Raw genomic sequence first — 124,698 nt, forward strand, 5'->3', positions numbered from 1 at the left:
TGCCCTCCCCCTCTGCACCGGGTGCATCCAGAAGCAGAGAAGGTTTTTAAGAAAATCAAAAAGGGAGTGCAAGAACCCACATCCAATATATATATGGCTAACAGACTCCACAGCACCACAGAACAAGCAGTTGGGCTGGGAGTCTGTGAACCACCGCAATCTGCATCCTGAACCCGATGCCTGCAGAGTCCCGAGCAGATATTCGTGACCGACTGTGTCGAACGCCTTCTCCTGGTTGAGAGGCAGGGAGGCGCTTGGCAGACCAGCCCGTCAACAGAAATGGATCAGGTCCCGGACCAGGTGGACGTTATCATGTATCCTCTGGCCCGCGACCGTGTAGGATGGGTCTGGGTGAATCATGTGGGCCAGCACAGAAGCCAGGCGAGAAGACAACACCCTGGCAAAGATTTTGCAGTCCGTGCTGAGGAGGGAGTCCAGGCGGAGACTCCAATTCTTTTTCCCTTTTTTCCCATTACCCCCACACTACTGCCTAACTGCGGTAGTGCCTTTTTAACCCCGCACCATGTTGTGTGTGTGCAGGTGTGGGACACAGTGAAAGACGCAAGGTGCATAAATCTTTATTCAGTTTCCACCACCAGGAAGAAAGGAAACACCCGAGTGGCCAGTGACAAGCAGTGCCCTTCTCATCAAAGGGCAATGCTGCGAGATCAAACAGTGAACAGGGGTTAAATCAAAATAGAATTGGACGGGAAAATAATGCACTCCATTCCCTGCGGCGCCCATCTCTCCCTGAACTACTCCAGGGTGTTGGTGGACACTGCGTGCTCCTTTTCCAGAGGCACCCGGGCTCTAACGTAACCGCGGAAGAAGGGCAGGCAGTCGGCCCTATTGACCCCTCCATGGCCCGCTGCCTGGACCTGTTTATGGCCAGTTTGGCCAGGCCCAGGAGCAGAGAGACTCCTATTCTTTTTTTTTCTTGGGCAATGCTGTGTGATCACACTCCCCTTTTTTTTTAAACCCCCACACTACCACCTAACTGCGGTAGTGCTTATTTTTTCCCCAAGGCTCCTGTTTATTTTTTTCTCTCCTTTCTTTATTTAACCCCCACACTACCGCCTAACCGCAGTAGTGCTTATTTTTTTTCCCAGCACCCATGGTGTGTGTGTGCAGGTGTGAGACACAGCGAAAGACACAAAGTGCACGAATCTTTATTGAATTTCCACCACCAGGAAGATAGGAAAACACCCGGGTGGCCAGTGACAAACACTGCCCTTCACATCAAAGGGCAGTGCTGTGTGATCAAAACAGTGAGGGGGGAGGGTAGGGACTAAATCAAAATAGAGTAGGAGGGAGAAATGATGCACTCCACTCCCTGCGGCACCCACCTCTCCCTGAACAACTCCAGGGTGTTGGTCGACACCGCGTGCTCCTTCTCCAAGGACACCCGGGCTCTAACGTAACCGCGGAAGAGGGGCAGGCAGTCGGCCCTAATGACCCCCTCCACGGCCCGCTGCCTGGACCTGTTTATGGCCAGTTTAGCCAGACTCCTATTCTTTTTTTTCTTCTTGCTTTTTATTTATTTATTTATTTTTTTTTAAATTTTAACCCCACACTACCACCTAAGTGCGGTAGTGCTTATTTTTTTCCCCCAGCACCCATGGTGTGTGTGTGCAGGGGTGAGACACAGTGAAAGACACAAAGTGCATGAATCTTTATTCAAATTCCACCACCAGGAAGATAGGAAAACACCCGTGTGGCCAGTGACAAACACTGCCCTTCACATGAAAGGGCAGTGCTGTGTGATCAAAACAGTGAAGGGGAGGGGAGGGACTAAATCAGAATAGAGTTGGAGGGAGCAGACTCCTATTCTTTTTTTTCTCATTTTTTTCTTTTTTACATGGTCCACGGACTCCACAGCGCCACAAAACAAGCAGTTGGGCTGGGAGTCCATGAACCACCGCAACACTCCTGTTTATTTTTTCTTTTTTTTTCAGCACCCATGGTGTGTGTGTGCAGGTGTGAGACACAGTGAAAGACACAAAGTGCACCAATCTTTATTCAAATTCCACCACCAGGAAGATAGGAAAACACCCGGGTGGAAGACTCCTATTCTTTTTTTTTTGCGTGTTAAAGTAGAATTGAACCCCAGTCCCTGGTGCTGTGAGGTAGCATTGCTAACTACTGACCCACTGTGCCATCCCGACATGGTGGTTTTTTTTTTCTTTTAAAACCCCCACACTACCACCTAAGTGCGGTAGTGCTTATTTTTTTTCCCCAGCACCCATGGTGTGTATGTGAATCTCCTGTTTATTTATTTATTTATTTATTTTTTTCCTTTTTTTCTTCTTTTTTATCCCCAGCACCCATGGTGTGTGTGAAGACTCCTATTCTTATCTGTCAGCTGGGGCTCCCTGATTGGGCCAGATTAACAGCCCCATTCAGGGACCTCCTATTCTATCAGGTCCACCTGACTAGACTCAGAGTGGGAGAGATGTAAGTAGTGACTGAAACGAGATAAAAGACGTAGGCCGTTTTTGGTTGTTGCAGCTCCTTCTGTTGCATTTTTGTACCAGGTCAGGTCCCTTCAACTCTACCTCTGATACGGGCAGCATTTAGTGCACAGTAACTCCCCTCTTGTGCCCGGAGCTTCTCGGAACACATTCAGTTTCCTCTTCAGGCAGAGATAGCAACATCTACCATGTCCATCTTAGGTTCCATGGTAATTTCAAGGCTTGATGAAGAGAGAAAATCCAAGGGTTCCGGAACAGTGTGAGTTTGCAGCGTTCATATGATCCACGTTTTGTTCAGGACTGTCTCAGCTAATTGAACTGTATACATCACTGGACCTGACCTCAAGTTGACCATGCCCCTTACTTACCCATGCAGGGTCATTTCCATAGTTTCTACACCAAACCTCAGCCCCTGAAGTAAAGTGTCTCTCTTGCTTAGCGGAGTCATGTGTATGGCATCAGTGTTCCTGATGCTGTTTCACCTCCCCCCCACCCCCACCCCCCACCACACGTTAGGGAAGATCAGATTTAACCTTGTGCGAAGTCTTCTTCCCCTTATCAACTCTGCTGGAACTATCCATGTCGGTGTATGAGTGGTGGTTCTACAATCAAATAGGCATCAGGACAAAAACAGAAATTATTGGAAAAGCTCAGAACATTTGGCAGCATTTATGGAGAGAAATCAGTTAATTTTTAGGTCGAGTGACCCTTCCTCATAAGCCAGTTGTTTTGGTTTTTATATAGGAACTGGGCCAGTATGGTATCTAATGAAATTGTAGGCTTTTTTATAAGCCTTCAAAGTTTGCACTAATCTTTCTGCCATGTCATTGGATGATGGATGGTATGGTGCTGTTCTGAAATATCATTCAACTTTAGGATATACAGAAATTCCCTGCTGGTAAACAGTCACCCATTATCTGTGGCCAACACTTCTGGGAGTGTTGAAAAAGATGTATGCAGTTTTTCTATCATCGTCCCCATGTTTGACAAATGAACGCCAGCATGACTATGCACGTCCAGCCACCTTGAGTGGGCATCCACAATGACTGAGAACATTGAGTGCATGGAAGGACCAGCATAGTCAAATGTGTAATGGAGTCTAGGGTTTACCCAGCCATGAATGTGGGGGAGCTGTTGGCAGTAATTTTTGTCCTTGTTGACACTCTGTGCACTGCTCCACAAGCATAGCCATGTCTACATACAATCCTGACTACCAGACATAACATATTGCCAAGTTATTCATTTTGGAAACATCTGAATGACCCTGATAGAGTTCAGTCCGTATCTGGCAGTGACCTTTGCTTGGTACAATCATTCTTGCTTCCCAAAATATCAGAGAGAATCCCTATAGTGTGGAAGTAGGCCAATCCACCCACCGAGTCCCTCTGACCCTCTGAAGAGCATCCAAACCAGACTCACCCCCTCTAAACCTGTAACTGTTCATTTCCCATGGTTAATCCACCTAACCTACATATCCTTGTACAAAATGGGCAATTTAGCATGGACAATCCACCTAAACACATCTTTAGACTGTGGGAGAAAACCAGACCAACTGGAGGAAACCTATGCAGACACATGCAGAATGTGCAAACTCCACAGAGACAGTCAACCAAAGGTGGAATCAAGCCTAGGTCCCTGGAACTATGAGCCATCACGTCATTCCTGCTGTCCTTACTGTGATCTGGTCTCTCCAAGTCTGAAAAGGGTTCATTTCTGGTTGGGGCGTTCCTTTGGTTTCCCCATCACCACCAGCTGTTTTAGTTTTGTCAGGAACAGATCTTTCTGCATCCAAAGTCTGATATTGTCAGCTGTGACTGTAAGTGGTCCAGAAAATTTATAACTATTTCGGACTCTTCCAGTGGTTATAATACTGCTGGTGTTTCTGCAGGCAGGAGGCAGCTCAATGCATCGTATTTGCTACTTGGCCTCCCAGACAGTGTGGAGAAAGTGAGGACTGCAGATGCTGGAGATCAGAGCTGAAAGTGTGTTGCTAGAAAAGCACAGCAGGTCAGGCAGCATCCAGGGAGCAGAAGAATCGATGTTTCGGGCATGAGCCCTTCTTCAGCAGAGAAGCTTTTGAAGAAGCTCTCTTCCTCCCTGAAGAAGGGCTCATGCCCGAAACGTCGATTCTCCTGCTCCTTGGATGTTGCCGGACCTGCTGTGTTTTTTCAGCAACACATTTTCAGCTCCCAGACAGTGTTCCAACTTGTAATTATATGTATTAGTATTACAGCCCACCAGTGAATTTGGACCGAAGCTATGGAAGGCACTGTCTTGTCCTCTTTAAATAGACCGAGTAGGAGGTTGTGGTCCGTTATTATTAAAAAATTTATATCTGTAAAAGTTATTGGTGGAATTTCCTGCCTCCAAATATGAGTGACAAATCATCCTTCTCTTTCTGGGTGTGTTTACACTCTGCATTAGCTGAAGTCCTGGGTGTATGTGCTATTCCGCATTCATCTCCACAAAGATGAACTGACCCATCGGGTTTCACAATCAGTACAACTGGTGCTGCCCATTCCACAAACTGGGCTGGTTTGATGATTCCTTAGCTTTCCAGCCTTCTGATTTCTACCTCAACTTTTGCCCTTGAGGCAAACAGCACTTGGCAGGCCTTGCAAAGTCAAAGAATTGCTTCCTGGTCAATATGCAAGGTGGCCTTGGCTCATTCAATAGTCCCTAGACCTTCTTGAAAATCTTCCAGGTATTTAATTAGAACTTCACTCAAGCAGCCATATTCTAATTTAAAATATTGAGCTAGTCTAAGTGAATCTTTCTCAGCCATTTTTGCCCCATCAAGCTTCTTACTACACTCAGTGGTAACTGAACCAACTGCTTCTCATAAGAGACTGATACTGAAGATGTACCCTTAATCTATAAAGGTTCCCAGGTGTAGGTTGTCAGTCTAGCCAAGGTCTTGCACAAAATTAAGAGTTGGAGTCCAGAGCAAATTTTGTTACAGACTGATTCTGCAAACACTGAAACTATTGCGCTGGCATCGACCTCTATTTGAACCAGGTGACCATTTAGCCAGATCTTGGTTCTGAATTGGATGTTGCTAAGCAATTTAACTGTTCCAAACCAGATGCAGGTGGACTTTCCAGAATGTGCCCTCTCCTTGATACTGACCTATGAGTTCTCTTACTCAGTTTAGGTCGAGTGGGACTCTTCTGCTGTCTTGAGTCGACCCAACAGCAGCAATTAGGTAAAAACAATGACTGCAGATGCTGGAAACCAGAGTCTAGATTAGAGTGGTGCTGGAAAAGCACAGCAGTTCAGGCAGCATCCAAGGAGCAGCAATTACAATGGCTTGCCAGCCTGGATCCTGAAGACACCATTAATCATTTGGCTGAGGCTTGGCTTTGTTTTGGGGTTTTGCTGTGGGCTGACCGAGTCCCTTTGTTCAAGATATGTTCTGAGTGAGGCTGTGCAATTTCCTTCACGCAGCTGGTGTTCCCCAAGCTCCATTGGACCTGCGAGGGTGTCCACTTCCATCGAAATACACTGCAACTCATATGGCCCACTTGCCGCATTTTCCCAATGATAAAACCAGTTGTAGTGCTTGCTTGAAGTCCAGTTGGTCTTCGGCTAGTGGGCACTTTTGCATGCTTACCTCATTAATCCCACATACCAAACAGTTTCTCAGCATCTCACTAAGGGTTAAACCAAAGTCACATGCCTCTGCCAGTCATCATAACCTAGTCAAAAGTCTGATATAGATTCCCCTGGTTCTCAAATTGCCGAGTAAAACTGATAGCATTTCAGAATTAGAAGAGGCTTCGGATCCTAATACTCCTGAACTAAATCCATCAACATTTGAAAAGTTTTAATATCTTGTGCCTCAGAGAAAGTTAGGCTCCTAATAACCAAAAAAGCTGTGAGGAGAATTACTTGTTGCTTTTCATCTACCCCAATGTTATTTGCCTCGAATAATATAACACATCCTTTCCACATACTGGGCCCAGTCTTCAACAGCTGGATTGAAAACATCAAGCTTCCCAAACAATGACATGATGCCAGAAGTGCTTACCCCAACTCAAAGGCAACTGTTACAAGCAAATTTCCAGCTCTGAGAGAGAGAACAGGATGTCTGTCACTGTTGTTCCTGTCTATCAGCCAGGGCTCCCTAAGTGGACCAGATTAACAGCCCCAGTCAGGGAACTCATAGAGTCATAGAGATGTACTGCACAGAAACAGACCCTTCGGTCCAACTTGTCCATTCTGACCAGATATTCCAACCCAATCTATTCCCTCCTGCCAGCACCTGGCCCATATCCCTCCAAATCCTTCCTATTCAGATAAACATCCAGATGCCTTTTAAATGTTGTAATTGTACCAGCCTCCACCACTTCCTATGGCAGCTCAATCCATACACGTACCACACTCTGAATGAAAGAGTTGCCTCTTTTATATCTTTCCCCTCTCACCTTAAACCTATGCCCTCTAGTTCTGGACTCCCTCACCCCAGGGAAAAGACTTTGTCTATTTATCATATCTATGCCCCTCATAATTTTATAAACCTCTATAAGGTCATATTCTAGTTAACCTAGGTAGCCTTGTTACAATCACGACAAGCTCCCTGACAGCATTGTGAGTCTATCTATAGCAAATAAATGGCAGCAGCTCAAGAAGATAGCTCAGTACCAATTTCTCAGAGCTATCTAGGGATAGGCAATAAATGTTGGTCCAGCCAATGGTGCCCACATCCTATGAATGAATATTTTAAAAACTGTTCTTTCAATGGAATAAGTGAATGAATTATTGAATCACTTGTTACAATGTTTGTGAGAAAAGGACTGGATGGGGATGAAGATGCAGACAATCTTCTTGCTACTGTTGTATTCATGTTATTGTTCAACTCTTGTTCCATGATACAATTGAAAAAGAACAGAATCAGAAAGTGACTAAAGTAACTGTAGAAAGGGGAAACAGATTTAACTAACAAGTACAAAGAAAATTGACAGATTCAATTCATTAGCCACTATGTGGAGAGCAGTCTAAAGATATACGGACAGAAACATTATCAAAAAATACTCACTTATTGTGATTTCTGTATTGCCTCAGTTCAGCGAAAATAAGTCTGTTCTTTTTCATACACCCAGTCCTAATGAAAGTTTAATTAATATGAAATATTAACTTTGTTACTTTTTCAACAGATTTTGTCAGATCAGTTAACTATTCTGAGAATTTTCTGTGTTCATTTCAGTATCAACAGTGTTTCCTTTCTTTTTCCTGCTTAATGTTGGTGCGACTGTCTGATAGTTTGCTAGGTTTCTTTTGTGAATTTGTCATATTTCAGTATTGTTTCTAATGCTGCTAAGAAATCTTTCTTGTCCACATCCTGGAAGTTGTAATTTAATCCTCTTACTAAGATGGCCTTTTCAGTGTCTGTTAAGGGTCAGTCAGATAAGTTTTTTTTATTCCATGCTTCGAGGTTGTCTGTGCTATTATTTTCTGTGAGTTTGTCAAGTTTTTTCTACAGGTCAAGTTTTTTCATTTTCTGTATTTGTCGCTGCCTAATGTCTATGGCTCGTTCTACTGTGTCCATCCATCCATGGTCTGTCACATTAGTGAGTAACGGTTTTTGGCACAAATTTCCCGGTTTTCTTTATGGATTCTGCTGTGGGCATCGTTAATCATTACTCTAAGCATTCTGTGGCTGCATTGCTCTGCTATTCTTTTGGCTAGTGGGGTGTTAGGGGAAGGTTTGTATTTAAGTCACTAAATCACCCACTTCACTTTCAATACAAAACCTACAGACAAATCAACGGAACAATCACGGGATCTCCGATATCAGGGTTCTTAGCAGAGGCAGTAATGCAGAGACTTGAACAAACAGCTCTGCCAACCATCCAACCGTAACTTTGGATCCGCTACGTGGATGACACGTTTGCCATCACTAAATGAAACAAATTAGAGGAAACCTTCAAGACCATCAATAATATCCTTCTGGCATAAAATTCATAAAAGAGGAGGAAAACAACAACAAACTGCCATTCCTAGATGTCACAGTAGAGCGAAGAGCCAATGGGGAACTTCAAACCAGCATCTACAGGAAAACAACACATACGGACCAAATACCCAGCTACGGAAGGAATGGTCCCAACACCCACAAACGAAGCTGAATTAGAACATTATTTCAATGAGCCACCACACACTGCAGCACAGAGGAATTATGCAGAGCAGAGGAAAATCACCTATACAGCGTATTCAAAAGAAATGGGTACCCCAATGAACACAGTCCACTGATTTCTCAGCAACAAACCTAAACAAGCAGACAAAACACGTTCAGAAACCCTAGCCACTCTCCCCTATATCAGAAACATCTCAGAAATGACTGTCAGACGACTCAGACCTCTTGGCATCATGGTAGACCACAAACCCACCAACACACTAAAAGAGCAGCGAATGAACTTAAGGGATCTTATAAAGACAACAAACAAAATAAATATCATTGACAAAATACTTTGCAAGAACTGTAACAAACACTACATTGGACAAACAGGCAGAAAACTTGGCAGCTGGGACAAGACATCCATCCACCCAAGGACAAGCCAAACAGATACACACATGAGAATTCCTAGAAGCATGGCATTCCAACCAGAACTCTATCAATAAACACATTGACTTGGATTCCATTTCCCACCTTCTGAGAAAAAGAACAGGAAATGACATCACCACATGAAATGACATTCCAAGGAAATCTAAACATATAAATAGAAAGCAGGTCGTAACACCAGTATTTCACCAGAGGCTCACTGATGACATTACCTTGTATGATGACGAAATGTCTGAAAATGAACCTTCTAGCTCAGCGAGCAAACTTACATCCTGAATTTTTAACATATCAAATGATCAGTGGAGCTAATGGTGATGGCTTCACAAAGGGGAAATCATGCCTGACAAATTTATTCAAATTCTTTGAGGAGATAACAAGATGACAAAGAAGAACCAGTCAATGTATATATTTTGATTCCAAACGGTGTTCAATAATGTACAGCACATAACACTACTTAATAATATAGGGCCCAGGGTGTTGAGGGTAATATATTGGCACAGATAAGGGAACAAATAACTAATAGAAGGTGAAGAGTTAGGATTATAGGGACATTTTCATATGGACAGCCACGGGCATCAGTGCTAGGATGACTTGGGTAATGAATATAAATTTACTATCACCAGGTGTGCAGGTGACACAAAAATAAATAGGGATTCAAGTAGTGATGATGATTCAAAGAGTCTGCAGAGGGATGTAGGCAGGTTAAATGAGTGGGCAAAATCTTGGCAGTTGGAAAATAGTCTGGGTATATGTACGGTTATGCACTTTGACAGGAAGCATAGAAGAGCTGAGTGGGAAAGACTGCAGACAGGTACAGCATAGAACAATACAGCGCAGTACAGGCCCTTCAGTCCTCAATGTTGCGCCGACCTGTGAAAGCGATCTGAAGCCCATCTAAACTGTACTATTCCATTATCATCCATATATTTATCCAATGACCATTTAAATGCCTTTAAAGTTGGTGAGTCTTCTACTGTTGCAGGCAGGGAGTTCCATGCCCTTCCTACACTTTGAGTAAAGAACCTACCTCTGACATCTGTCCTATATCCACCACAACTCAGTTTAAAGCTATGTACCCTCATGCTAACTATCACCATCTAAGGAAAAAGGCTCTCTCTGTCCACCCCATCTAATTCTCTGATCATCTTGTATTCCTCTGTTAAGTCACTTCTTAACCTTCTCTCTAATGAAAACAGCCTTAAGTTCCTCAGCCTTTCCTTATAAGACCTTCCCTCCATACCAGGCACCAGGCAACATCCTGGTAAATCTCCTCTGCACCCTCTCCAATGCTTCCATGTTTTTCCTATAATGCAGTGACTAGAACTGTACGCAATACTCCAATTGCGGTGGCACCAGAGTTTTGTACAGCTGCAAAATGACCTCAGAGGTCTGAAACTCAATGCTTGTACCAATAAAAACTGTGCGCCTTCTTAACAACCCTATCAACCTGGATGGCACCTTTCAGGGATCAATGCACATTGACACAGATCACTCTGCTCATCCGCACTACTAAGAATCTTACCATTAGCCCAGTGTTCTGTATTCCTGTTACTCCTTCGAAAGTGAATCACCTCACATTTTTCTGCATTAAATGCATTTGCCACCTCTCAGCCCAGCTCTGCAGCTTATCTATGCAGAGATAAGTAGAATGATTTGGGAGTCTACATACATAGTCAGAAAAAGCTAGCATTCAAGTTCAACGGGTTATAGGAAAGGCAAACGAGCTTTTATATGAAAGAGAATGGAGTCTAAAAAGAGAGAGATCCAGCTAGAACTATACAAGGTGTTAAGTCAGATTGCACCTGGAATATTGTGGATGGTTTTGGTCCCCTTATCAAAGGAGAGATATTTAGGTATAGGTGGCAGTCCAGGTATATGTGGAATGTCTGACAAGGAGGGGTTGAGTAGGTTGTACTTATATTCATTGGAGTTTAGAAAAATGAGAGGATATCTTACAGACATGGTGAAGATATTTAGGATACTTCAGAGAGTTGTTTCCCCTTGGGAGAGAATCTAGGATAAGAGGGTAATATCTCAGATTGCCCATTTAAGACCGATGCAGAAGAATCTCTTTCCTCAGAGGGTCATGAATCTGTGAAATTCTTCACCATAGATGGCTGCCAAGGTCTCCATCATTGAGTCTATTTAAGGAAGAATTATGAATTTTTAATCAGTAAGGGTATCAAGGATTATGAGGTAAAGGCAGAAAGGTGGAGTTTAGGATTATTTTATCAGCCATGCTTTTATTGAAGACAGAGCAGACTAATGGGTGGCATGACCTATTTCTGGTCCTACTTGTATGGCCCTAGGTGCAGAAATTGAATACAGTTGTCAGGGTGAACAAGTGCTCAGACTTGAAGGATGTGAAGCTCCTCGAGTGTTATGGCTACATCCATCCGGGCGAATATTACTTTCAGTTAAATAAGAACTATATGACACACATACATAAAGATTCATGTAATCCTGAAATCATTAAGCAGTGAAGACACTAACTTGTCCCGGCACACTTCGGCTGCTGAGTAGGGAACCAGCATGGTTCCAGCAGCTAACAAAATCCAGTGAGCCTGCTACCACGTGTATTTGTGTGGACTGAATCTAATAGTCACTAACACCTTTCAGTGATAAAACCTTATAATGTTTGACAAGGTGGGTGAGGCGGTGCCCGTGGAACCGTGTCCCAGAAATAAGGCAGCAATTTTAGGAAAGGAATGTTAAAACTTGGAGGGAAAATTTGGAAAATAGTCCTTCGGTTCAGTTTAGTCAGATCTGCATCTTATTTCTTGCTTTAGTCATTTACACCATTTGGCAATTACGCGGACCTTGATGCAAAGTGGAAAATGTGAATTTTGGGGGTAATCACATCAAAAGCGGGATTTCCACCAAAACAAATACTCTGGGTAACCAAGGCAGTAACTCCACCCGAGGCTGTGGCTCGAGAGTTCGTTATCTTCACATATTTTAAACATGGAATTAAACCACGCAGAGAACGGTTGGATTGACTCATCTCCTGATGAATGAAGCTGTGTTGAGCCCCCGTAGATGTAACGCTTTTTTGAAATATCCTGGGACTGTAATGTGAGAGAGCCTCTGTGTGAGAGGTTGGTCTCTGGAACAGCGGGTTAGTCACTCCCACTATATACATAGACTGCTGTTGGAAAAAATACTTTTCGAACTGAGTTGGAAAGTGCATAAGAGAGACAGATGGCTCCGAAGAGGGATTTCGTTTTGCTGGTTACATCTCCAATACTCCATCTCTTAACTGTTCTACTTTCAGACATTGCATTAACCACTGGAGGTGGGTGTTGAAATTCACAATTTTTTTGCAGTTTTGCAGCTGTTTGAGACGCTGGGATTTTTTAGAACGATTTTTTGAGATGGAATCGGTCATGTAGCAGTAGTGAAGTCTGAAGTTCGGTTGCTGACACTTAGGTACAATGTATTTTTCTCCTTTCGGGCCCTGTGTCTGATTTTACTTGTTAAAATGGCTCGCGTTCCCCATAAGACCAAGTCTGTCTCTGATATCTGCTACTAATTCAGAATAACGGCTGTCATCTGTCACTCGCCAGCAGCGTTCGTTGACTATTTTAGAGGGATAGTGCTATTTGGAAACGTCACTTCTTCTATAAGTAGTAGTTCCTTCTGGTGCAAACCCGCGCTATAAGAGAATCGTGCAACAGCAGCACAATTTAAACTAATCGGACTAGCACCGCGTTATAACCAACACAACGTTTTAACAGTTTGCGTTATAGCAATACACATCACATTATTATATCGTGTTATAATGGATTTGCATTCTGAAACGTACGTTATAGCAGAACCACCTGTAATTTATTAAAGTTAAGTAGATTTGCGGGTCCTTTTAATATACTGTTAATAAAGTTAATTTAGTTCAACTACATAAAAATCTTGAGAAAGACGGTCATCTGGAGTTAATTCATACTATGCTTCCAGAATCTGATGTACTTTGGAGTTGCAATTATATATATGATACTACTTGTGTTTAGTACAGTTCAGTTTATAGCTATATAACAAATAAAGCCCAGACATTTGAAGTATAGAAAGAGACCATTACATCCACAGAATTCGGTATCGTTGTTACAGAGATTGCTGGTACAAATCTATTGGATATATTACAACACGGGATTTACAATCAGTTAAAAAACTTTAACTTCAATAAGCCAGATACCCAGTAAGAAAGGCTAGATTCTCTGACATAATGTGATTTGAGTGGACAAGGAGGATTGTGCATTTTGAATTCACTTGCTCTGGATAATTGGGATTTGAACATTGTCACTGAGTGTAGACTTAGATTACTGTAGGCTACACAATGGCATAGTAATTATGTTACTGAATTAGTAATCCATGGGTAAAATCAGAAAATGCTGATCAGGTCAGGTAGCATCTGTGGAGGGAGAAACAGTAAACATTTCAGATTGATTAGAGCTGAAAAATGTGTTGCTGGAAAAGCGCAGCAGGTCAGGCAGCATCCAAGGAGCAGGAGAATTGACGTTTTGGGCATGATCCCTTCTTCAGGAAGGACTTCTGTTTCCTGAAGAAGGGATCATGCCCGAAACGTTGATTCTCCTGCTCCTTGGATGCTGCCTGACCTGCTGCGCTTTTCCAGCAACACATTTTTCAGCTCTGACCTCCAGCATCTGCAGTCCTTACTTTCTCCCATTTCAGATTGATTACCCTTTCTAGTCCAAATGCCTGGATTAGAGATCCCAAGACATTCAAATTTCACCACAGCTGCTGAGGAATTTGTATAAATCGGTTTGAAAAGTTAGTACCCCTAATGATGACTATGTAACTACCGGATTGTCTTAATAACCTTTCTGATTGACACATGACCTTTAATTAAGGAAGTTTACTGTCTTTACCTAATCTGGCCTATAGCCTTAACTCTTAGCTGCTCTCTGAAATGGTGCATCAAGCCATAGGGCTGTGAAGAGCGAACTCTCCAATTGTACTAGGAACAATTGGGAAAAGTAACTACTAACCCCCTGCCTCCCTGCTCTATGGATGGATAAAAACAAACATATTTGGATGGCACAGTAGCTGAGTAGTTAGCACTGCTGCCTCACAGTGTCAGGGACCCAGGTTCGAGTCCAGTCTCAGGCTACTATCTGTGTGGAGTTTGCACATTCTCCCCATGTCTGCGTGGGTTTTCTTTGGGTGTTCCGGTTTCCTCCCACGTGATAAATTGCCTCATGTTGTTCAGGAATGTGAAGGTCAGGGGTATTAATCAGGGGTAAATGTAGAGTAATAGGGCAGGAGAATGGGTTTTGGTGAGATACTCTTCAGAGGGTCAGTGTGGACCTATTGGGCTGAATGGCCTGTTTCCACACTGTAGGGATTCTCTGGATTATTGAGGAAATTTATTCCACTACAGTGGTATAATTGATCACTGTTACAAACAATAACAAGTGGGAACTTTATGCCACTCAAAGAATCAACTAACCACAAACTAACATGAAGAAATCAGTTCATTAAGAATTACAGATAGTAAGGATTAGTCTAGGCGTGGTAGCTTAGCTATCCATTGAAATTGCTCTTGTGCTGGGTGTGCATGATCTGCAGGTGGTGACTCATGAGTGCTGCTGGTGTGAAGGCGATTCATTGATCCAACATGTGTTTCAGAATCAGAGATCCATTAAGAATATGACGTGAATATATTAAATTACTAAAAAAAAGCACTGTTTTAATTTTACAAGTTGCAGTTTTCTAATATTTTCTTAATTTATTCTCTGGATGCCAGTTCACTTCAGATCCTATCCCGAGGTTGGATTTGAAATTTACATCCTAGATGTATTATCTAAAGCCGCATATTGTTGAGACTCGGCAAAGTTGCTCATTATTTTTGAATTTGAATACTCCTGCTAACTGCCTTGCCATAAATGGAGCTGATTCTGTGAGCGATGCAAAAATCCAAATCACTCAGAATTGTTGCTATTAACTGACATCAGAAATAATGTTTAATATAACTGAAGTAATTACATGTAAATAGATGTACAATAACACGCCTAGATGTTAAGCAGTGGAGCCACTAGGCAGTCTTCAAACTCTTCACTTCATTCTTTATGGCTTTGAAACCATATAAAGTAGAAAGTCAACCCAGATGTTGGCTCCAGCTTTAGCAATAATAACTTTAATGGAGGCAAACATTTAGAGAAATTGGCTGTTAACCAAGAGAAACACTAGTCTATTTACCATTCTAACTGAAAGTTACAAAATCTCTAAAAATACCCTGTAAACTGTTATTATGGACACAGTCTTTTTTGTGCTTTCTTAAAAAAAAGAGACCAGGGATGTGTAGACTGGGTACACACCCAAAGGGTAATCTGTAACGGTAGAGAACGGTACGTTCAAGTGGAATATATCTGCAGTATAAGAATAAACAACAGAGACACCTGGGGAATCATAGCTAAACATTAGATAATATAGCACCTGATTATGAGGCAATCAAAGCAAGGACTAAAGGGTCCAGTGTGACATCCTCATACACATTGTAAGAGCTACATGTATTTGTTTGGAAATACCAACTAGAAAGTAAAGTTTTAATTACTAGTTTTTGCAACGCAAAGGTAAAATGGAACTGTGTGGTTAGTTATTGGTTAGGCAAGAGCATGTAACTGTTTGGAGAAGCTAGATTTGACACTTTAGTGAGTCAGATTGGCACTGGGTGTCTTCGTGCTGGAAGAAAAAAAAATGCTCAGCAACAGTTTTTGGATTTTTTTTAAAAAGATTAGATTCCCTACAGTGTGGAAATAGGCTCTTCAGCCCAAACTGATCCACCAAAGAGTAACCCACCCAGACCCATTTCCCTCTGACTAATGCACCTAACACTATTGGCAATTTAGCATGGCCAATTCACCTGGCCTTTGCATCTTTGGACTGTGGGAGGAAACCCATGCAGACACAGGAAGAATGTACAAACTCCACACAGATAGTTCCCCAAGGCTGGAATCGAACCTGGGACCCTGGTGCAGTGAGGCAGTAGTATTAACCACTGAGTCACCATGCTGTTTTAATTCATAGCTTGTCACAAATCAGAGAAGATAGATAGTAATTTGGCAATCAGACCTCCAAAAGTTTGCAACAAGCCAGCTCGTTCTCTCTTTCCTCCTCTATGAGTGGAAAAGAAATAATACTCAAAGAATCTGCACAGAAAGATAACTTCAAACTCCATCAAAGACCTAGGTTCAACTGACCAGCTGCAGAATTGAGGATCACTGTGCTCAGCAACAACAATAAGATCTGAGAGAAATTCACTAAATTCTCTATTGTGGTTTTGGCTCTTGGTCCGCAAACTTTATTCCTCTTTGCCTATTTTTCTACCCAGAATATTCCAGAAAATTTGTCACATCAGTCATGTCTTACCTGTCCTATTTATGAATGAATCTGAGAGTGTTTGGATTTAGATGAAGTATAGTTTAATTTTCATATTAGTCATTAATAATCCATTTTGTCACATATTAGAGGTTAAAACCTGATGTGAGACTTTATGTTCAATGGTAGTCACAACAAGCAATACATATCTTACTGATTAAATTAGTCATTTAATACTGACTCATGGACTAGAGAGGCTTGATTTCCAGTGCAATCTTGTGACATACTCTGTGCCAACAGATGCAACATGCTAAGTTGTTTAGGCTGCCTATAGTTGCCAACGGGTGTCCACCTGAAACAGCTATTAAGCTCAGTAACTATTTGGGGTCCTTTTGAAAAATGTATTATTTGCTGGCATGTGGGAGTCACTGTCAAGATCACCATTCCAAATTTCTTTTCAACTTACTATACCATTTCTTTTAGTAACTTAATACCTTCACATCGCACTATTAATGGATCTCTGATTTTAGACCATTTCAGTGGGCAGTTAAGAGTCAACCACATTGTTGTTACGTGGAGGCCAGACTTTGTAAGGACAGTATATTTTGTCGCCTAAAGACCATCAGTGAACCAGATGGGTTTTTATGACTATCAGTGGTAACATTATGGTCATCATTACTGACTCCACTGTTATAATTTTAGGTTTACTAATTCAATTAAAATTTTATCTGCCACGAAAGGATTTAATCCTGTGTCCTTAGAACATTAATTGAATTAGCATTTCATCACCATCTTCCACTATGCCCCTTCCTGGCCGCTTTCTGAAATTGTTTCACATGTGATCGCAGAGTGGACTTTTATGCTTTGCTCTATTTTGTTAGATCCACAGCAATCAAGCCAATGATTTTTAAAATTGTTTACTGAGCACTGTGTGGAACAAGGAGTCCCTGCAATGTTTCCTCTGGCTACAGGTTAAGACATCAAATGGTTGCTGGGCTTTGCTCACTCTATATTGCCACCACTTCCAACTCCCGTCTCCTACGTCCACACTTACAGTAGTGCTAGTATCCCTATCCGCTGTCTTTCATTTTCTTCATTATCATACTGGGGAATTCAATTGAGTCATCAGAGAGCTCAGAAAATTTTTAGCAAGACCACAAGATATAGGAGCAGAAATTAGGTTATTATCCCATCGAATCTGCTCTGCCATTCAATCATGGATGATAGGTTTCCCAATCTCATTCTCCCGCTTTCACCCTGTAACTCTTGATCCCCTTGACAATCAAGAACCTATCTATTTCTGTCTTAAATATACTCACTATTTCCAATGGGATGAAGCTTATGCCAATTCTGATATTCAAAAGGAAAACCATTACAAATAAGCAATCCCCAAACAAAGTAGTCATTTATGTTCACAATAAAGGATGGATTAATAAAGTGGTCTTGTAAGAATGGCTCAGCAAAGTCTGGAGCTTCTGACCAGCAGAACTATGGAAAGAAGAAAATTCTTCTCATCTGGTACATGTTCAGATCACAACATATTGGTGATGCTGTTGCTGAAGTTAGATTGTGAAACAATAACATTGCAATACTTCTAACCACAGTTAGCAGTCCTGTGCTAGGATATTCTGGAGGCCTGCGATGAAATCAAAATGGAGAGTGTTGTCAAATCATTGGATATCTTGAATTTCATCAATGCACTTGATTACACAAAACTTATTGTGAAATTATATAGTCAATGGCTATTGCTAATGAAGATGATGTTAAACCATTCAAGAGGCTGATTGGGATAAGTTAATTGGTTCTAAAGACAAAGAGGAGGAGGAGGATTTTTTAAAAGGTTGTACCTCAATAATTTGGTAGTTTGGGACCAGGCCTTTGTTGGACAAGAGAATTTACTGGACCACAGGAAGGCATATGCCTAAAACCAGACACCTGGCCTGCACTGACCCCTCACACTCAGAACAAAACCCAGCATGTGGCCTGCTGTCTTTGCTGCCTTCGCTGCTAACTTTGCAAAGGCACGTGAGGTGTTGGTATTGAAGACAGACAACTTTGAGGAGGTGCTTCAGAATACCAACATCACCTAGTAGAGCTCTGTAAGTGACAGGGAGAGGGGATCTAACCAGGAGATAAACTAGCAAACCCAATTATAACATGGAGTAAACCAGTCTCCAATTAGGAACGGTTTCCTCTATAACTAGCAATAAGCCATATTTTACCAAATGCTGACTTTTCAGAATGAACTTCAAAGTTGTGTAAGAGATAAGACAGGAAGGGGGGGCACTGGATGATGAAGGGAGGGTGGTTTGTGTCTTAAACCACAAGTACTGTGGGTGCTGCACCACACAGATTGCTGGTCTATAGAGTGCAGGATAGGGAGGCACACGTCTATAAATTTAGTGTCTCCTCTGCTTTTGAGTGATATTCCTCCTTGCGCTGTGTAAACCTGAATGAAATTGTTTAAAGTTTTATGTGTGTCTTTTGGTTTCCATGAATTTGATAATTTTGGTGTACATAAATTAATATCCGCCTCCTTAGAAACTATTTATTTGTGAATAAAAAAAGAAATACTTTTGGCTCCATTTGCAGTATTTTTGAGTGTGAAGCTTGCTACAACCGTCTCTGATATAATAGCTGCGACAGGGAAACAATGGGAGAGAAGGATTTTAATATCTCCAGAAATATTATTGGCGTAAAAGTTGACCTTTACTTTTTGACACAAAGCTTAGTCTTAGAAATTCAACCTTGTTAAGACAGGACAGGAGGAACTTGGAAAATAATAAATATGAAAAACAATATAAATTTAGTATTCTTGAAGGTTAATTTTTAATTAAAATTCCATATGTACATGAATATTTTCCAAGTTCCTTGTGTCCTGTCTTGACAATGTTCAGATAACCCTAGGTTGAGTCTATGAGCAAACAGTGATAATAGTATTGTATTTGCTTTCTTTGTTTCTTTTTTTGTACTTGATTGCAGTGCATTGCCCCTTTTGCATCAGTAAGATCTTGAACTAGGGCTAATACCAATAGACATCATTCAATTAATGATTACTTTTGTTGAAATTAATCTTTTACGAAAGGATTCCCAGAGATGTGTTTATGTTAAAATGTGTTTTTAAGAAATCTGTGTGTGTTTTATGAAGAACAGATTGAGAACATGAGGTTTTTTTTATAAGATCCATTTATTGGATTTGATCTTACTCAATGTGCTATTAGCCACAATTTAGGCACAATATACTTCAAGTTCAACTCACTTCCCATAACTGAATTGATTCAAGTCTCTTGTGAACTGCACAAATTCTTATGATAGCTATAATCTTCCTCCCATCGTAATTTTTGAACATATATGATGTTGGTAAGATCAATATTGCATTAGAGATTGATACTCCACGAGTTTGGCATCATTGTTCTGGCAAAATGCCTAGCACAAAACGTTCTGAGCTCCAATAATTTCTCAAGTGACTTTTTAAAATACTGAAGGGAAACTCTGCTAGTGAGGGGTCTCCACTCGGCAGGATGAGAATTTCTAGTGATGGTTTATTTTGAATCATTGGCTGCTGCTGGTGAAAGAACAGAAAGTATTCTAATTTAAAATCAAGAGGGTCCAATGTTTAACTTCTCAAAATACAAAGTTTTAATTTAATATGGTCAATTTTGATTGATAATCCAAACTGAGTAGGACAGGATGATTTCTGAGCTACTGGATCCATGATGTTGCCAAATTGAGAATGAATAATATAGGATTTGAGATTGCACCCCAGAGAGCAGCAATGAGGAATTTTGCCAAATTTTTCTTTGGTAGATTAATGGTTTATGCTTTGTGTAGAAAATGTAAGAAGTCTGATTATAAATGATCTGTAGAAAGCACAGGTTTAATTGAAAGGCAGATTGACACTCCATGCCATCTTATATCCTTGGAGGACCAAGACCATGAAAACACATCCCATTACAAAAAGTTAATGTTTTCTTAAATGTTGAATGATAGAATTTCTGACTATCGTACCTGTAGGACTGGAAATTGGATTTTTATTTGTTTCTAATTTGTCCAGATGAAAGCAGTTGCCTTCTGTTATATGTAAAATGGCAAGCAGTGGCAATTTCTTTTCAACTTGAGTCAAATATCCACATTTCTGCATTTGGAATTCTGCCTTCAATTTGAATCCTCTTGCCAGATTGGCTGCATATTCCTAATACACATTTTGGCTTCAGCTGGACTCAATTATGTCAAATGTTAACTCTTTGTGATCATTGTTCCAGCGTGCCATCTGCAAAGTGCAGCTTTACTTAGCTTCTTAAACACTTAATTTCTTTGGTCGCACATGTACATTTTTCATTCTATTTTAAAATTGAATGAGTCAAATGTAGGCTCATTTCCATTTTTTGTGGTTTTCCTGACAGCAGAACAGAAATGTTTAAGAATGGGTGAAGAGTTCAGTTCTAACATAGAACCTTTTGCTATGCTTTAGTGTCAGTCATAATTGAACACTGGGTTATACTGATGAATGCTATTGTTTCTGTTCTTCACCACTTGCAGAACATGAATGGATAAGGAAAGGAAAGATAGTCATGGTATTTCTCTCCCTCTTTACATGCATGTTCAGAGATGTAGGCATTACTGACTAATAAATGCCTGTGCCCATGCCCAATAACCCAGATGGCAGTTGAGGGTCAACCATATTCCTGTATATCTGGAGTCACATGTAGACCAAATCAGGTCAGGATGGAGTGTTTCCTTTCGTAAAGACCATTAGTGAACTTGATGGATGTTTACAATAATCAGTTGTGGTTACATGGTTGCCATTAGGCCAGCTTTTAATTTCAGATTTTTATTACATTCAAATTTTACCATTTGTCATAGTGCCGTGGGATTCAAACCCATGCCTTCAGAACATTAGCCTGGTGTTCTGGATTATTAATCTCATGACATTTCCACTATGTCACCATCTCCCTCATGACGTGTTTTATATAATCAAATTTGTAAAGTTCTAGTGGCTTCTGCCAAAATTGGGGAGCTATCTCAGAAACTGGTCAAACAACAGTCTGACATAATGTTACTCATGGAATCATACCTTACAGATAAGGTTCTAGATACCACCCTTGCATCCCAGGGTATGTCCTGTCTATCAACAGAACAGATATACAAGTAGTTGCAGCACAATGGTATACAGCTCAGAAGCAATTGCACTGTATGGTCTTCAATATTGACTCTGAACCCCATGAAGTCTTATGGCATCAGGTCAAATATGGGCAGGAAAACTTCCTGCTGATTATCTGCCCCTCCTTGGCTGCTAAATTAGTACTTCCCAACGTTGAACAGCATGTTGAGGAAGAACCAATGATAACATAGGCACAGAATGTACTCTGGGTGGGGTCTTCAACATACATCATCAAATTGGGCTTGATAGTGCCACCACTGACCCAGCTGGTCAATCTCTAAAAGATATGGCTGCGAGATTGCAAGTCTGGCACATGGTGAGTGAACCAAAAAAGGAGGAAATATCTATTTGATGTCATGTTCATCAGCCTACCCATTGCAGATGTATTTGTCCATGACAGTATCAGTAGGAGTGACCAAAACACATCTTTCTGAAGACAAAGTCCTGTCTTTGCATCGAGGATACCCTCCATCATGTTGTGTGACATTACCTCCATTCTAAATGGAATAGATAGACTTCAAATAGATCAAACAACTCAAAACAATCCATGAGGCATGTGGCCCATCAGCAGCAGTAAAATTGTTTTCAACCACAATATATAACCTCACAGCCTGGCATATCCCCTACTACATTAACATTATCATCAGGTTGGGAGGTCAACCCTGTTCAAAGAAGAGTACAGGAAGGCATGCTGAGAGTAGCACCAGGCAAGCCTAAAAATAAGTGTCAACCTGGTGAAACTACAACACAGAACTACTTGCATCCAAACAACTAAAGCAGAATGCAGTGGGCAGAACTAAGCAATCCTACAGTAGTTCAGGTGTAAGCTCCGCAGTCCTGACACATCCAGTTGTGAAAGACAAAGTCAGAAGTGACACAATACCAGGTAATAGTCCATCAGGTGACTTCACCTGATGAAGGAGCAGCACTCCAAATGCTTGAGATTTCAAATAAACCTGTTGGGACTATAGCCTGGCGTCATGTGACTTCTGACTTTCTTCATCCTAGTCCAACACCAGCACCTCCATAATCAAAGTTGTGAAAGAAGATATGTAATTAAACAACTCCAAGAAGTAAGGTCTACAAATATCCCCAACCTCAATAATGGTAAAGCCCAGCACATGTGCAAAAGACAAGGCTGAAATATTGGCATCCATCTTGAGCCAGAAGTACCAAGTGGCTGAACTATCTCAGCCTCTTCCTGAGGTCTCCAGTACCACTGATTCTAGTCTTTAAGAAGCTGCTGAAGGCACTGTATATAACAAGGCTACATTCTAACAATAGTACTGAAGACCTGTGCTCCAGAACTAGCCACACCAGTAAGTCAACCTGTCTCAGTATTGTTACAATGCTGGCATCAAACTGACAGAGTGGAAAATTGTCCAGGTATATGCTGTAGACAAAAGGCAAGACAAATCAAACCCAGACAATTACTGCTCCACAATCTATTTTTCATAATCAGCATAGTAAGGGAAAAGAAGATCGATAGTGTTATCAAATGGCAATTGCAAATGAATAACCTGCTCATTGATATTCAGTTTGGGTTCTGCCAGGGCCATTCAGCCCATGGCTCCATTACAGCCTTGGCCCAAAAATAGAAAAAAAAGCTAAATTCCACAAGAGAGGTGAGAATGACTGCCTTTAATATCAAGGCACTGTTCAATGGAATGTGTCATCAAGGATCCCTAAAAGAATTAGAGTCAATGGGAATCATAGGGAAAACTATCCTCAGGTTGGAGTCATACCTGTCACAAAGGAAGATGGTTTTGAGTTTTGGATGTCAATCATTTCAGTCCCTGGACACCACAGCAGGAATTCATTAAGGTTGTGTCCTAGGCCAAATCATCTTCAGCTTCTTCAATGATCGTCTCTTCATCATAAAGAGAGAAGTTGGGATGTTTGTTGATGATTGCACAATATTCAGCACCATTTATGACCCATAAGGTACTGAAGCAGCTTGTGTCCATATGCAGCAAGATCTAGACAACATTCAGGCTTGGGCTCAGAAGTAGCAAGTAACATTCTTGCCACACATGTATCAGGCAATGGCTGTCTGCAATAAGAATGAATCTAACCATTATCTCTTGACATTCAATGGCATTACCACAACTGAATCCACTGCTCACAACATCCTGAGGGTTACCATTGACCAGAAACTGAACTGGACCAGCCATATAAATACTGTGACTACAAGATCAGATCAGAGGCTAGACATTTGATGGTGTCCATCTCAACTCCTGTTCACGATTTCCAAGTCAGTAGTGCAATGCAATACTCTCCACTATCCTCAATAAGTGCAGCTTCAACAACAAGAAGCTCAATACCATCCAGAACAAAATTGTCTGTTTGATTGACATGCCATCTACACCTTCAACATTCACTCTCTTCACTATCGATGTACTGTGGCAGCAGCATGTACTATTTACAAGATGCAATGCAATGCAATGCAACAACTCACCATGATTCCTTCAGCAGCACCTTCCAAATCCTTTCCTCTGCCACTGAGAAGGACAAGGGCAGCAAAACCTGCCTACAAGTTCCTTTCTAAGTCACAGATCATCCTGACTTGGAAATATATCACCATTCCTTTAGTGTTGCTGGTTCAAGTGCCTGGAACTCTCTGGTTAACAGCATTGTGGTTATTCCTACATGCCAAAGAAGGCAGCTGACCACCACTTTCTCCAAGGCATTCAGGGATTGGCAGTAAATGCTGGCCCAGTCAGCAATGTCCACATTTCACATTAGATTAGATTACTTACAGTGTGGAAACAGGCCCTTTGGCCCAACAAGTCCACAGTGATCCGCCGAAGCACAACCCACCCAGACCCCATTCTCCTACATTTACCCCTACATCTAACACTACGGGCAATTTAGCATGGCCAATTCACCTGACCTGCACATCTTTGGACTGTGGGAGAAAATCAGAGCACCCGGAGGAAACCCACGCAGACACAGGGAAAATGTGCAAACTCCACACAATCGCCTGAGGCGGGAATTGAACCCAGGTCTCTGGCGCTGTGAGGCAGCAGTGCTAACCACTGTGCCACGGTGCCGCCCACATTCATTTCCTTGAATGAATAAGGAATAAAGTTGGCATCTCTCCTGGTTTTATTGACTTCAAAATGGGCTGTTGACGAATTGCACAGACAACACCCATCTTATTTCTTTCCAGATAAAATACCATAAAATGAACTTTGTGTATCCCCTGCAGAAGAATGACCACAATATAATTAAACTCATAATTGTGGATAACTTCACTCTATTTCCAGGGCAATTATTTTTGCTAATTGATGCTGAAGTATGAGTTATGTTACAATAGTGTAGTTTTTCTGTTTTATCCCATCTCTTCTGAATATGTTATATTTAGGTTGGGCACAGTTTCACAACATTCAGTGCCTGTCCAGTGACCGTTATTCACATCTGAAAATACATTGAGCATTTGTAGGTTGGTTGACAGTCAAGACCAATCTCCCTACACCCTCTGTTTGCGAAACCCAAGTGCTTCACCAGAAGTGATGTGAATTATTTCAAAGGAAGGAACTGAGACCAGTATTTAGGATCACGAATTTAGCCATGAAAAGAAACTTGCAGAATTAATTATCTGCTAAAGTGGATCATGACAAGGCTAGCAATTGGAACTTGTGAACTCTTCAATGACTATTTACCCACTCTTGCCAACAAAAAGACAGATGTGATAAACAATAGCAAGTAATATTAAGCTTGTATACATGAAAGGATAACACAAACTGTGCAGTTTTTTTCTAAGTAAAAGTACATGTACTAATGAATAGTTTAAGTTAGTGTTGGATGGTAAGACAACCCCTTGTTTTCTAGTGAACTTTAATCTATGGTAAATGTGCAGCATCTATAAAACAAAAAGGAGTAACTTATGTCCTTGAAACATCTCGAAGTACTTCACAATCAATTTACAGAAGTACTACAAGCGGTAAGCGGAATGAATGATCAGCTATCCAATGTTTGGTGATGTTGGTTGAATAGGAGCACTCTTTGCTCTTCTTTTAGTATTGTAATTTGATCGAACTTATGTTCACTTGAACCACCAGAACAGCTTGCCTCATCGAAAGCTATAACCATTTAATTTGCAAGACTCTCTCTGTCAAATATATCTTCCTTAATTGACATTTATCTCTAAACCAATAACTTCAAAGAAATAATTTATTTTGTTATTATCAGATTTCTGTCTGTGGGAGCTTATTATGCACAGAGGTGACTGCACTTTCAAAAATACTTCATTGATTGTAAAGCACTCTGGAAATGATATGAGGATGTGAAATATTCTTTTCAAATGAGTCTTTTTCCCTTTCTGCATTGTACTACAGTGTCAGCTTTGATTGCATGCTATGTCCTTCAGTATATTTAATATATATTGGCATCATTGACCCCAGTAGTCCAAAACTATACATAACTTTTATATATGGCTTTTACACATATTTCAATTGTTCTGTCTGAATTATAATACCCGAGCATGGAAGAACACAATGAAAAACAAGCTCAACTTTCAACCAAAAAAAAACCTGTTTTGGTGGTTCTACAGCAAACTACTCTCCCCAAGTGCTGACACAAATTCTACCCTTTCAAGACACTGTAGACTGAGGTACGCTGTTATACTGCTGTAAAACTGCAGCTATTTTCTAACAGCTAAGTATAAGTATAATGTTACACAACAGACAGTTAGGCTGGTGCTGGTAAAATCAGTTCCCTGTGAAAGCTGCAGTGTAATTTTTAAAGGACAAACTTTTAAAAGTAGAACTGGATATTTTCTACTTCTGTTACAATAGCAGCTGTGGTATAGGAAGAGAGGAGGAGTAGGCTATTCAGTCCCTCGATTCTGCTTTGCTAATCCAGATCATGACTGATCGGCTCCCTTAATGCATTTTCCTGTGCTGTGCTATCTCCTATCCATTGATGTCACCAGTATATAGAAAGCTATTGATCTCTGCCTAGAACGGAGCTCCAGAGCTCTCTGGGATAGACATTTCCAAACACTCACCAGGTTCTGATCGAAGAAATTCCACTGATCTCAAACCTATGTGGACTGGCCCTTATTCTGATACAGGGTCTCCTGTATAGACACTCCAGGCTGGAAATACCCTTTCTTTCTCCAACTTCTTAACTATTCAAGATTTTTATAAGCTTTAATTAGATCTTCTCTCATTTCTCCAAACTTTAGAGAGTAAAGGCCCCAATCTCGTTAACCTTACCTCATAGGACAGTCTGCTGTCCCAGGAATTAGTCTAGCGAATCTCCATTGCATTCCCTCAGTTGCAAATATATCCTTCCTTTGGTAAGGGGATGAAAATTACAGATACAATCTAACCAAGATTCTTTACAATTGGAGCATGACACCTTTTCTCCTTTTCTCAAATTCTCTTGTGATAAAAGCAACTGTACCATTTGCCTTCAGAATTGTTTGCTGCACCTCCATGTTTGTACTTGAACAGGATAACTGTCTGCTCTGCTTTTAGTATTGTAATGTTATGAAACACCTGTTTCCTCAGTGACTTATGAACAAGGAAACGTAGGTTAGTTTGACATGTCACCTAGGCAGGGGACAAAACGTCTGCAACACAAATTCGCAGCTCGGCGAACAGAACCACAACAACGAGCACCCGAGCTACGAATCTTCTTACAAACTTTGATACATTTCTCAATCCCATTCACCCGCATTCTCCCTGTAATCTTTGATATTCAAGAATCTATCTATTTCAGTCTTAAATCTTCTCAAGGACTTGGCCTTCACAGCCTTTTGTGGCAATGAATTCCGTAGATTCACTGCTCTCTGGCTGAAGAAGTTTCTCTTTATTTCCATTCTCAAAGGTCTTCCATTTACTCTAAGGCTGTTCCCACCCCAGGTCCTAGTCTCTCCTATTAATGGAATCACCTTCCCAATGGCTACTCTGTTCAGGCCATTCACTATTCTATATGTTTCAATTAAATCTCCCCTCATCCTTCTAAACTCCATCAAGTAGAACACCAGAGTCTTCAAACATTCTTCAAATGTTAAGCTTTTCATTCCAGGACCATTTTCATGAACCTTCTCTGAACAAGCTCCACGGCTAGTACATCCTTACTGAGATATGGGGCCCAAATCTGCGCACAATACTCCAAATGTGGTCTGACCAGAGCCTTATCTAGCCTGAGCGGTACCCCCTTGCTGTTCCAACAAAAGTGAATAACCTCATGCTTATCAGCATTATATTCTGTCTGACATATCCTTGCACACTCACCAAATTGTCTTTGGGCCAAGATTAGAGTAATGCTGGAAAAGCATAGCAGGTCAGCCAGCATCCAAGGAGCAGGAAAATCGACATTTCGGGCAGAAGCCCTTTATCAGGAATTCCTGGTGAAGGACTTCTGCCCAAAATGTCGATTTTCCTGTTCCTTTGATTCTGCCTGACCTGCTGTGCTTTTCCAGCACTAAAATCTTGACTCAAATCTCCAGCATCTGCAGTACCCACTTTCGCCAAATTGCCTTTGGGCCTCTATCCTCGCAGCTCATGTTCCAAATTAGTTTTATATCACCCGCAAACTTGGAAATCATCACAACTGGTCCCCACATCTGAATCATTGATAGAGATTGTGACCGCTTGGGGCCCAGGCACTGAACCTTGAGGTATTAGTTACATCCAACTGCTTTTCATTATGTATATAGGTGATTTGGGTATGCCTATCAGAGATATGGTTAGGAGGTTTGCAGATGATACTAAAATAGGTGGTGTAGTGGGCAGTGAAGAAGATTATCCCAGACTATAACAGGGTCTTGATCAGATGTACCAATGGGTTGAGGGGTGGCAGATAGAGTTGAATTTAGATAAATGTGAGGTGTTTCATTTGGTAAGGCAAACCAGGGTAGAACTTGTACTTTTAATGGTGGAGCCCTGGGGAGTGTTGCGGAACAGAGAGACCTAGGGCTATGCAGATGCATAATTCCTTGAAAGTGGAGTCACAGGTAGACTGGATGGTGAAAAGGCATTTGGCATGCTTGTCTTCGTTGGTCAGAACATTAAGTATAGAAATGAGGACTTCATGCTGCTACTGTACAGGAATTTAATAAGGCCACTTTTAGATACTGTATACAATTCTGGTCACCGTTCTATAAGAATGATGTTGTTAAACTTGAGACAGTGCAGAAAAGAATTATAAGGATGTCGCCAGGACTAGAGAGTTTGAGTTATAGGGAGAGGCTGAATAGGTTGGGTCTTTCTTTCACTGTACTGTCAGAGGCTGAGGGGTGACCTGATCAAGATTTATAAAATGATGACCTGCATGGATAGGGTGAAGAGCCAAGATCTTTCCTTGGGTGGGGAGTTCAAAACTTGAGGACATAGATTTATGTTGAGAGGAGAAAGATTTGTAAAGGACCTGAGGGGTAAGCCTTTTCACACAAGAGGGTGGTTTGTGTTTGGAACGAGCTGCCAGAGGAAGTGGTGGAGGATGGTATAATTACAACATTTAAAAAGCACCTGGATAGGTATATGAATAGGAAGGATTTAGAGGGATAAGAGTCAAATGCTGGCAAATAGGACTAGGTCAGATTGGGATGTCTGGTCAGCATGCATCAGGTGCACCAAAGGGTCTGTTTCTGTGCTGTATGATTCTATGACTCTATTTATTCATATTCTGTTTTCTTTCTGTTAACCAATTCTCAATTTCCCTAAGTAACTTCTTTATTAGCAGCTTCTCGAAATCCAAGTAAGCCACACCCATTAATGTAGAGGAAATACTTCAAGAGCATAAAAATATTTCTAGTCTTGCTTCTATGGTTTCCCAGTTGCTACCTCAGACAGACACTGGATTCTTCCAACATTTCTATTTCTGATGGTATTTATCTTTCTGGATCTTTGGAAGAAATTACCAGTATCTGAGAAATTTTGTGTCCCAAATCCAAAAGGAAGTGGACTGAGACTACACAAACTTGCCTAGGAAATTTGCTGTCAAAAGGCAGGAGAAATTTCCATGCTATCAGTCTGGAATTGAACATAGATTCCAGGCACAAAAAGACAGTCAATCGTCCAGTCCTTCCATTGTGCTGAATGTAAGTTTTAGCATTGGATGATCCATTGGTTAATATTTACATCTTTACTCTGAGACTTGATTTAGTTTTAACTCAGAACACAGAGCTCAAATATCACTACAATAATTACTTGTAAGTTTGAAATGTACTATCTTTACAAAAAGGCAAATTATAAATCTATCCTCAGAGGAACAAGGAGTAAGACTGATTTTGTATCTTAAGGGAAGTAACTCAATGTCTTCCAGTAGCAATTAGAGGTGACCTATCAATAGTATTTATTAGTCTGACCTTTAGGAATCTGCCTCACAATGGCCAAGCCCAGTTAGCTTGAAATTTTCTCTTTGCATCTTTTGACAGAAACATATTTTCAGCATACATTGTAAAACCAAATCCTGTTTGAGGATACTCATGGAAACCAAATGATCTGTTAGTCATCCTTTCCAATTTTCAATGAAAGGCCAAAGTTGTTTCAGGCTATGTCACAAGCACCCAGCCAGATTATTCCTGAGTTCACTATCCAGAGCTAAAAATACATGGGAAAGAATAAACTTTCCACAAAGATCTTGAAAGCTCACATTACACTAAATATACTGGTTTTGCTAGTCTGTATAATTACAGAATACATTAGGATTGTCTAGCGGTAAAAATCCATGAGAAAGACTGGGATTGTTTCACTGTGGTTACAATACAACAATGTTTTTTAGTATAAAATAGATACCATGTGTCGATGTCACTAATTGACAGTCTGATTCAGGGCAGAAACATGGTGCCTGCCTTTAATTGTAATTAAGAATAAATTAATCTGTGAATCTAAGTATGTCAGACTGAGCATGAATGTTTTGCTGTTACAGATGTAATTGTTCACATGTGAGACTATGACCTTGCTTAATTGGAACTGAGACGGAATTCATGCACAAATGATTAGGATAGTGTATGAGTGAGGTGTCAGTGATACGGGTGCATTCATCAGTGTGAGATTAAGTATCTGCATCGTTGATTGCGAGATCTTGGGGGAGTTTTAACTTTCAAGGATGGGTGAGTTAGGAGTAGGAGAGAATGTAAAAATTGTCTAATTCATGAACCAAACCCCAGTCCACCTCCAACTTGCCCACAAACAATTTTAGCAGGAAGGTCAATGATGGGCAAACACCACTTCCAAAAGTAAATTTGCTCCCTCAAGTCTTTTGAAATTTATTTTTTTAAAAATTCCTTTTGACTAGAAACCAGAGCCTTGAGAATCTGGGCAGGTGAAAGGAGGTGCCAAGAGCAAATAAAAACCTTTTCCAATATTGCTACTTACACACAAATTCTGCAAGTTTAAACTTTGAAAAATTCATTCATGAGATGTTGGTGTCATTGATTTTATTTCCCTTCTCTGACTGCTGTTGAGAAGGTGGAGGTGAGCTGCCTTCTTGAACTGCTGCAACTCATTGAATATAGATAAACTTACAATGCTGTCAGAAAGGGAGTTCCAGGATTTTAACCTAGTGACACTGAAGGAATGGCAATATAGTTTCAACTCAAGATGGTGAGGAAACTTGTTGATGTACCCATTCATCTGCTGCTCTTGTCCTTCTATGATAGAGATTACGGTTCAGAAGGTGCTGTCAAAAGACCCTTGGTGAATGGTGACAGTGCTGCATTTAGTAGACAGTACACACTGTTGCCATTGTTTGTAGATGGTGGAGTGAGTGAGTATTGAAGATGTTTGGTGTCAAGCAGGCTGCTCTGTCCTGGATGCTGTCAAGCTTCTTGAGTGTTGTTCAAACTGTATACACCCAGGCAAGTGTAAAATCTTCCATCACAATCCTGACCTGTTCCTTGAGGATGCATGATCATGAACATTGGCTGAAGTTGGCTCACGGTATTAAGCAAGAACTTTTGAAAGCTGATTGGGGGCAGATGATCACAGGTAAAGGGATGGCTGGAAAATGGGAAGCCTTCAGAAATGAGATAACGAGAATCCAGAGAAAGTATATTCCTGTCAGGGTGAAAGGGAAGGCTGGTATGTATAGGGAATGCTGATGACTAAAGAAATTGAGGGTTTGGTTAAGAAAAAGAAGGGAGCATATGTAAGGTATAGACAGGATAGATCGAGTGAATCCTTAGAAGTGTATAAAGGCAGTAGGAGTATACTGAAGAGGGAAATCAGGAGGGCAAAAAGGGGATGTGAGATAATTTTGGCAAATAAAATTAAGGAGAATCCAAAGGGTTTTTATAAATACGTTAAGGACAAAAGGGTAACTAGGGAGAAAATAGGGCCCCTTGAAGATCAGCAAAGTGGCCTTTGTGTGGAGCTGCTGAAAATGGGGGAGATACTAAATGAATATTTTGCATCAGTATTTACTGTGGTAAAGGATATGGAAGACATAGACTGTAGGGAAATAGATGGTGACATCTTGAAAAATGTCTTGCTGAGATATTTGTATAATCGATAGTCACAGGTGAGGTGCCGGAAGACCAGAGGTTGGCAAACGTGGTGCCACTGTTTAAGAAGGTGGTAAAGACAAGCCAGGGAACTGTAGACCAGTGAGCACGACGAGTTGTTGGAGGGAATCCTGAGGGACAGGATGTACTTGTATTTGGAAAGGCAAGGACTGATTAGGGATAGTCAACATGGTTTTGTGCATGGGAAATCATGTCTCACAAACTTAATTGAGTTTTTTGAGGAAATAACAAAGAAGATTGATGAGGACAGAGCAATAGATGTGATCTATATGGACTTCAGTAAGGCATTCGACAAGGTTCCCCATGGGAGACTGATTAGCAAGGTTAGATCTCATGGAACACAGGGAGAACTAGCCATTTGGATACAGAACTGGCTCAAAGGTAGAAGACAGAGGGTGGTGGTGGAGGTTGTTTTTCAGACTGGAGGCCTGTGACCAATGGAGTGCCACAAGGATCGGTGCTGGGCCCTCTACTTTTTGTCATTTACATAAATGATTTGGATGCGAGCATAAGAGGTACAGTTAGTAAGTTTGCAGATGACATCAAAATTGGAGGTGTAGTAGCCAGCGAAGAAGGTTACCTCAGATTACAACAGGATCTTGACCAGATGGACCAATGGGTGAGAAGTGACAGATGGAGTTTAATTCAGATAAATGCGAGGTGCTGCATTTTGGGAAAGCAAATCTTAGCAGGACTTATACACTTAATAGTAAGGTCCTAGGGAGTGTTGCTGAACAAAGAGACCTTGAAGTGCAGGTTCATAGCTCCTTGAAAGGGGAGTCACAGGTAGATAGGATAGTTAAGAAGGCATTTGGTATGCTTTCCTTTATTGGTCAGAGTATTAAGTACAGGAGTTGGGAGGTCATGTTGCGGCTGTACAGGACATTGGTTAGGCCACTGTTGGAATATTGCACGCAATTCTGGTCTCCTTCCTATCGGAAAGATGTTGTGAAACTTGAAAGGGTTCAGAAAAGATTTATGAGGATATTGCCAGGGTTGGAGGATTTGAGCTATAGGGAGAGGCTGAACAGGCTGGGGCTGTTCTCCCTGGAGCATCGGAGGCTGAGGGGTGACCTTATAGAGGTTTACAAAATTATGAGGGGCATGGATAGGGTAAATAGGCAAAGTCGGACTCCCTTGGGGTCGGGGAGTCCAGAACTAGAGGGCATAGGTTCAGGGTGAGAGGGGAAAGATATAAAAGAGACCTACAGGGCAACCTTTTCACACAGAGGGCGGTACGTGTGTGGAATGAGCTGCCAGGGGAAGTGGTGGAGGCTGGTACAATTGCAACATTTAAGAGGCATCTGGATGGGTGTATGAATAGGAGGGGTTTGGAGAGATATGGGCCGCGTGCTGGCAGGTGAGACTAGATTGGGTTGGGATATCTGGTCAGCATGGACAGGTTGGACTGAAGGGTCTGTTTCCATGCTATACATCTCTATGACTCTATGACTCATTGCATGCAATCTTTTAGCCACAGTGCTTCACAATAAACCGAGTAGGGTTATGATGGTCTGTGTTTGGCAAATTAGGTTGAAAATTAGTTGACAAACACTTTATCCATCTTAATGATTGTACTTTCTTCTAAGCACCCTGCTTTTCCTTTATTATATCCATCTGTGGTCAAGATGCTGTATGTTCAGGGACTCCAGTCCCCGTGCTACCGTAAAATAAGTGCGAGGATGGCATGATGCACACTTTCCTTGCATCTGGTACGAATTAGTTTAGCTTTCCAGTAGTGACAGTTAATAACCTTAACTAGTGGGAGGAAAGATTTCCTCATGTCTTATCTGACAAAATTGGAAATCTGTTACAAAGAGGCAGTCTATACTTTGGTTGAATATATCATGGAAAATAAATCTACCCATAAGAAACATCTCAAGCAATGTTTTTCCTGTTATGTTCCTCCAGAGCTAATTTTCAGTTTTATTCTTGAAATAAACATGCTTCATTTAAAAAATACAGTTTCCTATGTAATTTTAGCAGTAATAACATTATGAGAACAGAATAACCCACCAACTCATAAAATTGTTACAAGTAGCAGCTATTTGACACATTGTGTTTGCACTGGTTCTCCAAGTGAGCATTTCATTTAGTGCCACTCTCTTGCTTTTCCTCATAACCCTGTAATTGTTCCTTTTTCCGATTGCAATCTAGTTCCCTTTTTAAAGCCTCAATTGAAGTTGCCTCCACACACTCACAGGTAATAAATTGTAGGCCTTATTTGCTATGTGATAAAAGTTTTTCTAATGTCATTTTTGCTTTTTTTTTAACCAATTATTTTAAATCTCTGCCATTCCTGATCCCTCACGAATTTGAATACTTATATATAGACTTAACAAAATAGGAACAGTTCGCCCCTCAGCCATTTCCGCCATTCAATGTGATGATTAGATTAGATTCAATTCCCTACAGTATGGAAACAGGCCTTTCAGCCCAACAAGTCCACACCGACCCTTTGAGGAGAAAGTGAGGTCTGCAGATGCTGGAGATCAGAGCTGAAAATGTGTTGCTGGAAAAGCGCAGCAGGTCAGGCAGCATCCAGGGAACAGGAGAATCGACGTTTCGGGCATAAGCTCTTCTTCAGGAATGAGGAAAGTGTGTCCAACCTGCAATCTTCTTCCTGACCTCTCCGCCCCCACCCCAGTCTGACCTATCACCCTCACCTTGACCTCTTTCTACCTATCGCATTTCCGACGCCCCTCCCCCAAGTCCCTCCTCCCTACCTTTTATCTTTGCCTGCTGGACACACTTTCCTCGTTCCTGAAGAAGGGCTTATGCCCGAAACGTCGATTCTCCTGTTCCCTGGATGCTGCATGACCTGCTGCGCTTTTCCAGCAACACATTTTCACACCGACACTTTGAAGAGTAAGCCACCCAGACCCATTCCCCCCTGACTAATGCACCTCGCACTACGAGCAATTTAGCATGGCCAATTCACCTGACCTACACATCTTTGGATTGTGGGAGGAAATCCACACAGAGGGTCACCTGAGGCTGGAATCGGACCCGGGTCCCTGTCGCTGTGAGGCAGCTGTGCTAACCACTGAGCTACTGATCTTTTTCTATGTTGGCTGATCTGTTTCTGCTTTGAATTCTACATTATTAATTACCTCCAAAAGCTTTTCATTCCCTTGTCTGATAAGAATCTACTTCACTTTGACTTAAGTATGTTCAACCCCATTTCCATAACCACCTGAGGCAATGACTTCCAAAATCATACAATCCTCCAAGAGAAAATCTTCCTCTTCATCTCTGTCCTAAAACAGTGAGTCCTAATTTTACACAGTACCCTGTAGTCTGAACTAACCCATAGAATAAATATCCTTTCCATGTCCAAGGCTGTCCAGGATATTATACACTTCAGTCAAGTCAGCCCTTACTCTAAATTTCAATGGAAACAAGCCCAATCTGTCCAACCTTTCCTCATTAGACAACCAACTCATTCCAGGTGTCAGTCTAGTAAAACTCCCGTGAACCATCTCCAATGCATTTACATCCCTCTTTAAATAAAAAAGATCTAAATTGCACACACAGTGTTCAAGGTGTGGTCTCAGGAATGGTTGTACAACTGAAGCAAAACATTCTTACCACCCCAATGGTTCAACTCTTTTCCTAGTAAAAGGATGGCATGTCATTAGCCTTCTTAATTATTTGCAGCACCTACTTAACTTTCTGCAACTCACGCGCAGAATATCTAGATCTGTCATCACCTCGGAATTCTACAACAGCTCTCCAGTAAAGGAACAACCTGCTTTTTCATGCTTGTTGCCAAAATTAATTTCACACATTCTTCCACTTTATGCTCCACCTGTGAGTTTTTGCAACTTACTATACCTATCTAAATTTGTCTCTCATCTCCTAAGTCCTCTCATTTATCTAAGTGTTATCTGTAAATCTAGCTACCAAAACATTTCCCCCTTCATCTCAACCATTGATATAATTTGTAAATAGCCTAGGGCTCAAAACGTTCCTACCTTTATGAGATCTCTTCCAAGGTTTCTCTTTTTGAAGTAGAACAATCCAAACTTCTTCAATCTTTCCTCATAATTGAAGTTCCTCATCCCTTGAACAATTCTTGTAAACCACCTCTGCACTTTCTTCAGTGCATTCACATCCTTCCTGAAATGTGGCGCCCATGACTGTACAAAGTACTCCAGCAGAGGTCTAACAAGTTCAGCATTACTTTCTTACCCTTGTACTCTGTGCTGTTATTAATAAAGCCTAGTAATAAATACCATATGCTTTACTTACTGTCCTCTCTACCTGTCCTGCCACTTTCAATGATCTTTGCACATATACACCCAGATCCCTCTGCTCTGCTCCCCCCCACCTTAGAATTGTACCCCTGTTTTGTGTTGTCTTTCACTCTTCATCCTACCAAAATGCATCAACTCACTTCATTGCATTGAAGCTCATCTGCCACCTATCTGCCCATTTTGCCAATTTGAATATGTCCTTCTGGAGTTCTACACTATCCTTTTCACAGATTACAATTCTTCCAAATTTTGTGTCATCTGCAAACTTTGAAATTATCCCCTATATGCCAAGTTCCAAAACATTGATATGCATCAGGAAAGGCAAGAGTCCCAATACTGACCATTAGGAACTCCACTACAAAGCTCCACCAGCCTGAAAAATATCTGTTGACAGGAAGGGACACAGTGTATAAACATAGAAAAACAGCAGTAAATGGGGTTGTGTGGGAGGCGGGGGGGGGGCACAAATACAGGTAATAATAATTTCACTGTAATAGCCATTGCAGAGAAGTGATTGCAATGAGATCAAAACTGGGAACCCAACTTCGGAGTAAATGACTTTTCAAATGGACAGGCAGGAAGGAAAGGGTATGAGTGGAGCGTTGTTAGAGTGTGGGATAGCATGGATAGAGATGGAATAAATACTATAGCAAGAAATTATCTTGGATCAGAAGATGTAGGATCCGTATAGATGGAGATAAGAAATAAGGACAAGAGGACACTGGTATGAATGGTCTGTTGGCCCCCTAATAATAGGTATTCGGTGGGACTAAGAATAAATTGGGAGATAATGTAAAAAAGGCAGTATATTAATCATGTGTGACTTTAATTTTCATGTCGATTGGGATAGCCAGATTGGCTAAGGTAGCCATGACTAAGAATTCATAGAGAATATTCAGGACAGTTTCCTAAAACATTATGTTATGGATCCAAACAGGGATCTCACTATTTTGGATCTGGTGATGTGTAATGAGGCAGGTTAATAAATTATTCCAGAGGAAACAGTATCATAATACAGGAGAATTTAGTATTCAGTTTGATAAGGAGGAACGTAGGTTGGAAATAACTGTGTTATGCTTAAATAAAAGCAATTACAAAGAAATGAGGGCAGAGGTAGCATGAGCGGACTGGGAAAGGAGTTTAGCAATAAAGGTAGTTGAGGAAAAATAAGAAAGTTAAGAAAATATTTCATGGTTCACTGCAATGATGTATCCCAGTGAGAAAAAAGGGTTTTAGGAAGGGGACAAGCCCACCATGGTTAACCAGGGATGTCAAGGCTAGTATCAAACTAAAAAAGGCTATAATGTGGCAAATATGAGCAGTAAGCCAGAAGAATGGGAAAGTTTTAAAAAATAACAAAGATAACACAAAAACAAAGAAGGGAAGATAAACTTGGAGAGCTTTAAACATGTAAAAAAGAAGAGAAAGACCAAAAGTAGATAAGCTCCTTCGAGAATGAAGCTGGGGAAATAATAATGAGGAATTAAGAAATGGTAGAGGAGTTGAAAAACTACTCGGCATCAATCTCCACAGTAGAAGACTGTAATAGCATTCCAAAGTTACTAAATATTCAAGGCAAAAAAAAGGAGATAAAATAAATACAATAACTATCACCACAGAAAAAGGTGCTAGGGAAAGCAATAGTGCAAAAGACTGACAAGTCCCCTGCATCTGATGGGACTTATCTTGGGATATTTTTAAAAAGTGCATTCAGAGATAGTGGATGGGTTGGTAATAATCTTCCAAGAATCTTTAGATTCTGGAAAAGTCCTAGAGTATTGGAAAACTGCCAATATAACATCCTTAATCAAAAAGGGAGGGAGGGAGACAAAAAAACAGGCAATAATGAGGTTGGCTTAATAATTGTCATTGGGAAAATGCTAGAATCTATGTTAAAATAGATAATAGTATATCCATTTAGAAATAGATAATGTAATCAATCATGGCTTTGCAAAGGGAAATCATGCCTGACAAATCTATTAGAGTTCTTTGAGGTGGTAACAAGATAAAGGGAACCAATAGATATAATATATTTGGATTTCCAAATGGCGTTCCATAAAGCACCACATATAAAGCTACTTAATAAGATAAAGGGTAGTATATTAGCATAGATACAGAATTGGCTAATTCATAGAAGGCAGAGTTGGGATAATCCTTTTTTCTGAATGGCAACCCTTTAATAGTGGATTGCCACAGGGACCAGTGCTGAGGCCACTATCATTTACAATATAAACTAATAACTTTAATGACGGTAGCAAATGTAATATACTAAGTTTGTGGATGACACAAAAATAATTGAAAGACAAACGGTAGGGAGGACCCAAAGTGTCTACAGAAGGAAAAAAAAAGTTAAACAAGTGGGCAAAAACTTGGAATATGAAATATAAATGTGGGAAAATGTGAGATTATGGACTTTGACAGGAGGAATAGAGGAGCTGAATATTATTTAAATGGGGAAAGACTGCAGACAAATGCAGCACAGAGGGATTGGGATTCCTCCTAAGAAGCTAGCATCCAAGTTCAGCAGGTAACAGGAAAGGCTAATGGAATATCAGCCTGATTTCAAAGGGAATGGGGTATAAAAGTTGGGTGCCACGGTGGTGGGGGGGATAAGCAGAAACTGTTAGTAGTGTCAGAGGATTGAACTAGGGTGTCACTGTGGGAATAGTCCTTTCAAATGGAAGGTATGGTAAAGGTGTGACATCCTGTACAGTAAAGGTAAAAACAAGGACTGCAGATGCTGGAAACCAGATTCTGGATTAGTGGTGCTAGAAGAGCACAGCAGTTCAGGCAGCATCCAAGGAGCTTTGAAATCGACGTTTCGGGCAAAAGGCCTGTACAGTAGTGTAAATGGCAGGGGATGATCCTTTGAATGATCCCCTTATCCTTTGGAGACTGGCCAGGTAGAAATTGAGCCAAATTGTTGTTTAGAAAGGAGGAGGAAGGATGAAGGCAGAAGTGCAGGAAATGGGTCAACTGTGGCTGAAGGCCTGTCAAGAACAGTGGTGAGGAAAAGAAGGACATGTCGTAAGCACCCTTTAGAAGGTGACACCATTGGGATAGATGTGATGAAAAAGAGAGAAAAGAGAGAAACTGCACTAATGGAATCCTTACAGAATGTAGGCTGTTAGAAAGAATGGTCAAGGCAACTGTAGGAATTAGTGGATTCGGAGTGGACATTGGTAGACATGGAAATAGAGAAGTCAAGAATACAGAAGGGAAAAGTCAGAGCTACATGAGGTGAAGGTGACAGACGAATGGAAATTAGAAGCAGAATTGATTAATTTTTCCAACTTCGGTTGAGAGCAGAAAATAGTGCTGACATCTTTGATCAACCAGAAGGAGGATTGTGGGAAAGGGCCAATTAGGATTGGAACTGGAACAACATGTTTAAAGTTCCATAGGTTTGTAAACTGTGATGGAAACTATCAGGAAAAGGAAGGAATCCAGTACTGACCTCTCAGGGACTCCACTACATACCTGTTAGAATTATGAAAAAAATCCATTTACCCTATTACTCAGTTTCCTCTCACTCAGCCAATTCTGTATTCAGGTTGCTCCTGTCCTTTTATTTCATCTACTATAATTTTGCTTGCAAATCTGTCATGAGACACTATTAAATGTCTTTTGGAAGTCCATGTACAAGATAGCATGTCCTCATTAACCCTCTTGGTTAATCTTCAGAAAACTCCAGCAAGTTAGTTCGACATGTTTTTCGTTTAATGTAACAATGCTGGCCTCCCATAGTTAATCTCCATTTGTCCACATGACTATTAATTTTGTCCTGAATTATTGTTTTTACTTGAATGCACGAATATTAACTTCAAAGAAGGAAAGAGCACACATTAAGCCAGATGAGTAACTAACAAACTGATTAAAGAAAATCCTAATCATTGGTTTTGAATGGGAAAGATCAATTCCTATTCTATAATCATAGACTTTTTCTAAATGTGTGGAAGTCGTAAGACGTACCTCTGCGGCCGTCATATCCTGAGGTTGGAGTTGAACTCAGACCTTCTGACCAAGAATTAGGGACACTATCATTGTAACTCAAGACCCTCACCAGCTATCTCTGAAGATTGTCCAACAACAAAATTTGCTGATTATTTTTTCTTATATTTTCTAAATTCACCTCCATTTTTGATTAAGTAACTTAAGTTCTGCATGATATCTAAAATCTAGTAATCCTAGTTTTATATTTACTGGTGGTCCATTTTATATTGAAAATCAGAAGTGAGGCTTTTATTATCAATATAGAAAATCTCTTCACCACTCACACACCAAGGATGTTTCAAAGTGGATGATTTACAAACAGGATGTAATGTCCACTTGCTTTGTTTTTCTGAAGTCTTGTAATCTAATTTGAGTCAGTAACTCTCTAACCAACAGATGGATTTAAAAGGCAATTTTATTATTCTTGGAACAGAAGAGAGTGGTGCATTTCTTCATTCAGAAATATGAGGTTGGGGGAGCATTCCCATGGGTGAATGACAAACTAACTTCCCACGTTCAGGATTAAGTAGGCAGCCATTAAGGGAATGATGATAATGATTGAGGACTACATTAGAACTCCACAGAGGCTGGTCTCCTGTCAATAAGTCACCTTTTATTTACATATGATAGTACTTGATACTGGTCTGGCTTCCTCAGAGCCAGCTCTCAGAATAAGCAGAACCTCTGACTCTCCTGTTTATATCCGTCAGCTAGGGTTCCCTGACTGGACCAGGTTAACAGCCCCAATCAGGGAACTTATATGCTATGAGGTCCACCAGGCTGACCTTGTTTCAATCACCAGATCCCTCCCCCAACAAGTCTAGGGACGTGGGCCTATTCTTTTTCTTGTAGCATCTCCTGGGTATTTTTGCACTGGATCTGGTCCCTCCAAATAAGCCTTGGATGTGGGCAATGTGTACTGGACTGTAGCCTGCCTGTTGTACCTGGAGCATCTCGGAAGAAATTCATCCTCTTCTTCAGGTGGTAAAGGCATCAAGGCTGCAATATCCACTGTGTTTATCTCAGACTCAAGCTTCTTCGACACTCGGAGGGGGCGAACTCACGGGTTCTGACAGCCTTTCCAGCTGTTCCGAGGGGCCGGGTACATTTTGCTCCTCCCCAATTTGAGAGTTGTGGTGCACGTACTTATTCAGGACCGCCTCACCTACCAGAACTTTGTAAATCATGGGACCTGACCACATGTCGACCATGCAGGGCCATTTCCATGGTTTCAGCATCAATCTCTAACTCACTTAGAGGGGTCTTGTGTCAGCATTGGTGTTCCCATTGCCGTCTCAGCTGTCCCCCCAGCCATTAGGGGTGATGATGCCCTAGTGGAATTATTGCTGGACTGTTAATCCAGAGATCCAATTAAGTTTCAGATCCCACCATGGCAAATGGTGGAATTTGAATTCAATTTAAAAATAATCTGGAATTGAGAGTCTAATGTTGCATCCATTGTCAATTGTCAGAAAAACCCATTTGGGTCACTAACATCCTTTAGGGAAGGAAACTGCCATCCTTACCTGCTCTGGCCTACACGTGACTCCAGACCCTCAGCAATGTGGTTGACTCTTAACTACCCTCTGGGCAATTAGGGATAAGCAATAAATGCTGGCCTAGCCAGCGACATCCTGAACCTGTGAATATGTGGGAGCTCCTGGCAATAGCTTTTGCCCTGTTGGCACTCTGGGCATTGCCCTATCAACACAGCTATATCTGCATTCAATCCTGGCCACCAGGCATAATGTCTCACCAACATCTTTATTTTGGACACCCCAGGATGACCCTAGTGGAGTTCAGACAGTATTTGGCAGCAACCTTTGCTCAGGACAATCACTCTTGCTGCCTAGATTAAAATGCCATCCTCTGTGGTGATCTGGTCTTACCAGGTCCAGGAAAGATTTTAATTTCTGGTTATGATGCACTTTTATTTCCCCAACACCACCAGCTGTTTTAGTTTTGCCAGGACCGGAACTTTTTGTCCCCAGTTTGATATTGTCAGCAGTCACCTGGAAGATTAAAACCAGAATGGATTGTTCCAGTGGCAGCACTACCAGTGATGTATCTGTCAGTGGGAGGCGGCTCAAAGCACTTGCTATTTGGCTTCCCAGGTAGTGTTCCAACTTGTACACCCTTAGGATGAGAGCCCACCGCTGAACTAGACCTGAAGCTAAGGGCAACACAGCCTTGTCTACTGTGAGTAGCCCTAGCAGGGGTTGTGGTCTGTTATTATTACAGTATTGATGGAATTTTGTCACACCAAAGATGAATGCCAAACCTTTCTTCTCTATCTGGGTGTATTTGTGCTCTGCATCAGACAAAGACCAGAAAGCATACACGGCTGGTTGTTCCTCTCCATTGGGCCATTGCTCCAATACCATGCAGAGAGAGACACACCGCATGTCAGCCCAGATCTCGCTTGGGATCATAGTGAGTCACCACTTTATTGATTGACTTGTTGTTGTCACATGTACAGAAACACTGTGAAAAGTATTGTTTTGCATGCTATTTGGCAGATTGTACCATACAAAGTGCATCAAGGTAGCAGAACAAAGTGTAGGGATACAGTGTTACAGCCACTGAGAAGGTGCAGAGCGAGAGATTAGAATTAACATTTGAGAGGTACATTCAAAAGTCTGATAACAGCGAGGAACAAGCTATTCTTAAATTGATGATGGCTGCTTTTTCACTTCCTTAAAGGCTACATCTTGGCTATGAGACCATTTCCAAGGCTGACCCATTTTCAATTGCAGTTGTAAGGGTGTCAAGATGGAGCTCAGGTTACATATTAACTTTCTATTATAATTCACCAATCCACGAAAAGTACCTAGGCTCCGGTACAGATGTGGGAGCCAGGGCACCTTTGATTGCCTCACTTTATCTTCCTAGGGGTGTAACCCAGTCTTGTTGATTCTGTAGTCCAAGTAGGTTACTTGGGGTGTGTGGAACACAATTTGTTCCCTTCTAAGGCATATGCCCATCATGGAGAAATGTCAAGTTCTCCAAGTGCTCTTTATTGGTCTTCCCTGTAATTAGGAGAAGGTGAGGACTGGAGCGCCTCCCCCCACCCCCAGCCCACACTCAGCACCTTCTCTGCCACTGCAGGAAGTCCACAACCTGTGCCCACACCATTCCCCTCACCTCCAGCCAAGGCCCCAAAGGATCTTTCCACATCTGACAGAAATTTACCTGTACCTCCACCAATGTCATCTACTGTATCCATTGCACCCAATGTGGTCTCCTCTTCATCGGGAGACAGGAAGCTCACTTGTGGATTGTTTCAAAGAACATCTGAGACACTCGCACCAACCAACTCCACTGCCCTATAGCTGAACATGCAGGCCCTGGGCCTCCTCCATCGCCAAACCATTACCCACCCGACGCCTGGAGGCATAATGCCTCATATACCGCCTTGGGACCCTACACCCACATGGGATCAATATGGATTTCACCAGTTTCCTCATTTCTCCTCCCACCACATTATCTCAGTCTCAAGCCTCCAACTCGGCTCCATCCTCCTGACCGATCACCCTTCCCATCTATCCGCTCCACCCTCCTCTCTGATCTCTCACCTTCTCCCTCACCTTCATCTATCTATCACATTCTCAGCTATCTTCCCCCCCCTCCCATTTATCTCAGCCCCCCCGCGCCCCAGCCCACAAGCCTCATTCCTGATGAAGGGCTTCTGCACAAAACCTCCTCAGATGCTGCCTGACCGGCTGTGCCTTTTCAGCTTCCCTGTAATTAGCATCTCATCCAGATAAACGGCAAATTGGGATAGATGTTGTAAAATGTTCCGTATTGTCCACTGAAAAATGGCACAGGCTGATGATATCCCAAATGGCAGTCTTGTGTATTGGTACAAACCCCTATGGGTATTAATTATAGTATACTTCTGGAAATCCTCATCTAACTTCAGTTGCAGGTATGCATGGCTCATGCCCAGCTTCAAGAAGGACAGTTCCCCACTTTCCTTCTCTATCTTGGGTATTTATGCCCAGCAATAATCGAAGTCCTGGGTGTATGAGCCTTTGGGCGTTCCTCTCCGTCCCTACAAAGATGAACCAACCCATCAGGCTTCACAATCATATGACTGGTGCTGATGATCCCTTCGCTTTCTAGCTTCCTGATTCCTGCCTCTACTTTTGCCCATGAGGCACCTGGCACTGTGTGGGCCTTGCAGAATTGTGGAATTGCTTCCCGGTCAACATGCAAGGTGTTCTTGGCTACTTTGATACACCCTAGACCTTCCTGAAAATCTTCCAGCTATGTATTTAGGACTACAATGGCTTACCAGCCTGGATCCATCAGGAATGAAGGCTTGGCTTCATTTTGGGGTTTTGCTGTGAGCTGTTCAGGATATGGTCTGAGTGAGGCTATGCAAGTACCCTCAGCTGAAAATGTGTTGCTGGAAAAGCGCAGCAGGTCAGGCAGAATCCAGGGAACAGGAGAATCGACGTTTCGGGCATAAGCCCTTCTTCAGGAATGAGGAAAGTGTGTCCAGCAGGCTAAGATAAAAGGTAGGGAGGAGGGACTTGGGGGAGGGGCATTGGAAATGCGATAGGTGGAGGGAGGTCAAGGTGAGGGTGATAGGCCAGAGTGGGGTAGGGGCGGAGAGGTCAGGAAGAAGATTACAGGTTAGGAAGGCGGTGCTGAGTTCGAGGGATTTGACTGAGACAAGGTGGGGGGAGGGAAAATGAGGAAACTGGAGAAATCTGAGTTCATCCCTTGTGGTTGGAGGGTTCCCAGGCAGAAGATGAGGCGCTCTTCCTCCAACCGTCGTGTTGCCATGGTCTGGTGATGGAGAAGTCCAAGGACCTGCATGTCCTTGGTGGAGTGGGAGGGGGAGTTGAAGTGTTGGGCTACGGGGTGGTTGGATTGGTTGGTCCGGGTGTCCCATAGGTGTTCGCTGAAACGTTCCGCAAGTAGGCGGCCTGTCTCCCCAATATAGAGGAGGCCACATCGGGTGCAGCAGATGCAATAGATGATGCGTGTGGAGGTGCAGGTGAATTTGTGGCGGATATGGAAGTGTCCCTTGGGGCCTTGGAGGGAAGTAAGGGGGGAGGTGTGGGCGCAAGTTTTGCATTTCTTGCGGTTGCAGGGGAAGGTGCCGGGAGTGGAGGTTGGGTTGGTGGGGGGTGTGGACCTGCCGAGGGAGTCACGGAGGGAGTGGTCTTTTTGGAACGCTGATAGGGGAGGGGAGGGGAGGGAAATATATCCCTGGTGGTGGGGTCCGTTTGGAGGTGGCGGAAATGACGGCGGACGATACGCTGTACATGGAAATTGGTGGGGTGGTAGGTGAGGACCAGTGGGTTCTGACCTGGTGGCGGTTGGAGGGGCGGGGCTCAAGGGCGGAGGAGCGGGAAGTGGAAGAGATGCGGTGGAGGTCATCGTCGACTATGTCTGGGGGGAAATTGCGGTCCTTGAAAAAGGAGGCCATCTGGGTTGTACGGTTTTGGAACTGGTCCTCCTGGGAGCAGATGCGGCGGAGACAAAGAAATTGGGAATATGGGATGGCGTTTTTACAGGGGGCAGCGTGGGAGGAGGTGTAGTCTAGGTAGCTGTGGGAGTCGGTTGGTTTATAGTAAATGTCCGTATCGATTCGGTCACCCGAGATAGAAATAGAAAGGTCTAGGAAGGAAGGGATGAACTCAGATTTTTCCAGTTTCCTCATTTCCCCTCCCCCCACCTTGTCTCAGTCAAATCCCTCGAACTCAGCACCGCCTTCCTAACCTGCAATCTTCTTCCTGACCTCTCCGCCCCCACCCCACTCCGGCCTATCACCCTCGCCATTACCTCCTTTCACCTATCGCATTTCCAATGCCCCTCCTCCAAGTCCCTTCTCCCTACCTTTTATCTTAGGCTGCTGGACACACTTTCTTCATTCCTGAAGAAGGGCTTATGCCTGAAACGTCGATTCTCCTGTTCCTTGGATGCTGCCTGACCTGCTGCGCTTTTCCAGCAACACATTTTCAGCTCTGATCTCCAGCATCTGCAGTCCTCACTTTCTCCTAAGAAAGTACCCTCACTCAAGTGGCATCCCCCAAGCCCAGTCAGCCTGGCAAGGATGTCCACTTCCAGCAGCATACCCAGTAATTTATATGGTCTGCTTGCTGCATCTTCGAATGATAAAGCCAATTCTAGTGCCTGTTTGAAGTTCAGTTGGGTTTTAGCTACGAGGCACTTTTGCATAGTTACATCAGTAATCCCACAAAATAAACAGTCTCTCAGCATCTTATTAAGGGTTAAACTAAAGTCCTATACCTCTGTCAGTCATCTTAACTTTGTCAAAAGCTCCAACACAGATTCCCCCAAGTTCTCAAACTGCTGAGTAAAACCGATAGCATCTCAGAATTAAAGGCTGCTTGGGTCATAATCTTCCTTAACTAAATCCATCAACACTTTAAAGGTTTTAGTAGCTGGTACCTTGGGAAATGTTAGGCTCCTAATATTCAAAAGAGCTGTGGGCCTACAAACTGGCATCAGAATTACTCGTCTGCCCCAATGTCATTTGCCTTGAAAAGATAATGCACTCTTTCCATACACTGGGCTCAGTCTTTGACAGCAATGTTGAATGGGTCATGCTTCCCAAATAATGACATGATGGCAGAATTGCTCGACTCAAAGATGACTGTTGCAAGCGAATTTCTTCAGGAGTGTCTTTCTTTTCTGTTGTTGCCACGGAAATAACCCCGCAAATGCCAGTATTCCGTCACCAAGCCAACCTTTATTTACACATGCATAGTACTTGACACAGCCAGCTCTCAGAGTGAGCAGAAACTCCAACACTTCTGTTTTTTTTATTTTATTAGCCATTACAAATTACAAACAAACAAACAAACAATTAACATAAACAGCCGTATACAAGAAACAGCCATTTACAGGGGAAGGGGGCAGCAAAGCCAGACCCCAAACCCCACCATACAACCAGTTCACAGGGAAACAAGGATGAACCTTGGATCCCACCGTACATTATCAAGAAGAAAAACAGTGAATTCAATCACATACAGACAGACAGTCCGATAAACTGACCAATAAAACAGTGCACATAACACAGACACTCCTGGAAACCCAGCAAACCACCCACCCCTCCCACCTTCCGGCCACTCAAAGGCAGCCTGCCCCTCCGCTCCTTCCAGCTCTCGGTCTGCTCCATGCCCCTACCACTCTTGGTGTGCCATGACACACCTTCCAGCCACCTCAAGGACAGCTCATCCCCATCCCTGGGATGATGGCGCACAGGGCAGCCCCCACGCATCTTCTGGCTCTCGGCCACTCCCACACACCTTCTGGCCACCTCCAGGACAGCCCGTCCTGATTACCCCTTCTTGGGACAACAGTGCTCAGAACAGCCTAACCCCCTTCCAGCTTTCGGGACGATTGGCATCAGATTGGCCTATCCACCTTCCGACTCTCGGGACGGCCTACCCACCCTCTGGCCTTCGGGGTGACAGCTTTCGGGATGACCTTTGAGCCTCCCAGCTCACAGTGAGGCCTGCCAGACTAAGGGACACATAAGACAGTGCAGGTGATAAACCCAACAAACAACAAGACAGAGTCAATTAGCAACAAACAGAGTCCCTTCTGATACAGAGTCCATTACCATAAACAGTTCTCTTCAGAATGCAGAATCCATTCCCAGGAATAGAGTCCACTCCAGGAAGCAGAGTGCATTATCAAAAACAGAGCCCACAACCAAAGGCAGCAAATGCACACCCTGCAGCACACACACAAGTGTTCAATCTCCATAGAGGCCTGGTCTATCCCCAGAGAACCAGGCCCACTCACAGGAATATAGTTCATTGTAAAAAGGTGCAGTTAACAAACAGGGGATGGTCCACTCCCGAATGCAGCAAATGCTCACGTCCCAGCACACACATAGGTGTTCAGTATTTACAGAGGCCGAGCCCACCCACACAGGGCCAGGCCTACCCACAGAGGGACAGTGCATCTGGAAAGGTGTATTTTCTCAAAGGGGTTCAGTCTAAACACCAAAAAAGTGAAAACAAATGTGAAAAAGAAAGAAAGCAAATGCTTACCTCCCGCATACAACCAGGTGTCAGTCTTTACAGAAGCCTAGTCTACCCATAGAAGGCCAGGCCTACCCACAGAGGAACAGTGCATCTGGAAAGGTGAAATAACTCACAGGGGTTCAGTCCAAATACCAAAAAGTGAAAACGTACAAAAATTAAAGAAAACCAAAGTGCAAGGGCTAAGCCCTGCCACAAAATCAGCATTGTCCTTTTCTCAAAGTAAAAGAGAAAAGAGTAACACACAGGCTGTAACCAGCCAGTGAAACAACAATCCCTTAATGAGGGCTGAATTCCACCTGTAACACATTGATTGTGTAGATCAGCCAGTTCAGAAATCAGTCCTCAAAGAAGAGAATACCAGTTAGCAAACTGGCTATACAGTTCAGCCAGTTAAGGAATCAGGTTCCCCAAACAAAATCAGAAACCAACAGCAGCAGTACACACTGGATGTGGGCAGCCAGCTCAGAGTCAGTCCCCTCCCTGACACAAATGGAGAGTCCTTAACACTGATCCAGCTCCTCAGGATCAGCACTCAGTGAGCAGAACCTCGGACACTCCTGTTTTTTTTATTTTATTAAACAGTACAAAATACAGTTGACAATAAACAGAAAGATGCAGTTCACAAAAAACCCACTATATACAGGGGAAAGGGCAGAAAAGCCAAACCCCAAACCCCACCGTTCAACCAGTTTTCAGGGAGATGAGGACAAACCTCAAGTCCCACTCCCACTCTTTACAAAGGTAACAGTAACATACAAGACAAGACAGTGCAATCAAATGAGAGACAGTGCATAGAACACAGAGCTTAAAAATATGTGTTGCTGGAAAAGCGCAGCAGGTCAGACAGCATCAAAGGAACAGGAGAATCGATGTTTCGGGCATAAGCCTTATGCCCGAAACGTCGATTCTCCTGCTCCTTTGATGCTGCCTGACCTGCTGCGCTTTTCCAGCTACACATTTTTAAGCTCTGATCTCCAGCATCTGCAGTCCTCACTTTCTCCATAGAACACAGACCCAATATAGCTATATAAAAGAAACCTGACACCAGTCCACAGCACATACTGATCAGGCTGTCCTTGGCTAGCCTTCCTGCTGGACAGTCATCGGCTTTCCCATCTCCGGCTGCCCTGTATACTGACTGACCCTTTCACCTGGCCAACATTCCTACAGACCAGCCACCAGCTGTCTGGCTGTCAGCCCCTCCTGCATACTGACCAATCCTCCCCTGGTCGGCCTTCCTACGGGCTGCCGTCAGCTGCCTGGCTCAGCCTCCCCACATACTGACCAGCCTGCCCTATACCGGCTCTCCTGCGAGGATGCGATCAGTTGTCTCGCTTTGCATACTGACAGGCCCCTCCTGGCACGCTTTCCTCCAGGTCAGTCATCGATCCTCCAGCCCCCAGCCAGCCCGTGTACTTGCTGCCCCTCCCTGACCAGCTTTCCTATGGGCATGCTATAGTCTGCCTAGCCCCCTGCCATCCGGAGTACCAACAGACCCACAATCCCAGCCAGCTTTCTCCCAGGCCGGACATCAACTCTCCAGTTTCCGGCTGCTCCACCTATTTAATAGCCCACTCTGGCCTGCATTTCAAGCACAGTTGATTACAAAACCCACATACTTTAACAGAATTCACAAAATCCTCACAATACAGTTTCCAGTACCAAGGCAGAGTCCACTCCAACCGGCAGCAAATGCACACCCCGCAGCACACACACAGCTGTTCAGTCTCCATAGAGGCCCAGTCCATCCATAGAGAACCAGGCCCATACACAGGAACACAGTACATTGCGAAGGTGCAGTTAAGTCACAAGGGCTTGGTCCACTCCCGAAGGCAGAATCCACTCCAGGATGCAGCAATTGCTCACCTCCCAGCATACGCACAGGTATTCAGTCTTTACAGAGGCCTAGTCACCCCAAAGAGCCAGGCCTACCCATACAAGAACAGCTCATCTGGAAAGATGTATTTTCTCACAAGAGCTCAGTCCAAACACCAAAGTGAAAACACAAACAAAATAGAAAGAAAACCAGAGTGCAAGGGCTAAGCCCTGCCACAAAATCAGCATAGTCCTTTTCTCAAAGAGTGACACAGACTATAACTAGCCAGTGAAGCAACTGTTCCCTAATAAGAACTGAGTTATACTTGAAACACATTGACTGTTTAAATCAGTCAGTTTAAAAATCAGTCCTCAATAAAAAGGAATACCAGTTAACAAACTGGCTGTATGGATCAGTCAGTTTAGAGATCAGGTTCCCCAAAAACAATCAGAAACCAACAGCAGCAGTACACACTGGATGTGGGGCAGCCAGCTCAGAGTCAGTCCCCTCCCTGACACAAATGGAGAGTCCTTGACACTGATCCAACTCCCTCACAGCCAGCTCTCAGAATGAGCAGAACCTCCGACACTTCTGTTACAATCACTACACCTGGTACCTATCCTGTCAGGAAGTGACTTGGCTTAGGCAAGCTGACATGATTATATTTTAAGATGAATTTTCTGATTACTCAGAAACAGGGCATTTATTAGCAACATCTCTAATGTAAATAATTTACTGATTTGCTGATCACCACCTGTCTAAAATTATATAAATATAAATTTATAGAACGCATTTCCTGGAATGATTTTTAGATAGGTATTTTAATCCTGGTGAATGTTACTTTTAGTAAGTAATAGTCAGAAGGAAGCGTGAGAAATCAAGACCAGATGTACACTGACATTCTGCCAATTTTCAAAGTGATTCAGAGTCTTAGAATCATAAAGCACACAAACAGATCCTACCATCCAACTCATCCATGCCAACCAGTTCCCAAACTAAACTAGTTCCACTTGCCTGTGCTTGGCCCATATCCCTCCAAACCCTCCCTATTCATGTAACTATCCAAATATCTTTTAAATGTTTGTAACTTTACCTGCAGCAAACATGAACCACCCTCTGGATGAAAAAGGTGCCTCCCCCCGATCCCTTTTAAGTCTTTTTCCTCTCACCTTAAAAATATGCCTGCTAGTTTTGAATCACCCAATCTAGGGAAAAACCTTTTATTATTCACCTTATCTGTGCCCGTCATGATTTTATAAACTTCTGAGAGGTCATTCCCCCAATCTCCTGTGCTCTAGGAGACTATCAAGTCTATTCTCATAACTGAAACCCTCCAGTCCCAGCAACATCTGATAGATCTTTTCTGAACCTTCCCCAATTTAATAATGTCATTCCTATAGAAGGATGACCAGAACTGTACACAGTACTCCAAAGGTGGCCTCACCAACATCCTGTACAACCTAAACATAACGTCCCAATTCCTACACTCAAAGGTCTGAGCAATGAAGGCAAACGTGCTAAACACCTTCTCAATCACTAAGACTATATGTGGCGCAACTTTGTAAGAACAATGTACCTGAATCCCTAGCTCTGTCTGTTTGACAAGACTACTCAGGGCCCTACCATTAATGCTATAAATTCTGCACTTGTTTGTTTTCCCAAAATGCAAAACCTCACATTTATGCAAATTAAACAGCATCTGGGATGAGCATATGGTTGCTGGGTTTAATGAAAAACAGAATTAGATTAAAAATCTGGGTTTCTATGATATCTTTTGTGTTTCTTCAATACACTTAGCTTTATGCATGTTCCAGCTGCATTTTCCCAACAGGTCCAATAGTCTCTGGGTTCTGACCAAAACTACTGCTTGCCACATAATCAGTGTGCTTACTGGAACCCATTATAAGCTGTTTGTATCTAAGTTTGCATCTAAATATGTTGACATGAAAAGAAATTGATAGTTATGAAATGATTGCACAAAGCAAAGAAAACTTTACTTCCAGACTAGTAAAAATGTTCGATATTATAAGAATCCATAACAAAATTCCTTATTCAACTATGTCTCTCTGTTGCTGGCATTGTTTCCTAATGGATAAATAAATATTTATTTACATCCTTAAGTTTTGCTATTAGCGACTTTGATGAAAGGAGAACACAACTGATTTCTGTTTGATTGTTGAAATTAAAGCGAATTTCAGGATTGTGCAAATCATTGAAATAAAAAGCATTACAGCTTTGCAATTTTAAAGAAGCAACAATTTGTTTAGGTCCATTTTTGACAAATGAGTCCACTCAGATCCCATCTTATCTTTTACTCTTGTGATGTAAATTCTAGTTGTTCAATCCTGTTACTCAAGTTTGTAAACAGAATCTTCCTGTAGTCTGATACTGAGCTTCAGAAGCTTCCAAAGGCAGCTCAGTTGAAAGTGTGAAGCTGGTACACAGTTCCACTCTCCTATGCGTAGAGTATAATGGTCAGATCTGTTACTCAAAAGACTTACAGTTTGAAATACAAACTTACCCCAAGGCTACACTAGCTTTGCCACTTTTGCATGTATCTCATCATCAATAATTTGGAGGTGCCAGTGTTGGACTGGGGTGGACAAAGTTAAAAATCACACAACACCAGGTTATAGTCCAACAGGTTTAATTGGAAGCACTAGCTTTCGGAGCACTGCTCCTTCATCAGGTGGTTACGTCCACAATCACCTGATGAAGGAGCGGTGCTCTGCAAGCTAGAGCTTCCAATTAAACCTGTTGGACTATAACCTGGTGTTGAAAATGTGTTGCTGGAAAAGCGCAGCAGGTCAGGCAGCATCCAAGGAGCAGGAGAATCGACGTTTCGGGCATGATCCCTTCTTCTGGGACCTGCTGCGCTTTTCCAGCAACACATTTTCAGCTCTGATCTCCAGCATCTGCAGTCCTCACTTTCTCCTATAACCTGGTGTTGTGTGATTTTTAACTCCCATCATCAATAGGTCAGGTCAACAAAAGTATTTCAAGGTCCATGTCCATTCTTGGCATTTCTGCTGGAGTTTTCTAATGGCAGACACAGTATCAGTGATTCCTAAACCTTATCTGAAAACAAATTAATTCTCTGGCAGCAGATCTTTGTTGAGATGTTGCACTAAGCTGTTAAGAAGATTGAGCAAAGATTTTGAATGTAATGGAGAAGAGTGAGATTCCTTTTCAGTTGTCGCAAGATCAACAAGTTTTTTCAGCATGTGCAGATGAAAAATGGAGGCATTTTTAGGATCTTGCAGTCATCATAATCAGGCACTGACTTCTAGCCTTGTAGCTTACAGCTGGGAAAGCAGCAGTTCTTGCAGCTTTGCTGCTAGACAGGAGTTTGATTGCATTTGTCTTTTGTAACAGTGTGGGAGTGTCAATAAGAGAGCAGTTGATGGAAACCTATGCCTCTCCCCCATTGATTGCTTCTTCATTGATTGATGAAGGTCACTTGAGATATATATAGCTCAGCAAGCTGTATAAACCAAGACTGCATGGTGTGATCCAATACTGTGGTATGTACACCAAAGCTGGATACAGAGCTGTATGGATCAGTAAGATCTTCTATCTCCAATCTTTATTAAACAAAATAATTTCAGCCTGTTAATTGGTTCTCATAGGTTTGTACCCATTCTCCTTATCTCTAACTGACCTTATTATTTTGAAGTTCCTCTTGCTTTCAAAACTCTTAACATCACTCTGTCTTATCAGCTGTAGATACCAGACATCACCGTTTGTTAATTCAGTTTTGGACTCCTGTTGTTCTGCATTGTTCATGGTATTGAGGGCAGAAGTCAGTTTTAAAATTAGGACTTGTGGCTTCTTGAATTGTCTTCCACTTGCCCATATTCAAAGGCCTCAAAATCATAGAATCCCTACAATGTAGATAGAGGCCATTTGGCCCAACCAGTCTGTACCAGCCCTCCAAGAAGCATTTCACCCAGACGTGCACCCAGCCCCATCCCTGTTTACCCTGTATTTACCATGGCTAATCCACTTAGCCTGCACATTCCTAGACATTACTGGACAGTTATAGCATGGCCAATCCACCTAGCCTACACATCTGTGGACTGTGGATTGAAACCTGGTGGAAACCACGCAGACACAAGGGGAGCATGCAGGCTCAAACATACAGTTATAGATTCATAGAGTCATAAACTTGTACAGCATGGAAACAGACCCTTTAGTCCAACTCATCCATGCTGACCAGATATCCTAAATTAATCTAGTGCCATTTACCAGCATTTGGCCCATGTCCCTCTAAATTTTTCCTACTCATGTACCTATCCACATGCCTTTTAATTGTTGTAATTATACCAGCCTCTACCACTTCCTCTGGCAGCTCATTCCACACACGCACCACCGTCTGCATGAAAACGTTGTCCCTAAGGTCCCTTGAAAATCTTTCCCTTCTCACCTTAAACCTATGCCTTCTAGTTTTGGACTCCACTATCCTGGGGCAAAACACCTTGGCTATTCAATAAACCTCTATAAGGCCAATACTCAGCCTCTGACTCTGCAGGGATAATAGCTCCAGTTTATTCAGTTTCTCCCTATAGCTCAAACTCTTCAACCCCATGAACATCCTTGTAAATTTTTTCTGTGCCGTTTCAAGTTTAGCAACATCTTTCCTATAGCAGGGAGACTGGAAATGAGTGCAGTATTCCAAAAGTGGCCTCACCGATGTCCTGTACAATCACAACATGACCTTCCAATGCCTATACTCAATGCACTGACCAATAAAGGCCAGTGTAGCAAACACTCCTGTCTACTTGTGACTCCACCTTCAAGTTGACCAAGGTTAGCATCGAACCACTAACCACAGTGCCATCCTCACCCAACTCAATTCCCCTAAATTCTTTAATTTCTAGTCTGTACTTGTCAAGCAATATGAGATGTTCTTTAAAGTAAAAATATGTGTAACATAAGCTATTAGGTTCATAGAACCATACAGTACAGAAGAGACCTTTGGCCCTTCAAGACATTGGGACAAAACCTAACTAACCACAAATCATTGCCATAAGCAAAACAATTATAAAGTAATAAGATCTCACAAATTCCAGGGATGATGGTCAGAATAATCAATTAAACATACATTAAAATTACTATTGAAAGATTATACTGAATATAAAAAACAGACTTTGCAGCTTCATAATAAAGACAAATGAATATTGTGAAAATATTGGTGGAGTTGCAGACAATATAAAGATCGATAGAGTTGTGATAGTGTAGAAGGTTGTCAAAGGATACAACAGGATATAGATCAGTTGCAGAAATGGGAAGAGAAATGGCAGATGGAGTTTAATCCGTGTAAGTGTGAGGAGCTGCACTTTGGGAGATCGAATGTTCAGGAAAAGTATACAGTTAATGGCAGGATCATGAACAGCATTGATGGACAGAAGCATTTTTGGGGTTTGTGTCCATAGCTCCCTGAAAGTGGCCATGCAAGTAGATCGGGTGGTAAAGAAGGCATATAGCAGAAAGAGGGTGCAGAAGAGTTTACTAAGATGCTGCTTGGATTTGAGGGTATGAACAATAAGGAGAGGCTAGAAAAACTGGAGTTGTTTTCTCTGGAGTGGCGGAGGCTGAGGAGAGACTTGATAGATATCTATGAAATTATGAGATGCAGAGATAGAGTTGATAGTCAGAATCTTTTTCCCAGAGTTGAAATGTCTCAAACTAGGGGACATGCATTTAAGGTGAGAGGGGTAAGTTCAAAGGAGAGTGGTAAGAGTGTGGAACACGCTACCAGGCGTAGTGGTGGACGCAGATATGATAGGGGCGTTTAGGAGGCTTTTAGATAAGCACATGAATATGCAAGGAATGGACAGATATGAACCAATGGCAGGCAGAAGAGATTAGTTTAATTTGGCATCATGTTTGGGACAACAGTATGGGCCAAAGGGCCCTTACCTCTGCTGTACAGTTCTATTTTCTATGTAAAGTATTGATATTGGCAACAGGTTACATAGATTTTGAGTGATTGGGTTAATTTAAGATTTCTGAGACGTGCAAGAGAATAATTACCATTATGTGTTTGTTGCACATTTTTCTCACTTCTGCATTCTAATCTGATTCAGACCAATCTATAAAAATCCTTCATGAATTGGGTTTGTGCAGTCTCAGTTTATTCGATTTTGGTATGGGCCATTTGTCAACTTCTGTCTTATAGTTTTTACCAACACTGAATTGACAGGCTCCTTTCAAGAGGGCATTCCACAGCAATAACAAACCACTGGTCAGTTCTGAACAACTTGTTGGCTTTACAACTTAATATAAATTAATCTAGTTTATTCTAGAAGTTTTCAAGTATCCTTCTTTACATCAACACCGAGCTTTAATTCTGAAAGGAGGTTGTTGCCAGAATTGGAAAATTTGAGCTATAGGGAGAGGCTGAACAGGTTGGGAAAAGAGCCTGGAGCTTTTCCCTGGAGCATCGGAGGACGAGGGGTGACCTTATAGAGGTTTACAAAATTATGAGGGGCTTGATAGGATAAATAGACAAAGTCTTTTCCCTGGGGTCGGGGAGTCCAGAACTAGAGGGCATAGGTTTAGGGTGAGAGGGGAAATATATAAAAGGGATCTAAGGGGCAACTTTTTCACGCAGAGGGGGTGGTACGTGTATGGAATGAGCTGCCAAAGGAAGTGGTGGATGCTGGTACAATTGCAATATTTAAGAGGCATTTGGATGGGTGTATGAATAGGAGAGGTTTGGAGGGATATGGGCCGGGTGCTGGCAGGTGGGACTAGATTGGGTTGGGATGTCTGGTTTGCATGGACAGGTTGGACCGAAGGGTCTGTTTCCATGCTGTACATCTCTATGACTAACTCAAAAAGAAAATACGTTAGAGTTGGTCCAGATTACATGGTCACTGCCATTTCAAAGCCTCATTGCTTGGGGACAAAGGGGTAATTAACAGGGTTAATGATTTCAGTTCAGTGACCCTTCAGAACTGGAGTAGGGTCTCTGGACTTGAAACATTAACTCTGCTTTCTCTCCACTGATGCTACTAGATCTGCTGAGTTTCTCCAGTAATTTCTGTTTTTATTTCAGACATTCAGCAAACACAGTTCTTTGTTTTACTTTATGAAATTAATCAGGATTCCTTCTCCACTACTGCCCAATGACTGCTAGAAAGTGTGCATGTTTAGACATCTTGTAGAACAGGATTGGAGTAATCTGCAATAGCTGGCCAAATCTGGCAAGGGTGATGTAAGAAAAAGCCTTTTCATACAGCAAGTAATTAAGGTATGGAATGCACTGCCTGGAATGTGATAGAGACAGGTTTAATTGAGGTATTCAAGAAAGCATTGAATTTTTTTTTTGAAGAGTAATCATGAGCAGGGATATGGGGAAATGGCACTAGTTAATAGAATTGCTGCAGGAGTGATAGGTCGAGTGGCCTTCTTCTGCCCTGTAACAATTCTGTGATTCTGTAATCATCTAAATGAATAATGTCTGCAGAATGGTAACTCCATGGATGTTTTTTATTTCATGGTACTACTTTTGGGAAAAAAATGGAAGCACATGGGGACAGAGGAGCCAGAATAATACTGGTACAAGCAAAATGGCAATGTAATAAAAAGTGGTAGTGTTACTGAAGTAATTTAATGATGACCCTCTCATTGTTGAAAGTTTAAGGTCAAAATACATTGGAAGTTGCAGATTCTATTTATGGAGCTGAAATGTCAAATACTTATCCTAGAACTAAATGTATATCTGAAAAAAATGCCCTTGTGTTTAAAAAGAGCGCTGTTTGTGGTTATTCTTTGATGTACATTTGCTTTGAAAGCATGCATGCTCTGTGAATTCTCACAGTAGCTTGGTGCTGCTGCAGCTGCAAGCAGAGCCCCTTTGAGTAAGTCATAATCACTTGTTATAAAGCACAGAACTGTTGGGCTAGCCAGAGTTGGAGTGCCTGCCATCCTCAAGTAAAGCTTTGTGATGTTGTTGATCATATTTTAATGGCACTACTGCCTAACAACCTATTTCAGTCTTTTAGACATTCGTCAGAGAAACAAATATTCTGGAGGGAAACTAGTAACTCAGGAAATAGTGAGTCATTCTATTGGGCCCATCATAAAACAGCACTTGTACTCACTCACTATTTCTACTCTGTACAAATTCATGAATAGCAGACTGCAGCCAAATCACTGAAAATTTTTTCCATGCAAAAGAATGAAGCCATTTTAGCAATGTAGATGATAGATCTTCTGGAAAAAGAGGGCACACATCATCTTTCTTCTTCTCTCTGGCCACCCACAGTGTATCTTTACTCACACACTTTCACATCTTCACTGAATCATTAGTATTCTTGTGGACTTTTTTTCTCAGACTTGCTTACTATGTCATGATATATTTTTCTCCATCTCAGGCATGAGTGCTAGCTTCAAAAACAGAAATTACTGGAAAAACTCAGCAGGTCTGGCAGCAACTGTGGAGAGAAATCAGAGTTAACCTTCCTTGTCCAGTAATCGTCCTTCAGAACTGGTTGCTAGCTTTTTCTTTTCCATGCAGGAGGGAGACAAAAATTTGTGTTTCTGTCCCACCTTTCACAATCATGGAACACCCTAAAGTGCTCGGTTTACTCTCAATGAAGTACTTATACTTTTGACTTATCTCAACTTGTATAATGTTCTTCTACTGTATTTCTTAATTAACTATTGTAAGGACATTCCCAAGTTTCATTCCCACCCTTTACAGAGATCACTGATCAGCATTGCACTAGGGATGTTACATTTGAACTTGGAAATAAAAATAACAAAGGAGTTAAAATTCATCCAAAAATGATAATCTTTGCCGGAAGTGGGATTGAGGAGCTAGCAATCAAGGCTGACAAAGGGTCACTAGACTCAAAATGTTAACTCCATTTTCCTTTCTACAGATGCTGCCAGATCTGCTGAACTTCTCCAGCACTTACTGTATTGATCAAGACTAGAGTTTGGTTTTGTTGTGATACCTCCAGTGGTGGAATAGCTTTCTAAACATAAACATGAAGAGTGGTTATTTAGGCAGAGAACAACCAGTACATGCTAAACTGTACCTCAGCAACAAGTCAATTTATTGAGACATAGGAGGGAGTTGGGTGCAGATTGGCAAGAAATAAATGATTTATCTTGAGCTTCATTCCTTGTGTTCATGTCTACTGATATTTTATGTTCTTGCTTGTTGCAGTGTCTTTCTTTGGAGACAGTTACATGGAGGTGAAGGAACGTGAAGCTTTTACCTCCAGCAGACTCTCCATGAAGTTCCTTACTAGTAAACAAAATGGGCTTCTCTTCCTGGCTTCAGGTCAAAGTGACTACCTGCTGATGGAGTTGTTTGCTGGAGTATTGCAGGTACAGTATTCTCTGGGATAATATGTATTCAAAACAATTGTGAGGTACAGCCTTAATAACCATACTTATATACATTTATATGGATAACAAATAGAGTGAATGATTTTCACATTGGGGGAAATGTCTCTCCAAATAAATGTACATCTGTACCTCCTTGGATGAATAGAGAAGTCTTTGTTAGCACTTTTAGCAAATAGAGATATCTTGCTTTCCTATAAATGGACCATTTGACCACCAATTATATCCTAATCTGCAACACAAACATTTTGTAAATTTCATGTACATCCAGAGTGGACCCATGCACTGTGAAATTCAGATTGGTGTAGATGAGTGTAGGCTGAAAAACACAGCCATACCATTCAGCTGCAAATGAATTTACTAATCAAATTTGACAGCTTGAAGTGCTGATTCTTGTATAAGTATATAGAGCTAATTTAGCAATGACTGTTTCTTGGGCCTTCTTTGGCACCTTGGTGAATTCAGCAGAATCCCCATTTATAATGGAGTTTTCACCATAGCTACAATAACAGAGCAGGAGAAACCACAAAGAAATACTGGGTATAGGATTTGTAAAGATTGCCTGTAACAAGCCAAATTATTTTTCCTATTTTCAAAAATATGTTCATAGCCATGTATGTTATGATCTACTATGGATCCTATAGATTTAATTTCCTGAAGAAGATTTTTCCTGTCCCAAAAGGGAGTTGATTAAATGTCTATCCAGCAACACATCCTGATCATCTGCTGCTTCTTAATCCATTGAGTTGATTAGTCCAGATTCCTTTTGCAGCAAGTATTCCATCAGATGATGGATTGACATGTATAATGCAACACCAATAATGCCATACTTCTCGTTGCAGTGAAGTCCATGCACTACTTACTATAAAGCTTTAGTGTGCATCTGCCTGGTTCTTTCTCTGTCAGTCACACGCATCGCGATGCTGATCTCCTCTACATGACAGTTGCTGTTTCAGCAAACCCATACTGAAGAAAGGTTACTGGACCTGAAACATTAACTCTAATTTCTCTCCACAGACCTGCTGTGTTTTTCCAGCAATTTCATTTTTTGCTCAGGGATATGGATCAGCAGACAGAATTTTGACAACTGCCAAAAGATTGATGGTTGCCTTTAATGGAGAACTGGTCATACTGAACTCTGGGATATGGTGTTAAGCTATCTGTAAATAGAATTTGTGCAAAACTGATGTCAAGAGCAAAGATACACCAAAATATCTGCAAGTTATCATAGCAGTTACTGATAGGTTGTCCCATGTAAGCAGAAGAACAAGAGCATAGGAAAGGGCTTCCCATACAGCATGGCTCCATTCAGGCACTATATCTGGATGATTGTGCTAATACCCAAATACATCAATAGGAAATTTCCCTAGTAATTTGAAAATAATTCTACCAAGAGCCTGCTGATGACATAATTAGCAGCTGAAGAAAATAAATTCCTTTATTGATGTTGATAACTGATTTTGCCTTTCAAGAGTTATCTCCAGAAAAAAATTCCATTTAATGTTTTAAGATTGCATGTTTATTAGAGGGAGATAAATGTGATTAGGATGTGCCCACCACTAAACTAGAAACTTGGATCTGCTTGGCTATATCTAAATTCATTTTCTTGGTGCTTAGAGTGTAGGAACATGGACTCTAGTTGTAACAATGATATTTATATAAAGAGCAATAATGCCATGAGTAATTATTTATATCTAAAGTACGCTTAGAGTTATTGCAAACGATAATATTTCCAAAGTCTAATGCAGAATCCAGGTATTGCCAAGAAAAATGTCACCAACAGAAGTTTTAAGATGAAGGATCATTTATTTCTTGTGTAATCAAGGTTTTCAAGCACAAATTTGAGAGAGATGACTGGTGGTGGTTTAACCTGAGGGTCACCGTGCCTCAGGCAAGGGGAAGAGGTTGAGAAGGAAAGTCCTTCATGGTGACCCCAGCTGGGTGTGGGAATTGAATCCATGCTGTTGGTAGCACTCAATTATCCAGCCAACTGAGCTAACTGATCTCTTAGGTAACAGGGCTGTTGATAAAGTAGTGATTATTAGGGTCAATATATTTGGACACCTTATTCCAGGTATCGTCTTTCCACGCCATTTAATACATGCACCAAAATAAATCTGTTGATATTGAAACATTAGGTTGGAAATATTCTGTTTATTGAAGTCCCCGTGTATAGCCAATTCAACCTCAACGTTTCTGCTCTTTATTTCTGCAATATTCTGTTTCTAGCTGAGCCTTATCTCTCCTTTCTGAAGCTGCTCCGAATCTTTGGGGAAACAGGTATGTAGCGATAGTGTCAATGGACTGGTAATCCAGAACCCGAGACTAAGGTTGTGAGGATGAGGGTTCAATCCCACAATGTGAGATGATAACATTTAACTGCAATAAAAAGCTAGTCTAATGGTGACTGAGTGACCATTGTCAATAGTTGTTCACTAAAGATTTTTAGGGAAGGAAATCTGCTATCCTCATCTGGTCTGGCCTACAGACAATGTGGTCACCTCTTAACTGCCCTCAAAGTAATTAGGGATGGGCAATCAATCACTGGTTAGTGATGCTCACATCCCTTGAACAAATGATTTTTTACGAGGATCTAAGTCTTTCCACTGAATAGACGTTTGTACTGTTAAACTCTGCAGAACATGAAATTCCTCTTGTCAGCCTTCTAATCAGTATGTTGCTTTCCTTCGCTTAAGTTCACTCTGTCCTTTATTATAATTACAAGATTAATGCAACCCAACAGAACAGGGTAATGACAGTTATATGAATCTAACTGTTTCCAACCTCTGTGATTCCCTTTAAAATTGTATTTCTTGTGTGTTTTTATCTTTCAGGTGAAATTAGAACTTGGATCTGGAGAGACTGTATTGCATTCTCAGACTGGCCTGAAACTTAACAATCTCGTCTGGCATGATGTTTATCTTGTGTATGAGAACAAGACCCTACGTTTGACTGTAGATGGCCTCTTCACAACTTCAGTAGAAGTACTTGGCCATCTTAATAAGTTGAATGTTGATAATGGCCTGTACGTGGGTGGACCTGGGGAGGCAGAGATCCCTTACCTATCGAGGGAATCCAGTCATTTCAGAGGCTGTATTTCCAAGGCTGTGTTCAATGATTATGACATCTTATTCTCACTTGAACCACATCGCGAATATAGAACTGTTTATGAGGTGGAGGATGGATGCAGCAATGTAATCATAGCAGGGGATGATTATCCCAGCAACTTTCTGGGACTGAAATCCTATATCTCCTTTCCGAGTTGGAATGCAAGAGAAGAGGGGACATTTGAGTGCTTTCTGAAAACGACAATTCTGCAAGCTCCGTTGCTTTATCATGCAGGATGGCAGACTGACTTTATAATCTTAGAAATTACAGACGGTCGTCTCCGTGTTTTACTTGATAATGGAGGTGGAGTTGTTCTATTAAATAATACTCATTTTGTTAGTGATGGGAAATGGCACAGTGTTAAGCTATTATTTAATACAAACTTTATAGAGATTACAGTAGATGATGAATTATCTCAAAAGCAACTGATTAACAATAAGGACGCATATTTGGATCTACGAGGGCACCTGTTCATTGGTGGAATAGACAACAAAACCTCTTTTGAATTAATTAAACGTGGACTGTCCAATGTGTTAGTGGAAGGAACAATATCTGGCTCTTTCATTGGTTGTATTCAAAATATGCGTGTAAACTTAGAAAAGAAAAGTTTGGTAGATGCATTAGTCACCAGGGGTATTAGTACTGTATGTGAGGATGAAGAGAGTAAAAGGATGGAGAAAAGGGAGATTAAATTTGAGGATGAAGTTTCAGCAACACCAGTTCCAAGTTTTCATGAGCTCCTAACCACCAATGCACCTTGTTTACTCGATAAGAACATATCTAAAGTCTTCAGTAATTTTACTAGCTTCTTGAATCTGACACCATTAATTGTAAAAGAAGCAGGAAGGTCCACCTTGGAGCTCATTCACATTCATCCAACAATTGATCTGAGCAGGTTTGGAGTAAGAAATTCTCAAGTAGTTTTCAAAATAATTCAAGATGTAAGATATGGTACCCTGGAACTGAATATTCCAGGTGCAAAGAGTAGGAAAGCGTTCACCCTTTTAGACATAATCAATCATCATATAACATATCAACATGATGGATCTGAAGGGTCACTTGACCAGTTAAAATTTGAAATCTCTGTTCATAGTAAAAAAGGGATCTCTAACTGTTTAAAACAGGGTCAACAATACACATTAAGTATAAATGTAATCTCTGTCAATAACCCACCAGAATTAATCTTCCCAAATGGAAATCTTATGACAATTCTTAAACATACTAGGAAAACCCTTGGTACAGATATCATTCGTATTGTAGATGTTGACAATGTTTGTTCAGAGCTAAAAATTATAATAGTTAATAGAAAGGATCCAGGTTTTGTGGAGGATTTGAGAAATCCTGGCCAGAGGATTGGAGAATTTTCATGTCAAGATCTGAAACTGGGAAATATTCGTTATGTTAATACTGGGGCCAAGGTTTCTGAATTATTGCTTCAGGTCACTGATGGGGAACAAACAAGTGACCCAACTCCTTTGAGAATAGTGGCCTTGAAACCTGATGTGCAAGTGGGCAATAATACTGGTTTAATTCTTCCACAAGGAGGTGTCAGTCTAATCACCATCAGCAATCTGTCTGCAGAGACAAATGCAGTCAAGCAGAAGGTGGATATTTTATATAACATTACTAAGCCATTATATTATGGTGAGGTGCAGAAATTTGATGACAATGGGGAATGGAAACCGGTGAAGATATTCCATCAGAATGATATAGAACAGGGGTATCTTCGCTATTTCAGCACAGATCCTGAGTTTCGCAGAAACGATATAACAGAAAAACTTACATTTGCAGTGACAGCTGGACAGCAAACCCTCGAAAATAATGTTTTTTTAATAAAAATAAAGAGAGCTAAAATAACACTGCTGAAAATATCTCCAAATGAGTTAAATAATGTTAGACGAGGACAGATTACACAAAATGAACTGGAAGCTGCAATAGAAGGCCATAGGATCCCTTCTAATCTATTCAGGTACGTTATTTTAAAGTCTCCAGATAAAGGAAAGTTGCAAGTTCTGGATGAGGAGCTAAATGTTGGTTCTACCTTCACCCAAGAGGATTTAAAGCAAATAGGTCTCACTTATGAAGCAACAGTTAGAAATTCTGAGGAAACCCAAGACAGCTTCCAGTTTCAGGTTTTTGTTGGAGACCAACACTCACCAGTATATACTTATCCAATATTGATTGGCATTGATCCAGAGGTACCAATTTTGATGAGTAAGCCATTGGTTGTGACAGAAGGAGGCACACAAACAATCACCAAAGATCAACTTTTCACTATAGGTCAGAGTACCACTGCTTTTGTGTACAATGTCACTCAGGGTCCTCAGCATGGGAAACTGATCAGGCAGCCAGACCATGAAAAATCCATCACAATCTTTACCAATGATGACATTCTGCAAGAGCAGTTAATATATATGCATGATGACTCTGAAACTTTGGAAGACATGATTGTTTTTGTTGTTATGGAACAATCTAAAGATGATGACCCTGAGGTAGATGTGGTTCTTGGCACACTGAATATTTATATAAGACCAGTAAATGATCAGCCACCAATTCGAGTTGTGAACAAGACATTTAACGTGACATTAAATGGGCAACACTTGTTAACCACAGCTGAACTTCGTTTTCATGATGCAGACTCAGATTTTGATGATTCCCAATTGATTTATACCAAATGGGGTATCTCCAATGGTAATATTGTCTCTGCAGATGACACTGCTCATGAACTTTCCCGTTTCAGTCAGGAAGACATGGAAAAAAAACAGGTGTTGTTTAAACATTACGGAGCTCAACAAGGAACATTCCAGCTACAAGTGTCTGATGGTGTGCATCAAACCAGGACTGTCTTGGAAGTTCATGCATTAGATCCATATCTGAGAATAGTCAATAATTCCATATTCTTGGTTCACCAAGGAGAAGAGTTGCCTATCCTTGGCTATCTCCTTGGTGTGGAGTCCAATATGGACATTTGGAGTGAAGAGGAAATAATATACCAGATAACATTTCAGCCTAGACATGGAGCAATTCTAGTAAATGGTGAACCGAATCATTCTTTCTCGCAGAAAGATATAAATAATGACCAAGTGGTTTATCGCCATGACAACAGCCAGCATTCAAGAGATTTTTTTAACTTTACGGTTGAAGTGAAAGAGATCAAGACAAAGGGAACATTTCCCATTTTAATCTTCTTGGAGAGCCATCAACACCCACCAATTGTAGTACACAATAAAAAGATCTTTGTCAACCAAGGGGAAGCAAAGAAAATTTGGAGAGATCAACTCCTTGTAAGTATAAACTATTTAATTAATAATTCCCTCTAACTTGTACCTTTGTGAATGCACCAACTCACACTGTGGAGGAAGATTAAAGTGAGATTCGTTAAGAAGATATTCTGCCTCTTTTGAGTAACACATTTATTTAAAAAGCATCTAAATTGGCAGCATTCAAATCATGCAGCTATTTTGCTAACAAAGTCCTTAAACCAAACTTGTTCAGCTTAATGCTTACGCCGAGTGATAGCATATTTCCAAAGTGAATGAAAATTGGTTACTTATGCAAAGAAGTTGATGTTTCCTTCAATAGTTCTGCTTGAAGAGATTGCTTGTGCACAAAGATTTGTCTGTTGGAGTGATTGAATCATTTGCCTCCTCCTCCTACAGGCTGCACAATCTGTCCTGAAAGAAATTCTTGAGGTTGTTAATTACCAGCAGAGAAACCAAATTATTTGCCTAGATTTTTTTTAAGAATTGAATTGCTGCCACCAGATGGATCTGATTGGCTACACCTGCTTTAGATCAAAGGTTAGTTTGAGAACAGTTCACTATTAGAATTCCAAACCTCTGGTTATTTTAAGGGGCTGTCAGAAATAGCTTAAATTGCATCTGGATTAGATGACAGGAAACCCTTAAGGTGTTAATAAACAAGATTAGTCACTAGGAATAAATTGACAAGCTCTCTCCAGACAGACCCCTGGAGTTGATGAGTGCTTTAATATTATTTACTTAAGGTTGTTCAGTTAAAGTTACAATGTGTATCTAGAATTTATTTCTTAATCACAGAAGTATTGAATTTGGCCTTAGTAAACTGTTTTTACTACACTTACTTTGTTGTTGAGTTATTTGGCTTATGCAGCCAATTTTTTTTTCTTGCAAGCATTGATTTGTCTAAGCATAAAATATGTTAAGTTGTTGGTTAGTTCAAGCCCCATTGTACACCTAAGCACACAATTTACACTGGCAATTCAAAGCAATCTCAGGGGAATGTTGCATCAAAGTGCTATTTTGATTGAGATATTAAAACCAGGTTGTTTGTTTGTTCAGATGTGAAACACTCCTCTGAACTATTCAAAAAGAACTTAGGCATTCTCCTGGTGTTAATGAATTAATATTCCATTAACACTCAAAACATATTAATCAGTCATTACTTTTCTGTTTGTGATATTTTGTGATAAACAAATTGACTGCCACATTTACCATCATCAGTTATCTGGGTGACTCTAGTAATGTGTTGATTGATAAAATGCTTTGGGATAACTCACAGATATGATAAAAGTATATAAATTCAAATTTGTTTGTTCATATACCTTACCACTGTCCCAGTGTGTGGGTGCAAACCTCAAAATACATCTACTTAGGAGAATAATGGAATGCTGTGAAACTGCTGGTGTTTTAATGGTTAATGTATTTTCCCTTACTTCCAGGCTCTGATTAACAAATATAAAACTTGAGTGTTCTTTGCTGGCTTCTCCACTCCAGTTTTAACTTCCCTGCTCTGGCTCTGTTCCTGTCAATCAAACAATTAATCTAGCTCTTCCCATTCACGTATTTTTACGTCAACCCTGAATTTTATTGATGATAATTAATTACACTCCAATCTGTTGGTTCAGTGTAATTAATTAACAAACTAAATTGAATTCTATTATTCTTTGTTTCTTCAATTAAATGATAAAATGTTTGCAGTCTTCCTTTATCATTAACTGCCTGCATAATAAATTCTCATGCTTCCAGCATTACATACAGGTACTGGAGACACATTAAAGCTGCCTTGTTAAAATTTTGCTACTATTTCCTACCATTCCCCCCTTCTTATTCCTAAGGTTTCCAGGGATAATTATGACACCTAATATCTGCTCTAGTTGACATCAGCTGATGCAGTACAGGCATTGAATTTTGACTAAAGCTTTAACGCATTAATTACTTTTCAATAATTTTCAGGCATTATCCATTATATATTTTCATGATCCACTTTCACAATGAGTGTCAGCAACTATTTAATTAGTGAAGCTATCACATAAAGCTTAATCCCATTCTCTCTAACGGTTAACTTTGTGATGAGGTACTCGAGCCTCTTATCCCGTTCTTATTTCGAGGGTTGCCAGGGATAATTATGACACCGAATATCTGCCCTAGTTGATGTCAGCTGCTGTAATACAGGCTTTAATTTTGACTAAAGCTTTAAACAATGTGGTTTTGTTGTAGTGATTATTAATTGAGGGGTGACCTTATAGAGGTTTACAAAATTATGAGGGGCATGGATAGGATAAATAGGCAAAGTCTTTTCCCTGGGGTTGGGAAGTCCAGAACTAGAGGGCATAGGTTTAGGATGAGAGGGGAAATATATAAAAGAGACCAAAGGGGCAACTTTTTCAGGCAGAGGGTGGTATATATATATATGGAATGAGCTGCCAGAGGAAGTGGTGGAGGCTGGTACAATTGCAACATTTAAAAGGCATTTGGATGGGTATATGAATAGGAAGGATTTGGAGGGATATGGGCCAGGTGCTGGCAAGTGGGACTAGATTGGGTTGGGATATCTGGTCGGCATGGACAGGTTGGACTGAAGGGTCTGTTTCCATGCTGTACATCTCTATGACTCTATGACTCTAAATGAGGTATCAAACTGCACAGGAAATATCAAATATGGAATGCTCACTGGATAGGTTTAAAGGGGACCCCAATTTCCAATAAACCCTCCCTCAACTTTGCTTAATGTCTCTCAATGGGATTTGAAGATTGCATCACATATAAACAGGGTGGGTAAAAGGTATGTCGCATGTTTGATCTCAATGCTCAGTTCTTTGAGAATGTTGGGACATCATGTTGAAGTTGTACAGGACATTGGTGAGGTCTCTTCTGGAATACTGTGTCCAGTTTTGGTTGCTCGTTATAGGAAGGATACTGTTAAGTTGGAGAGGGTTCAGAAGAGATTTACCAGGATGTTAGCAGGTATGGAAGGTTTGAGTTATAAGGAAAGGTTGGATAGGCTGGGAGTTTTTTTTTCACTGAAGCCTTGGACATTGAGAGACCACCTTATAGAAGTTTATAAAATAATGAGGATTATAGGTAGAGTTAATGGTAGTTGAACTTTCACTAGGATGGGGGATTTCAAGACCAGAAAGCACACTTTTAAGGTGAGAAGAGAGATTTTTGAAAAGACATGAGGGGAAATCTTTTTTTACATAGAGGGTGGTTTGCCTGTGGAATGAACTTCTTGAGGAAGTGGTGAATGTGGGTACAAATGCAATGTTCAAAAGACATTTGGTTAAGTACATGAACAGGAAAGGTTTGGAGGGGTATGGGCCAGAGCAGGCAGCTGGGACTAGTTTAATTTGGGATGATGTTCACCATGGACTGGTTGGAAGAAAGGGGCTGTTTCCGTGCTGTATGACTCTGAGAGTGGGAGCCAGAGGTCTAAGGGTTTTAATCCTGTAAGACATTTCTTGCTTCCCATCCTTCTGAGGTGGGTGATCCAATAGTATATAGTACTAGATAGTGCATGTATCGATATTGTTAACTCTGCAAGTGGAGATCTGCACTGTCTAATACTACCATCTGGTGGTGATGTGACACCTTTTTCTCTCTTACACTTTACAGCTGTGATATCTGGCCTTTTTGTGTATAGGAAATCTGTTTGACTACTTCCAAAATTCTTTTGTAAGATTTGATTCTGTCTCAGGATAATTGATACCACTTGCTTGGCAATCCCCACCGCTGTGAAAATGTACTCATTACTTTTGCCTGAGGATTCAAGCTTGACCTTCTCCTTTATGTGCATATTAATGAAGTGAAACAGTTACTTGTCTTTCTTCATGCTCACTACGGAATCTGGAATTACTTCTGAAACTTTATTGCCTCTCATTTAAATATCTTGCTTCTGGTTGTCTGTGAGAATGCAACTTAGCTTCTGCATGTCAACTATTTTAAAGCAGCTTTGTAGTCCATAGTTTGTGTCCTTAAGATTAATCCCGGGGTGAATAGGTTTACTAAGGTAAATTTAGTACTTGGAGAAATTCTCTAAGCATTACCATACTCTTATTTAACTCCCACCTATCATCTTTTACATTTAATGTAAAATGTTCATCCTTCTGATTGTGTTAAATGGTCCATGTTGTGTAATTTCCCATCTAATTTCTCAGTTATCAAAATGTTTCCCCTTTTTTTTCAAACTTTATTTATTTCCTTCAGCAATTAGACTGTAAAAGAGCCAGGAAGATCCAAACTTGGCACACCAAGTACATTACAACGAACAGTCATAACAACCTGTGCTTATATAAAATATAAAAAGGCATCCCAAGAGGCACCACACTAGCCATATTTGAATTCAGAGAATACATTTGATCTGATCTGGAGTTTCTGCTCCTTGTAGAACCCTATCAACATATCCTTCTAACCCTTTCTCCTTCGTATACTTGTATTGTTTTTTTATTAACATATTTGCAGTATTCACCATGCAGTTTCCACATAATAGTAGGTTCCACATTCTCAACCCTCTCTGTGTAAAGTCTACTGAAAAACACACACACTAAAACACCTTTTCTATGTGTACCCTATTAAGTTCTTTTACATTCTTTAAAACCCCTATTGATTTCCTTTCAGTAATCTGTTTTATAATAAAAAGCAAGACAGCCTATCCAACCTTTCCTGCTAGTTTTGGATCTAAAAGGGAAATGTTTCTTTTGCATCTCCTGCTGTCACTCTATGGATTCAAAACTAATGGAACTGTGGACTGAAACACTGAACAGAAAGAGCAACAGGAGAATTAGACTATGCTGGGAAGACAGGTGGCAAATAAAATTCCAAGGAAAGAAATTCAAAATGCTTCACAAAAGGGACAACACATTGAAGAACTGATTATTATTAATTAGAAGAAAATAATGTGTATGAAAAGTGACAGAGATCAAAGTGATCTTGATAGACGATAAATAAATCTATTGCAACAATCCTCGGTGGCAGAATAAAACAAAACAGATGGTGGGATGTGTTAAAAGATCAAAATTGAGCTGAACCAGTGAAATAATTCTGTCACGTTATAAATCAGTGGTGTGACCTTGGTTGAAATACTCTGTATAGTTATGGTCTCAACAGTGATAATTTATATTTATATCACTGTGGTACAGAGAGGATATTGCAATAATGAAAGCATACGTAAGAGAGCAGCCAGAGTGATGAGAGGAATGGAGAAACGCAGGTACTTGTTTTTGTCTGGCACGGATGGGGTGGGCCAAGGGGCCTTTTTCTGTGCTTTAGATCTCTACAGCTGTAGGTTAGGCATGTTTTTGCTTGGGAAGACAAGGCATTCCTTGATTACACTCTTTAGGATTCTAAAGGAATAGATAATGTTGACTAGGACCAGTTGTTTCACCTTGATCGATAGGTTCTTGATTTGGTAAGGGAATCAAAGGTTATAGAGAGAAGGCAGGAGAATGGGATTGAGAAACATATCAGCCATGATCAAAAGACAGAGCACATCCAATGGGTCAACTGGCTTAATTCTGCTCCTATGTCTTATGGTCCAGGACAGAAGATACAACCTGCTGTCAAAGGGTTGGGTAGGGCCTTGGGAGCCAAACTCAAAATCAATTGGCAGAAACGATATTTCAGTGAGCGAGAGTAGTCAGCCTATGAAAGAGACCCCTAAAAAGACAATGGAAATGGTTAGTATTGATTCATTCAAACAAAGATTAGATAGACTTCCCTCAAAATATAGGATTTTGGCATCTGGTAGATGAGTAATTTGAAACATGAGGTGTGATTTAGAAAAACAGGTGACCTGCGGATCTAATGGTCCCAAAGCTCTCCTCCGCTGGGAGTTTATTTATCTCATGTCTAAGTCTGTTGATGGAGATCAATGACTGTTCAGTCAGTAACTACATTAATGTATTATGTGACTAGCATGATAGCACAAGGTGAATTACATGCTACTTGGATAGTTTCCATCCAACAGCCACTATGTTCTTATTTAGCCAGTTAAAAATAGCTCAGCTATGATGTCAGGTTGAAGAATCCGAAATTGTTTACTCTGGTGAAGTAGAGTCAGGTGAGAGATTTTTTCAAGAATAAATATTATATGAATTGTATTCCAATAATCTGTTTGAGATAGTTAGAAACTTCAAAGCTGAGAACTTGGGCTGAAGCTTATACGAGGGAAGATATGTCGACAGCTTAGATTTAACTTGTTTGCACAAAGAGCAGTGAACATCTGGAATGGTGACTCTGGGGAGTGGAAGACAGAGGGTGTGGGATATTTGAAATAAAAACTTTCTGGATATTTGAGGAAGTGGGCGATTGAGATTTGGGACCGGATGGATGGAAGAAGCAGTATTTTTCATGCTCCTGTGTCCTTTTTAAAACTTTATTTTGGAAATTCAATTAATGGGATCATGATGTGTGAGATTTAACGTTTAACAGAACTTTATGAATTTATGCTTTGTGACATTTCACCAATGGTGTTAGCTGGGGCTGCAACTCTTCTTAATATCATATATAGAGGAAATTTTCTGAAAAATGTGCTGTGGTGACTGGGTAAGTTTGATATTGAGCTCAGACTGTTGAGAATGCTGACTGACTCCTGATGAATATTTCTCTCATAGCAAGTAGTAGAGCAGGAGTAAACTTGTTTGATTCACTGAGTATTCACAAAGTACAGGCTTCCTACTGAACAGTAAAATCTCAGCAACTATGCAAATATAAGGAAATCAACTTGAAAGACTTTAAAAGCTTAAATTGTGAAAAACTACAAAGAGTCAAATTCCAATGAGACTTGGGGGTCCAGGTACGCAGATCATTAAAATCTAATTGCTTACAGACTATAGCTTAAAAGAAAAGCCAATGGAATGCTCGCCATACAAGGCTTAGAAGTTTCATTTCAATTACACAAATCCCTGGTCAAAGTGTTGTGGAACACTGTCAGCAATCCTGAGTAGATGGAAAAGATATACTGGCCTTGGAGGAAATGCAGTGTGGGTTGACCAGCATGATACTTAGACTCCAAGGGTTAAGCCATTAAATTACAAGGAGATATTTCTCAAAAAAGAAGTATTGTATTTCCTGGGATTTTGGATGTTAAGATGGGAACTAATCAATATTATGAGGAAATAATAGGGCAGTTAGTAACAAAGTGTTTCCACTGATCAGTCTGACTAGGACTAGAGGGTATGGTCTAGAACCTCCTACCAGATCTTCAAGAGTGAAGTTAGTAAGCTCTACTATGTATAGATGGTAACTGACTCTGGGTCTATTGTTAATTTAAAATTTGAGATTGATCAATTTTTCTTAACAATGTATAAAAGGATAGGAAGCAAAAGAGCAACACTGAAAAAAACCCAATTTTCAGAAAGGTTATTTCCTTAGAAACTCCACAAACCAGAAAGAGGCCATTCAGCCCATTGAATCTGCATCAATCCTCTGAGGAGTATCCCACTCCATCCCCACATTTACTGTGGTTAATGCACCTAGTCTGAGCAACTTTGGATTGGGGGAGGAGACTGGAGCACCTGGCAGAAACCCATGTAGACATGGGGAGAATATGCAATGTAGTCACCGAAGGCTGGAATCAAACCTGGATCCCTGGTTCTATGAGGCAGCAATGCTAACCACTTTGCCCCCATATGATTGTTCAAAATTTCTCTGTCCTTTGGTAGCCATCCTTCCCTTGTCTGATAGCCTCAGTGTTTTTTGAACATTTTCCTCAGTATGTGCTACACAGGCTGACAGTCACCACACAGTCAGAGAAACTTCTGATTATTCTGATGGTTGATTGTCACTTTAAACATTTTGAAAGTGATATTTCCCTAATGCTGATTGTTTATTGAGAGCAAACATGAGACTGTCTGTTGTGGAAGCCTTGTGGATCCTCCTCTCAAATTGACACAAGAATATACGGTAAGAATTGTAAGACAAGATACTAACAAAATCCCATGGTTGATATTTAGAGTCATAGAGCTGTACTGCATGGTCCAACTCGTCTATGCTGACCAGGTATCCGAACCTAATCTAGTCCCATTTGTCAGTATATGGCCAGCATCCCTCTAAACCCTTCCTGTTCATGTGTCTATCCAGATGCCTTTAAATGTGATTGTACCAGTCTCCACCATTTCCTCTGGCAGCTCATTCCATTTGTTTGCCTTGGCCTGTAAAATCATGATGTCTATACCGGTGATTCAATTAACAACAATCAATCTATTATTTATGTTTTAACTAAGTGTGTTTTATTTTATGTGCTTTTCTTGGACAGGTTTCTCACAATGACAGTGTTCCATCAGATTTAATCTACACTGTGAAAACTGCTCCTGTGCATGGTCAGTTGGTCATGGTTACTGAGAGCCAACTGACTGGACAACAGAAACCCCTCAAGTCATTTTCTCAAGATGACATAAACAGAGGCAGAGTTCAATACCTTAATTCCAGATTCAGCACTCAGGGGGATGCATTTGTTCTTGATGTTACCAATGGATTTAAAACGGTGGATGGACTAACTGTGCTGGTGGAACTCATTCCTGATGTAATTATCTTAGTGACACAGAATATCTCTGTGAAAGAAGGCGATGCACGGGTCCTCACTGGAGATATCCTAAATGTTTCCAATTATCTTACCTCATCAAATTTTGAATTTTATGTTACCAAAACTCCAAAACATGGCAGAATTGGACGACAAAGCATTGTTGAAGGAAGTGTTACATCTTTTACTATGCAAGAGGTAGATTGAATGGTATTTTCTTTTGTTGGTCTCCTTTCTCTTGTCTAATTGCCCTCAGTATGTGTTATGCAGCCAACACTCACCACCGATTTAGAGAAATCTTTATGCATACTGCCAAATGCATGTTCTGAAAAGCAGTGGGTGCCCTCAACATGCTACCCTGGGAAAGTTTAAAGTTGGCTGCATTGTTTAGTTTTGCCTAAAAATAATACTAGAGATCCACAGCACAGAAAAATGCCCATCAAATCTGTGCCAGTCAAAAACAAGCTCCCAACTTTTAGATTAGATTAGATTAGATTAGATTAGATTACTTACAGTGTGGAAACAGGCCCTTCGGCCCAACAAGTCCACACCGACCCGCCGAAGCGTAACCCACCCAGACCCATTCTCCTACATTTACCCCTTCACCTAACACTATGGGCAATTTAGCATGGCCAATTCACCTAACCCCTGCACATTTTTGGATTGTGGGAGGAAACCGGAGCACCCGGAGGAAACCCACGCAGACACGGGGAGAATGTGCAAACTCCACACAGAGAGTCGCCTGAGGCGGGAATTGAACCCGGATCTCTGGCGCTGTGAAGCAGCAGTGCTAATCCCATTTTCTTGAATTTGGCCTTGTACGCCTTGGCATCACAAGTATCCATCTAAATATTTCTGAAGAGAAGTGTAATGTTATGACTGTTTCTGTCTCTGCTGCCGTAAAGACAGTGAGTTCCAGATTCCCTCCACCCTATGGGTTAAATTGATTTTCCTTACATCTCCTCTAAACCTTTTGCCCATCATCTTAAACCCATGCCCTCGATCACTGATCCTTCCATCAAGGGGAAATGTACCTTCCCGTCAACTCTATCTATATCTCTGTTCTTACTTGTCTTTTGGAACTCACCTGTTCCAACACCAACCCTCCCCTACATGAGGCACATCTGTGCTCTTTGTTCATTATAAACAGTGGACGTATGAGTAAAATGAAAGTGCCAATGAAATGCACAAATTACCCACTGAAGTGCAGTAACTGGGTCTGTGATGTATGTGGTATTCTATTGATTTAAATAATTAGTTTAATGTTGCTGTGTTCTTCTTTCCTAATATTCCTTTTCTGCACATTTTTAGGTGGAAGAAGAAGCAGTGCTTTATTTTCATGATAACAGTGAAACATTGATGGACAGCTTCACCGTGATTGCCAATATGTCTGAGATTGACAGACAGAGTGAGCCAAAGTCAGTTATTGTCACTGTGATCCCCGTTAATGACGAGGCTCCTGTTGTTACCATTAATACTGAATTGAAGGTAACAGTATAGTTTATATTCACTCCTCACTCCTAGAATGAATCTACTGGGTAATACAAATTAAAGATTTAACCACTTGTAGACCAAATATATTCACTGCAAGGAATGGCACTCTTTGCTAATACCTCCAAACTCTCCATGTTTAGGAGAGCCAAATAAGCGATTTCTAGCACTGCTACCACATACAGACTTGTGATTTTTTTGACATTGATAGAAGTTCCTTACATATTAGCAAAGGGATGGTTTAAGTTAAAAAGGTATCAAAATCACTTCTAACTTTGCCCAATTCAAAAGCTTTTATAAAGATCTGCTTGAATGAACATTGATTTTTTTTTCAGGTCTAATTCAAAATAAATTAGATTTTAGCAATTATTTCATGAATTTTGCATTCATCAATATGAGAAATGAGCATAGTGCGGGATAATTTAAACTTTCCATGCCACTTGAAAGGGTTCAGAAAAGATTTACAAGGATGTTGCCAGGGTTGGAGGATCTGAGCTACAGGGAGAGGCTGAACAGGCTGGGGCTGTTTTCCCTGGAGGGCCGGAGGCTGAGGGGTGACCTTATAGAGGTTTACAAAATTATGAGGGGCATGGATAGGATAAATAGACAAAGTCTTTTCCCTGAGGTCAGGGAGTCCAGAACTAGAGGGCATAGGTTTAGGGTGAGAGGGGAAAGATATAAAAGAGACCTACAGGGCAACCTTTTCACGCAGAGGGTGGTACCTGTATGGAATGAGCTGCCAGAGGAAGTGGTGGAGGCTGGTACAATTGCAACATTTAAGAGGCATTTGGATGGGTATATGAATAGGAAGGGTTTGGAGGAATATGGGCCAGGTGCTGGCAGGTGGGACTAGATTGGGTTGGGATATCTGATTGGGATGGACGGGTTGGACCGAAGGTTCTGTTTCCATGCTGTACATCTCAATTACTCTATGACTCACTGTTTGCAGGATTGGAAGCTGGGGTGGCAACGATGCTGAGGACAGCATTTGGATTGCAATCTTTCTGTGAATGCGCAGTGGGTGGAAAGTCCTGGGACTAGAAATTGGCGATCAGAGTATACCAGCCCTGTGGAGGCCTTTGAACAACAGTGGTCTCCTTGGGGCGAAGGAACATCATAAACTCCAGAGTTGACATTCCAGTTTAATTATGATACATTTCTGTTGACCGCTTCACTTTTGTTCTTGTTGAGGTGCACCATTAGGGCTGTCCAATTTCTTTTTAGGTTTATTTGAAATAGTAGATACTAGACCTAAACAATGAGTGGCAATGTGTCTAGGGGTGGACACTGGGTATTTTTGGGGATGGACCTTGGGTGCCAGTGTGTCTGAGGATGGGCCCTGGGTGGTTCTGGGGATGATGTGGAGGTGCCAGTGTTGGACTGGGTTGGACAAGGTCAAAAATCGCATGACACCAGGATATAGTCCAATGGATTTGTTTGAAAACACAAGCTTTCGGAGTGCAGCTCCTTCATCGGGAGCAGCGCTCCAAAAACTAGTGTTTTCAAATAAATTTATTGGACTATAACCTGGTGTCGTGTGAGTTTTGATCTTGTTCTGGGGATGAACACTAGGTGGCAGTTCATTTAGGGATTGTTCAATATATCATTTCAGTTACATGACACTGTAATATTTTGCTATAAAATCTGTGTCTTATGATCTTATACTCCACAACCACCTGATGAAGGAGCAACGCTCCAAAAGCTAGTGCTTCCGGATGAACCTGTTGAACTATAATGTGAGTGATTTTAAACTTTGTCTACCCCAGTCCAACACCAGCTCTTCCACATCATTTCTGAAGATGGATACTGGATAGCCGTATGCCTGTACATAGATGTTGGGTGGGAGGTCTGGGAATTGGCAATGGGTGGCAGTGTTTCTGAGGATGGACACTGGGTGGCAGTGTTTCTGGGGATGGACACTGGGTGGCAGTGTTTCTGGGGATGGACACTGGGTGGCAGCGTTTCTGTGGATAGACACTGGGTGGCAGTGTTTCTGGGTTTGAACACGGGGCGGCAGTGTGTCTGGGGATAGACACAAGGTGGCAATTTTGATCCAGACTTTTGATCCAGATCCAGCTCACTGAATTTATTAAAAATGAAAACAGGATGTGCTGGAAATACACAGCTCAGCATCAAAGCAGATGAGAGGTAAAACCTCAGCTCTCCACAGATTATCCAAATCTGCTGAATATTTCCAGCCTTGTGTGCTTTTTATTTCAGCTTACTGTGTCATGGTATTTTGGATATGTGTCCCAATTTTGTTTTGAATTGTTTGGAAATATTGTCCTGACATGGCTGCCTGGATCCTAAGCTCTGGAATTCCACGTTTTTATTTCTTTGTCTCAGCATCCTGACTTTACTTCCCTCAGTCACTCATTAAAAAATAAAGTTTTAATTTGCCCTGTATTTTCTCATGTAGCTCACTCACATTTTGCTTTCTAATACTCAAGTGAAGTGTCTTGGAAGCGACATTAAAGTTGTTTTACAAAAGACAGGTTGTTGTTGTTAAAGTGGCTTTTCTTTGCTAGTTTTTCATACTTCCATCTCTATGTTCTTTGCTTGTTTAACCATCTCCTGTTCTACACTAAGCACTTTGCTGGTCACTCTTGTGCATGTGTTTATTTTGGGGTATTTGTTTCCTTTACTCTTTCCATCTTGACTTTATATAGCACCTTAATGTTTCATTTCAAATGCTAATATGACCTAGTTCTGATGCTGCATCCATGCCTGAAATGTTGATTTCTGTTCTTTCCTTCTGTCAGACCTACTAATGGTTTCAAGCATATTTTTGTTTCTCAGAGTTTCTTTCCTAATTCTTGGTAGGGAGGCAATCAAATTAATAAAAGATATGTATCAGATGTAGAGATTACAGTTGTGATGTCACTGCTGTATTGTGTGCTCAAGTGTAACTTAATCTCTATTAAATAGAAACTCTTTTTGAACTGATGACTGGTGATATGTGTGTCACAATCTATCAGGTTGGAGAGAACGAGGATGCTGCTTTATCATCAGTCATTCAGAGATGAGGAAGAATTTACCAGCCTAAAAGATAGGGTCAAATCTATTAAGAATATGTACTTCAATATATTTTACTGGATTGAGAAATCGTGGAGAACAGAACTAATATTAGTTGGAGAGCTATAATCACTGTATATTACATATTTTTTGAAGTTGTAGTCTACTACACTCTTCGCTAAGACTTCTTTCTGATTTTTGTTTCCATTATTATTTAGGGCATGCTGTTAATTAATACCCCTTTGGGACTTGCTGTGAGTTGATATTCCAAAGGGGCATAATTAATGTTCTGATGTGGCTTCTTGTCAACTACTATTTATATAATGCATTCTATCCATTAATGATCTAACCCAATGCATATCAAATAGTATTTACTCTGGACTGGATATTACTCTTGTAACAGATAACTAACTGTACAGCCTTCTGGTTTACTGATCAGTATACTGCCTGATTTTATTCTTGCATTGTACTTCTACCAATGCAATAGTTTTCTAGTATGTTAGCTCAGTCCATTTGCTACAAGGCACTATTGCCTACTTGCCTGGATGAGTGTAACTCTAGCAAGACTCTAGAAGCATACCCCAACCATCCAGGATGAAGTACCTCACCTTGATTGTCCACTTAATGCAATATGCTGGAGTTGATTATCCATTAGCTCTGCTCAACCATGTTCCTCTTTCAAGTTGCGAGAGCTTTTCTCAAACTTTGTTTCTTATCTAGTTAGATGTATTCTTGTGTCTGAGGCTCTCCTCTCCATTTTAAACAGCAGGTAATGAACTGAGATACAAAGAAGAGAGGGGTTTCTATCTGACATGGTCTTGAGAGGCTAAAGGATACATCTGAGCAAAGGATAAGGTCATTTAGGTGGAATTAGCTCAGTGGATGCTGCAGGCAGAGTCATTTTGACAAATCCATGAATTATGTAAGAATCACTGTAATAGAGAGAGTTTTCTATATTGGGTATCTTTACAAAACCAAAGACTACTAAAACCTGTACAAATTACTGAGCAAAGGGCAGAATGGCCTATTCCTGCTCCTAAGAAATGTTTGTCATGTTTGTATGTTAGCATTTGATGATCAATTTGGGTCCCAATAATGACACAATTAATATTTGAGAATTGATAATGAGTGAAATATACACCTTTTTCAATACTTCTAATGGCAGAAAATAATTCTTATTCTTAGATGTGGGAACACAGCATTGCTGAGATCTCACAGGATTTATTGAACAGTGAGGATCCAGATACCCCTGCAGAAGAATTGATATATTCTATCAAGCCTCCATCCAATGGCCACGTGGCTCTCAAATCATCTTCGGATGACAGCATCCTGGAGTTTACCCAGGAACAGATCAACAGTGGTCAGATCATCTTTGTGCACAACGGTAAGATGGGAGTCATGATTAGTTATTGAGCTGGTGCATCCACATGTTGCAGCCACTGAACTCATCTGGCAGTAAAACTCCATTATCACGATTCTACTTTGTGACACAATGAACAGGGCAGTAAAGCATTCATGGATAGAGAGAGAGAGAGAAAGGCAAGTACAGAGTTTGTGCAGGGTCATGCAAGGTCAGGAGATTTAGATACGAGAACAATGAGTTGGGATGGGCTGAAAGATATCTTTTTAAAGAGTCATAGAGATGTACAACACGGAAACAGACCCTTCGGTCCAACCTGTCCATGCCGACCAGATATCCCAACCCAATCTAGTCCCACCTGCCAGTACCCGGCCCATATCCCTCCAAACCCCTCCTATTCATATACCCATCCAAATGCCTCTGAAATGTTGCAATTGTACCAGCCTACACCACATCCTCTGGCAGCTCATTCCATACACGTACCACCCTCTGTGTGAAAAGGTTGCCCTGTAGGTCTCTTTTATATCTTTCCCCTCTCACCCTAAACCCTAAACCTATGCCCTCTAGTTCTGGACTCCCTGACCCCAGGGAAAAGACTTTGTCTATTTACCCTATCAATGCCCCTCATAATTTTGTAAACCTCTATAAGGTCACCCTTCAGCTTCTGATGCTCCAGGGAAAATAGCTCCAGCCTGTTCAGCCTCTCCCTGTAGCTCAAATCCTCCAACCCTGGCAACATCCTTGTAAATCTTTTCTGAACCTTTTCAAGTTTCACAACATCTTTCCAATAGGAAGGAGACCAGAATTGTATGATCTATTCCAACAGTGGCCTAGCCAATGCCCAGTACAGCTGCAACATGACCTCCCAACTCCTATACTTAATACTCTGACCAATAAAGGAAAGCATACCAAACGCCTTCTTCACTGTCCTATCTACCTGCGATTTCACTTCCAAGGAGCTATGAACCTGTACTCCAAGGTCTCTTTGTTCAGCCACACTCCCTAGGACCTTACCATTAAGTGTATAAGTCCTGCTAAGATTTGCTCTCCCAAAATGCAGCACCTCGCATTTATCTGAATTAAACTCCATCTGCCATTTCTCAGCCCATTGGCCCATCTGGTCTAGATCCTGTTGTAATCTGAGGAAACCCTCTTTGCTGTCCACTACACCTCCAATTTTGGTGTCATCTGCAAAATTACTAACTGTACCTCTTACGCTCGCATCCAAATCATTTATGTAAATGACAAAAAGTAGTGGACCCAGCACCGATCCTTGTGGCACTCCACTGGTCACAGGCCTCCAGTCTGAAAAACAACCCTCCACCACCACCCTCTGTCTTCTACCTTTGAGCCAGTTCAGTATCCAAATGGCTAGTTCTCCCTGTATTCCGTGACTTTTCCGAAGTTATTTAATCAATGCTGATCCAGAAACAGTCAGTACAGCAAACGCATTCCCAGAGTTGGAAATCTAGTTCATGTACAAACCAAGTTTATATAGCAGTTAGCATCTATGCAGTAATTGGCAACATGTAGGCAGTGGTATCACCAGTTATCCTAAAGAAGGAGCCCCTTATCGTTATGTTTCATTTGCGTCAAAGGCCTAATTTGTCTTTAAATATAAGGGGAATTTATATGCTTTTGTCAAGGCCCAGTATTGCATTGTAAAGCAAGATGACATTTATCCAGTTTGTCTCTGTATTCTAGGTAAGTCCATCAGGTACATCTTCTAGTGAGCCTACATAATCAACTGTAGACAGACCCAGAAAATCTACCTCTTCCTAATTTGAAATAGTATATTTGAAAGTATATTTCTCACATTCTTCCAACGCCTGAATCATGTGTTTTATAATCTCTTTCTCCACCTGAATCCTGACTGTATCGAAATACAGACTCATTGCAGGGCCATCAGGCATGAACTCATTCTCCCCGGCCTTCACGTTGTGGGGGATCCCCTCCCACTTCCCCCAACCCTCCAACTCCCCAACATCCCAATCCTCTGAGAAATTACCAAACACAAGACAGTAATAAGCTCACCACCATCTTCTCAAACAGTCCTGTAGTGCTTCTTTTCAGTGGTAATACGATATCATTCATTGGCCATTTCAGAGGACAGTTAAGAGTCAACCACATTGTTGTGAATCTGGAGACACATGTAGGCAGATTTCTTTCTCTAAAGGACATTATTGAACCATGTGGGTTTTTCTGAGAATCCAACCTTTCATAATCATTATTAATGATACCAGCTTTTTATTCCAGATTTATTTATTAATTGTATTTAAATCTCACCAGCAACCAGAGTGGAATCTCATGTGCATTAGTTCAAGCCTCTGGGTTACTAGTTTGTTATCATTACCCCTGTGCCATAATCCCCCAGAATGCAATTCATGAAGTAACAAACACTGAATGGATACTGTTGCATATCCAAAGGTTAATATTGTTTATACCCAGCCTATGGAAGTCAGGCATGAAACCTTGTGTTATTAAATATTAATTTTCAGATAATCTACTTTTCCCCTGGTGTCCCTTCCATTTGTAGGATCATTGTCTGGAGGATTCAGCTTTGACGTGTCTGATGGAGTGAATAATGCAGCTGCACAGCTATTTACAGTCAATGCAAGACATTTGAACATCCGAATTGAAACAAAGGAACCTCTCATTATTTATCCAGGTATAGACATGGATTACAACAATTGGTGTCGGTTACATCGGGCACTGAGTGCATTCAGAGAGCCCTCACTGTTGCTGAGCTTATGTGAACCAGTTCAGAATCAAGGTAGGAAGGAAAATGAGATTTTCCTGTTGTGTGTGACTAGCTGGCACCAGAAACATTCAACCCAGGCCAGCTTTAAGAAACCATCCTTAAATCTCTTTCACATACCTCTATCCTAGGATTATGTGGGAAGCAAGAGAGGAAATTGCAGAGCCGTTGGCAATGATCTTTTCGTCTTCACTGTCAATGGGGGTGGTACCAGGAGACTGGAGACTGGCCAATGTTGTGCCCCTGTTCAAAAAAGGGAATAGGGATAACCCCGGGAATTACAGGCCAGTTAGTCTTACTTCGGTGGTAGGCAAAGTAATGGTAAGGGTACTGAGGGATAGGATTTATGAGTATCTGGAAAGACACTGCTTGATTAGGGACAGCCAGCACGGATTTGTGAAGGGTAGGTCTTGCCTTACAAGTCTTATTGAATTCTTTGAGGAGGTGACCAAGCATGTGGATGAGGGTAGAGCAGTGGATGTAGTATACATGGATTTTAGTAAGGCATTTGATAAGGTTCCCCATGGTAGGGTTATGCGGAAAGTCAGGAGGCATGGGATAGAGGGAAATTGGCCAATTGGATAGAAAACTGGCTAACCGGTCGAAGTCAGAGAGTGGTGGTAGATGGCAAATATTCAGCCTGGAGCCCAGTTACAAGTGGAGTTCCGCAGTGATCAGTTCTGGGTCCTCTGCTGTTTGTAATTTTTATTAATGACTTGGATGAGGGAGTCGAAGGGTGGGTCAGTAAATTTGCAGATGATACGAAGATTGGTGGAGTTGTGGATAGTGAGGAGGGCTGTTGTCGGCTGCAGAGACTTAGATATGATGCAGAGCTGGGCTGAGGAGTGGCAGATGGAGTTCAACCCTGCCAAGTGTGAGGTTGTCCATTTTGGAAAGACAAATAAGAATGCGGAATACAGGGTTAACGGTAGGGTTCTTAGTGAGGTGGAGGAACAGAGAGATCTTGGGGTCTATGTTCATAGATCTTTGAAAGTTGCCACTCAAGTGGATAGAGCTTGTAAGAAGGCCTATGGTGTATTAGCGTTCATTAGCAGAGGGATTGAATTCAAGAGTTGTGAAGTGATGTTGCAGCTGTACAGGACTTTGGTTAGGCCACATTTGGAGTACTGTTTGCAGTTCTGGTCGCCTCACTTTAGGAAAGATGTGGAAGCTTTGGAGAGGGTACAGAGAAGATTTACCAGGATGTTGCCTGGAATGGAGAATAGGTCGTACGAGGATAGGTTGAGAGTGCTAGACCTTTTCTCGTTGGAACGGCGAAGGATGAGGGGTGACTTGATAGAGGTTTATAAGATGATCAGAGGAATAGATAGAGTAGACAGTCAGAAACTTTTTCCCCGGGTGCAACAGAGTGTTACAAGGGGACATAAATTTAAGGTGAAGGGTGGAAGGTATAGGGGAGATATCAGGGGTGGGTTCTTTACCCAGAGAGTGGTGGGGGCATGCAATGCGCTGCCTGTAGGAGTGGTAGAGTCAGAATTTTTGGTGACCTTTAAGCGGCAATTGGATAGGTACTTGGATGGGTGCTTAAGTTAGGACAAATGTTCGGCACAACATCGTGGGCTGAAGGGCCTGTTCTGTGCTGTATTGTTCTATGTTCTATGTTCTATAGTCTTTTCAAGAATAGCGTTAGCAGGTAGGATTAAGGAAAACCCTAAGGCATTCTACACTTATGTGAGGGACAAGAGGATGGCCAGAGTGAGGGTAGGGCCAATCAGGGATAGTGGAGTGAACTTGCACCTGGAGTCAGAGAAGGTAGGGGAGGTCCTTAATGAATAGTTTGCTTCAGTATTCACTACTGAGAGGGACCTTGACTTTGTTGAGGACAGTGTGAAACAGACTGAAATGCTAGAACTAGTTAAGATGGAGGATGTACTGAAAACATTAAAAAACATAAGAATAGATAAACCCCTGGCTAGACGGGATACACCCAAGGTTACTACAGGAAGTGAGGGAAGAGATTGCTGTGCCTTTGGTGATGATCTTTGCATCCTCGCTGTCCACCGGAGTAGTACCAAATGGAGCGTGGCAAATGGTATTCCCTTGTTCAAGAAAGGGAATGGAGATAATCCTGGGAATTACAGACTAGTCGGTCTCACGTCTGTGGTGTGCAAAGTATTGGAGAGGATTTTGAGAGACAGGATTTATGATTACTTGGAAAATCATAGTTTGATTAGAGATAGTCAGCATGGTTTTGTGAGGGACAGGTCATGTCTCACAAGCCTTGTTGAATTCTTTGAGGATGAGACAAAGCACATTGATGAAGGTAGAGCAGTGGATGTGGTGTACATTTTAGCGAGGCATTTGATAAGGTTCCCCATGGTGGGCTCATTCAGAAAATAAGAAGGCATGGGATACAGGGAAACCTGTATCTGTCTGGATACAGAATTGGCTGGCCCATAGAAGACAGAGGGTAGTGGTAGACAGAAAGTATTCAGCCTGGAGCTCGGTGACCAGTGGTGTTCCACAGGGATCAGTTCTGGGAACTCTGCTCTTTGTGATTTTTATAAATGACTTGGATGAGCAAGTGGAAGGGTCAGTTAGTAAGTTTGCCGATGACATAAAGGTTGGTGGAGTTGTGGATAATACGGAAGGCTATTATAGGTTGCAATGAGACCTTGACAGGATGGAGAACTGGGCTGAGAAGTGGCAGATGGAGTTCAACATAGAAAAGTGAGAAGTCATTCACTTTGGAAGGTCAAATTTGAATACAGAATACAGAATACAGGGTTAAAGGCAGGATTCTTGGCAATGTGGAGGAACAGAGGGATCCTGGGGTCCATGTCCATAGATCCCTCAAAGTTGCCACCCAGGTTGATAGGGTTGTTAAGAAGCCATATGGTGTGTTGGCTTTCATTAGCAGGGGAATTGAGTTTAAGAGCACAAGTTATGCGTCAGCTCTATAGAGCCCTGGTTAGACCACACTTTGAATGTTGTGTTCAGTTCTGGTCGCCTCATTATAGGAAGGATGTGGAAGCTTTAGAGAGGGAGCAGAAGAGACTTACCAGGATGCTGCTTGGACTGGTGGGCATGTCTTATGAAGAAAGGTTGAGGGAGCTAGGGCTTTTCTCATTAGAGCGAAGAAGGATGAGAGGTGACTTGATAGAGGTGTACAAGATGTTGAGAGGCATAGATAAAGTGGATAGCCAGACTCTTTTCCCCATGGCGGAAATGTCTGTCACGAGGGGACATAATTTTAAGGAGATTGGAGGAAGGTTTAGGGGAGATGTCAGAGGTAGGTTCTTTACTCAGAGTTGTAGGTGCGTGGAATGCACTGCCACCAGTGGTAGTAGAGTCAGAGATATTAGGGACATTTAAGCAACTCTTAGGTAGACACATGGAAGATAGTACAGTGAAGAGCATGTAGATTAGTCTGATCTTAGAGTAGGATAAAAGGCCGGCACAATATCAAGGGCCAAAGGCCTGTACTGTTCTATGTTCTATATTCTAAATAGCAACAGCGAGGAGATGCCTGGCCATGTGCTTGGAAGGGAGCTGGAGTACAATGCGAATGGAAGGAAGGGTTCCAGAGGAATTGAAATCACTTTTGGTTTTATAGATGAGAGGCCGGGCGAGTCCAATCAAACAAGTAAAAATAACATACCTTTCTTTTCCTGCCTTCCAGGAACACGCCAGCCAATCACAAGTCAGTACCTGAAAGCGACAACCAGTGATGACAACAAAGCAAATGATTGGCCATTGACATATACAATATTGACTGCTCCAGCCCTGGGACAACTCATTAGGGTCAATGAAGGCAATGTCATAGGGAATGTTTCTAACTTCACTGAGAGAGATGTGAGTGCAATCACTTGGACACGGTAATCAAACGCCTGTGGTGGTTCAATCAGTCAAAAAATCCATTACAATTCTGGAACATATACCTGATTACCTCAGTTGATGATAGCTACCAGTGTGGCTGTGACGTGCCCCCCACCCCCTCCCCAATTAATCAAATAGTCTGGCAAGTCATTCAGAATTAGCTCTGCTTCTGAAGTTGGGAAGAATTAAAGTTTTCACTTTGTTTGGATACAATGGGAAGAATGTTCACAGGTCCTGAACAACAACAGACATTCAGTATAAAAAGGGTGTTGGATGTTTTGAAAAGCATTAGAGTAGGCAAGTCTCCAAGACCTGATAAGACTATTTCAGAATGCTGAGGGGGGCAAATAAGGATATTGCTGGAGCCGTTCGCAAAATCTTTGGATTTTTTTCTCACAGAAGATGTGCCCAGAGGACTGGAGAATAGTTAATGTGGTTTCTTTGTTCAAGAAGGGCAATGGGGATAATTCAGGAAATTACAGGCCAGCGAGCCTTACATCAGTGGAATCGGAAAATGATTGGACAAGATCCTTTATTGGATAGGATTAATTCACATTTGGAAAAATATGTACTTATTAGCATGGCTTTGTATGGGGAAGGTCATGCCTCACAAACCTGACAGAGTTTTTTGAGAAAGTGACAAAGATGATTGGTGAGGGCAGGGCTGTAGATGTTGTCTACCTTTGATAAGGCCCCTTATGGCAGGTTGATACAAAAGGTGAAATTATGTTGGATCCGCAGTGAGCTGTTAAGATGAATATAGAACTGGCTGAAAGGGTGTTTTTCTGACTGGAGATCTGTGACCACTGGTGTTCCACGTGGGTCAGTGTTGGGGCCCTGTTGGTTTATAATATATATAAATGGTTTGGAGGCGAATGTAGGTGGCCTGATTAGTACATTTGTGGATGGCATTAAGATTTAGAAAATTGTGGATGGTGAGAAGGATTGACACAGGATCCAGCAGGATATAGATATGCTGGAAACTTGGGCTGGCAGATAGAGTTTAAGCAAGACAAATGTGGCATCAACATATAGAGGATCCTAGGCATGTAGGTCCACAGTTCCCTTAAAGTGGCAGCACAAGTGGATGAGGTGGTCAAGGCGGCACATGCATGCTTGTCTTCATTGGTCGGAGTATAAAGTATAACAATTGGCAAGTCAAGTTGCACATGTGTAGAACTTTAGTTAGGCCATATTTGGAATATTGTGTACAGTTCTGGTTGCAGCACTACCAGAAGGAGGCTTTGGAGAGGGTACAGAAATGGTTTACCAGGATGTTGCTGTTTTGGAGGGTATTAACTATGAGGAGAGTTTGGACAAACCTAGTTTGTTTTCACTTGAAAATTGAGGATGAGGGGTGACCTGATAGAATTTTACAAAGTTTGAGAGACATGGATAGAATGGATAATCGGTCCTACCTTGTTCTCTGCTGTGTTCCTGTCTGCCCTCACTGTTTGACTTGCTCGTTTTCCCAACTGGACCAGTATCAGATTGATTGATTTATTTCCTCACTATTTACCTGGGTCCCCCCCTCCCCCTCCCCACTACCACCCCAACCTTACTAGTTTAACTCCTCCTGAGCAGCTCTAGCAAATCTCTCTGCCAGTATATTAGTCCCCTTCCAATTTAGGTGCAACCCATCCTTCTTGTACAAGTCACTTCTACCCCAAAACAGCTTCCAATGATCCAAAACTGTGAACCCATCTCTCCTGTACCAGCTCCTCAGCCACACATTCCTCTGCTCTGTCCTCCTGTTCCTACCCTCACTAGCTCATAGCACCAGGAATAATCCAAACAATACTACCCTCGAGGACCTCCTTTTTAAATTCCTGCCTAATTTTCTATATTCTCCCTTCAGAATCTCATCCTTTTCTCATGTCATTGGTTCCAATGTGTACAACAACCTCCTGCTGGTCCCTCTTCCCTTTGAGAACATTCTGTATCCTCTCTGAGACATCCTTGATCCTGGCACCAGGGAGGTACACACCATTCTGATTTTTCGCTGCCAGTTGCAGAAACATCTGTCTGTGCCTCTGACTGGAGAGTCTCCTATTACAATTGATCGCTTGGAACCCAACGTACCTCTCATTACATTAGCGCCATTCTTGGTACCCGAAACTTGGCTATTTGTGATATATGGATTAGTGGTGCTGGAAGAGCACAGCAGTTCAGGCAGCATCTGAGGAGCAGTAAAATCGACATTTCGGGCAAAAGCCCTTCATCAGGAATCTATTTGTGATATATTCCCCTGAGAGTCCACCACCCTCTACATTTTCCAAAACTGCATACTTGTTTGAAATGGGGATAGCCACAGAAGACTTCTGCACTACCTGTCTACCCCTCCTACTTTTCCTGCGTTTAACCCATCTACCTGACTGTATCTGCAGCTTTTCTCCCGTTCTATAACTGCCATCCATCACACCCCCTAGCTTCTGTAAATTCCTTACTGTCTCTAACTGCCGCTCCAACAGATTCATACGATCTGATAGGATTTGCAACCAAAAGCATTTTTTGCAGACATAGTTATCAGTAACATGGAAACTCTCCCTAAACTCCCACATCTGACAAGAAGAGGATATCACTCTACTAAAGGCCATCTTTGCTTCTTCACAATCTACAGACCCAGAAAATGGCACCGTCTTATTGCTGTAGAAAACCACTGCTCCAGACTAACTTAATGCTATGGCTTATATTTTTAAAATGTAATCAAGAGACAGATCTCAATAAAACATGTAATCAAGAAAGAACCACTCTGCTCACTGTTGTAGATTTACAGCAAAGCTACACTTAAAAGCTATGCACTTATGTGTTCCTGTGCTGTGAGCTTTGCCACACAGGTTCCTCCAAGGTCAGCTGTGAATTTTGCTGTTTGTTAATTTTTCCTAGATGCACTCCGATGTCCAGAGATACTTGAACTCAAACAGCAAATGCAGTAACTGTGCAGATTCACCGCTGTGTCAGACAGCAGTATCGGTTTCTTTTTCTGACCATGTGGTCAATGCCTTTGTCTGTCTTCCTCATTTTTAAAGTGCCGTTGTTTTGATCTTTTGTCCCCCAAAGTTCCTGCGGTACAAGGAAGAATTGATGAATTCATTGGTGCAGATCCAGATTCTGGACTTTTCAAAAGGACTGATTAACATCGGGAGATTGAACAAATTTATATCATTTTTAGAATATTGTCTGTATTTAATTTAAAATTTTGCTGCTTGTTTTAGAATTTTGTGGATTATCTCAGCTTCCATGGTACAAATTGTCAGAGCTATTATAATGGAGCAAGATGCAGCCAATGTTGTGAGAGGCCTCATCACACTATTCATTTAACTCTAGCACAAATGTTGTCAGAGCCCAAAGCGCTCAGAATCCCAGTAAGATTCTGCTCATAGAGTGCAAAAACAAGGATGTTACCCAAAATATTGATAAAATACTGGTTTAGCCCCTATTGGAGCATTGTGTTCAATTCAGGCACCACACCTGAGGAAGGATGTCAAGGGTGCAAAGGAGATTTGCGATTATTGGTACCAGGTTTGCGGGACTTCAATTATGTCTGGAAGCTTGGGTTATTCTTCAAAGCAGGGAACATCAAAGGGAGATATAATAGAGGCATTCGTTGAAGAATTTTAACAGAGGAAATAAGAAGGAGGATGACAAGGAGAAACTGTTTTCATTGACAGATAGTAAGCAGAATCACAGATTTAAAATAATTCACAAAAGAACTAGACAGGAGATGAGCAGGAACACACTCTGGTGGGCAGTTGAAGCAGATTCAATCATAACTTGCAAAAACGTAAAATCTTGAATTGAAAATAATATAATTATTGGGATCGAACAGAGAATGCAACTAGCCAGATAGTTTATTCAGAAAACCAGCACAGGTACAGTGGACTAAATGGCCTCCTGTGTGCAGTATAATTCAAAGACTCACGGACGAGAAATAGCCACTTCGATAACATTGTGAAAGATCTGCCAATACCTTCAACAGAAAATTAGAACACAAAAAAAGATAAGCATAAATAATGCTGGAAAAAGGCTGTATAATATAATCAGAGCATTGGCTCTTTGGTTTAATGGGTTGTTGCTGAAGCATAACTTTGCAACTTGTGGTATGTGTTAGTGTCAGAGGAGATAAACGACTCCCTGAAATCGCATAGCATATACTCCATGCTAGAGGAAAGTAATTAATATCCACGCTGCAAACAAAGTTAAATCATAGACTGCAGCGACACATCTAAAACCAGCTCAAAATGAATGGGCACAATTACTTTATCTGTCACATCACTGCCAACCTCCTTCCCATGGTGTGAATTATTTCACAGCTCCTTTAACTCTTCACATCCTGGAAATCTTTGAAGGGACCATGCTGTATACAAAGCCATTCACTTCTGCTTGGATTAGGCTGTCGACATTCTGTACTCGGCTTCCATTAGCTAAGGAATGGCACAGAAGGGGGACATCAACTAGTATAAATGGTCACCTCTCCAACAGCCCTTTCCCCACTGATTGTCTCCACAGTGGGTCAAGAGGGAAATAGTCTCCTTTTGTACTTTAAACATGCAGGAGTTGACACTGAACCCCAGGTCTGCTGTACATTATCTGCTCCCTACTCCTTTGGTCTAGGTTGGTGGTTTACTGAGCTGTACATTTTGTGATTTTCAATTAATCTCAATCTGAGTTGCAGTCAATAGAAATTTAAACAGAGATTCAGCAAAACGTTTTCCTCCCAGTCATGAGTCTTTGGAGCTCTCTTCCTGAAAACGTGGTGGTAGCAGATTCTTTGAATATTTTAAGGTAGAAGTGGATATATTATTAAGCAAAGGGGATAAGGTTTATCAGGATAGGCAGGAATGAAAATTTAAGGTTGCAATCAGACCAACCATATCTTATTGTTGGTGGAGCAGTCTCAAGGGTTTGAATGGCCTAGTCCTGTTTCTTATTTGTTATGTTCATCTCAACACAGCTTGTTACTCAGGAGGAGCAGAGCTGCACATACTTCTTCACTCACTTTAAATCCACAATTTGTTTTAGCTCCTTTATGGAATATGGGCATCACTGTTGAGGGCACTATTTGTTGTCCGTCTCTAATTGCCCTTGAATTTGGCTATTTCAGACGGCAGTTAACAGCAACAACATTGTTGTGGGCCTGGAATCACATGCATAGGTCTAAATGGTAAGATGGCAGAATGAATTCCTTAAAGAATATTAGTGACAACCACACAAGGTTTTACAACAATTGATAATTCATGATAACATTATTGACACTAGCCTTCAATTCCAGTTTTTTAAAAATTGTCTTTAAGTTCAATCAATAGACACAGTAAATTTTGAAATTCTATCCCAAAGAATATTAGCCTAGAATGCTGGATTACTAGTCCAGTGATGTTACCATTACACCATCACCTTCCCATAGCACAGGCTTTCAGGCAGAAGGGCAATTGGATCATTGCAATCTCATTACTAGCTCTGACACCCACACTGTTCCTATAAGAATTTCTCTGAGCAGAGATTCCTACAATCTGTGTAAAAATCTTCAAGTAGATTTTCAAAATAGAATTCGTCCCTGTACAGTAGTTAATCTCTGAAACCCAGTTAGTGTCAGTATCTAGGCTCCAGGTTAGTGATAGTGACTGCAGGCCCCAGGGACTAATTTAATAATACTAACTACACTGCAGGACCTCACAGTAAACACAGGTTCGTGGGTCTGGGCTAGTGATGATAACAAGCTGCAAGGCCTATGTTAGTGGTAGTGATCATTCTCCAGGACCTGTGTTCGCAACAATAACTGGACTGTAATGTTTGGGTCTGGATTGGTAATGGTAGCTGGGCCTCAGTGCCTAAATCAGTAATAGAAACCAGGTTCTGGGCCTAGGCAATAGATAATAACTAGGTTCTGGGGCCCAGACTAGGATACTAACCAGGTTTTGGAGTACAAGTTAGTGATAGTAACCAGGTTATTGATAGTAACCATGTTTTGGCACCCAGGGATGTAAGATTGACCCAGGATTTATTTAATGCAAGGTTTGATAAACATTTCCAGGCTCTGGTTTGGAGAATATGCCATATGTGAGTCTTGGGAACCTCAGGGAGGAGAGAAGCTGCCCCATGGTCTGGCTGAGGGGAATCAAAGGGGAAGTTAGATAAACATTGAGGGAGGAATAGAGGAATGTGTTCATAAGGTTAGGATTAAAAATGATGAGAAGAGGCTTGGAGTATAAATACCAAGACAAGATGACCTGACATGGACTTTTTCCATCCTGTAAATACTTCGCAATCATGTATAGAGTGAGGGTTTGTAACACTTAAGATAATGTCAGTGAATGGCATTCATAAGATATTCTCTCTTCTTCACTAACAGTTGGAATCTGAAAATATTTTCTACCAACATAATTGGCCAAAGGAACCATTTTGGAAATGTCAGGATTCATTTGAGTTCACGGTTTCCTCTCCCCCAGTGGTGACAGAAAGGAAGACCTTCACATTATGGATTTCCTTTGAAAGGCATAGTCTTCAAAGAGGCACTCAGCTATGGCACAATAAAGGTAAAGTACAATTTACACTTCAATGGTGATGCTGCCTTAATAGTAGCAGTGACTGAGCACACAGTTCAATGGGAACTTAGTCACCCTCAGCTGCTTTAGCCACATAGCCAGTGTGTTGGACAAGGTATTCTGGTCGCCTGGTACTTTGTACCTTTGCCTGTATTCCTGTCACTGTCAAATTAAATTTGTCCAGGATAAACAGGAGTCTCCTGACACAGTGCAATTCCTCCTTGGTCTTGTAGCTCGCCATCTCCAGTCCTGTACCCCTCTCTGACATCTGCATTCCTCCAGTACCAGTCGCTTGAGAATCCATAGTTTAATTACATTATTGGTAACTGTGCCATCAACTGACTGGGCCATAAGTTTTGGAATTCTCTCTGTAAACCTCTCTGCTTCTCTCACCACCAAACTCTTTGACCAAAACTTTGGTCTCCCATCCTAATGTCTTCTTATGTAGATCGGCATTAAATTTTGTCGGGTTGTACAAATGCAGTTTGTTGTTATCTTGACAGCATTGAGCTGCTGTCATTCCAGCCAGTTATATAGCGTAGTAGAAAATATGCACTACTTAAACAAAGCTCAGGGTCAAAACCAGGTCAGAAAGATTTCATGACAGTGAAGACCATTTTGTCTTGCAAATACAAGTGGCTTAGACTGTGTGTCAGATCCACTGTTACTACTTGGAATAGCATGGCTGTGTTATTCTGCTGCACAACACAAGGAGATTGTTGTTTGAAGAGAAAAAAATTGATTCATATAGGTTGTTTGCAGGCAAAGGGATATCTGGTAAGTGGGAGGTTTTCAAAAGTGAGTTAGTAAGGGTTCAGGTCTAAGCATGTTCCTGTTAGAATGAAGGGTAAGGCTGGCAGGAGTAGGGAACCCTTGGATGACGAGAGTTATTGAGGCTCTGGTCAAGAGAAAGGAGGCAAATGACATGTATAGATCAAGTGAGTTCCTTGAGGAGTATAGAAATCGTCTGAAGATATGTAAGAGAGAAATCAGGAGCACTAAAATGGGACATGAGATGGCTTTGGCAGGTAAGGTAAAGGAGAATCCAAGAGATTCGACAAGTACATGAAGGGCCAAAGAGTAACTAAGGAGAGAATAGGGTCTTTTAAAGATCAACAAGGTCATCAATGTGTGGAGCCACAAGAGATGAATGAGATCCTATATGAACATTTCTCATCAGTATTTACCATTGAGAAAGGCATGGATGCTAGGGAACTTGGGGAAATAAATAGTCATGTCTTAAAAAGAGTCCACATTACAGAAGAGGAGGTGCCGAAAGTCTTAAAACTCATTAAAGCAGGTAAATCCCTGGGACCTGATGAAGTGTATCCAGAACTTTGTGGGAGGCAGGGAGGAAATTGCAGAGCCCCAGAGATATTTGTATCATTGACAGACACAGGTGAGGTGTTCAAAGATTGGAACATGGCTAATATTGTGCCATTAATTAAGAAAGGCTGTAGGGAAATGCCTGGGAATTACAGCCAGGTGAGTCTAGCGTCTGGGGTGAGTAAGTTGTTTGAGGGGATTCTGAGAGAGAGTATCTATAGATATTTGGAGAAGCAAGGACTCATTTATGATAGTTACCATGGCTTTGTAAGTGGGAAATAATATCTCTTGAATTTGAGTTTTTTGAAGGGGTGACCAAGAAAGTAGATGAGGTCAAGCAGCAGATATTTACAAAGAATTTAGTGAGGCCTTTGACAAGGTACCACATGACAAGTTGTTGTGTAAGGTTTTAATCTCACGGGATCCAGGAAGTGTTAGCCAATTGGATTCAAAATTGGCTTTATGGTAGAAGACCGAGGGTGGTGGAAGGGAGTTGTTTTTTAGACTGGAGGCCTATGACCAGTGGTGTGCTGCAAGGATTTGTGCTGGGTTCACTGTTATTTGTACTTTATATAATTGATTTGGATGAGAGTTTAGGAAGTATGTTTATTAAGTTTGTAGATGACACCAGGATTGACATTGAAGAATGCAGTGAGATCTTGATCAATTGGACCAGTGAACTGAGGAATGGCAGGTGGAGTTTAATTTAGATAAATGTAAAGTGTTCCATTTTGGTAGGACAATTCAAGGCAGGACTTATGCAGTCAATGGTAGGGCCCTGGGGAGCGTTATAGAACAAAGAGATCTAGGGGTACAGGTTCATAGCTCCTTGAAAGTGGAATCACAGGTAGACAGGATATGAACAATGCTTTTGGAATGCTTGCTTCCATTGGTCAGTGCATTGAGTATAGGAGTTGGGATGTCTAGTTGCATCTGTACAAGATGTTGGTGAGGCCACATTTGGAGTATTGTACACAGTTCTGGTCGCTATACTACAGACAGGATATTATTAAACTAGAAAGAGTGCAGTAAAGATTTATTAGGATGGTACCTGGACTGGAAGGTTTGAGTTATAAGAAGAGATTGCCTTTTGCATACAGAATGGGAATCACATGTACTCTCCTAGGTTTCAATTCACTGGATTTGGAATATTTGCATTTATCCAATTCAGGTCAATGGTTACGAGATAGATGGAGGCCCTTTGGCCCCATATATCTTCAAGAGGGCTGATTAATTAATTTCATTTCCTCCTCTTTCCTTATAGTCCAAATGCTGATTTGTAGACAATTTTAAAATTTATAGCTGAATTATGGTTATATTTGATAATAGCAAATTTGATAAGCATATTACGTGTGAAAATTGAATTCAATTGTACTGAAATATGCACCACACCAATTCATACCCATCTGTGGCAGAATAGTCTTCTATTCTGTCAGCTCCTATAATTCCTTCAATTTGAAATGGACAAAGGTAAATATTTCAGAGCAGGAAAAGGTTCTGGTAACTGAGGCAGAGGAGAAAGCTTCACACTCTTGCCAATGATAGGTTTGTACAATGAATGCGCTGCAAGGGTTAGGAATGTGGCTGTCTGTTGAGACCAATCCTGTGATCTGCTCAATCGTCTAGAAAGAGCATGAATCATTCCACGGTGAAGTACGGACATGTATTTGAAGACTGCATTTCCTCTTTCACACCTTCTCTCTGTAGGTGTCAGTGATTCCAGGTATATACATTCAATAATGTAAAGGTTGAGGGTTACAGTTTGCAGGAATATAGAATTCTCATTAATGTATTTGAGCTGTTAAATGCCAATGTGCAAATTCTAGGGTTCTTGTAAATATGGTATAGTTTAGAAAGGGCAAGCACTTACTTTGCAATTGAACTAAAAACATTTGTTTAAAAAAAAACTGCCTTTAGGCAGACTCCAAGAAAACTGTTGATTTTTTGTACAGCGGTCTGTTGCATATAAATTGTGAAAGTAGAAATGATTGCTCTCTTGTACTCTCAACTAATATTGTTTTTGTGTTTTCCTCTGAGGATTAACCCTATGTTGACAATCTGTAAAAGCATAGTGCACCAAGTCCCTTCAAAATGTTAGTTATGTTGAAATGCTCCTAGTTATTGAGGGCTCAGGATCCAGAGGTCAGTATTATAAGATTAAAATATTATAGATTTAGGACAGACAGCATGATACACTTCCTTTGTACAGAGAGGTTGTGAGCCTGTGGATGTTCCAGTGATTGAAGAGTCAGCATTAGAAAGAGGTGATGCAGTGGTTACAGATAAAGAGCATAAAAATATATGACAAAATGAAATTTGAAAGATTTGGCTAATGCAGAGGATAAACGCTATTACGTCCAGGTTGAACTAAGGGGATGGTTAATGTGCTATCATTTTTATGAAATTAGTAAAAAATCTTTCTTTTTGCTCCAGGTCTTGTACTGCCTGAAGGTCAAAGTGCAGCAATTGATCAGTCCATCTTGGATGCTTCAAATCTTCTGGCCAGTGTCCCAAAACCTCAGCAGCCTGCCTCTGATGTGATATTTGAGGTGACTGTACAGCCAGTCCATGGGTTTCTCTCATTAGCTGATGTGGGCAAGGTGCAGCACTTTACACAATCAGATTTACTAAACTCTGCTCTAAAGTATACACATAGCAAACTAGGGGCTTTAACAGATAGCTTCACATTTCAAGTGTGGTTGAGTCCAAGGAGAAAGTCACTTTCATATTCTGTAGGTGATGGATCTGTCATTGTGCTTACTGAGCTCTTCAACATAACTGTTGTGCCAGTGAGGGATCACTCCCCACAGATTGTGACGACAGGAATGACCCTGCATGTCCTGCAAGGCTCCAGCTTTGTGCTGACTCCAGATCACGTGAACACAGTTGACTTTGATAATTTACCAGCGGAAATTCTGTACAGTATTGTCACAGGGCCAAACAATGGCTTCTTTGTGAATCGGGTTAATGACACAACAGCCATAAAACAGTTCACACAGGCAGATATCAATGCTGGCAGAGTGATGTTCAAAGCAGATGGGCAGCCAGCCTCTGGCATATTCTGGTTCAGTATCTCTGATGGGAAACATTCAGCAGTTAATGGGTCTGTCACTGTTGAAGTTATACCAGTGACTATTCATATAATCCATAACAAAGAAATTGTATTACTGCAGGGTAATGTGTCAGTGCTGATAACCAGAGAGGAACTCTTAATAAAGACCCAAGAAAATGATATTGTACTCTATAAAATAACCCAACAGCCAAGGTATGGAAGAATAATTATTAACCAGTCTGTTGTGACTGAGTTCTCCCAGAAACACATTAATAATGGAGATCTAAAATACCACATTAGAGATTTCTCTGTTTATCAAGACAGCTTCCATTTCTTTGCAATGACCCATGAGGGAAATCTATCAGGCATTGTGAATGTTACAGTGCAGCCCCTCGTAAGAGTGGCCCAGGATCTGTCCTGGCCCAGAGGAACAACTATTCTGATTGACACAGATGTTTTGGATGCTAGTGAACTGGCCAACAAAACCCACAGCATTCCTTCCTTCAACGTTATTCAACAACCCAGAACTGGAAAACTTGTCAAACTGCATAGACAGACTGGAGGTCAAAGTGATCTAAGGAATAACTTTACGCAGTCTGATTTAGAAGATGGTAATGTGGCAATGGAACTTTGGGATTATGGTGAGACTAGCCCTTATCCTGAAATTGATAGCTTCCAATTTCTCCTGAAAGCAGATGGAGTACCACCTGGTATAGGTACTTTTGAATTTAGGACTGTCCCATATATACCTACTCAACATTACAATGCCACATTGCTTACAGTTTCTTCCTTGAGTGGGACCAAGTTACCAGATTTCAGCAGCAGACCCACAGCTCCAAAAGGTGATAAAATGGATAAATACTCATCGACTGTAACCTGGGATCCCAGTTGGGATGGAGTTGCCAGAAGAGGCAATGTAGCAACATCAGACAACATAGCAACAGAATCCAGACCAACAGCAACTAATGAGAAGGTTCTTACATCAGCAGGGAATAATCTTACAGCGATTATTATTGCTGTCATTTTGATCATTTTGCTGTTTCTGATTGCTGTAATAATCACAATCTATCTGACGAAACGCAACAAAACGGGCAAGCATAATGTGCAGGTACCTCCAACAAAACCTAAAAATGGTGCTGTGGAGAAAGAGACCTTTAGGAAGACAGATCATGTTCAATCTGTTCCTTTAGTGAATATCAGGCCTCTAAATGGCCTAGAAACACAATCTAACAGTGGGCATATTAATCCTGATGCCAAACAGTTCTGTAGGACAAGCAATCCTACTCTGAAAACTAATCAATATTGGGTGTGATCTTTGCAATGGCTCACCCACTTCATCCCAATCTAGGAGGGTGCTTCCAGTGAGTTCATGAAAAGGTGTAATCAGACCATTATCAACACCTCATGTACTGGAGACAATAACATTCCCATTGTCTGTCTGCTCTTGCTTCACCAAAAGTCTCAAACCCATTTGGATGGAAAACAATCCCACACAGGATGGGAACCCTGCCTTAGTTGTCTGACCATGATGTGGCTGGTCAGTGCCTTGTTGGCTCCCTGAGAAGATTTATTCTACACCTCTACAATATTAAAAAGTTTATAAAAAGTGCATAAGGATAAAATTTATTCTGTCTTCACCAATCCTTAGATGCTGCCATGTTGTGGTACCATCATTACTGACTTATTGGTAGAGAAGATCATGAGAAGTTGGAGTTACTGTGGTGAAGATGTGTACTGGGTTATGTTTGTACCAGTCTGGAATATTATTGCAGCTTTTCTTAACAGGCCAAAGGTTATTTAATGGGACATTGGTGTAGGTCTGAATGTTTTCTACAATGTAATTAGAAACACATACATTATCTCATAGCCTCACAGTCCCTACAGAATTTCTGTGTAATTAACATCACCTTTTTCACTCAAAACTATTAAAGCCTGAAGAGATTTCCAGTGTCAATCAAATCAGTTCTGAATACTTTGCAGTGTTAATCAGCAGTTGGCATTTTTGGAATAGATTTTTAATTGAACTGATGATTTTTTAATTCCTGATTCTCATAAAGGACAGTGATGTAACAGTACTAAACATACTTCACTTGCCCTCCTTTCAATTGTCACTGGCTTCCTGAGTTAGACTGCCATTCAGACTAAACTGATTACCACTTTTGTTGACCTCTGTGCCAGCTTACATTGTAGCTTGTTTCTTTCCTTTAAACACTGTCCCTTTCCTTTTCGACACTATCTTTTGTCAAAACGTTTAAAATGATACAACACCAGGTTATAGTCCAACAGGTTTATTTGGAAGCACTAGCTTTTGGAGGGCTGTTCAATAAACCATCTCAGTTACATGACACTGTAATCTTTTGATATAAATTCTGTGTCTTATGATGTTATGCTCCACAACCACCTGATGAAGGAGCAGCGCTCCAAAAGCTAGTGCTTCCAAATAAACCTGTTAGACTATAACCTGGTGTTGTGTCCACCCCAGTCCAACACTGGCTCCTCCACATCATCTTCTCAAAAAGAGTACCCTTGTCCTTGAAAGTTAATGTTCCCAGTTCGAACCATCCTTCCCTCTTTAAAGTCTTTGAATCTCTTATTACCTGCTTGAAATTCTCCAACTGACCCAAGAATGTGCACCCAACAATACTCAGAGCCCACATTTCACCATTCTGAATATATTAAAATTATTCTGCATGGTGCCAAAATTCTAATTCTTTGTAACAAGAGTCTAGAAAACAGCCACTGACATCTATCAGGAAACCAACTAAAATGAACATAACTCCATAAGAAGGGATTCCTGATCTTCTAAGATATAAAATTTGGTAGGGTGGGTCCCATCATTCAGAATTTCCACTTTGGGTGAAAATTAAATTCCCTGTTCCAATGAATCCAGTGAGCCAAGCATCCTGGAAGCTCGTCAACTCTTCTGGGAGCAGATAGGAATTTTCGTGTAAATTTACAGCAGTGATGAACGCGCAAGCCCAAGATTGTATAAAATTGGCAAATGCAATGTAAATTTCTCTTACTGGATATAATAAAGAAATTGTTCTTGTAGCAACGTGGAACTTTTGTTCATTTACACTGACCCCTCTGAACCAAGAAGCAATCATTAAGTTCCTTCCACTGTCAATTGGTTTTGGAACCTCTTTGGTTTGGGATGGTGCCCACTCGAGATTACTATTATAGTTTAAAAAAAAATGTTGTGGAGGAAGGAATGACAGGATGAAGTTGTGATGCCCCTTTTAGTAGAAAAAGATGTCTACTCACATGCCAAACAGTTGCCTGGATGAGGTATTGAAGGACAGTCACTCAATGAAATTTCAGAACAGACAGATTAAAATAGAAAAAAACCCCCAAAACTCCTACAATCTTTGAGAAGGTTTCTTTTGCATAAAATGAATCAACCCGAGAACAATACTCCGGCCGGGCGGTATCGCAGCAATAACTTTTGTATTATTGTGATAATTGACTCTAGAGTGAACACACTGAATTTAGTCTATTCTAGAAGAATGCAATATGTCATTAAAGGGATATAGTGCCACCTGGTCCCTAAATTGGCATGAGTGTCACAGAAAATGGGAGATGTTTCAAGTGATTTGCCAACAAACTGTGGAAAACCCTGGACAACACTAAACCTTATAATGTCTGTGCAGATCACATGGTAAATATTATCATGATGTATTAACCATCAACAGGACACCTAGAGTAGATGAAATGCACTCTACAATCCTTGAAGGAAGTTGGTGAGAGGTGAGATTCTGATCAATATTCTATAAATGCTGGTTCAGTCTCAGGTCTGTAGCTTGATTCATGTTTAAATAGAATTGAGATAGAACAATAAAATTGTGGAGTGTTACACAAACATAATGTACAGTGTAATCTGAAGCAATCATTAGTTGGAAGAATTTAGCATTGTTTTTAAAGTAACAAATGACAGGACAGGGTGATGCAATGATCCACTATCATTTCCCTTCTTGCAGTCCTGGCTTTATATTTAGTGTGGCTGAAACAGAAGTCTCTTCTCTCTGGTTGTGTGAAATAAGTTTAGGGTGTAACATGTGCTTTCTCTCATACCCAAACTCCAACGTAGAACCAGTTGTGTACATGCACTGAGAAAGAGACATGACCATTTATCAAAACAGCAAACACAACTAAAAATGCAAACACCCGTATACATCTATCAACTATTCAGGTGTTAACACACATGCAAGTTAACATTGAGAGAATATCCACCTAGTTATAGAAAGAGCACATGTTGGAATACTGGACAGTAATTGGAGGCAAAATCATTTTAATTATATCTAGACTGACCTGGATTTCAGTTCTGGGCTATGGTGCAAAAGGAACTTCCTAATTCAGTGTATTGTCAACTATCAAACGCCATTATAAAACAGGGAGTAACCCTGCCTTCTTGTTGTAGCATGCACACCTTGTTTCAACATAATTACTCCAAACTTGCGGCAGTACATTAGACTCATTGATATAAACTTAACCATTAATTGTTCTACACAACTAATCCAATAACAGCTATAGGTGAGTGTATGAGAGTTACAGATGTGAGCTTTTTTATGAGGCTGCCACATTTAAAAATTCAGCTAAATGGTACTATAATGGTAATGATAATGTTAACTGTCCTCTGAAATGGCCTAAGAGCAAACTACACTGTTATCAAGAAGATGGCCCTCCACTGGCTGCTCAAGCAATTCAGGATGGCCAATAATAAATTAATGCAAAAAAAAATTAGCATCAAGTTTACACTTTAGTAAACCTCAAGCAACTAGTTTAGTTTGATAGAGTTTGATTACATGAGGGAGCAGCTCAGCTCTATTCCAACATCTCCCAAATCCACAGTTTGCAGTAGCCAGGACAATAGCAGAAGATATACAGCAACACCATCACCTGCAAGCTACTCACCATCCTGACTAGAAAACATAATTGCTGTTCCTTCAATGTCACTGGGTGAAAATGTTGGAACACCTTTCCTAAAAACATTGTGGGTGTGTTCGTGTCAGATCAGGCTCAGCAGTTCAAGGGGGCCACTTACCATAACCTTCTCAGAGCAACCTCTTTCCCCTGAGTTCTCTGTCTGAAGGTAGATCTGACCTGTGCTCCCCTATAGGTAGAACAGAAATGAAGCCAGTATTATTTACTCCAATCTGAATCACATCAGGAATCCAGCCAATTGAGGCAACTGGCCTGCACAGACAGATAGAGTCTATGTGGCAACAAGCACGTAGACATACATGTTGGAGCCTGGGGCTATCAATAGTGATGGTAAAGGGTCCAATTTCATTACATCACTTGGCTAACCAGGATTCACCCCAAAGGAGCCTTGCACATCCACCAAAGCTTCACCTGCACTTCCTCAAATGTCATTATTGCATCCATTGCTCCCGATGCAGTCTCCTCTACATTGGGGAGACCGGATGCCTTCTCACAGAGTGCTTCAGGGAACATCTCCAGGGCAGCCGCACCAATCAAACCCACCGCCCCATGGCCGAACATCTCAACTCCCCCTCCCACTCTGCTGAGGACATGCAGGTCCTGGGCCTCCTCCACCACCACTCCCTCACCATCTGATGCCTGGAGGAAGAACGCCTCATCTTCCACCTCGGGGCCCTTCAACCCCCGGGCATCAATGTGGACTTCACCAGTTTCCTCATTTCCCCTCCCCCCACCTTACCCCAGTTCCAAACTTCCAGCTCAGCACTGTCCTCATGACCTGTCCTACCTGCCAATCTTTCTTCCCACCCATCTGCTCCACCCTCCTCTCCGACCTATCACCTTTACCCCTTCCTCCATCCACCTATTGCACTCTCAACTACCTTCTCCCCAGGCCCACCCCCTCCCATTTATCTCTCCACCCCCGTGGCTTCTAGTCTCATTCCTGATGAAGGGCTCCTGCCTGAAACATTGATTTTTCTGCTCCTTGAATGCTGCCTGACCTGCTGTGCTTTTCCAGCACCACTCTAATCTTAACCAGGATTCACTCCCACTACTGCCATCTACCACTACTGTGTGTTGGAAGGGTCAACCATTTGATGCTCAGTATAATTGCTTGCATTTCAAACATGCCTTTCTTCACCGTAAGACCTGGACTGGCACTTAAACCTGGAGCTTCTCACTCAGAGGCAAAGTCACTGTGCAAAACAACCATGCCAAGAACAATTCAAGATGGGCACTAAATTTCTGGCTTGGCGAGTGACACCCTCTGGTTTGAAAAGAAACGGTACAGTTTACAGATGAAGATGTTGGAGACAGTCCATTGGCAGCAAAAGGGCAGGGCGAAGATCAGTCTGGAAGGAGTTCACTGACTATACCCTCTTTGACCACCAGATGGTGAGTGTGATGCAGACTGGGGCAATGAGAATCACTGCCAAGCCAGACGGAGATTGGACACACAGCTGAAACATTCTAATTAATATGATGACTTGTTTATTATCTTACACAATGACGGAAATTGCTGGTAGAGAATCGACAATCAATGACTACCCAGGAAGCAGGCGTAATGACATCATTCACAGCCAATGACAAGGCCTGGTAAAGATCCAATGAAAAACCCAGAAGCTGTGAGTGCCAGGAGTGCTGTAAGGCAGCATCTCCAATAATCTTATACGTAAAAAAAAGAAAGATCTCACTGGGGAGGGGAATGCCTTCATTATATCATCCAATAGTAACACACAACTTACATACACATAAATATGATTAGGACAAGACTGGGCAAAGTCATATCTTGATGCTCTAGTTAATAACATTTATGGATTGGCCCTAGGAATCAATGTAACAGGCAAAATATCTTAATAAGCAGCCCCTCAGGATTGACTCTGAAATACAGGCAAAATAACTGCCTGTCCCATCACACACCCAAACATGTGCACTTCAAATCACAAAGTTTTTGTCCAAATTGCCACAGGATAGCAGTCAATATGGTTGCTTAGCTCATAAATACTCCATTCCTTATATACCTACCTCACAGATGTATCCACACCCCTCACTGTAACATTTTGATTTACCCAACACCTCTCACTGTAACAGAGTTGAAGAATTTGGTTCTGGAAAAGCACAGCTGGTCAGACAACATCCGAGGAGCAGGGGAATCGACGTTTAGGGCATAAGCCCTTCATCAGGAATTGTAAGCCCTGATGAAGGGCTTATGCCTGAAAAGTTGATTCTCCTGCTCCTTGGATGCTACCTGACCTGCTGTGCTTTTCTAGCACTACACTCTTGGGACTCTAATCTCCAGCATCTGCAGTCCTCGCTTTCTCCTCTTACTGTAACACTCTGATATACCCCACATCCCTCACAGTAACATTCTGATATGCCCCACACCCCTCACAGTAACACTCTGATATACCCCACACCCCTCACAGTAACACTCTGATATACCCCACACCCCTCACAGTAACATTCTCATATACTCCATACCCCTCACAGTAACGCTGATTTACCCGACATCTCTCGCTGTTACACTTTGATATACTCCACACTCCTCAATGTAACATTCTGATATACTCCACACCCCTTTCTGTAACATTCTGATATACCCCACACCCTTCAATGTAACTCTCTGACATACCCTACATTCTTTACTGTGACACTAATATACACCTCATCCCTCATTTTAACACTCTAATATCCTCCACTCCTCTCACTATAACACTCTGATATATCCCATATGTCTCACTATGACACTTGGGTATATTCCATACTCCTCACTATAACATTCTGATATACCCCACACCATTTCTCTAACTCAACCTGATGAAGCTAGCAAACAGGACTACTTGCATGCCAAACAGCATAAGCCATAAGTGACAGACACATCTAGGTGATCCACAACAAATGGATCAGATCTAAGCTCTGCATTGCTGCCTCCTCCAGTCATGAATGGTGATGGGCAAGTAAACAACTCATTGGAGAAGGAGGCTCCACAAATAATCCTATCATCAATGGTGGAGGTGCAAAAGAGAAGGCTGAAACATTTGCAACAAACTTCAGCCAAAAGTGTCAAGTGGATGATCCATCTCGGCCTCCTCCAGTGGTCCCCAGCATCACAGATACCAGTCTTCAGCCAATTCAATTCACTCCACGTGATGTCAACAAACGATTGGAGACAATGGATACTGCAAAGGCTATGGGCCTTGACAACATTCTGACAACAGTACTGAAGACCTGTGCTCCAGACCTTGCCTCTCCTCTACTTACAACACTAGCATCTACCCAATAATGTGGAAAATTGCCCAGGTATGTCTTGTTCACAAAAAACAGGACAAATTCTACTCAGCCAATTACCACCCCATCAGCAATAACCTGCTCACTGACACCCAGTTTGGGTTCTGCCAGGACCATTCAAGTTCCTGACCTCATTACAGCTTTGGTTCAAACATGGACAAAAGAGAAGAATTGAAAAATGTGTTGCTGGAAAAGCGCAGCAGGTCAGACAGCATTCAAGGAGCAGGAGAATCGACATTTCGGGCATGAGGAAGGTGTGCCAAGAAGGCTAAGATAAAAGGTAGGGAGAGGGACTAGGGGGAGGGGCGTTGGGAATGCGATAGGTGGAAGGAGGTTAAGGTGAGGGTGATAGGCCGGAGAGGGGGTGAGGGCGGAGAGGTCGGGCAGAAAATTGCAGGTCAAGAAGGCAGTGCTGAGTCCGAGGACTGGGACTGAGATAAGGTGGGGGGAGGGGAAATGAAGAACCTGGAGAAATCTGCATTCATCCCTTGTGGTTGGAAGGTTCCTAGGTGGAAGATGAGGCGCTCTTCCTCCAGGCGTCATGTTGCCATGGTCTCACGATGGAGGAGGCCAAGGACCTGCATGTCCTTGGCGGAGTGTGAGGGGGAGTTAAAGTGTTCAGCCACGGGGCGGTTGGGATGGTTGGTGCGGGTGTCTCAGAGGTGTTCTCTGAAACGTTTTTTGCGGAACGTTTCAGAAAACACCTCTGGGACACCCGCACCAACCAACCCAACTGCCCCGTGGCTGAACACTTTAACTCCCCTTTCCACTCTGCCAAGGACATGCAGGTCCTTGGCCTCCTCCGTCGCCAGACCATGGCAACATGACGCCTGGAGGAAGAGCGCCTCATCTTCCACCTAGGAACCCTCCAACCACAAGGGATGAATGCAGATTTCTCCAGCTTCCTCATTTCCCCTCCCCCCACCTTATCTCAGTCCCAACCCTCGGACTCAGCACCGCCTTCTTGACCTGCAATCTTCATCCCGCCCTCTCCGCCCCTGCCCCTCTCTGGCCTATCACCCTCACCTTAACCTCCTTCCACCTATCGCATTCCCAACCCCCCTCCCCCAAGTCCCTCCTCCCTACCTTTTATCTTAGCCTGCTTGGCACACCTTCCTCATTCCTGAAGAAGGGCTTATGCCCGAAATGTCGATTCTCCTGCTTCTTGGATGCTGCCTGACCTGCTGCGCTTTTCCAGCAACACATTTTTCAGCTCTGATCTTCAGCATCTGCAGTCCTCACTTTCTCAAAAGAGAAGAATTCCAGAGATGAGACTGACACTCCTCTATATCAAGGCTGCATTTGACTGAGTGTGGCATCAAGGAGCCCTATCAAAACTGAAATCAATGGGCATCAGGGGGCAAACTCTCTACTTGAGAGTCATACATGACACATAGGAAAATGGTTGGGGTTATTGGAGGTCAGTCATTTCAGCTCCAGGACATCTCTGCAGGAGTTCTTCAGAGTAGTGTCCTGGACTCAACCATTTTCAGCTGTTTCAACAATGACCTTCCCTCCATTATAAGGTCAGAAGTTACACAATGTTCAGCACCATTCACAAATCCTCAGATACCTAAGGAATCATAAGCCCTGATGAAACATCGATTCTCCTGCTCCTCAAATGCTGCCTAACTGGCTGTGCTTTTCCACACACCACATTGGACTAAAAACTGGCAAGTAACATTTATGCCACACAAATGCCTGGCATTGCCCATCACCAACAAGAGACAATACAACCAATGCCTCTTGACAATCAATAGCGTTATCATTACTGAATCCCCTCTATCAACATCCTGAGGGTTACCATTGATCAGAAACTCAACTGCACATGCCACAAGAGCTAGTCAGAGGCTAGGAATACTACAGTGAATAACTTACCTCCTAACTCCCTATTCACCATCCACTAGGCACAAGTCAGGAGTGTGATGGAATACTCCCCACTTGCCTGGATGGGGGCAGCCTCAACAACACTCAAGAAGTCTGACACCATCCAGGACAAAGCAGCCGCTTGATTGGCACCACATCCACCACCTTTAATATTCAGTCACTTCACCATTCATGTTCAATAGCAGCAGTGTGTACATCCTATAAAATACACAACAGAAATTCACCAAAGATCTTCAGAATGTGCCTTCCAAACCCATGACCACCTCCATCTAGAAGGAAAGGCACACTACTACTTACAAGTTCCTCTCCAAGCCACTCACCATTCTGTCTTGGAAATATATCACCGTTCCTTCAGTACAGTTGGATCAAAATCCTGGAATTTCCTCCCTGAAGGCATTGTGTGTCAACCTGCAGCATGTGGACTGCAGCCATTCAAGAAGGCAGATCAGCACCATCTTCTCAATACAATAAATGCTAGCAATGTCCACATCCCACAGGTGAATAAAAAAAACTCTTGAGATATCCCATATCCCTCACTGTAACACTCTGCTATAATCATCACTATAGTAATCTGAGATAGCCCACACCTCTCACTGTACATACAGATGTACCAACAATCTGATATCTCCTGTAAACCCTTGTTACCACAGTCTGCAGGTGTTAGTAAGGACTATCCTTCCTCTGTGCTGTTTAGGGCTTGTTTCAGAGACACTGAAATTTTTGGATGTAGATTCGCTCGCTGAGCTGGAAGTTTTCAGATGTTTCATCATCACACTAGATAACATCTTCAGTGAGTCTCCAGATGGAGCTTTATCCGGATGATGTCACCTAATATGGTGACGAAATGTCTGAAAGTGAACCTTCCAGGTCAGCGAGCAAACCTACATCCAGAACCTCAACCTGAGCCAGAAATCTTCTCAAAATTTGCTATCACTGAAATTTTGTAATTTTCATGTCATATCCTATTGGCTCCTGAATGCAGAGATATCTCAGACTAAAGGTTGTTGACTTTAAGCCCCTGGGCTTCAACTGATGTTCATTTTTAAACATTCTAAAACACAATGCTTAAAGCAACCTCACCCTCTCTCTCACACACAAACACACACACAATCCCTCTCACTCTCTCTCACACACACACAAACACACTCTCACTCTCTCTCACACACACACACACACACACACACACAAAAAATCAGAGGATCCTGGTTGAATTACTACCAGAAGTTGCTTCACTTTCAAAGTGGGGACAGGAAATGAGTGAAAAGTAATACAAAAACAGTAAAATAAACTGGAAAATGAGAAACATGAGCATAAAAATGAGAAGATAGACAGAATATGGGGTTTTATAGAATATAGATGAGGAACATTAGGCTGAGTATCTCACAATAGAAAATATAGATTGTCATGATAGACTGAACAGCCTGATTCTGTTGTGTAAGGTTCTAATTATAGAATGGATTGATATTTCCACCCCAGGGGTTAAACTACAAGAAAAACATGACTTGTAGTCACATGAGGTTTGAACAGTTAAGAGGTGATTTGATTAAACTTTTAATGATATTATGGGGTATACAGAAAGGAAAGATTGAGAAAGACATTTTGTCTGGCTGGGGAATCTAGGATGCCAAGGAGAGTTGAAAAATGAGAAACAGGTTTTTTCAGGAGTGACATGGAAATATTTCTAAGCAAATGGGTTGCAGAGGTTTTAGACTCTTGTCTGCAAATGGTGACTGATGCCAGATCAATGGTTAATGTTAAAATTAGGATTCACAACATTTTGTTACCAAAGATATTAAGGATATGGCATGAAGATATATGTAGCTAGGTTGGATATCAGTCTCACCTCATTAGATGTTAGAACTAACTTGAAGCCTGAAATTGTCTCTTCCTGCTCTATGATAAGTTTGTTGAGGGCAAGAACATCATGCTTCTCTTTACCAGAAGTGAATTGATTTGGATATTAGATGAAGATTGGTTAGGGCTGGTCAATAATTGAAAAACACAGCAGTGTTCTGCTCAAATAAGCAATTGGGTAAGCAACTGGAGCCTCAGTAATTCCAAAACTCAGTGTGAGACCTTCAGGGAGGGGGGTGGCGGGGGGGGGGGGGGGGGGGAAGGTTGACAATAAATTGATAGCAATCTGGGAAACACAACATGAACCCTGTTGTCATTCAGTCAAATACAGCAACTCCCACAAGGAAAACCATATTCAAACGTCTGGCTCCAAAATTCTACTTAAAAATAAGATCACTACTGATTTATAAGAATTATTTTTCAAAAGGAAAAAAAACTAATATTCTTTCCCTGACTGCAGCTGATTCAGACATTTCAACATTAATGAGACTGGACTCCAATCATGATTTTGGCAAAAATTTCTAACAATAGAAAAAACACAGAAAACAAAGAAATGAATGGCATCTGAAAACACCCATTTTATAATCCCATGTAAACTCTCCCCACCCATTTAATCCCCTCCCATAGCTAAGTACACTCACCCCTAACACTGACTTTACTCCGAATTTAATCACTCAATTGAAATTTCTGGGTAAGTAGATCCAGATTTCTCGATATAATTAGGATAACTCCAGAATTCTTTACATCCAACTGCTTGCCCATTACCTCTGGCATGTTGCTTGCTGTAACTATGCAGCTGAGTTCTACAGAGCAGTTCACAATTTTTAAAAACGTTTGTTGACAGGATGGCTTGGCCAGCATTTATTGCCCATCCCTATTTTATTCAGAGGGCAGTTAAGAGTCAACCACATGCTGTGGCTCTGGAAACATATGTAGGCCAGACCAGGTAAGGACATGGGTCATCCAGATGGGTCCTGAACAATTAACAACAGTTGTCATTAGACTGGCCTTTTAAAAAAATTTCAGGTTTTATTGAACTCAAACTTCAGCATCGGCCACAGTGGGATTCAAACCCACACCCCCAGAACACTGACCTTGGGGTTCTGGATTATTAAACCAGGACATCATCACCTCCCATCAATTTAATGCATCTCAACAGGCTACATCACATTTAATGCAATAAAATATACCAGGTTATTCTGAGGTGAGGGATTGGCTGAGTGAGGAATACGCCATGATTCTGGGAATAGACAAAACTGAAATGGTAGAAGTGGATTTTAGGAACTGTTTGGATGGTGGATAATATTGAGTGGGTAAAGGAGGTTAAGGGAAGGGTGGGGGGGGGGGGGGGGGGGAGGAACTGAAGAATGAGCACCCCATGCAGTGCTAAGGAACATGTGAGAGGAGATCTGCAAGAGAGGGGAAAGTGAGCACAGAATAAGGAATTGAAGAAGGGTGCCAAGGACATGTGATGTCAGGCCATGGAAAGAGTTACAGATGTGAAGTAATATTCCAGTTCATGGACTGAGAGATGGTGTGATGCACCATGTGACCCACATCAGTTCTACATGTGTTTGTCTCTTTGCTCCACTGACTCTAACAGAGGTTTATAAACTTGTAATAAAAACAAATTGCTGAGAAATTCAGCAGGTCTGGCAAAATGTGTGGAGAGACAGCAGAATCTATGTTTTGAGTCCAGTGACCCGTCTTCAGAACTTTATAAACTTCTGCGTTGTATGTATTGCTGCACACTGTCAGGAGCAGAGACGTGGATGTTTGCGACATTATTTTGCTTTTGGAGGGGAAGCTGCTGAGTTGGACCAGATCCCAGCATGGCTTCTGGGATATCAATTCTCCAGAATGTCCTGTTTTCAGTAGGCAGTTTCCTGCATCCTACATTCCGCCACCCCACTTCAGCATTGGATCACCTTAAATACATCCGGGTTAGCTGTACTTCTGCCAGGATCAAATTCTACAGGCGCCAGGAATTTTTACAGCCTGCCTAATGCCAGAATATCTGGCTCATTTCAAACAGATCATATCCCAAGGGGTTGTGGAATTTGGAATCTGGAATGTTCCAGCTGAGTATTCTGAGATTCCTGTTTTATTCTGTTTCTCTGCCAAATCAATGCTTCTTGGATTATTAGGCAGAGTTCAACATGAGTCTGGATTACAAAACTATGCTGTAAATAAATTTCAAAACTTGACTGGCAACGGAAAATGCAAACAAATTTCTTTGTGTCGTCAGATTCAGGACATCAAGATAGAATCATAGAGATGTACAGCATAGAAACAGACCCTTCGATCCAACCCGTCCATGCCGACCAGATATCCCAACCCAATCTAGTCCCACTTGCCAGCACCCGGCCCTCTCCCTCCAAACCTTTCCTATTCATATCCCCATCCAGATGCCTTTTAAATGCTGTAATTGTACCAACCTCCACCACTTCCTCTGGCAGCTCATTCCATACATGTACTACTCTCTGCGTGAAAAAATTGTCCCTTAGGTCCCTTTTAAATCTTTCCCCTCTCACCTAAACCTATGCCCTCTAGTTCTGGATCCCCCACCCCAGGGAAAAAACCTTGTCTATTTACCCTATCCATGCCTCACATGATTTTGTAAACCTCGCTAAGGTCACCTCTCAACCTCTGACACTCCAAGAAAAAAGCCTCAGCTGGAGTAATCCAAGATGGAGACAAGAAAAATTTGTGGCCGTATTATTTGCATCATTCTGGAATTCTTAAACTTTGGAAGTTCCAACAAGGTGACCACAATGTGGCTTTAAGTTAAAAGCTCATGGTGTCAAGTCTTCTTCCAAAGGGTCAACCAAACAAATGTAGGACCACATTGCAGTTATAGAGGGAGCGCTGCACTGTCAGAGTGTCAGTGCTGTGGGAATGCTGCACTGTCAGAGTGTCAGTGCTGAGGGAGCGCTGCACTGTTGGAGGGTCAGTGCTGAGGGAGTACTGCACTGTCAGAGTGTCAGTGCTGAGGGAGCGCTGCACTGTTGGAGGGTCAGTGCTGAGGGAGCGCCGCACTGTCGGAGGGTCAGTGCTGAGGGAGTGCTGCACTGTCAGAGTGTCAGTGCTGAGGGAGCGCTGCACTGTCGAAGGGTCAGTGCTGAGGGAGTGCTGCACTGTCAGAGTGTCAGTGCTGAGGGAGCGCTGCACTGTCAGAGTGTCAGTGCTGAGGGAGCGCTGCACTGTCGGAGGGTCAGTGCTGAGGGAGCGCCGCACTGTCAGAGGGTCAGTGCTGAGGGAGCACCACACTGTTGGAGGGTCAGTGCTGAGGGAGTGCTGCACTGTCAGAGGGTCAGTGCTGAGGGAGCACCGCACTGTCGGAGGGTCAGTGCTGAGGGAGCGCCGCACTGTCGGAAAGGTCAGTGCTGAGGGAGTGCCACACTGTCGTAGGGTCAGTGTTGAGGGAGTGCTGCACTGTCAGAGGGTCAGTGCTGAGGGAGCGCCGCACTGTCGGAGGGTCAGTGCTGAGGGAGCGCCGCACTGTCGGAGGGTCGGTGCTGAGGGACTGCCACACTGTCCAAGGGTTAATGCTGAGGGATCGTCACGCTGTCGGAAGGTCAGTGCTGAGGGACTGCCACACTGTCCAAGGGTTAATGCTGAGAGATCGTCACACTGTCGGAGGGTCAGTGCTGAGAGAATGCCGCACTGTTAGAGGGTCAGTGCTAAGGGAGTGCCGTACCATCAGACAGTCAGTTCTGTGGGTGTACTGCACTGTCGAGAGTCAGTACAGAAGGAGTGCCGTATTGTCAACAGGGTCTGCACTCAGGTAATGCTGCACTGTCAGAGCTCAGTAATGAAAATGTGCCATACTGTTGGATCAGTTCAAGAAGGCAACTCATCTTCTCAAGGGGCAACTAGGGACAGGCAATAAATGCTGGCCCAGCCAGCCACGCCCACATCCCACAAATGAATAAAAGCTAACACGACACTGTTTGGATGTCAGCATTGAAGGATGGCTGCAATTTCAGAGTGTCAACTTTTCCATGAAATGTTAAATCAATGTCCCAGCTGCATGTCTTTGATGCTTGTTAAAGACCCCAACGAATTATTCAAAGATCCATCAAAAAATGTTTTAACACAAACCAAACAGAGCTAAAACTAATTCTCTGGTCATTTATTTAATTCTTGAATGTCATTGTTGACTCTGAATCCACCACTCTACTAGCATTGCAATCCAAATGCTAACCATTCATCACCTGAAGAAGATTTTGTAAATGTCACACCTGGTTCTTCAATCAGCTACCTGAAATTCAGAGGGTATTGACCTTTGAGGCATTGTAAACAGTTTATTTTTATTTTCTCTTTCTAAACCCTTCACAAACTCTAAATACCTCAATCAAACCTCTTCTTCACCCTCTTTATTCTAAGGAAAACTTTAGAACAGTGACTACATTTAAAAGGTAACATACACATACCTGCACACATTCACAAACACACAGAACTGCACATACTCAACACCACCCCCACCCATGTATGCACAAACACACACTCTCACAGACACCCCTCGCTGTTAACTCACAGCCACACAACACATTGTTATAGACACACCTCACTGTCACACTCACACACCACACTGCATATCTTCATACAAGCTCCACTGCACATACTCATTAACATGCAACTACACATTCACAAACACAGCTCTCTGCACATACTCACAAACACACCTCACTGTACGCTTATGGACATACCCAACTGCTCACATTCACAGACACAGCTCACAAAAGCAGTGGATTGAAGGAGTGTCTTGAGGAAAGAGAATTAGAGAGGGAATTTCAGAGATTAGTGGCCAAGCAGCTCAAAACCTGGTCAAAAATGGAAGAGCAATTTCCCCCGGTCCTCATCTTCCACCCCATTTATCTCCAAATACAGTGCATTATCCTTCGCCATTTCCGCCACCTACAATCAGACCCCACAACCAGACATATATTTCCCTCTCCACCCCTAACAGCATTCCGCAAAGACTATTCCCTCCTCGACTTCTTCGTTAGGTCCGTGCATCCCCCCACCCCCACCAATCCACCCTCCACTCTCAACACCTTCCCTTGCCACCACACCTCTCCACTCACCTCTGTCCAAGACCCCAAAAGATCCTTCCACATCCAGCAGAGATTTTCCTGCACATCCAAACACCTCATATACTGTGTCTGTTGCTCTTGACGTGGTCTCCACTACATTGAGGAGGCAGGATGCCAATTTGTGGAACATTTCAGGGAACATCTCTGGGACACATACATCAAACAACTCCACTGAGCTGTGGCCAACTACTTCAACTCCCCCACTCCGTCAACAATATGCAAGTCTTGGGCCTCCACCACTGCCAAATCCTAGCCACCTGACGATTGGAGGAAGAACACCTCATCTTCTGCCATGGGACTCTCCAACTACACGGCATCAACGTCAATTTCATCAGTTTCCTCATTTCCCCTCCTCTCACCTCATCACAGACCCAACCCTCCAACTCGGTATTGCCCTCTTGAATTGTCCTACCTGTCCATCTTCTTTCCCACTGATCTGCTCCACCCTCCACTCTGACCTATCACCATCACCCCCCCCACCTGTATCTACCTATCACCTTCCCAGGTACCTTGCCCCCAGCCCCACCCCCAGCCTCCTACTTATCCCCCCCATCCCATAATTAATGAAGGGCTAATGTCCGAAATATCAATCCTCCTGCTCCTTGGATGCTGCCTGACCTGTTGTGCTTTTCCAGTGCCACACTTTTCGACTCTGGAGCAACTAAACTCCAGTCTGCTCAACAGAACAGGAAGAAAGCACAGAGATCCTGAAGTTTTATAGGTTTGGAAAAGGTTACAATGATAAGGAGGGACAATATCATTGATGGCTTCAAAAACAAGGATGAGAATCTTCAAACTGAGGCTGTGCTTTACTGAAAGTTAATGTAGCTCAGCAAACCCAGGGGGTGAGAGGTGTAACAGGGTTGAGTGAGAGTTAAGAAATGAATAGCAGAGTTTTGGATGACCTCAAGTTAATGAAGGATAGAATGGGAGCAGCCATCGGTGCAATGGAATCCTCATGTCTGCAGGTATCAATGTGTGAACATGGTTCAGCAGTAAGTGAGCTGAGACGGGAGAGAGTCAGGTGAACTCGTGGAAATTGGAAAAGACAATCTTAGTCAGTAATCTCTGCCTCACAACGCCAGAGACCTGGGTTCAATTCCCGCCTCAGGCGACTGACTGTATGGAGTTTGCACATTCTGCGTGGGTTTCATCCGGGTGCTCCGGTTTCCTCCCACAGTCCAAAAATGTGCAGGTTAGGTGAATTGGTAATGCTAAATTGCCCGTAGTGTTAGGTGAAGGGGTAAATGCAGGGGAGTGGGTCTGGGTGGGTGCGCTTCGGAAGGTCGGTGTGGACTTATTGGGCCGAAAGGCCTGTTTCCACGCTGTAAGTAATCTAATCTAATCTAATCTCAAAGGTGATGGCCATTAGGAAATGTCTCCCACATTCAGGTCTCATTGTCAGGTGTTCTAGTAACAAGGTATGGATAGCCAAGTTATGACTCAGTAGTCAGCTCCCACTACAGAAAGTCTTTGGCTATATGACTGTCATCCATCTGATGAATTAGACTGAGCCAACAGAGGCATTGTCCAAATGCTGGGTACATCTGATGAGTGCAAGATGAAAGAAAAGCTTCAACTTTTCATCTTCTTTTAGCCATGTTTAACTCCTCTACTACCAAGCAATTATTTACATATCTGGTCCATAAATCCTTGATAAACTTACCTAACAAAAAAGTCTATCCATTTGATTCAAAGCCCCAGTTTCCACAGCCCTGTAGGGAGAGAATTCCAGAATTCATGACCCTTTGTGTGGAGAAGTTTTCCCTGATTTCAGTCTGAAGTGGCCTGGCTCTAATCTTAAGATTATGTCTTGTTTGAATTACCCCAAAGGAGGAAGTATTTTTGCCGAGTGCTGTTTTGAATATCATTAACTACCTTGATTAGTGATCTCCCCTCCCCCAACTTCTAAACTGAAGGGAGTATGACTCAGTCCTTCTACAAACTTTCCTCTACTTCCTCTTCCTCATGGGAAAGGCAACAGCCTAGTGATTTAATTGCTACCAGAGCCATGCCTTCTTTTCCTCTCTCTATTAATCTACAGACCCAGGTACTGTTCTGGGGACTTGGATTTGAATCCCACCATGACAGATGGTGGCATATTAATCCAATGTAAAAATCCAGTTCAATGATGCTCATGAAACTACTGTCGGGAAAAAACACACACTGGTTCATTAATGCCTTTAGAGAGGAAAACTGTCATCCTTACCTGGTCTGGCCTATGTATGACTCCAGACCCACAGCAATATCATTGATTCTGAGCAGACTTGTGTAAACCACTAGAACAAAAACCATCTGGCATTGTCATAGGCATCGGAAATGACAACAGCATAACAGCCCTGTCTCTATTGCCATTCCTTTAATGTCACTAGGTCAAAATCTTGGAACTCCCTCCTGATTGGCATTGTGGGTCGACCTACAACAAATGCACTGCAGTGGTTCAAGAAGGCAGCTCACCACCACCTTCCCAAGGGCAACTAGGGATCGGCAATAAATCCAGTATTGCCTTCATCCCACGAGTCAAAACAAAAATTCAACCCTCTCAGACTTTGCATTATTCTGATGAATTTTACTGCCAGGAGTTAACTCACTTCTTCAGAATCCATTCTGAAGCAAGCAGTGTGTCAGAACATTACAGACTGGGCGGCACGGTGGCACAGTGGTTAGCACTGCTGCCTCACAGCGCCTGAGACCCGGGTTCAATTCCCGCCTCAGGCGACTGACTGTGTGGAGTTTGCACGTTCTCCCCGTGTCTGCGTGGGTTTCCTCCGGGTGCTCCGGTTTCCTCCCACAGTCCAAAAAAGATGTGCAGGGTCAGGTGAATTGGCCATGCTAAATTGCCCGTAGTGTTAGGTAAGGGGTAAATGTAGGGGTATGGGTGGGTTTCGCTTCGGCGGGTCAGTGTGGACTTGTTGGGCCGAAGGGCCTGTTTCCATACTGTAATGTAATGTAATGTAATGTAATCTAATCTAATCTAATCTAATCTAATCCTCATGCCTTGACCTGCTAAGGCCCTATAAACATAGGAGCTATGATACAAACACATTCTCTGATGTGTTGATTCCATGATAAAGGGGTCGACAGTGTTCTGCTATTGATTGTGCCCATCAAGTAGTTAAACACTTCCTGGAATGGGCATTTTTGCCATTGTGCCTCCGTTTCCTAAGCTTCCTATTACAGGAACAGTGGAAAATATTAACAAGAAAATTCCATCCATTTTTCTTGATGCACACCATTGTAGAGTGGCCTAATATTGACACTACCCCTTTTAAGTACACGTTTTAAGCTCGTGTCAAACTGCAGCTTTGAAAGAAGAGCAAAGCTGCTGTAAATGAGCAGGCTGTTTTTCCTCTTGGCAGTTACAGCTGTGTTTCCGAAAGTACTGGCCCCATTTCTGCAGTCGACAACGGTGAAGGCATATCGACCCTCTCAGTAATGTGTTCCAGCTGGAATCATTCTTACATCGGAAACCTGTGGACAATTAAAGTTCCTGGGCATGTAAGAAATTAAATGGAACATCACCACCCATGTGGGGGAGGAATGTTGAACTACAGTTTCAGATTCACAGCAGCAGCTGCACAGAATTCAGACAGGAGGTAGCCTGTGTGCTGGAATCTAGCTTGATAACAGGGCGGAACTGAACAGGGTATTTCATGGTATGAAGAATATTTGTTCCTCCCTAACCTGGTGTGGGTGTGCCTGAATATACACAACTAATCTCTGGTTTAACAGGTTTATTTGGAAGCATTAGCTTTCCATCAAATCCTCTCTAAATGTTCTGCTTTTCATGTTAAAATTATGCCCCTTGTTCTTGGGGAACAACTGCTTTCTATTCTACTCTATCTCCCATGCCCCTTATAATATTCCACACCTTTATCAAGTCCCTTCTCTGCCCCAAAGAAAACAACCCGAGCTCATCCAGCCTCTGATCGTAGTGAAATTGCTACATCCCAGGCAACATCCTGGTGAATCGCCTTTACAACCCCTCCAATGCAATCCCCACCTTCTATGGTGTGGTGACCAGAACCACACACAGCACTCCAGCTGTGGCCACACCACAGTTTTGTACAGCTCCAACATAACCTCCCTGTTCTTATAATCTATGCCACAACTGATAAAGGCAAGCTTCCCAAATGCTACCTTAACTACTTTATTAACTTGTCCTGCACCTTCAAAGATGTATGGACAAACACCCCGAGATCCCTCTGTTCCTCTGAGCCTCCAATGAAATATAGAAATATAAAGTGCACAGCAAGATTCTCCAATCAGCAATGTGAACAGCTTATCAATTTTTGTGATGTTGATTTAGGAATAAATATTAACCAGGACATGCGGAGTACTGTCCTTGCTCTTCTCAAAATTCTGCTGTAGGACCATTTTCATTCACCAACGAGGACAAATAGAGCCTCAAATTAACATCTCATTTGAAAGGTATGAAGTCTCTGTCGTGGGTCTTTCCCAACTCAGGGGTAAGAGTGCTATCCATTGAGTGATTGGGGCCAGACTTCAAAGACAGGTTCAAAATTTCACAGCACACTAGCCATCTTTGAAACTGACACCATGCTGCTTTTATAACTTGAGATTACGCCAATCCACACTGAATTGAAACAAGTTTAAAGCAGTCAAACCAGATATGATGATGTGGAGGTGCCGGTGTTGGACTTGGGTGGAGTGACACAACACAAGGTTATAGTTCAACAGGTTTATTTGGAACCACCAGCTTTCAGAGCGCTGCTCCTTCATCAGGTCATTTCAAGAAAGTATTTTCACCCAGAGGATTATAGGGGTCTGAAATGCATTGCCTGGGAAGATAGCAGAAGGGGGAAACCTCTCAGCTATATGGATGAGCACTGAAACATCATAAAATGAGACAAATACATGGGGTCAGTTAGCTCAGTTGGCTAAATGGCTGATTTGCAAATCAGAGTTATGCCAAGAACATGGTTCTTTCCTTACCTTAGATGTGGTGACCCTCAGGCAAAACTACCACCACACATGTCTCTCGAATGAGGGAGCAGCCCTTTGATCTGGTAGGACAAAGCTGACATTACTTTAAGGGTTTGTTTAGCTGAGTTGGCTGGAGCAGCTGTTTGCAATCTAGCGTGATGCCAACAGCATGGGTCAAATTCCTGCACTGTCTGAGGTTATAAGATGGGAAAACCATAAGACATAAGAGCAGAAGTTAGGTCATTCAGCCCATCAAGTGGGCGGCACGGTGGCACAGTGGTTAGCACTGCTGCCTCACAGCGCCAGAGACCCGGGTTCAATTCCTGCCTCAGGCGACTGACTGTGTGGAATTTGCACGTTCTCCCCGTGTCTGCGTGGGTTTCCTCCGGGTGCTCCGGTTTCCTCCCACAATCCAAAAGATGTGCAGGTCAGGTGAATTGGCCATGCTAAATTGCCCGTAGTGTTAGGTACGGGGTAAATGTAGGGGTATGGGTGGGTTTTGCTTCGGCGGGGCAGTGTGGACTTGTTGGGCCGAAGGGCATGTTTCCACACTGTAAGTAATCTAATCTAATCTAATCTAATCTAATCTAATCTAATCTAAGAAAAAAAGTCTGCTCCGCCATTCAATCATGGCAGATACGTTTCTCATCCCCATTCTCCCACTTTCTCCCTGTAACCCTCGATCCCCTTGCCAATCAAGAACCTATCTATCTCTTAAATATACTCAATGACCCACAGCTTTCTGTGGCAATGAATTCTATAGATTTAGCACTGTCTGGCTGAAGAAGTTTCTCCTGATCTGCATTCTAAAAGGTCTTCCCTTTACACTAAGGCTGTGCCCTCAGGTCCAAGTCTCTCCTACCAAAGGAGACATCTTCCCAACATCCACTCTGTCCAGGCTGTTTAGTATTCTGTATGTTTCCATTAGATTTCCCCCCTCATCCTTCTAAACTCCATCAAGTATAAACCCACAGTCCTCAAACGTTCCTCATATGTTAAGCTTTTCATTCCTGGGACCATTCTCGTGAACCCCCTCTGAACATGCTCCAGGGCCAGTACCTCCTTCCTGAGATATGGGGTCCAAATCTGCACACCTTGCTCCAAGGCTAGAGCCTTATAGACCCTCAGAAATACATCCCTGCTTTTATATTCAAGTCCTTTCAAAATAAATGCCATCATTGCATTTACCTTCCTAACTACTGACTCAACCTGTAAGTTTACCTTGAGAGAATCCTGGACTAGAACTCTCAACACTCTTTGCGCTTTGGACTTCTGAATTTTCTCCCCATTTAGAAAATAGTCCAAGCCTCTATCCTTCCTACAAAAGTGCATGACTTTAGACTTTCCCACATTGTACTCCATCTGCCAGTTCTTTGCCCACTCTCCTAACCTGCCCAAATCCTTCTGCAGCCTCCCCTCCTCCTCAATGCTACCTGTCCCTCTACCTATATTTGTATCATCTGCAAACTTAGCCAGAATGCACCCAGTTCCTCCATCTCAATTGTTAATGTATAAAGTGAAACGTTGTGATCCCAACAGTGAGCCTTGCGGAACACCACGTGTCACCGGCTGCCATCCTGAGAAGGACACTTTTAACTGCACTTTCTGCTTCCTGCCAGACAGCCAAGCTTCTATCCATACTAGCACCTTGTCTCTAACACCATGGGTTCTTTATCTTACTCGGTAGCCTCCTCTGTGGCACCTTGTTAAAAGTCTTCTTGAAATCCAGGTAAATAACATACATTGGCTGTTCCAAGTCTAACCTACTCGTTACTTCCTCAAAGAATTCTAGCAGATTTGTCAGTCATGATTTCCCCTTGATGAAACCATGCTGACTTTGCCCTATTTTACCAAATGCTTCCAAGTATTCAGAAACCTCATCCTTCACAATGGATTCCAGGATTTTACCCATGACTAAGGTTAGACTAATTGGTCTGTAATTTTCTGACTCTTGCCTTACTCCCTTTTCAAACAAGGGTGTCATGTTAACAGCCTTTCAGTCCTCTGGGACCATTCCTGATTCTCGTGATTCCTGAACGATCACCACTAACACCTTCACAACCTCTTCAGCTATCTTTCTTAGAACTCTGGGGTGTAGTTCACCTGGTCCAGGTGATTTATCCACTTTCAGGCCTTTCAGTTTTTCTAGCATCTTCTCCTTGGTGATGGCCACCACACTCAGCTGTGCCCCCCTCACACTCTTGAAGTTTTGGGAAATTACTCATGTCCTCCACTGTGAAGACTGACACAAAGTAATTATTCAGTTCCTCCACCATTTCCTTGCCGCGCCCCCACTACAATCTCTCCAATGTCATTTTCCAGCAGCCCAATGTCCACTTTTGCCTTTCTTTTGCCCTTTACATATCTAAAGAAACTCTTACAGTCTTCTTTTATATTACTGGCTAGTTTACTCTCTTATTTAATCTTCTCCCTCCTCATTTCTTTTTTTGTTCCCCTCTGTTGGTCTTTGTAAGCTTCCCAATCCTCTGGTTTCCCACTGCCCTTCGCCACATTATATGCTTTCTCTTTTGCTTTTATGCTATCCCTGACTTCCCTAGTCAGCCATCCTCCCTGTACCATGCTTCTTTTTCTGTGGGATGAATCTCTGCTGTGTCTCCTGAATTACTTCCAGAAACTCCTGCCATTGCTGTTCCACTGTCTTTCCTACTAGGATCCTCTTCCAGACAATTCTATCCAGCCCCTCCCTCATGACTCTGTAGTTGCCTTTATTCAGGTCTAATACCGTCACCTCTGATTCTATCTTCTACCTCTCAAATTGGAGAATAAATTCAATCATGTTACGATCACTGCCTCCTAAGGGTTCCTCCACCTTAAGCTGTCTTATCAAGTCTGCCTCATTGCCCAGCAGTAATGCCTGTTCTCTAGTGCACCCCACCACAAGCTGCTCCAAAAAGCCATCTTGTAGACTTTCCACAAATCCTTTTTCTTGCAATCGTTTCCTTATTTTACATGGTTAAAACCCCAAGGCTGAAGTTACCATGAAGGAACCTGCTTTTCAGTCTCTCTCTTTACCTGATGTGTGGTAACCCTCAGGTTAAATCACCACCAGTTGACTCTCTCTCTCTCTTCTCTAATGAGAGACTTTATGGACCAAGAGTTGAAACGTGTGAGTGGTGATTTAGATAGTTTTATTGATACAGACTCAATGGACCAAATGGCCTCTTCAGTATTAAATGATTTTATGCAGTTAATGCACAAACCTATTCTTGGATTATTTCATATTAACATCATTCCCAGTGTCCTTTCTGAAAATGTCCTTGAATTCACTTCCTCTCCAACCCTGTGATGAGTTGGATGAGCTCAGCTGTTTGTTGGGAGTGTGGATTTAACTTCAATGCCTCCCTTCACTTACTTGTAAGCCAGTGAGACTCTTTTTGGAAGTGTCTATTCAGGGAACAAGAAAAAGATGCAATTTCCACTCCACCCTCATTTTTACCTGGTCTTTATCTAACTCTTCCTTTCCCTTCTTCAACATGTTTCCATTCTTTGGGGAATGACTGGCCACTAATATCCACTATAAACCCACTGATTCCCACAGCTGTCTGGACTATACATCCTCGCACCCTGCTTCCTGTGAAAGACTTCATTCCACTTCCTCCGTCTCCATCACATATATTCCAATGAGGCCAACTTCTTCCCCAGCTGCATATTCCCCAGCACTGTTGTCAACAGGGGCTCTCAGTCGGGTCCAACCCATCTCCCACATTTCTGACCACACCCCATCTCTTCCCTCCCACACAGCAATAGGGTTCCCCTTATCCTTACCTACTATCCCACCAGCATCCACACCCAGATCATCAGCCACCATTTCTACCACTTCCAACGAGATGCCACCAGACACATTCTCCCCTGTCCACCACCCCCCCGCCCACACCCCCCCCACCCCCCAGCCCCCCCTCCTTCCTCAGGATCCAAGGGACTAAACATACCTTCCAGGTGAAGCAGCACTTTACCTGCACTTTTCACAATCTAGTTTACTGCTCACAATGTGATCTCCTCTATATTAGGGAAACAAAGAGTAGACTGGGTGACTGCTTCACAGAATATCTACGTTCTGTCTGCAAAAAAGACCCTGAGCTTCCAGTTGCCTGCCACTTTCACAGCCCACCCTGTTCCCTGACCAACATCTCCGTCACAGCCTTGCTGCAGTGTTCCAGTGAAGCACAGTGTAAGCTGGAAGAACAACAGTTCACCTTCCACCTGGGGACCCTGCAGCCCTCCTGACTCAATATTGAGTTCAATAATTTTAGGGCTTGAACTCTTCCATATCCTAGTTCCCCAGCCCACACACAAGGCTTTGTTATGCCATAATACACACTACCTATTATTAGCCACTAACAGTCTCCAATAACAGCTATTCACCCTCCTGGACAAATCGTTATCCCCTCCTTTGTCTGTCCAACTGTTCTTCTCTCTCTTTGGGCTCTACCCCCACCTATCATTTACTCCTGACCCACCCCTCCCACCCTATCTTCTGCATATAAACCAACATTTTCCTAGCTACCGTCAGTTCTGTGGACGGGTCAGCAGACCTGAAACATTAACTCTTATTCGTCTTCACAGATACTGCCAGATCTGCTGAACTTTTCCAGCAGCTTCTGCTTTTGTTTCTGACCTACAACATCCACAGTTCTTCCGATTTTTAAGAAAAAGATCAAATTTCACTGTGACACCCTTTGATCTCCCCAAGTGAGGTATTTCAGACTGTAGAAATTGTATTGCTGTCATTCATTTCCTACGTGAGATAATGTGTCAAAGCAGGAAAAGAACATTGAAACAAGCAGGAAAGGCAGAGGGATATTGAAGGGGGGTGAAAACAAAAGGTTATATTTATCTTGGTATCATTGAAGCTCTATATTTATGAGCACCTTGCAAGAACATTTCACTTTTTCGAGGACAAGATTATTTCCAGTGAGTCCCT

General features: G+C 42.0%; 1 protein-coding gene across 1 annotated transcript; it reads left to right on the top strand.

Moving 5' to 3' along the window:
• Positions 1 to 12,158: 12,158 nt before the first annotated feature.
• LOC122542523 (chondroitin sulfate proteoglycan 4-like) lies at positions 12,159 to 100,791 on the top strand. The gene is made up of 10 exons (XM_087982200.1): positions 12,159 to 12,325; positions 59,292 to 59,455; positions 62,308 to 65,865; positions 74,093 to 74,554; positions 75,668 to 75,844; positions 80,048 to 80,246; positions 82,759 to 82,890; positions 86,624 to 86,796; positions 93,170 to 93,353; positions 97,122 to 100,791. The coding sequence occupies exons 1-10, from the start codon at positions 12,232 to 12,234 to the stop codon at positions 99,050 to 99,052; spliced, it is 7,074 nt and encodes a 2,357-aa protein (XP_087838326.1). The 5' UTR covers positions 12,159 to 12,231; the 3' UTR covers positions 99,053 to 100,791.
• Positions 100,792 to 124,698: the final 23,907 nt, after the last annotated feature.

Source organism: Chiloscyllium plagiosum, unplaced genomic scaffold (assembly GCF_037043375.1).
Source record: "Chiloscyllium plagiosum isolate Xiang-an unplaced genomic scaffold, Cpla_swu_hap1 HiC_scaffold_42, whole genome shotgun sequence".
NCBI classification, from domain to species: Eukaryota; Metazoa; Chordata; class Chondrichthyes; order Orectolobiformes; family Hemiscylliidae; genus Chiloscyllium; species Chiloscyllium plagiosum.

Coding starts and splice junctions, on each gene's coding strand:
- LOC122542523 (XM_087982200.1), top strand. CDS start 12,232: ATGGCTCCGAAGAGGGATTTCGTTTTGCTGGTTACATCTCCAATACTC. Junction 12,326..59,291: donor CATTGCATTAACCACTGGAG/GTGGGTGTTGAA, acceptor TGCTTGTTGCAG/TGTCTTTCTTTGGAGACAGT. Junction 80,247..82,758: donor GATCATCTTTGTGCACAACG/GTAAGATGGGAG, acceptor TTCCATTTGTAG/GATCATTGTCTGGAGGATTC.